The sequence below is a fragment of the Musa acuminata genome, chromosome BXJ1-9 (genome assembly GCF_036884655.1).
Source record: "Musa acuminata AAA Group cultivar baxijiao chromosome BXJ1-9, Cavendish_Baxijiao_AAA, whole genome shotgun sequence".
In the NCBI taxonomy this organism is placed as follows: Eukaryota; Viridiplantae; Streptophyta; class Magnoliopsida; order Zingiberales; family Musaceae; genus Musa; species Musa acuminata.
Window position 1 is genome coordinate 46,960,907 of NC_088335.1, and position 143,721 is coordinate 47,104,627.

General features: G+C 37.4%; 15 protein-coding genes and 1 non-coding gene across 21 annotated transcripts in view; 7 read left to right on the top strand and 9 right to left on the bottom strand.

Moving 5' to 3' along the window:
- Positions 1-635: 635 nt before the first annotated feature.
- Positions 636-5,698, top strand: LOC135593876 (probable mannitol dehydrogenase). Its single transcript, XM_065084189.1, has 5 exons — positions 636-794; positions 3,530-3,643; positions 4,417-4,930; positions 5,030-5,183; positions 5,281-5,698. Exons 1-5 carry the CDS (start codon positions 670-672, stop codon positions 5,481-5,483), a joined length of 1,110 nt encoding a protein of 369 aa, XP_064940261.1. The 5' UTR covers positions 636-669; the 3' UTR covers positions 5,484-5,698.
- A 2,463-nt stretch (positions 5,699-8,161) lies between these two features.
- LOC135593877 (E3 ubiquitin protein ligase RIE1-like) lies at positions 8,162-13,413 on the bottom strand. The gene is made up of 5 exons (XM_065084190.1): positions 12,866-13,413; positions 10,589-10,708; positions 9,552-9,684; positions 9,283-9,441; positions 8,162-8,654 (listed from the first exon to the last, which is right to left on the bottom strand). Exons 1-5 carry the CDS (start codon positions 13,348-13,350, stop codon positions 8,505-8,507), a joined length of 1,047 nt encoding a protein of 348 aa, XP_064940262.1. The 5' UTR covers positions 13,351-13,413; the 3' UTR covers positions 8,162-8,504.
- Positions 13,414-14,329: 916 nt separating this feature from the next.
- Positions 14,330-15,791, bottom strand: LOC103999183 (vacuolar iron transporter 1). The gene is made up of 4 exons (XM_009420849.3): positions 15,467-15,791; positions 15,092-15,177; positions 14,905-15,019; positions 14,330-14,839 (listed from the first exon to the last, which is right to left on the bottom strand). Exons 1-4 carry the CDS (start codon positions 15,718-15,720, stop codon positions 14,539-14,541), a joined length of 756 nt encoding a protein of 251 aa, XP_009419124.2. The 5' UTR covers positions 15,721-15,791; the 3' UTR covers positions 14,330-14,538.
- A 4,256-nt stretch (positions 15,792-20,047) lies between these two features.
- Positions 20,048-21,110, top strand: LOC135594414 (cell number regulator 10-like). The gene is made up of 4 exons (XM_065084790.1): positions 20,048-20,267; positions 20,357-20,428; positions 20,510-20,722; positions 20,835-21,110. The coding sequence occupies exons 1-4, from the start codon at positions 20,096-20,098 to the stop codon at positions 20,909-20,911; spliced, it is 534 nt and encodes a 177-aa protein (XP_064940862.1). The 5' UTR covers positions 20,048-20,095; the 3' UTR covers positions 20,912-21,110.
- Positions 21,111-29,384: 8,274 nt separating this feature from the next.
- Positions 29,385-29,466, bottom strand: TRNAS-GCU (transfer RNA serine (anticodon GCU)). Its single transcript has one exon. It is a non-coding gene; the product is annotated as a tRNA-Ser (tRNA).
- A 129-nt stretch (positions 29,467-29,595) lies between these two features.
- Positions 29,596-36,341, top strand: LOC135593879 (E3 ubiquitin-protein ligase RING1-like). Of its 2 annotated transcripts, none has more exons than XM_065084192.1 (2): positions 29,596-30,740; positions 36,131-36,341. In XM_065084192.1, exon 1 carries the CDS (start codon positions 29,706-29,708, stop codon positions 30,714-30,716), a length of 1,011 nt encoding a protein of 336 aa, XP_064940264.1. In that variant the 5' UTR covers positions 29,596-29,705; the 3' UTR covers positions 30,717-30,740; positions 36,131-36,341. The 2 variants fall into 2 exon arrangements, with proteins under 2 accessions (XP_064940264.1, XP_064940263.1); XM_065084191.1 differs by lacking the exon at positions 36,131-36,341 and adding an exon at positions 35,549-35,875.
- A 603-nt stretch (positions 36,342-36,944) lies between these two features.
- LOC103999187 (uncharacterized) lies at positions 36,945-38,571 on the top strand. The gene is made up of 3 exons (XM_009420853.3): positions 36,945-38,009; positions 38,093-38,172; positions 38,262-38,571. Exons 1-3 carry the CDS (start codon positions 37,098-37,100, stop codon positions 38,353-38,355), a joined length of 1,086 nt encoding a protein of 361 aa, XP_009419128.2. The 5' UTR covers positions 36,945-37,097; the 3' UTR covers positions 38,356-38,571.
- Positions 38,572-46,298: 7,727 nt separating this feature from the next.
- On the bottom strand, positions 46,299-82,400 carry LOC103999188 (pantothenate kinase 1). Of its 2 annotated transcripts, XM_009420854.3 has the most exons (17): positions 82,091-82,400; positions 81,838-81,957; positions 80,463-80,503; positions 67,606-67,722; positions 66,993-67,112; positions 66,805-66,899; positions 66,634-66,727; positions 61,267-61,398; positions 58,156-58,268; positions 57,824-57,953; positions 56,463-56,585; positions 56,273-56,367; positions 56,107-56,200; positions 52,803-52,928; positions 49,529-49,641; positions 49,133-49,328; positions 46,299-46,725 (listed from the first exon to the last, which is right to left on the bottom strand). In XM_009420854.3, exons 1-17 carry the CDS (start codon positions 82,218-82,220, stop codon positions 46,576-46,578), a joined length of 1,989 nt encoding a protein of 662 aa, XP_009419129.2. In that variant the 5' UTR covers positions 82,221-82,400; the 3' UTR covers positions 46,299-46,575. The 2 variants fall into 2 exon arrangements, with proteins under 2 accessions (XP_009419129.2, XP_064940265.1); XM_065084193.1 differs by lacking the exon at positions 82,091-82,400 and having other exon boundaries at positions 67,606-67,715; positions 81,838-81,907.
- Positions 82,401-85,487: 3,087 nt separating this feature from the next.
- On the bottom strand, positions 85,488-107,295 carry LOC135593880 (protein PHOTOSYSTEM I ASSEMBLY 2, chloroplastic-like). Of its 3 annotated transcripts, none has more exons than XM_065084195.1 (5): positions 107,114-107,294; positions 105,818-105,887; positions 103,088-103,271; positions 87,290-87,382; positions 85,488-86,112 (listed from the first exon to the last, which is right to left on the bottom strand). In XM_065084195.1, exons 1-5 carry the CDS (start codon positions 107,149-107,151, stop codon positions 85,982-85,984), a joined length of 516 nt encoding a protein of 171 aa, XP_064940267.1. In that variant the 5' UTR covers positions 107,152-107,294; the 3' UTR covers positions 85,488-85,981. The 3 variants fall into 3 exon arrangements, with proteins under 3 accessions (XP_064940267.1, XP_064940266.1, XP_064940268.1); XM_065084194.1 differs by having other exon boundaries at positions 105,818-105,903; positions 107,114-107,292; XM_065084196.1 differs by lacking the exon at positions 87,290-87,382 and having other exon boundaries at positions 105,818-105,903; positions 107,114-107,295.
- A 1,014-nt stretch (positions 107,296-108,309) lies between these two features.
- On the bottom strand, positions 108,310-110,173 carry LOC135593882 (AAA-ATPase At4g30250-like). Its single transcript, XM_065084197.1, has one exon. The coding sequence runs from the start codon at positions 110,075-110,077 to the stop codon at positions 108,491-108,493; it is 1,587 nt and encodes a 528-aa protein (XP_064940269.1). The 5' UTR covers positions 110,078-110,173; the 3' UTR covers positions 108,310-108,490.
- Positions 110,174-115,304: 5,131 nt separating this feature from the next.
- LOC103999424 (serine/threonine-protein kinase STY17-like) lies at positions 115,305-117,464 on the top strand. Its single transcript, XM_009421180.3, has 5 exons — positions 115,305-115,751; positions 115,833-116,114; positions 116,411-116,924; positions 117,006-117,148; positions 117,278-117,464. The coding sequence occupies exons 1-5, from the start codon at positions 115,536-115,538 to the stop codon at positions 117,449-117,451; spliced, it is 1,329 nt and encodes a 442-aa protein (XP_009419455.3). The 5' UTR covers positions 115,305-115,535; the 3' UTR covers positions 117,452-117,464.
- Positions 117,465-118,433: 969 nt separating this feature from the next.
- LOC135580814 (replication protein A 70 kDa DNA-binding subunit A-like) lies at positions 118,434-121,593 on the bottom strand. 2 transcript variants are annotated; one of them, XM_065084198.1, is made up of 2 exons: positions 121,127-121,593; positions 118,434-120,683 (listed from the first exon to the last, which is right to left on the bottom strand). In XM_065084198.1, exons 1-2 carry the CDS (start codon positions 121,384-121,386, stop codon positions 119,060-119,062), a joined length of 1,884 nt encoding a protein of 627 aa, XP_064940270.1. In that variant the 5' UTR covers positions 121,387-121,593; the 3' UTR covers positions 118,434-119,059. The 2 variants fall into 2 exon arrangements, with proteins under 2 accessions (XP_064940270.1, XP_064940271.1); XM_065084199.1 differs by having other exon boundaries at positions 118,434-120,694; positions 121,127-121,264.
- Positions 121,594-126,872: 5,279 nt separating this feature from the next.
- Positions 126,873-128,089, bottom strand: LOC135594415 (transcription factor MYB1-like). The gene is made up of 3 exons (XM_065084791.1): positions 127,910-128,089; positions 127,635-127,764; positions 126,873-127,505 (listed from the first exon to the last, which is right to left on the bottom strand). Exons 1-3 carry the CDS (start codon positions 128,040-128,042, stop codon positions 126,986-126,988), a joined length of 783 nt encoding a protein of 260 aa, XP_064940863.1. The 5' UTR covers positions 128,043-128,089; the 3' UTR covers positions 126,873-126,985.
- Positions 128,090-128,645: 556 nt separating this feature from the next.
- LOC135594156 (F-box protein At3g56470-like) lies at positions 128,646-129,836 on the top strand. Its single transcript, XM_065084566.1, has one exon. The coding sequence runs from the start codon at positions 128,646-128,648 to the stop codon at positions 129,834-129,836; it is 1,191 nt and encodes a 396-aa protein (XP_064940638.1).
- A 5,846-nt stretch (positions 129,837-135,682) lies between these two features.
- On the top strand, positions 135,683-136,828 carry LOC103999425 (F-box protein At3g56470-like). Its single transcript, XM_018817958.2, has one exon. It carries the CDS (start codon positions 135,683-135,685, stop codon positions 136,826-136,828), a length of 1,146 nt encoding a protein of 381 aa, XP_018673503.2.
- A 2,546-nt stretch (positions 136,829-139,374) lies between these two features.
- The window catches only part of LOC135586039 (uncharacterized), a 7,520-nt gene continuing 3,173 nt past the window's right edge, over positions 139,375-143,721 (bottom strand). The window contains exons 6-8 of the mRNA XM_065084200.1: positions 143,316-143,383; positions 142,064-142,161; positions 139,375-139,993 (exon numbers count right to left, since the gene is read on the bottom strand). Of these exons, the coding sequence (XP_064940272.1) occupies positions 139,790-139,993; positions 142,064-142,161; positions 143,316-143,383 (370 nt within the window). The 3' untranslated portion in view covers positions 139,375-139,789. The remainder of the gene's footprint in view (positions 139,994-142,063; positions 142,162-143,315; positions 143,384-143,721) is intronic.

A 143,721-nucleotide genomic window follows, 5' to 3' on the forward strand; every position in this document is an offset into this window, starting at 1 on the left:
TCGTATGATTTTATTATTTTGGAACAGGTAAATTTTAAAAAATATTTTTGAGGATAAGAAAAACTTCACGGACCTAATTGAACAGGTAAACTTTAAAAAATATTTTTGAGGATAAGAAAGACTTCACGGACCTAATTGTATCGATAAAGCATGATTAGAAGACAATTGGTATCGATTGACAACGAAATATTTTGGATGCTCATGCCCCACTCAAAATATCTTTTGTGTGCGGTCGAGAACGATCAATGCAACTAACATGTTATAATGTGTGTATATGCATATATTCACATTAAATTCGTACATCACTCACTGGGAACTTAATATTCTGTTTGATCATACAAACGGATTTGATGATGAATAGATTTCTTCCCTCTATTAGAGTTCTTTGCTTGTTGATGCTAATATTGTTGATGAATGAACACAAGCTAAGCAGGAGAATCAAAGCTTCAACACAAGTAATTTCGAGTGCCTATGCTCATTAAGATGACAGAAACAATCTTTTTGTTTGTGGCGTTCAGATCATCTACACTGACCGTCACTGGACATCATGTTTGTTTTATAGATTTCAATCTTAATAATTGAGTTCATGCAACGTGACATATATCCATAAAGAAATCAACCTTCCAATTGAATAGGGCGACTGTTGACCCACTGCCCACCTACAAGTAGATGCTGCCTCAGCTCCTCCAATATACCGAGCGACAATTGGAGATGGAGAAGCAGCCGCAGGTAGCCTTTGGATGGGCCGCCAGGGACGCATCCGGAGTCCTCGCTCCCTTCTCTTTCTCGAGAAGGTACTCTCTTTTTTCTTGTCGATCGAGTATTCTGGGTACTGTTGAAATAGAACCAAAGTGCTTTTCACATGCTTCTTCCTCACCTTGTCTTGTCTTGTAGAGGCTGCGTTCTGTTTTGATTTATGGAAGGATGATACATTTTGGAGGTTTCTTGAAACCTATCCCACAAAAGAAAGAACGGCTTACTGCAAAATATGAACTTGATAAGGACAGGATCCCTCGACTTGTTCCTGAACCTGAACCTGGCTCACCAGTAGCTACTGCTGTCTAAGGATCACCCCCAAGCCTGGTCTGGAATATCGATTTTGTGTCGGTGGTGTTGGGGTTGGAGCAAGAGTTAGGTCAAACTTTGATGTAGAACATCATCATCATCGTCATCCTATCTAGAACCTCTTCCGTTGTTTATGTCAGTTGTCCTTCAAAGGTTGGTCCTACTAGATGTGTCAAGTATCCGCTTTTTGTAGAGCCTAGAAATCATGATTGTTCGTTTCATTGGGTGTTTTTGCCCTGTTTCTACATCTCTGTTTTCTCATCCTTTATAGAGGTTGCTGTGAACTAGTTTCCTGATGATAGTTAGTTTAACTGAATGTTAGATCTTCTTGTTCTATAGGTGAAATGGAAATCTTTTATCAAGAATAATCTTGACAATTAGGTGAAATAGAAGTCACAAGCAAGAATTTCATTGTAAATGAGGTGGAAACTTGTGAATTATCCCTTTCAAATCTTCAACAGTTATTGACAAGTGAAACCAGTACATTGGGTTCCCCTTTCTTGGTACTCTATCCATCTTCCTATTTCTCACAGAATGTTTTCAAATGAGAGTTTGGGGTAACTCTGATCCGAATGTGGTGGAGGTGCATTTATGTCATTTGGTAAAGTTACAAGTATGTCCTTGTGCAATATTGCTTAAAAATGATGTTTACCTCAAGCTAATAGTCTAACATCCCTAATAATTAAACTGAGGACAGTCTAAGTTTTTGAAAGAGGGCAGAATCCCTAATAATTTGGACAACACATCAGCAATCTACTGTTCATGGAGTGTAAAGTGAACCTTAGACTTATCTGCAATCACCTATTCTGACACAAAATGAATATCCATTTCTTTGTGATGATGGTACCCAAGTTCATTGGCACTCAAAAATATCTACTTCCTGTGGTTTGAAAACTCAAATTTCTCCTCCCAATCCCTTTATCCAAATCACATCAGTGAATGCATGAGCCACCGTTCTATATTTGGACTTAGTTTTAGAAGAAGCAACACGTAGCTTCTTCATTACATGACCAAGACAACAAATTTGGCCTCATGAATAATACAAAATCCAGATTTGGAGCACTGAAATTTTCTACCAATATCAGAATAAGCTTGAAGAATAAGCTTGAGATGTAGGTTAATATTATAGTGTAAAGTGCCTTGAAAATAATGAAGAATGGACTTTGTCATAGGAGGATTTAACTTATATGGGTTGATGCATGAATTGAGAAACAAGGTTGATAGAACGAGCTAAATTAAGCCTCGTAAATATGAGATAGTGCAACAACGTTGCTCCTATTATCTCTAGGATCATTTAATGGTGAACCATCAAATTGACTTAATTATCTTAGTAACATCCATGTGTGCTGTTGTTAGATTTGTTGCATACTTGTGTTGACATAAGAACAATGCATTATAAGAAAATATGCATAAATCAATCTTTGATCGCAAACTCTTTTGCTGATGTACAATTAAAGAACTGACAACTTACTCCTATCAGCATTAAGAAACAGAAGAACTGATTACATTGGATCGAAAACCAGATGCAAATAGATAATTGATGAATTCTTGAAACCCAGACTTGGGTGGTTTCTTGAAAGCACACAATGCCTTCTTTAACTGGCAAACTTGACTAGGAAATAAAAAGTGCACAAATCTTGGTGACTGTATATAGGTTCTTTTGAAACATCATTTAAGAATGCATTTTCAACATCAAGTAACCTCTCTGGCCAATTCAAGAAATAGCAGCATTAAGAACAGTACAAATAGTGATGGGTTTAACCATGGTATGCAATTTCGAATAGTACTATCCGGTACAGATGGTACGTACTGGTCTGACGGCATATAAGTACACAAATTGCCCGTTATCAGACGGAACGTGCTATAGTACTACAGTAAGAGGAAGAAATATTTAAAACCACTCAGTATGCCCTGGTGTATCGTTCGGTATGCCCTGGTGTACCGAGCGGTACACGGTACCATACCGTACCGAGCCAACCTCGAAACACCGGTACGGTACAGTATTGCATACCTTGGGTTTAACCATTGGATCGAAATTTCATTAATTTTAGGTCATGTTTCTTAGCTTCTGTGCAACTTGTCAAAGTTACAACTAAAGCTTTTTATAGAAGTGACTTCACAATAATGTTACAAGTTAGTAGTCTAACAACAACTATTCTTATGTTTCTTAGATCTATGTTTTGAAAATTTACAATAAATCAAAATATTTCACAGAAAATGTGACTCTTTACATGTTCTGGCAGAGGGTCAGTTAGAGACAATATGAAAATTAAACTACTGCGATATATTGATTTATTGAATCCACTCCAGAAAACTAGATCTAGATTGAAAATAATCTATTCCCTGCTTTTATTATCAAAATAAATACTTTAATATTGTGAAGATCATGAGGACAATAATCTGTTTCATGAATTATACAGTACTGATGTGATGACATGTAATGACTTGTCATGCTGTTCTCTAGGGCCACAGGGGATGATGATGTCACCTTAAAGATCTTGTATTGTGGAATATGCCATACAGACCTTCACACTATCGAGAATGACTGGGGAAACGCCATGTACCCCGTGGTCCCAGGGTACAAATCTTACTTAGCTGTGTTTTTTTTTCATTTGCATTTCCAATTCCAGCAAATTTTTATTCAAGTGGTCCATTGTTTGGTATTGCTTCTTTCATGCCTTAGTGTGTACGACTCTTTGGTCTTGACACCAAGCATTTCAGATCTGATCTGCTAGATTCAGCTGCAGAATTGAATTTAGTGCACTAAGTATTGATCTGAGCTTTGATCATTTGTACCACTGGTGTCAAGTTCAGAGGTATTCGTTACTGCTTCGTTCAGGAACAAAACAGTATATCTTACCTAGTTGCAGGGTTATATGTCAGCTTTCCTCCTTCCACTAGGTTTGAAACCTTCTTTTTAGTGCATAAAATCTTAGCTTAATGTGCACCTACTTAAGAGCAGTAACGAAATACGTTCTTTATGTAACATTTTCTGTATCATGTCATTCAATAAGGAAATGGGACTTCTTTCTGTGATTTTATTGTGTTTCTGCAGTTTCAGTAAATAACCTCCTAACAAATTTGGGATGGTGCAGATATATTCTGTGTAGTTAACTGCAGAATATAGATAAGCTCTTGCACCATATAATTCTGCCTATGCCACATGGATTTGCCACCCATATTGGGCGTTTCTGTTCATACTATTTTTAACACATGTTCTTTGAACAATGCACTCACAAAACTGGATGTTTTCATTTGCTCTCAATCAATTGGTGACCATTCTGATCTTCTAAAGAATATGCTCTGGTAATAGACTCTTGCAAGGATTTCTGAATTTGTTATTTTGCACAGACATGAGATCGTGGGAACTGTCATTGATGTTGGGCGCAATGTCCAGAAGTTCAAAGTTGGTGATAAAGTTGGCGTTGGCTACATGGTCGGCTCTTGTGGTTCTTGTGAAAGTTGCAGTGAGGAATATGAAAACCATTGCTTCAAAATGATAACAACATCCAATGGTGTCTACCATGATGGGGCAACAACCTATGGAGGATTCTCAGATATGATAGTTGTCAATGAGCATTTTGCAGTACATATTCCTGATAACCTGCCCCTGGAAAAAACTGCACCATTGTTGTGTGCCGGAGTTACAGTATATAGCCCAATGAAACACTTTGGTCTCAATGAGCCTGGAAAGCACTTAGGAGTCGTAGGGCTTGGTGGGCTTGGCCATGTCGCTGTGAAGTTTGGCAAGGCTTATGGTATGAAAGTTACGGTGATTAGCACATCGCGGAACAAGGAACAGGAAGCAATCCAGCACTTAGGAGCTGACTCATTTTTGGTGAGCAGTGATCCTGACCAAATGAAGGTAAAATGCATTATAAACACAGGAATAAATTGGATAGATAAGTATCTTCTTTTAGTTACAAACTTACAAATTTTTTCTTATGGTTTTTGGGTGGCATAGGCTGCCACTGGCACTATGGACGGCATCATTGATACAGTCTCTGCCTTTCACCCAATTGCACCCTTGCTCTTCCTGTTGAAGGCTCGTGGAAGGATGATCCTGGTGGGAGCACCAAACAAGCCACTGGAGCTACCATCCTTCTGCTTAATCCAGGGTATGCGTCTATTATCCTTTTACAGAACAGCTTCTAAAGTACTATTTTGTGGCCTGGATCAGATGGTTTGCAGATATCTTTCTCTTGATATTGTCAGGAGGGAGGATGTTGGCTGGAGGTAGTGTTGGTGGAATGAAGGATACCCAAGAAATGATAGATTTTGCCGGGAAGCACAACATAACTGCAGAAGTTGAGGTTGTCGGAATGGACTATGTCAACACAGCCATGGTGAGACTTGCCAAGGGTGATGTCAGATATCGATTCGTCATTGATGTAGCAAACACTCTCACTACTACCTAGAACTCTTAAAGCATCTTCATGGCTAAATATGTTATTGAATATGAGTGCTGCTGCTTGTTCTTGTATATTGTTTAAGGTTCTTAGAATAACAATTTGAATCTTCAAACTGAAAGCACTCTTCCCATGCTTTTGGGAGAAATGTTTGTATTTGTTAATTTGGATACTGTGTGTTGTCTTTGTTCTTAATATGAACTGAAAACTTGCCTGCTGCTATATATATACATGAATACAAAGAGAGATGTGTTCATTTATAAAAAAGAAAGAAAACTATACTGGAAAGGAATTTAGTGCACATCATAATAATGCACCCACTCCATTGCAGGCACCAAATATGTTTGACATATGTGTTGAATTATCAACTGCACCTTTTTTTTTTCCTCCTACAGCAACATTAGCATTGACTTGCTCGGATGGTGAGGGGTTGTCAAGATCAGATGCATAAACACAAGTAATTTGTAGGACAATTTTGTGTGCATCAAGACCATATTGCTGAAGTAGTTTACTTTTTATCTCCTTTGTCTACTGGATAGTACTGTATTTATGTTCCTGTCTTGTGTCTTGAATATAACTGATACTAAAAATTTAGCCTGAAACAAGTTGGTCAGAAGAACTTTCATGTAATATTAACTAGTCTGTAACGCCATCTGTATGATTTGAGCTTCCACCTTAGGTTAAATCAACTATCAAAGAGTACTTGTTGACAAAGTACTTTTTTTTTTGAATTTATCACTAGTGACCTTTGTACTATATAATATTTGGGGGGTTTATGGTCAAAATATCACAACATAATATATATATATATATATATATATATATATATATATATAATTTCATGTTAGTTATATATATATCATTTTCTATTTGTAATCATATCACAAATTTAGTTGATCTTCCCTAAATCATGCGACACCCTTATGTCTACAAAATGTCAACATTCTTAAAATCTTTTATGGTCTCTTAAAGACATGCAAAAGAGAAAACGAATTAGAAAATGGGTTATAAGAAATATTTAACTCGTAATCCACAAGCAGTCATTTTAATAAAATACTTGATAGACAATTCAAATTATAAATATAAACTTTGCAAGTTCTGAATGATCATATGATAAAAAGTTTAAGTTGATCCATCGGGACCAAAAATACCCATAAGTGCTCACATGACCACTACCCTAAAGGTCCATCCATGTATATGCTAGCTGGGTATCTCCTGAGTGCTTTGTTTGCTTTGTTCGTTGACACTCTATATCACTCGGAGTTAAAAAAAAACTCTCAAACTGACTATTTGAATGATCTATTTTTGACTATTTGAATGATCTATTTTTGGATAATTTTACTTCTACAACTACACACAATTTAGAAATAATAAGAAAAACTAATAAAAATGAGGTTAATGGTAAGAGGATATCACATGTACATCTATTAATATGCATGCATGTCAGCAGTTGACAGTTTGTGCCGATAGATGGTTTGAAGTTTTATGTGATATCAAACCTTTGATGAGTGGAACTTAATTGCTGTATTCTTTCTCATCCATCGAATAATCCTGCTAATCTTGTGGTTCCTACTTTCCTTAATGGATACAATTGTAGTACTTGGCGTTGACCTATCAAGATGGATCTATCTGTAATATACGAGCTTGTTTTTTTGGATGGTATTATATATCACTCTCATTCATATTCCACTGAAGTCGTACCTTCGTCTTGCCGCAACATTATGAAGCTTTTCATGGCGTTTGATATATCAAACTTTCATAGATGAATTTATTAGATTACCATCAGACTAATGTTTTAGGTATAACAAAAGATGTTTTCACCTTCTCCACTATCTTGACAAAGTCGTGTGGTTGCTTGTGGGTTTTGGTGACATATTTGTCTACTAGAAGCTATGTTCTTTTGATGTGTAACTCATCTTCATCTAACAAGGCTTACAAGCTTGTATTTGCGGAATAACATCAATGTGTGCTCTGCATATCACCCACTCCAAATGTTGCTACTTCTGTCAAGCACAAAGTTTAGCCACCAAAAATTGTACTGCTGCTGCTGGATTTCAGTCTGAACATTGTGGCAAATTAGGACACTCAAAAAGTCATTGCTATTCCCTTCGTGGCTATCCACCATAAAGTGTTAAGAATGTGCAATCTACTACTCTTGCACTAAAAATATATCCTTCCTCTGCATCAACATTCACCCATTCACCAAGGAGCAATATGCCAATCTAGACTCTAAGGGTACCAGTGTCATTTCAGGGCGTTTGCCTTCGGCCCCCCGGTGCGTGCTTGCGCTTGAGCTCAGGCGTGCGCCTGAAGTAAACCAGGCTAGATTCAACTTGGGCTTGAAGCAGTTGATTTGACTGAACCATTTCAGCTAACTAATAGCATTGTATCTTGTGCAGTTTCTGATAGCAGAGCTAAGCAGCAGCAGAAGTTTTGAATCATTCACATACCAAACAAGAAAGTAGGTACAAAGATGAGATGGACTTCGAAAAATCATTCGAGCACACGTAAAGATATCATTCACCCTTTTTGTGCTGAAAAAGTAATTTCACAAAGATGAAGAAACTCAAGTGCAGCTTTTTTTCAGTATATCTCGATAAACTATATAAACTTCAGTACGGTAAATCACGATATCCGTGTCTTGTCAAAGCTAAAATTTCAAGCAGTTCTGCAACTGCGAATAGGTGTAAGAGCAAGACCAAAAAGATTCTTTTAAACACAATCATTTTGACCACAAGTAACAGAAACGTAAGATGTATAACAGATCTATTTACATCCTTAACTCACTGGAATGTTACAGTCATACAATACAAGGTTTTGGAATACCAAAAAGATGCATAAAGAGTTTGTAGATATCCTCTTCTCGGAGAAAGGGCCTTCGCATAGAAGAAATTTATAAGCTAGAGAGCATGCTAAGTCTACGGCCTTTCAGAAACTCTCTCTTCAATCTTAGAAGAGGCTTTACATTTGCTACCAAGTATTTACACCATGAAACAGCATGATTAAGCTGATTCTAGTCCATCAGTATAGTCAGCCATTGAGGATGTGATATTTGCAAAGAGGGCAAGTTGCATTGATACGAAGCCATTTGACAATGCATGAAGAGTGGAAATGATGATTGCAGGGAAGAGCAAGTAATAGTGTTCCATCTTCATATGAAGAAAGACATATACAACAGTCCTAAGAAAATAAAGGGAAAAAAGAGTAAGACAGAAAACCTAACTTTTTAGCACCCTGCTATGACTAGAAAATGATAATATCCAGCCATGATAAAGATTAACCTAATACTATTTGATACTCCTGATTTTGGCAAGCAAACAATTGTAAATAAGCTCCAGTGGTTCACTACCACACATTACACATTGAAGAGAGACATTATAATAACCTAAATACAAAAAAAAAAAAAATGCAAACTGTGCAGGCAGTTGATGGTTATCTGAGGAACTATCCAGATATGATCCAAATAGTCACTAATGGTGATAGACAAGTGTAGTTATAGTGGAACTTTGAAATTGCAACGTGATGGTCCTTTCCAAAGAGGACTGTTGTCAGTTTGAGCTAGACATATTGGACACATGAAGCTTCCCATTTAAATGGATGACATTCTGAACATTTTTTCCATCAATCTACAACAGATATAAATGGTAGTATAACTTGAAGGTATGAAGCTCTACTGCCAAATATGCCTACAGAACTGGCCAACATGATTTCTAACACCGATCATGATGGAAAAATGTAAGCAAGAAGTCTACTTTAAAGAGATCAAATCATGGATACAAGGGAAATATTGACAAGTTAAACTTTTTACCGCATCCTCACGCAGAAGAACACGTTCACCCGTCGAAATATCATGGTTGTTCAAAATTGGAACCATTAATCCTTCCTCGAATGTCTTCTGCCCATCACTACAAGGTTCAGAATACCTATATCTTGGAAGGATGCTGATATCTGAATCTGATGCACCTTCCTTCGTACACATAAAGGGAGCCATGGAAATAGATTAGCCGAATAAAAAACAAGCTAGTACCCAAAGCACCCTTTTGAACAGCGAAAAAACCAAAAAACTTCCATTCTCACCTGGCCTATCACAGCACAAAGTATTGCGATGACACAAGGCAAGCAGCAGCAGAGTGCAATTCCAATGACGCAGGCCAAAGCAATACAGAAGATTGCAAAGAGTGCATCAAATGTGAGAAAAACCACAGTCAACCTGTCCAAATCCATGAAGTAGACAAAAAACCTTTTACCTCGCTTTTACAGAATCTGACTTCTCAAAGAAATCTAGGTTCTATTATGGTCAAATTTATCAGTCACTCAAGTCACATAATTGTGAATGAGAAACTGTGACTTGTGAACCTGATATATAAATATACTGATCATCAATTTTGATCAGGAGAGGATTTCAAGCAATCATATGAAAATGAAATAAGATTGCTCAGATTAATTGCCAGTCAAAATGACACGAAGTTCTTCAAAATAGGTAAAAGGCTAGCAAATTCAAGGAATTAAAGGATACACCAGATAATAACTAAATCTTAGCAAAAGAAAGAACTGTGACTACTATCATTTTTATTAGAAGCATCAGAAATATTGGCATTGCCATGGTAAACATGAAATGAAGAACTTGCTGACGTCAGAACTGTAGATTGTTCTCAAGTCAAATAAAAAAAACTACAATTTTGTAGTACCCGGTGAGAGAAAACTCTGAGTCATCTGTGACCTGTAACGCTCCATTTAATAGACAGACTAAGCTAAAAGAAAGTGCTCTCTGAACACCAGTTGACAAGATCAATGTCTTCAGTCATGGTTGCATCATACGGTTCGGGAACAAAGCCAAAAGCAACCGTAGACATGTTTACAAGCCAAGTTGCTACTTTAGGTTGATGACTGACGGCTCATAAATCTTCTCATATCAAAAAGAGAGAATTACATCATCCCATAGTATATTAAAAAAGGGAGTAAATGTTAAATGATGTTAGTGGTATAAAATCATATTAATGCAGGCTTAGCCATATCATATCATTCAACAATAACAAGTTAAATGATGTTGAAACTAGTATGGGTTACTCAAACAAGAGAAAAGGCAATAAGGAAATGATATTTGGTAGATTTACCAGTAGAGTGTTGGAGCATTCTTTAAGAGAGCTTCACCACCAGAGACCACCCAACAAAAGCCAACAATCCACCAAATAAAGGAAGCCATAGTATTAATAGATTCACATCGTTTGGAAATGCTGTGCACCGGTCGCCATCAACATTAGGAACAATGAATGAACATCAGAATACTTTTATAAGCCTTCATACAATGAACACTTGCTCATTTGCCAGAGTGTTTAAAGAAGAATTGAAAATAAAAGACAGATAGCACTTACCTTTATCAACTGAGATAATAAAAGGACTTAAAATTTTTAAGTACAGTTGAGATTGTGGGATTCATAGTTGTTTTTTTGCTTACAGAAGTAATAGCATATATTGACCCTCCCCAGATCCATAGTTGTGGGAGCCTTGTGAACTGGATCACCCTATTTAGTAGTTGGGGGACTCAGAACATGTCATGTGATCAATATTACTGCAAACACTTAATCAATATTAGCTAATCAAGGAAAAAGACAAAAAGATAAAAAAAGAACCGTGTTCACAGTTGGACCCCAATAACTAACAGCCGGTACATATCGATTGGTGTCAATTACATTCCTTAGTTCCATGTAAAAAACAAATTCATTTTCTTCACCAACATTGATATCCTTTCCAAAAACTAGAAGTTGGAAAGGACAGGGTTGTAAATAGAGGAAGCGATCCTGCAAAAGAGTTTTGACATCCACTTTGGTCACAAGGTCAATTTGAGGGGTGAAAATTAGATACAGTGCAGAATAGACCCAATTTGAACTCTGGATTGAGTCAAACTAGCTAAGTTTCAACCAAATTCAAAATATGGGACCAAGAAAATACTTTTGAGCCTTAAGATTCATACAATCAGCTTTAAATAATAATGGACAGAAGGTTTTTCGAAATAGTACATGATAAAGTAGGAAACAGCTTGAACAAAAAGTTCTCTGCATGCTAGGAAAGCAAAACTAGCTTTGAAACCTTATTTGAAAGGAGAGGAGGGTGGATTGGACAAGGATTTGATTCCAAAAGGCTGATTAGACAAGGATTTGACCCAAAGATAACGAGAGGATTTAAGGACCTTTCCCCTATCAAAGCAGTAGTATGCCATGTTTCGTGGCTGAATCCATGATCCACATAGTCTGCATTATTATTTGGGCTCTAATTATGGTTGCTCAGTTGTATAACGGAGAAAAAAGCTGAAGCAAAATCAATGGATTTGATTTAATTTGAATAATTAGTTATTTTCAGCTTGTTTCTCATGTCAAGAATAGATTATCTAGAGAGGACTAGCACTGAATTCCAGGCAGAACTTTTGGGTACAAGTATCCCTATAGATAAACTCTTTCTTTCTTATAAATTCTTCTCCTCCAACTAGTGAAAACATCAACAGAAGGGCCTCAACCTATGATTCAAGGAAAAAGACATAGGCGTATTGACAAATGGTTTATAAGACCCAACTTAAGAGTCACTTTGAAGACACCACGTATCAGTTAGGAGAAAGTTTCAAATGGTGTCAAATGTAAACAATGTAGTTAATAAAATAAAATAAAATAAAAATTCTGTTGACAGCATTCGTTAGCAATAGCTGATTATCCCAAGCATGAATTCCAGAGGGTCAATTCACATCCTAAATGAATCAAAGAGACTAATCAACGTGTAAATCTCAAGATCTTAGGTAGTTTAGGCATCAGTTTTGAAATCCTGGGATTTTACCAAGAATTTCAAGTAGAGCCCAAACTCCAAAATGGAAATGGTAAGGGCCAACATAAAGTAATTACAAGAGTCCGAGTTCCATTTGATATAAATATCAGATGACATTGTAAACATTTAAGTTCAAGAAAAAAATAACAAAACAATTTCAGTTGACATTATTGTTAGCAACAAAACAAAATAATATACCACATGAATGGTTTTCCTTGAAACTCAGACCTAAAGCATCTAACACTATAATCAACTAGAGCAAAAATAATCGAACGATTTAAATGTATGGCATGCCCTAAAAACACTTTAAAAAATTAACTTATTTTGTGGTCCACGCACAAAAAATTGCATTTTTAGAGGAACATTGCGTTGGGATGATCATGATTCCCTTTTTCCCTAAAGTTTCACCATGCATTAGATTTAATTATAAACCCTTGAAGCACTAACAAGGTTTAACACACGCAATGGCCACAATTCTCTAATCTCACAACAGAAGAAAGTCTTTTAGCTTAATCCTTAACAATTGCCACAACAAAATCACTAGTTCTATCAAGAGTCAAGCATATGTAGATCTGCAATACCTAGCACGGCGTCCACTTCCAACTTCAGGAGGAGCTGCATCGTCCTCGCTATCCATCGCATCAGATTCCGACAGCGTCTGCTCCCCGTCGCCTCCCCCACCTTCTAGCCTCCTTTCTCCACCGCTCCGCCGCCGCCGCCGGCTGTATTCCCCCCAGACGAACACCACGTGAATCAAGCACTGGAGCGCGTATCCCAGGAGCCAGACACGGACCGGGGTGTTGGGCCGCTCGTGAGTGGTGGCGCAGAGCACGGCGGCGGAGGCGGCAGTGAAGACCAGGTTCCACGCGATGTCGAGCACCACCACAGGACGGGAGTAAGCCCAATCGGCCCGCCGCTCCTGGAGATGGAGTGCGGCCGTTCCACGGACCAGCACGGAGGGGCCCCCGCGGGGACCGGCGGCGCGGCCGAGTAGGGCAGCTAGCGGGGTTGGCTGGGCCGGCCGGAGGCGGACCGAGTCTGACGACGACGACCCCTGTGGCTCCATTTACCTTGTGACGAGCTTCTTTTGGACCGACATGTATGAATTTATTGTGTGCGCGTAGATAACTCGAGAAGGATTGCTTCTTTTTGGAGGAAAAATTATTGGAGTGGTTGATGGTGATGTGATGGTTAAGTAGAGGTTCGATTTGGTGCCCCAATTGAAGATAGCAGCATCATTTGTCCATGTAAATTAAGGAGAGCAAAGCACTCAGTCGATTTTTTTCTGATTGATTCAATCGGTTCGAATCGAATCATTAACGATCGATTCGAAATAAACTAAAAGTTATTTAATTAAAGTAAGATAGATCCAAATGACATGTCATGCTTTAAATATTCGCTTGACCGAGTCAAAGGACATCTCGGTGGTGTCATTTTTTGTCATGGGTTCAATGCACCCACCGGTTGGCGGCGTCCCGTAGCCTTGTCGACGTGGAATCCGATAGTGCAGCGGAGGATTAGCACTGACGACAACACTTGGGCTTTAGCCCGAATGAATAGGGTTGGAGTGGGTCACTTTTAACGCGAACTGGGATGAGAAAGAGGGCGGCTTGTCATACTTGACCAGTCTCCGATGGCCATACTAGTGTTGGATTCTGCTAAGTCAACGTAGAGTTATTGCCCATGAAGAGACATCATTCATCGTGAGGCCTCTTTGCTGTCTGCTTTGACGTTTCTGTCTGAAATAAGGAACAGTCATCTTCTTCACGTGATGCATGCGGCATTGGGATGAGATTCTCACCAGAAAAGGCCACAATATGTGTTCACAGTTAAAGCCAGAGATCCATTGAGACACACCCTCTGTTCATATGTGCACTGCCAGAGACAATAAATTAATTATGTTCTTCAGTGGAGCTCCCAACTCAAAATATTCTGTTGAGGTGGCCATGTCCTGATCAATACGATAAGTTATCATCCCCTACTTTGCAAATCACATGCCCCTTTGGTAATCCTTCATTCATAAGTTTATTTTCCGAGATACCAAGTCCAAGCAAAAGGCTAATATAGCTTTCTATTTTGTCCACGATATCCAAGAACAGAGTTGTCCTGAACAGAGTGCAATCTTACATATCATAGCCTTCAATTACTGAATCAACTGACCTGATGAAACAACACTCCAAGCGGCAAGCACCTTCAAGCCTAAAGGCCGTACGTAGGGGTGCACAGGAGCCGCGCACCGCGTGCAGGGCTGCCCTCAGACGGCTTGGACGGCTTTGGCCAAGGCGTAGGCGGCGGCGGATGCGAGCGCGCCGATGAAGGCGGTCTGGACTGCACTCAGGAAGGGGCGGTTCCCGGTGAAGCGGCCCTTGATGTAGCCGAAGAAGAGCAGCGCCACCAGGGTCAGGGCGATGGACGTGAACATGGCCTGGAAAGCGGTGGGGATGAAGACGTAGGGCAGGAGGGGCACCATGCCGCCCACCACGTACGACACGGCGATCGTTACTGCGCTCTCTAGTGCCCTCCTCGGGTCTGGCTTCTCCAATCCAAGCTCAAATCTGAAACCACAAATTAGTGACACCAAATGATGCCTCTATAAAGAAATTTCATGAGGAGAACTTACTTCATCATGAACTCGAGCCAGGCCTGTGGCTTCTTCCGCAGCGAGTTGACGATCGGACCGTACTCGTGCGGCTCCAGGCCGTACTGCGACAGTAACTCGCCGACCTCCGCTGCCTCTGCGATCACGAAACCACCGCCTGATCAGCATCTAACGGCCCATACTGATGGGACGGCGCAGCTGCACTTACCGGTGTCGGGGACGGTGATGATCTCCTCCTGCTCCCGATTCAGCTCCCGCATGTAGTGATCCGCCTCGCTTTTGGCCGCCAGGTACCTGCCACGTGGAGAGACGATCAGCCGTGCGTTCCATGATCGCCCGGTACAGAGTGCTTGGCCCGCCGTTACGATAAGTGGCGAAGGCGTTCCATTTTCGGATATATATATATATATATATATAGCAATTTCATATGCAATTATCTTCCAATCAACTGTAACTATTAATAATTCGGGTAATAATATGGTGAAAGAAATATACGCAATAAATTGCTGTTATATTCGGAAAAAGTATATGCATAAACATTAAAGCAACAGCCAAGAAGGGGACGGCGGAAGAAGTTACCGACCCGCCGAGGCCCATGGAGATGGCGCCGGCGGCGACCTCGGCGAAGCCTGCGGTGAGGATGAGAGAGGAGGGCGCGTTGGCGCCGGAGAGGCCGGCGGCGAGGGCGAATGGGACGGTGAGGCCGTCGGAGACGCCCATGATGACGTCCCGCACCATGTCCCCCGCCGTGAAGTGCTTCTCCTTGTGCTGCGCCAACAGCTTCTCCGTCGCTGCCGACGTGGTTCGGTTAACCGCCCATCCGTCTTCCGGCGCCATTAGATGGATCTCTGGTTCTGCGTTTTCTCGCGTCCTTCCCAATGCTCGAGAGGGCAGTGTTGGAGATCGAGGTCGAATTCGTGGGACGAGGAACTCTTATATTGTGAAGTCAGATAATAAGACACAATATTGTGACTTTATTACCATAGTGCCATCTTCTTTTAAAGATTTTTTTCCAATTCATTGCCAATAAAAAAGTATTTTTCTATTACCAAAAAATAGTGACTTGAATTCTTATTAGTTATTATCTAAGATATGACAATCATAGTGAGCATTTGGGAGGTTTTCCATTGGTTTGAGTCACTGTTTACAGCAATTGCACATGCCCAGTGGATTTGATTACACCTCTCTTTCTTTGTTTGTCGTATATCTAAACCTTCTCGGTGGAATTTCCTGTTCATGATCTCCATATATTTGATGGATTTTTTACAGCGAGAGCAATATAGTCTTAGATTAGCGAACATAAACTGTGTTCTTGTGCATCGACCAACACAACCAATTTTCCAGAACACAATAGAAAAATTAGGAAACTTGGGTCACAAAGTTGAAATATGAAGAACAAGTAAGTATCTTATCGTCTCCTCCATGATCTCACCTTCATAAATGTCCGAAGCCATTGACTTGCGCCACTCCCTACGGGCGCGTGGCCACCACGAGGCTGCAGTGCGGGCATGCGCGCCACTCAGCAAAAGGTGGGCTTAATGCTTGCCAGCAGAGCTGTTGGGAGAAGACTCGGACACAGACAAAAGAAAAGGCCAACTTGACAACTCGGCATACACGAGCATCAGAAGGATGTGGCCTTTGGGGTTGACGAGCACATGGCCAAGGATGTGGCCGTTCGGTATAAAGCTAGATTGACTGACACGTGTTGGATTATCAATATCATGATGGACACCTTAGCAATATAATACGTGGCCAACACTTCCATTGTTGATCGGTGAAGTCTGAAGTGACCGCATGAGCTTCAAATTCGTCGCACCTATCATTTACAAATTAGATTAGTCATAAATTCATAACTATATCTTTGATTTTTCTATTTGATTAAGGACATACAGATTCAATTAATTGGATTCCTCTGTATCGTTTGGAGACTGCGACGTAGTAATTTACTATATTCACAATCGATAAATCGAATGACTTCATAATAATTCACTATGCCAGAAGGAGTTCTAACATATATGATTCACGATAAACTTGATATTGGACTCAAAGTAAACATTACAACGAGTAGAGATTCAATGACCTTTTTTATCAACGATATTCTAAAAAAAAAAAAATTGAATTTGAGTAACTCTTTAGATAAGACAATCAAAATCTAATATTATGATGCTTGTACGGAACTTAGATCCAGCTACCCACTCCATAAATTAGTCGAGTAGAGAAATTTGGGTGCTTGATCTTAGACATGCATGCATGCAATCTCATTTATATATTTAACTATGTGACGAAAAGAAGTTAAAAGCTAAAATATTTTGAGGTCCTTCGAACATGCATGCATGCAAGCAATCAAAGCAGGCAGTAGCAGTTGCAGTGCGAGTCATTGTCAAGCGCGTGTTCTTCACGGAACCAATTAAATAGTGTCTCTATGTTTAGGTGATGAAACCACGGGCAGCAGTCTTCAACTTCTCACATAGCACCATCACTGGGTGATCTCGACTCATCAACAATATTTGATTGATTGATGGGGATGCTAATTCGTTATCAATCGTTTATTTTTATTGATGTTAGAAACGATCGAACTCAAGATGTATCGAGTCTCTTTGATACTTAAGTTAGTTTAAGAGTTGAGTCGAAAATAATAAATCCAAAAACACTGATTGAATTAAAGCCATTATATCTGTTTAGGAACTTATATGAGAAGAACTTTAATGTGCTTTTGGAATCGTTATACTCACATACGTACATTGATCTTGCAAATTTCTTGATTCTAATTCTAGTGAAATTATATTGTGTCGAATCCTGAGAATACAATCGACAAGTGTATCAACACGGAAGATGTAATTATTTGCCTATCATCATCACACATAAAACTCCTGCAGTGTCTCTTTGTCATTGTCAAAGAACAATGACAAGTTGAACGATGCAATAATATTACGTACAAGTAAATTGGTGTCTCGAAACAATCCTTTGCGACAAAAGACTTAAGTGCTTCATATTTTAACTACTGCATATGGTACTGATTTGGTGAAACTTGTTGTCCGCAGATCGAATCATCTAACGACAAACAATGATGTCGAGCATTTTTCTATTCACCGGCACGTTATCATAAATGAAAGAAAAGAAAAATAAGTTCAAGCACCCAAAAAATGACTAAATAAAGTCAACAAATTATTTCAAAAGTGGAAGATGGGACGGCAACAAATATTAGTTAATTGTTTGCTGAAAAGTACTGCAATATATGCTTTGAATGGAGAAGTTCATTTAGAATAGATAGCAGGTTATCTCGAGTCATGAAACTAAATAAAAGAGAAGAGAGAGAGAGGGATGAGTCGAGCATGGTGTTTGATGGGTGGGTGATGGGACACAATGATCAATATAGGTCATGAAAGAATAAGGTAGACAATGTTGGAGTGCGGCCGCCAGAATTCGCATGATAAGATTGAACAGCTGAAATATTGATGGTTACATCACGAGTAACTTTACCAAGGAAGTGAAGAAACAAAGAAGAGAAAAGAAAAAAAAAAAAAAAAAAGGTAATGATGCAAGAAAGCATAAGCTTGTAACGATCGTGTGATAGCTCATAAAAGATCGGACCCCATGACTTCTAATAGTGCATATTTTGGATATCGATCATGTCACGACCCACGATACATCATGTCTCTATTAAGTCAGCACGAGGTCTGACTTTCCACATCGAATTGAAACCCGTACGAGGAGGCGTTCCCTTGGCAAGTCTCGTCCCGAAAAGCTTGGGACCACGTCATATGACGTCGTTCCACGCATATCAGGCGGCACCCATACAAAAGTACCATTTCGTCACTCGGGGGTCGACTATCGTGGATGGTACAAAAGTTTCATCTTATCCTTTTCTCGCCAGGGGTAAGAGAAAAGGACCACTGACTTAATCCTCAAGGGACCCAAGTCGGGAACACCTCGACCAAGGCCTGTGTGCAGGAACACCTCGACTAAGCCGTGCTAACTCTTCGATCACGATACAAAAGTTCACTAACAACTTCAACTCAGGTTAAGTCTGAGAAGATTAGGTCCCTCTATCACGGTCACAGACTATTAGTACGGAAGCTAATCGATGTAATGTTTGTAATTTTCAGGACTTAAAAATACATAGAGGATATTGTAGTAAATTTGAGTGCCTTACTTTTTTTTTTATGTGTGATCATCATGAGGAGCTAAAATTATTCAAAAATAAAGCATTCACCTCATAATTTATTTTAAATAAAAAATATGATTTGAATCTGAATCGGAACCGCTCAAGCTAGTATCGATAGTTCTAGTTCTATAACCTATCTTATATTATTTAGTTTCGATTCTTGATTTTGAAAAACGCTAAAAGGGCCAATGAGTTGACATTTTTTCATTATCATTTTTGAAAACCAACTTTATCGAGGTTTAGAATAAATATATAATGATTAGTTATATAATCTTACATGATTTAGTTTCAATTTTTTATTTTTAATATATATAATTATTTTTAAAATCGATTATAATTAGGTTTAGAATGCATATATAATGATTATTTCTCACTCTAATTCACTCTATATTACACACAAAAAAATTTAACCATTACATTCAGATGAGATGCCTATGATTAAGGATTTATAGCAACACGTTTTCAAGATCGTTTCAGGAAATGAGTGTCCTGACATTAATTTTTTTGTCCTGATTTCTTACAGATCACATAACATCAATTAATATATAATTTAAATGAGATTTTTGTAATATCTTTTTTATTTCATATAAATTTACAACCAATTCTTGTATTAGTTGGCACGTTGGTTCGTGGCACCTCAGGATGGCGTACGAACCTCGATCACCATCTCCATCACCATCACCAACTTTGACGAGACGATTCCAAACGAAGATTTCAATGGACGTCGAAGACGCGTTCCCCCCAACCCAGTCGTCTATGCAATGTAGAATATTCTAATGGATTTTAATCCGGTTTGTATTTGAAATCTGAATACGTTTGGGTGGTCGCTTTTCCGAAAGAGAAAACTATCCCACCACACCCTATTGAATGAGCTAACAATGTCCATTGCGGACGGCAAGGAGGACTTCTCTCTTGGTTCATTCAAGCAACCGCGTCGGCGAGACGAGTCATCGTTTGAAACGATGACATTGTGGTCTACAAAGAGAGCAGTATGCCGTCTGCTCTCCAAACAATCCTTTGCACGTCTCCAGCGTCGTCGTCGCAGCCATGTATCCATCCAAGCCAAACGAGTACTACCCGCCGTCCGGCCAATATGTGCCGCCTCCGCCTCCGCCGCCGTCGGCGATGGGATTCCCCCACCCGGTGACAGCTCCTCCGTATCAGGGTCTTCAGCCGTGGTCCACCGGCCTCTGCGACTGCACCGACGACTGCGGCAATTGTAAGCTCTTGACCACGCTTCTTTATCGTAATCGTCGGACGTCGCTATTCTTCTGTTGATCATGTTGGTGTTTGTACCGATCGATGAAGGCTGCATGACGTGCTTCTGCCCGTGTGTCACGTTCGGCCGCATCGCCGAGATCGTAGACCAAGGATCGGCCTGTAAGTCCTCTTCCTCTGCTATGAGCATCCATGCTAACCGCTGTCAGCATCGTGTTGAGGGTGTCTTTTGATGGAGTGCAGCTTGCGGCACGAGCGGGGCGTTGTATTGTCTGCTGGAGTACCTCACATGCTTCCACTGGGTGTACTCATGCTGCTACCGGTCGAAGATGAGGGCTCAGTACTCGTTGCCGGAGAGCCCCTGCGCCGACTGCCTCGTCCACTGCTGCTGCGAGCCCTGCGCCCTCTGCCAGGAGTACCGGGAGCTCAAGCATCGTGACTTCGACATGACCATAGGTAAGCCTTGCCTTCTCCTCTTATTTCTCAATATCCGTGCTCGATGATGTGATCGGAAATCGAATCAGATCGTCCCCAATTTACGAAGAGATTCCGCTGTGTGTGTGCGTAGGGTGGCATGAGAACATGGGAAGACGCGCACGTGCTGCCAATTTACCCCCCGCACCCCAAGGTGGCATGTGGCGCTGAGTCATGCGCTGACGTGGAAGAAGCGAGCCCAAGTGGCCTCTCGTTACTATTATTACTGCTGAGCTGGAATATGATATTGTTGGGTTTTTTTTTTGTTTGCATGCTTAATTATTGTTTATTTTGCAAATAAGGGGATATGCTTGTAAGTACCCAAATTAGATTTTATTAATATGCATTTTAATAGTTATTCAACGAAGCATATGAATTTATTAAAATGCAACAGGAAAAGTGTAATGAAACATTTGCATCATTAAATAGCATTTAAAGCCATCTTGATGATAATGTATGTAGTCCTGTGAAGTTTTTGACAAGCACTAGTTTATAACTTGTTTTTGAATAATGAATTTAAAACATGCTTCCGTCTTCAATCATGTAGGTAGAAAATAAAGATAATTAATATAATTTATAACCTAAGTAAATTTCAAACGAAGATAATTACCAAGTAATTTACCAAAAAAAAAAATTTGTAGGAAAGAGCGTAGAAAAATATTAAAATAACATAAACAATCTGAGTCCATCATAAATGCCACATAAAATATAATTTTAGAAATATAAACGTATTAATTTTTAACAAATAGATTAAAATATAAATAGATATAAAGATAAATATATTATAATTTTTATAGGTAATCTATTAGACTTTGACTGTTGATAGAAATGACATTGTCAGTTAATCGTCATCTGACATGTGACCTTCATGTGATGTTCAGGCTGAAAAGAGAAGACAAAGATCACCCTCCACTATTTGCTCATATAGATAAGGGTCTAAGGTAAACGGTTGTAGGTTGTTCTCCCCTAATTGTTCGTAAGAATAAAAAGATAAGGGAGGTTGTTAGAGGTGGTCTCCCGAGTATTCTACGAAATATTCTGTCCCATTAAAACTAGGCATAAAGGCTTATTTTCAATACAATAAATGCAGGAGATCACTTTTTGACCACTAGCATCTATACTCATCGACTTTGAGTCATTAACTTAGGTATCGACAGGACCAAGTTAGGAAACCTCTCCGGACCTCAATTATTGTAGAAGTGGCCTTAAGAAGCTCGGTATTTCTACCTTAAAGGCACATCGAACAATTCTATGCAAATGGGTCCGGACCATGTCAGGCTAACCAAGATGTCAATGACTTCTTCTTGAAATATTTTTAATGCTAAAAGAAGGGCCTAATGTCATAGGAACATCCATCCTCAATCGTATCAATAAATGCTCGAGTGAAGATGCTTTGCCCTCAACCCATAATAGTTTCATCCAAGAGGGTAGTAGCCACCTTTTCACAAATGGGTGCTTCCATCTCAATGTAAACATACTAGCATCTATTCAATGACTTATATCTTCCATCCTTAAGGATGACCCTAAGCCACTTGCTTATCCCCACTAAGGTGTTTTTAAACCTTACTCAGCAAGCGCAAATGCTGACACATATGATATAGGTTATCGCTTCGCTTTTGCTCAAGTTAGCCAAATTGGCAGTGCCATCAGCTCATTTGCAATCCCTAGCTCAATTGCCACTAACACTAGCACCCATTGAGGTCTGCTGACCTGATGTAATACCGACATCTCAGAAACGCTCGAGACTTATCGAATCGTCGGCAAGGGGGCACTTCGATCCTTAACTATGGAATTCAACGGACCATACTACTACTTTACCTTACTTAAATCTGAGGCCTTGTCAGCGAATTTGATGAAAGATTCCTTATAGATCCAATTACGATAGAAGATCAATATTTAGACGAGATGCGATAGAAGTTCCAATAGTCAAAGGGGAAGCATTGGTCAACCCCATAGTAGGTCGATCGTCGTTCACCCAGAAAATCTAAAAGGAATCGATTCTAGTGAACTTTCGTCTCTCATCCTTAAAGGCATTTGATTACAGTGCCAACATAATATAGCATATTATAGCTTTTCATACTTAAATATCATTGTATGACACTTTGAACACCCTAATGTATTATACCTTAACTACATTAAAAGGCCAAACACGAGAATGATATACTTACCTGAAGCTATTTTTCATTAGTCTTTTTGCCCAGCTCGTGAGGGAGTTCAAACTCCACTTCCTTAGAAACATACGCTTGTGGCCATCAATGATAAAGCTCCTCGGACTTAGGGGGGGGGGGGGGGGGGGGGTGAGAGGGAGGAAATACTTGTAGACTTCATCGCTCTATTCATGAATAAGATTTAAGGTGTGGTAAATGCCCATCTGTCATACATAATATAGACTTTCATGATAGGGCCCAAGCCCTCTCGTCACTTCTAGTCATTGATAGAGAGACCACTAATGACTACACCAAAGGTACTTTAAAGGATTAATCAATACACTATCGTCGAGACAATGGTCTTAGATAAGTGTGAGGAGTTATGCAAGAGGCCCATGTAGGAGTGACTACAATTAGCCTTGACCTTGAGATCACTATAGTGAAGGAGAAATAAATGACCCGAGTTACCTTGCTCAAGATCCAAATTGACCCCCTTAAATATGACTAAAAGTTAAGTTTTTTTTGTAAATAAAAGAGACGAGGCTCTTAAAAAACTCTTGGGTGAAGAGGGTGATCAACGCTCAAGTGAAAAGGGTCATAATTGATATAGGTAGCTCTACTAATATTATCTACTTTAATGCTTTTCAAAAACAGGCTGTCAACTAACAATCTTTCCCATATGACTTTTTCAATTATGGAATTCACTAGCAAATCTATCTCACTTCTTAGAATCGTGAACCTACAAGCCACATTCGAAGACAAGTCTTGCTCCAAAATAATACTGACTAAGTTTATGATGATAAATATCCCCTTAGCATACAATACAATAATAGGTCAACCAACACTGAATAGATTGAGGGCAATGGTATTGACCTATCGCATGATGATAAAGTTCTTGATGAGGGCCAGCATTGGAGAGATGAGAAGTACCTTAAGGGAATCTCCACCGGCATGAAGATCTAGTACCCAACCCTCTTTTTTCTCCGTCATCGAGTTGCAAAGATTGGGAAACCAATCCCCATCGTTGTTGACCTCCATGCTCGAAGGAGGGTTAGGTTCATGTCAATAAGGATTGTTTTGATATCGAGGAGGGCCCATCGATGGAGAATGACCTTTTGCCGAGGGGTGGAGATAGTCAATTTAGGGGTGGGTCAAGAACTCTCGACATTATCAACGTCCGCTTGATACATAAAATATGAGAATCAATCAAAGAGGTATAAGCTTAATATGTCAAATAAACTTAACGTCACACTTCAGATCCCTCTTGTGAGTGCCCCTAAAAAACGTTTTAGAGGGAGGGACAAATGATAGAGGGAACAACGTCAATCAATCGTCATCCAATATGTGACACATAGTATCTAAGTTAGAAGGAGAAGACAAAAATCACCTTTCACCTATCTGCTCATGGATAAGGGTCCAAGGTATGTGATTGTAGGCTATCCCCCCTTCTCGCCTATATGGATAAAAGATAAATGAGAGGTTATCAGAGGTGATTAGATGTTGCCTCATTGTAGAATATTTTATAAAATATTCTATCCATTTATAATTAAGTATAAAAGTTCATCTTCGATACAATGAAAGTTAATGATTACTTTTTGACTACTTACATTTCTCGAGTTACTACTTTGAGTGTTAGAGGGACTAAGTCGAAAAATCTTTCTTGGCCTTAGTTTTCGTGCAAGTGATATCTCAAAAGTTTGATATTTTCATCTTGGAGGCCTCTCGAATAACCTTACACACACGGGTCTGGACCATCTTTGGCTGACCAAGACGTCAACAACTTCTTTCCATAATAATAGTCAATTGAGGTTTATTAGTAATTTAAATAAATTAAATCTTAGAGATAATATTAATTATAAAATGAAATAAAAATCAATCCTAAAAATATCAATTTTGATATACCATATGACTATTAGAATTAAGATTTTATTTTAATGATTTCATTCCAAGAAGTTGATTTGTTATAAATGACTAAACAAAGTAAGACATCCTATTTGGAAAAAGGAACCAAGAAATAATCTTGATGATTTGTTTGAATGAACTCTAAAGATCATATTATTTATTAGATATTGAATAAAACTCATTCACTAAATCTCCAAAACTAATTTAGCCATCCCAAATGTTTTGGTCATCAAGGTTAACTCATATATTGGATTCTCAAACCTAAATGGATCACCAAAAATGGCACAACCGATGAATCCTCAAAACTAATTAGTTTAGCATATATAACCAAATTAATTTAGCCATCGAAGATAAACCATTCGTCGGATCCTCAAATCAATTTAAGATATTCTCTTCTATAAATATGTGTCTATAAAGAGCATGACTCATCTTGTCATGTTTCTGCTCGGAAGATTATAGATTTTGTTACATTTAGTTCAGATCATTATGTGTTTTGTTTTCTTTTTACTTGTATAGACGTATATCTTAATATTTTGTGCAATCTATTTGATTTCTAAACATCATCTACTTTGATAATTCCTTCCCTCTTAGAGGGAATATAATAGTTATGTCAATTGTTTGTCTTTGTTTTTCTTCTTTATTGACTTTTGTTTTTTCTTGGTTTAATCCTTCCTTGATAGGCAAGTTGAGGTCAAAAGTTACTGTTGTTTTCCTATGATCCTTCTTGCTTCTCACACAATAGAACAAGCAAATGGGATATCAATAAGCAAAAACTATACGGTCTTCAAATAAATCACAAGGTAATGTTTCTTTTATATAGTTATAATCCTCTTTATTTTTTATTATCGACTACAAAATGGTCATTTAGGTTTACTCAAATAAAAAATTATTGTTTATCAAGGTTGGATCTCAAGTCAACCATTGAAGTTTATTCAGACAAATGATGATCCATTGCTGAAGTCAATTGCTTCCACCAAACACTCAACACATGGAGTTTTGTATTTTAATTCAAATATTCTATATACAATAAATACATAAACCTCAAAAATAACTTTCGTCATTACTAGTTTTTATCTCCTATTAAGATTTTCAATTTAAATTTCTTTAACCAATAGACTTTGTCAGGTGAGATTACATGGGAGCCTTTCTTTCTTTCTTTCATGTGTCTTCTGTGTGACTTTGTTTCTAAATTTTTTTTATAGGTTTTCTCGATCCCTTTAGAGTCTCATTCGTTTTGTTTGGTGTTCTTGGAATTGGATTTTTTAGGGTGTGAATCTTGGTGGTGAGGTTGGTTTGTTGAAATCTGTTCTTCTGTCACTAGTTTATGATGGATTTGATGGGCACATAATGAGATTTTATATAATAATTCTAAACTTTTAATTTCTAATATTTTTTAATCTAATTATTGGGTCATTAATGACAATGTCAAAGTTCCTAATGGCAATGCTCAAACAACTTAGAGGAGAGTGACTCTCTTCATTGTTTTCACTCTGATAATATTAGAAGTGACTTCTGTAATGTTTCTCGTTAATTAATACATATTTTCTGTTTAGTAAAAAAGAAAAAACTTTAACCATCAGCTAAACAAGTTAACTTAGTTTGTAATATCATAAGAACATAACACTTTGAGCTTGCCACAATAAGATGAAACTTCCTTGGAAGAATTGATTAGGGTGACATTGGCCTGTCAGAAGAAGATAACTTGTCTTCGGTGGATCCACCTCAAAAATAATTATTGATGCTTGGCTTCTAAGACATAGATAATGGAGCCTCCTTCATCGTTCAATTGGCCATGTTTTTGTCAGGCAGCTGACTTTAATTCCCACATCCATATAAAAACATAGAATTATAGCGTAAGTTTTCCTTAAGAAACATTAATGACTCTATGAGTGATCATAGCAAGAAAAAAAAAAAAACCTTTGAGACGAGAAACAAAATAGCCATGAAAATTCTCTTCCTAAGCCCGGAATGAATGAATGAATTGACATGGATGAACAAAGAGATAAGAAAGCAATTGGCTGCGAATGATTCAGATGCCGGTCATCTTTGTCTTTGTCTATGTATCTTTGTCAGATGGCCGACTGCATCAAAATGCAACGAACATATTTATTCAAATAATATATGAAGAAAGTAATACATTAGCATTCCTTCTTGTCTCATCAAATGGATCTCATGACTTTGGAAACAAAGAAAAATTCTAAATCATTTGTTGACCTAAAACACATCGTGATTTGACGTATTCTTTGTATCGATCCTCTCCTCGATTCGTGAGCAATAAAAATGGGAACCATTAGGTACCCATGGAAACCAAGAAAGTAGGTGGCAAGTCTGCGTCAAACCATGGATGATATGTGGTCATCGAGAAAGAGATGCGGCCCGGTGACGGTGATACAGACATGGCATTTAGCGTGACTATTTACTAAAGGTGGAGGAGGGTCAGCTTTGACGTGCATGAAGTCCTAACAAGAAGACATGGCCTAATGGCGTTGTCCCATCCTCGAGAGGGCAATGCCATTCCGCTCACGCCATCGGAAGGTGATTGGAACTTGAGAGACTAATTTGTCGACGGCAGAAAAGAGAGGTCCTATTGACTTCTCCGTGCCATGGCGAGTAGGACACATCCAACTTTGTGCTGCACGTCCTCGGGGAGACAAAGATGGGTAAGCATCTGTTGCTGCGAATACGAATGGGGAATTTGGTTCTTCTTTTTATTTTTAGCTTCAGATATTATTATTGGTACGAGTGATCATATTTATCATAATCGGAGCCAATGGATCATTGGTTAGAAACTATATTTATTTTAAATTTTTTTAAATGATCGGAGGTCTGTTGACTTAGGATCGATCAACTTGACTCGGGTCAAATTCTATTCGTGTAAGATATTTTGATCTCTTAATTTGTATATGGTACTCCGGTCTCGATCGACGTCTTGATCTTCTGACATGGACATGAAGATCAATGTCGAGAAATATAAAAGAGTTTGACATTAATTATACTCATGTTTATCTTTTATGCTTGGTTCGTAAGAAAAATATTCTATTAAACTAAAAAATATTTTTCAATTTAAATTTAATGAAATGATAAGGTTGTTGATAAGACCTTTTATTATTTTTATAATGATGTGAGTGTCGAATAAATGAATATTATCTGTATCACATAATGTTTGATATATATTTATATATATGATTTTTTAAGAAAATGCTCATAATTTGGATATTTTTAAAACCTACCCTCTTTTTTATTTTTTTTCAAATAATACCCCTCAAAAGTTTTATTGTCAAAATTTTGTTTATTTTTTACTAATTTTTAACTATTATAGTATTTTTATTTGGCTCGTTACATTGTTTTCAATATAATTTATAATATTTTATTGATATATTAAAAATATTTATAAATATAAAAAAATAATATTTTTAGTAGCTTTGTAGTCATTGCTTATATCGTTCCTATTTAGTTGTCGTTCTTCGTTGATTATTACAATATTATACTTTTAGATTTGTAGTTAGTATTTTATTTATATCATTTATAGTATTTTTGTTATAATGATCAGAATACTGTAATATACCAAAATACTATAATAGATGAAAAATTTTTAAAAGATAATTTAAATATTTTTAAATTAAAAGTACTTTTTGAAAAAAAAATAAAATGGGAGGTATCAACTGACAAATATCTAAAATATAAATATTTTCTAAATATTTATATTTAGATATAAATATAACATATTTAAATATTTATATTTCTAATATATATATATATATATATTATCATTTAATATCACACTCAATCATCCTAGGAAAGAAATAATGCTCCACCCACTAGTGGAACATTACAAGCATTACAAGCATTACAAAGGAGATGAACTTATCTACTAAATTGGATTAAAAACCCTATTCTTACTAAAATTATAATTTTGATTTTTTGGATCACTTAAACTCTTCCTTCTTTGATCCTAATCTAATTAGTTAAGTAACACCAAACCTCCAACTCACATCAATAATTAAACCCTATTCCTAATGATAACTACCCGACATCCACATCCAAGATTTAGATTATTAAATTATACTTAATTAGGTCTTAATCAAAATTCAATGAATAAAAATCCCCAATATAACCTAATCATGGAAAACCAGTTCGACTAATAAAATGATGATATAATAAGTTCAATTCAATTTCATAATTGAGGGGATCATGAGAAATTGTGTAAAATAGGACTAATTTTGTTCAAAAAGTAGTTGAAATTAATGTCAAAAAAATAGAATTTCCAAAAGAAAATTCATTCTCAAGCATAATTGAGAATTTGGTTTTCATATTGAGTTACTTAAACCATAAGATTTCACAAAGATGAATTATAAAAAAAAATAGAAATAATAAGGAAATTCGAGAAAAATAATAGATATAATAAGGCACAAATCAATCAATTCCATGCAGTTGGATCAAAGTTCAATTAATAATTAGTAAGGTCAATTTTGATCCAAATTGATAGTTTAAATAGCTTCTTAAAACATTAGCTAATGTTAAGATCATCCAAAACCTACTTAGGAGGATGAGGTCAATCATAAAATAACAGTACATAAAAAGTAGAAAAGAGAATACGTCGCCTGAGAGATTCGAACTCTCGCGGGGAAACCCCATGTACTTAGCAGGCACACGCCTTAACCACTCGGCCAAAGCGACTTTGTTGTATCTGTTTGGTATAAAATGAATATATAGTAATTTCTAGTTCCGTCCAGGAAACGTTGTCGATTGGCTAGTCCACCCGACCTTACGTTCGTCTTACGTACCAACCCCACCATTACCTGTTTACCAAGCCATATCGAGTAGGACAAGAAGAAGAAGAAGAAGGAGGGAAGAAGAAGAAGGGGGGAGGAGCAGGGAGAGTGGGCGAGAAAAAATTGAGGCGGAGGAAAGAGGCCATGTCTTCCGCTGTTTCTCCACCCGTTCCAACCACCGTCGAGGGCGGCGCACCTCTCTGCTCCTCTACCTCCACCTGTCGGCCCGTGATCTACTGGTGCCACGAGTGCGACATGAGCGTTACCCTCCTCCCCTCCCACCCACCTCTCATCTGCCCCGATTGCTCCCGCTCCGACTTCCTCGAAGAAATGGAACTACTCCAACCCCCCACCGACCATCAGTCCTCCTCCTCTGCCGCCGCCGACGTCGCTCCCCCTCCCCAATCCCTGCCTCTCGTCCTCACCGATTCCGATGACGATGACAACGACGGAGGCTTCGCTTACGACTCCGACCAACGCCGCAGCCTTCCCTCTAACCCGAACTATCGCCTCCGCCGCCGTATCGACCCGCTTTTCCTGGAACCCGCCCCCCGGCTCGGCCCCTCCTCCGCTCCTGCCGCCTCCATCGACGCCCTACCCATAGTCTGCATCTCGGACGATGCCTCCCTCCCCGCTTGTGCCATCTGCAAGGACGATTTCCCCCTCCACGCCAGTGCCCGCCGCCTCCCTTGTTCCCACTTGTACCACTCCGACTGCATCGTCCCTTGGCTCTCCCTTCACAACTCCTGCCCCATCTGCCGCTCCCCGCTCCCCTCCCCCGATGAAACCGCTGGCGGTGCTGAAGAATCTGACCATCCCACGGGACTCTTGGCGGAGGGCGATGGGGATCCGGATGCGCTGGCACTGACGCTGAGCGCGGCTGATGATGAAGCGCTGGTACTGACAGCCGCACTGTGGCAAGTGAGGAGGCAGCATCGCCTGTCGTTCCCGGTCCGGTCGCCAGCATCTGCCACCATGGACGCATCGCTGATTCAGATGGCACAGGTCGATATAGCACTGGCTAATACTGGGGAGATGCCCTCTCTGGAGTTTCCAATGGAGAGGGATGGAACAGCCATGGCAGGTAGGGTGGATGACGACGAGGATACCATGATGCTTGAAATTAGGGAGAACTTTTTTAGCATGAATCCCTGATGGTTCTTCACGGAAAATTTTGAGGTATGGTTCGTTCTATTACGGTATTCACTGCCATGATTATAATTCCATTAACCAAAAAGGTTGTGATGCAACCCAACATACGCTATCATGATTGCTATTGCAAATTTATGTGTTGTTATCTTGGTTATTATGATCATTGAACTGGCTTATTTTTTGTTAACATTGGACTTATATCTCACTAGTCAAAGGTTGGTAAGTTGTAAAGAAAGCCGATTACTTTAAATGACTACCAACTTTTACTGGGATCATCAGATTCATCTCATAGCATTATATCATAGCCAATGTATGCCAAAATATTGGCCTGTTCACATGGAGGATGAAAATGTGGAATTCTTTGTCAGTCATAGGAGAATCCGTCAAGTGAAGTTTGAGTTTTGTAAACCATTATGTATTACTTAAAACCACCCAAATCATTCAGTGATGCAGTTTGAAGGCTTTGCGGTGTTAGGTGACATGCTAATAATGATGTACTGTCTGATTGATTCTTATGATGTGTGCACTGATTTGCAATTGTTTGATCACTGCAGCTTATGCTTAGACAATTATTTGTTAGTACATATCAGTACATGTTAGGATTACATTGAAATGATAACATTATATGGTTCAAAATTTCAATTACTAGGTGTATTACCTATACAGCCTGGTATTTACTGGTCTGACAGGGGATAGGCACATGATTCTAATGATTTCATGCATTCAATTTGAAATGAGTTGTATCAGATGGTACATTCCCTGTTTCATAAGTACCAGTTGAAAATTGAAATATGATTCGTATATTTAATATTGACAGTTTGTCAAAAGCACAGCTGACAGTGGCAGCTGTCTGTCAACGGCACTGGGAAGCAGGTCTCCTCTCTCTTCTCCGCCTTTGCCATATCTTCTGTCACTACCAGTGAACATCCTCCTTGTGTCACTGTGGTCGCTTTTTCCTCTTTTCTTCTCCTATGCATTGTTCTCCTCCTCAGGTTTCTTATCCTCTTCCTCTTCTTCTCCTCCTATTCCTCTCCTTCTCTCCCTCTTCCTCTCGTGTTAGCAGTACCAACATGTATCAAGCATTGGTATGTCTATGCATACCATTACTTTAGCAGTGTGACCACCAACCAGTATCGGTAGCAGATCAATATTTTAAACTTTGGCTCGGATAATACAAGGCTGAAAATATGCACAGAATAACAAAGATAATATTTCTGCTAATAAAATTGATCTCATAAGTTCTATATCTAGAACATGCATTTGGTAATGCATTAGTCCAGCCTCTTCCTTTTATGATTTTGTCTATAGTGAATAACTTTAATTGTGAAGTCTCGATGAACAATGGGACAAAAATTCAGCACCATCCATTAATAACTGGTTACCCTCTTTGTTTATTTTAACTTTCCAGTTAATGCAACTTTAGACAAGAAGAAAATTGCTTTAAAACTATAAAATTAGATAATGGAAGGAGGCCTTGGTGTTAAAATGACATGGTACAATATTGACTAATCTGGTATCGGTTTCTTGAATCACAACATGCTTTTAATTTAATCGTTAAAACCATTAGTTTCTGGATTTTAGTAAAAGTAAAAGTAAGAAGAAAGGAGGTCTTTTCATTTGATGTATTTAGTTATTTGATGGTAATATCATTTGGCACTGAATTTAGGGATGGTTGAGGCTTCATTTTCCATAGCAACTATGTGGCTAAGCATGATCCACAAGATAATTATGCAACTTAGTTGGTCCTATTTGTTTTAAATATCTAATTCAAGAGTTCACAGGATAAAGTCATGCGAAGTTGGTGTACACTATTGATCATCTATGGAAGAGGACTTCATATTGGACAACTATTTCATTCAGGACCTTACTTAGGTGTTAATTAACCAAATATAGGGATACTCCTGTCTGCTAATTATAGATTACCCACTGTAATTAATCTCCTTAAGCATTCCGGTTCTTAAACTTTCAAAAGTTATATTGGATTCCCTATACTTATGAAAATGAAATATTGAGATCCCTATATAGGGTTAAAAATATAATTTTATAGAGTTAAAAATCAAGAGAAAAAGAAGGGTTTTGTTGGAGCAATGAGGTTAAATATTTCACTTTCATAAGTATAGAAATTTTAATGTAACTTTTGAAAATATTGGGATCGGGATGATAAGGGTAACTAATTACAGGGTGTAATCTGTAATTAGCCTTACTCTTGCTAAAGGAGCAAGGATGGTTCCTAGACAACAAAATTTTAATTTATGAAAACTACTCTTTGTTAGCTCAGGCTTGTATGGAGGTCGATAGAACTTTATTTTTAATGTTGTTGAAGTTCAAATAACTTTGGAGATAATAATCATCATTCACTGTTGTTGTGCCAGGCATAGTGCTTTATGTTGCTGTACCTTCGTAAAACAGCAGTTGTACCTTCATCATATGTGATATTTTTATGTGAATGGAAATCAACAAAAATCTGAATAAAACATGCACATCAGAAATTGATATGACGAAAAAGATAAAGAAGAGAAAGTGGAAAATTACGAGAGTAAGAGAAGCACAGAAATAAAAAAAAAACCTTTCTTATTCTCAAATAAATCAAATCTTACAATTAATTTCCAGCTCTTTAACTTCTCTTTCAATAAATTTTTACCAAATGATATTTCCTTTACGACAGAAAATATTTCCAAAAGGAAAAAAATAATATTTTAGTAAAATCATATTATGATTACTACAATATCTCCTTTATTATCAAAGTATTTTCTGGACTCTTTTTATTAGAGAGTCAGCTCTTGTAAATGATAATAATTTCCTGGTTTAGCATCAGACCATTTGTTTTTGTGGGGATTATCTTTTTATGGGATATAATTGTATTTAAAGGCCTCTAGGTTTCAGCCTATTTATGAATAGACCAGAAACTAAAACTGAAACGATTGGTAACTAATACATGAAGTAAGATGTAGATTTGAACCTTTACAATCCAATCCTAGATCCAGTCAAAAACATGAATGCTTATGAGTTGCTGATGTGATGATAAAATATTGCATCACACGTATATGTCTTCTGCTGTCCTGCGTACCCCACAATCATTGACAAGGAAAGATTGGCTAATGACCTTGTGCTAAAGGTTTGGTCCATCTGAAGGTTTGCTTATTAGGCAGGAAAACAGAAGACCTGTGGCGAGCCGAATGTTTGTATGTCATACTGAATTCTTAAAAGTTTGTATGGCATACTGAAATCTAAAAATTTGCATGACATTACTGAATTCTCAAAAATTTGTATGACATACTAAATTCTCTTTCATATGCCTGTGTAGATGAACGTTATGGATTTAGGATTGATTTTAGTAACATTCCTTGATGGTAGCATGAATTGTTCAATATATTTGAATGTAAAAAATAGTTAAACTTGATAGTCAGGCAACCTATCTGTAGATGTGGAAGGAAATTTTCTACCGTTTTTGGATAATCTATTGTATCAGGGATTGTTGTGCATAACCTTAGGATTCTGTATATTGATCACTTTTGCTTGTAGATGTAGAGTAATTTTAAAGCAATTCTAGTTTCTGGTTTTTCATTAGTTGATATGTTCTCTGATTTTTCTCCCCTTTTTTTTTCAGTTCTTTTGATAGCAGGGTAGGGGAATAGTGGTGTGGTTGCACTAGAATGTGATACCTCTAATAAGTAACCGAGATTAGGCTTGAGGTATTAGGTTAATATAGTTCACAAATTTGATGGGCTGAACTAGGTGAGGCTAGGTGGGCCATGCTCCTTGGCATTCTGGAATATTTATAATTTAGTTCTATTCTGACTTATTACAGTTTCTAATTGCTCCGGCTAAAAAAAATTTTTACTAAGCACTTGAATAATCATGCATTATGATATGAACTCCTAATTCTTTGCAAATTTGCACTTTTGATAATTTCTTCACCTGTACCCACAGTTGCATTCAAGTAAATTCCTTTGGTTTCCATGTAAACATAGATATCTTGCCAATCTTCCAGGATCCTTTTAATATTTTCTGGCTTTTCAAGAGGAATATTGGTCAGTCTTTTGAATAGACAATTGTCTAATTTGTTATGAGTTTTTGAATAATTTCTTTTCCGGACTTGCCCATGATATCATTTGCCTTTTAAGATCTTAGACAAATTGGAAGAGATTTATCCTGTGCCTTTTCTGGACGGTTGTCTCATAAAAGAATGGTGCATTTTTCACATCAAGTATTAAAGATATCATGATCTATTTTGACAAAGTTGGGGTTGACCAAGGAAATGCTGTAGCATTTTTATTCTACCTTATGTGTGTTGATGGTACTCCACACTTGGGAAAAGAAAAAATGCAAGTACAACTAATGTGAAAACAAGTATAATTACTTGTACAGTGAATTGGATTCCTGGGTTTTCTTAGGCTAGGTCTTGTAATAAGCTTGACAGTATTGGTGTTCCATTTTGTTCGTCAAATCAATATGATCCTGAATAGTCAGTCAGCTGGCAAGTTTCTATTGAAGATCATCCATCATGATGCTGAGATCCAATAGTTGATTTTCTTCTCTGTTCTTATCTGCAAAACCTGCAAGGCCTGTTCATTTACCTGTTGATCACGTATATATATTTGAACTTTTGTCTCATTAGTGATTGTCTTTGCTCTCTTATTACAGCCATAAGAATATATTGTTCCAATAATTTTTCCACAAGTAGCAGATGCCCACGTGGTTCAGTCTTAATTTTAGTAAAAGAATTTTTTGCATCTGGACATTCATGCTGTAGTATATAAAGTATCGATTGGATATGGTTAAAATGTTCGTGAAAGTTGAGGAATATGATCTTAACTAAATTTGGGTCTCACCAGGTTAGCTAGGGCTTTCCAAATGCTGGATGGATGTCTTTGAAGCCATTTGATGGTTAAGAAGAGTTGAAGAGCCAGAGCAAAAGGAAATTCCAACAGATTAAGGAAACTTGAATCTGAAGCCAAGGAAAATTATGTTGCTCTAAATTACTTTATAAACTTAATGCACCATCATATTTTTGTGGATTACTTGATTAAGACATACCTCTGTGTAACCATGTAAGCTATTTTTTCTCTTACCATGTGGACATACCTTACAGATAAGACACATGAGCATCTTAGTGATGTTACTTGGATTTTCAGAAGTGAATGCTTCACATGAAACTTCAATTGTTCCTGTGTATCTGTTTTATCTGATCTTTACAAGTGTTGTTAACTGTTTGATCTGATGCGTAAGCTTTCATAATTGTTTATCTATGGTCTGCATGGTATATTTATTTTTTTATGACAGATATTGTGTTTATGGTTTGCATGATGCCTACTTGTTAGAGTACTTGAATGAGATTACATCTAATACCTGTTTTTTTCATTTTTTATACTATTCACTTGTCAGTTCTGACCCTAATTTTTTTTTGTACAATGCAGTCACCAATTGCCTAAAGCCAGGGTCGGCAAGAAGCATTTGCACTTTGTGATTTGATAATGTATGCAGTTTGTGTGCTTGTCTATATTAGTGGTCTCATGCATTAGGTTCATAGTACACATGCCAAGCACATTACATTGTACAATAATGGTCTGGATGTCATTTTTACATTCATCACATACAATTTGCTTGATAATAATGTTTCTTTTGCTAGCTACTACTCTAACAAATTGATTTATATTTTGAATTCAGTCTCGATGACTGATGTTATACGAAACTTTAATGTGCAGCCATTATTTGGTAGCTCGTAATGAGCTTCAAAATGTGCTACTGGCGCATTATTGGCGTTGTCATTGGATCTTGTTTGTACTTGAAGACAGTTTCAGGAGCTCACTGGTGATGTACTTCACCTTGTTCATAGGATTTATAGTTTTTGTTGCCCGTGCAGTGTTTGTTGTTGAAGACTTGTTTTTCTTACATCATTGGGAGTTGATTTTGTTATTTCCTTTTTCTGCAGAATCATATTTCTGTCTCGAGCTCAAATTTGACTCGTTTGATAAGGTACTTGTGAGCCGATATTTTAATAAAATAATAAAACATTAAAAAGGAGATCAGGAAACTTCCGGACGGTTGCAAACCGAAGACTCCAGAAACCCTATTTTTCTAACTCGAGTCGAGCTCGAGTTCGATTTCATTGCACCCCTATACGCTATCTCGGTTGCATGTCTTCCAATAAAGTAGTCGATATGCGATCATCGACGTGACTAAAAACACGTAAACTTCCAGACAGTTCCAAATCGAAGACTCCAGAATCCCTTTCTCGATTGTTCGCGTGTATTAATCCCCTCCCCGTAACACTTTGTTCGCCGTCCGCATAATTTGGTATTCGGGAACGCTTGGCCGTCAGTTCTCTTCCATATCTGTGGAACCCTAATTCCAGTGTTGCCGTCGCCGGCCCTAAATCTAGCCATGGCGAAGTTTGGTGAGGGCGACAAGCGGTGGATCGTCGAAGAGCGCGTTGACGGCACCAACGTCCACAACTGGCACTGGGCGGAGCGCAACTGCATCGAGTGGTCCCGCTCGTTCCTCTCCTCCCTCCTCTCCGACCTCACCATTCTCGACGGCGAGGGCGGCCTCGCCATCCGCACCAAGGCACTCGATAAGCTCGAGGGCGAGGCCTACGTCAACATCCGCAAGGGCAAGGTCATCCCGGGCTACGAGCTCTCCCTCTCCCTATCCTGGGAGGGCGAGGCCCGTGACTCTACCGCTGGGGGCGACCCTCTCGTCAAGGTCTCCGGATCCGTCGAGGTGCCTTACCTCGCCGATGAGAACGCCGGAGAGGACCCCGAGGTCAGGATCACCATCCGGGATGATGACGGCCCTGTCGGGCGCCGGATCAAGGACGCCTTTATTGCCAAGGGCAAGCCGGTGGTGTTGGAGAAGCTTCGGGCTTACGTGCAGGCGATGGCCAAGGGTGGCCCCGCGATGGACGAGCTCGAGACCAAGAAGCCTCCCTCTGTTGTTGGAAAAAACCAGTCTGCGGCATCCCCTGCAGTTGGAGGGAAGACTGCTCCGACCGCATCTGTAGCGGGTAATGCAGCGGTGGCAACGAAGGAGAAGAAGAAGACTAAAGAGGGCTTTAAGAACATATCTTTGACGGAGAAGTTCTACTGTAGGGCAAGGGATATTTATGAGATCTTGATGGATGAGAACCGATGGAAGGGTTTCACTCAGAGCAATTCTAGGATTAGCAAGGAAGTTGGTGGACAGTTCAGCCTCTTTGATGGATCGATCACTGGGGTCAATGAAGAACTGCAGGAAGCCAAGCTGATCGTTCAGAAGTGGAGATTTGGAAGCTGGCCAGAGGGTGTTCATTCAACGGTGAGTGCATTTTTTAGCTCTATATTTCTGATCTATTGAACTTGTAATTGGGTTTTGGGAGTTGATAAGTTAATGGAATGCAGGTGAGGCTGACTTTTGATGAGCCTGAGCAAGGAGTTACTATTGTGAAATTGACGCAGACAAATGTGCCAGAGGAAGACAAGTAAGATTCTTTCTAACAATAACAGCATCCTCTTGTTTAGCATATGTATGGTCTCTTAACTAATATCATATGTTTGGGTTTGTTTACAGGTATGGGAATGCCACGGTTGTGGAAAACACAGAAAGAGGATGGAGGGATCTCATCTTCCACAAGATACGAGCTGTATTTGGTTTTGGAATGTAGAAGCAGCTCTTTTCTTTTATTTACAAGTTGTCATTTCATTGTTTCTTACTGCCTTTGAACTGCAACATTCGGCAATGCATGGACTTGATATGCCTCTGTTGTTAGTTAACATGGTGACTATTGTGAAAACCTGAGACATCTTTCTTTTGTTTGCTCACTATCGGTGTACCCTTATCTTGATAATTGGAAACTTGAGACTTGAAATCTTGTTTACTATGACTTTTATGGTTTAAATGTTGTGAAGTTTTATACGCATTCATCCTATTGTATGCAAATTTCCTTGTTGCCATTTTCACCATTTTGGTTTTTGTATGAAATTTGTCTTTCTATTTGGATGACTCTTCAGTTATATGTATCATGTTGTCTTATAAGATGTCCTACCTTTCTCTGAAAGAAAACACCAAATAACACACAATCATGTTTCACATTTGTACTTTATACTCACTAGAGAACAATGGATTTATGTCTCAATCCACACTCCTTGAGACATGACTAGGTGATAATGCTTACACTTAAAGAGGAAATAAGGGAGTATAAGATCAAGAAGTTAATATAAGCAAATATGTTTAGTTATTGTGCCTGCTGTCTCACTTTTACAACATAGGAACTTTTAATTGAAGGCTTTGTTGAAGATGACTTGTTTCTCTTAAATACATCCAAATGAAATAAGAGTTTGACATGCAGACCTTTTGTAAGTAGATCAAACCAATTCAAAAAACATTGAATTTTAGTCAAAGGTGTGCAACATGGTTAAATTTTCCGCTGCTTTCAAATGATTATAGGTAAGAAATTAATATTTTTTTACGTTCCACTAGAATTCTTTGTTTCTTTTGCATTATATGAGACACGATGGAATGAACCACCACATAGAGAAATATACATGTTCTTAACCCCTTTTGGTTCATTTTTTCCGATGTACAAATTCAATATTCTACTTCTCCAAATTGGATGCCTTTACTTGATATTTGACAGCACATTCATATATAGACATGATTGTGCTAGAAGAGTTTCAGTAAAACTTGATAAAAATTTATAGAAGAGATCAAAACGATTTTGGTAGTTTGACCAAAAATGTTTTTCGTTTGATTTTAATGGCAAGAGAAGAATTCATGTAGACAGCTCAAAATAGTTGGGACCTTATGACATCTAACCCAGGTTTGCCATACCGCTCGGTATGGGTGGTATGTATCGGTCTAACAGGGGATCAGTATGGGCGATACTTCGGTATGCCCTTATGTACCATGTATCGGTATGCACGGTATGGATTATACTGACAACTGGTTGGTACATCGATACGGACCGGTAAGGTAAACCATACTTCTAACGTTTTAAAGTCAATTGTATTTGAGGCCTACTTGGGTGTGTGAGTAATGCTTACCTCGGATCAAATTTTTGTTGATTGAAGTTTTTAATCATGTTAAGAACTGTTCCACGGAGAGGATCGCAACTATTCATTGATAAAATGTAAGCCACAAATTCTTGTTTACACTAGTTTGTCTCCAAGGAATATTTCTCTGCTTTTCTCTGCTTTCCTGGAGATCAAGGAATGGATTTTTAGCATCAGACCCACACTGGTTGATGGCAGGACCGTATGGGTTAATGTTGATGCACCAATGTGCGGTACACCAGGATGTACCATGGTACTGTTCTGCTGGGGGATGTTGGAAGAAAGAAGGGAGAACGAAAGAAGAAAAAAAGAGGAAGAAGAAGACAGTGGTGGATAAGTATAAATATTGGATATGAGGCAGTTGGCGGTTGACAGGCCATGGACGTGCAGCAGCACAGGGAGGAAGAACGCATGGCGGCTATTGCGTGACAGTGTGAAGAGGGAGAAAGGGCTCATGACTGCTTGCAAGCCCTAAAACATCTGGTTTGAGTCGGAAAAACCTAGCCCTAAGCATCCATTGTTTGGTTCAGGTCCTTTAAAAAGGAAAAACCCAGACCTAACATCTTAAAAAAAAAAAGAAAAGAAAAAAATGGGTCGAACCGCCTGAGATGGACAGGTAAATTGAATTCTTTGCTTTTGACCATGTTTGGCAGATTGGTTGATCTCGACTGGATCCTGCCAGTTGATGGATACTTGCTATTCCAAAATCCTTTTAGGCTATTTCCTCATTCCTGGTGGAGTTGTGCATTCGTTAAATGCATTGATTCAGTGACTGATCGGAGAGATAAAAAGAAGAGAAAAAGCATAAAAAAAAGAGAGAGAAGTTACAGGCGGTACCTGAATTTGGCTGGCTTTAATTAGAAAAAGAAGTTGCATGTTTACCTGCTTGAACTTTCTATCGAGTTCTTTTTATTTGAAGCAAGTGGCAAGTTGAAGCAATGTGTATAACTTTGAAAGACAGCTAATTGTTGATTGGTATCATCTGTAGATCCAAAGCATTAGTCAAACCTTCTAAAAGTCTGGCAGGTACATCAACATGGAAATTTCATACAGGATAACGAAGAACAATGTTATTTTCCCTTCAACTACATTATTACATACTTATAAAGCATCCATGAGTGAATCTATCTTTTTCACTATATACTTGTATAGCATCTCATTAGACTTGTTGTTTGAGGTGATTTTCCTCTTAACAAATATGAAATATCTTGGTTGCTTGATGTTTGGATTTTTAATTTTTTCATATGAATGGATTTATCATGAGTTATTAATCATTTGTCTGCTCTCATGAACAAAACATAACTCACAAATTAAGTCGAATGGCCATCCATTAAGGTCCTATAATATTATTGTTACTGGCATCTAATCATTCTTTCTTTGATTCCAGAATGGTCAATCTTTTCTCATTTGATCTTTTACCCACTCTACTAGCTTCTCTTAAATTGCAAATATATTCAAAGTTACTTTCATTTCAGTTTGTGAATTGCAAGACAAAAAAGAAATATCAAAATTATGAGCCAGATGGAGATAGTATTAAATCATAAAACTGTGCATATTTTCCATATAATGCAGCCTATATGAACTCAAATTTCTTATATTCTTATCATACATTAATATTTGTTCTTGTCAAGATCTGTGAATTACAAAATAAAAAAAAACTATTATGCAGGAGAATGGTTGACTTTTCTTTCTTGTTTTGATTCTGAATATGTTAAATGTTTTTGGCAACACTATCATTCACTGTTGTGGCGATATTATTGATAGAAACTCTTCTTCATTTGGTCGGATCAGAACTGGTCCCAAATGGTTTCTTGTCCCTGATTGAATCCAACAGAAATTTTCATGTATGCTTTATGTATTATGTCTATATAGATTCAATTATATCATTTCGTTAGTTTCATTAGTCACCGTTCTTGATTATCTGCTAACTTGTAGTGACAAGAAAAATTATATTTTACGTTTGATAGTCTGTCCGAGATTGTGCTGGAGATATTGAATTGATTCATCTTATCTTTGTTAAGTAAGTTATATGGCGTTTTATTCTATGGTGTCTTATCCTGGCAAAATGAAGCTTGTTTTACTAGATTATTGCCAGACGATATTATTATTTAGTTTCTTGTTGATCCACGTTTGAAACTTTTAAGCTTGAAAAGGAAAAGAATTCAATTTTATGATTTACAATTTGAATCTAGTTTAAGCTTTTATTTGATCCATATTATGGCCACAATCATGATTTCGATTGTGAATCTGCAAAATCATGTTGAAAGGGGGGTAGGAGTAGTGGATATTGCAAAGCAGGCCAACTTTTATAGGACGTAAGTAAAGAATGGGAGAAGTTTGTTTATTTTTACTCTTAGGATAATTCTGATTGGAGTATTGGAGGAGTCGAGTATGTTTTTAATGCCTGCCAAGAACGGACTTTTACTCTTAGGATAATTCTGATTGGAGTATTGGAGGAGTCAGAGTATGTTTTTAATGCCTGCCAAGAACGGACGAGAGAGAATTCATGGCCGGATAAAGGATGAATAGGGACAACAACACGTACTACTGCTTTATAGAAACAAAAGAACTTCGCATTGTTTTAAGTTAGGTTCATTGTACCGTATCGTACCAAACGTATCGAGCGATATGTTCTGGTATATCAAATATTTTTTTATTTTTTTCATATTGTAGTAGTGCTACAGTATAGTACTGTAGCACTGTAGTGGTATCGGACGGTCCGCGTACCGGTAACCTGTCGGATCGGTACGTATCGTCCGGTACGAACGGTATGCTTTGGTACGACAGACTTTGGTTTTAAGTAACCTCGAAAAACAAAACGGTGTTCTCGAGGACGCTTGCAAGATGGACGGCGGACTACACTTGGTATGATTCCTGACTACTCTTCGCATTATTTGTGCAGAACTAAATAGTGGCACCAAATCGTCTACCAAACGAGGAAACGCTTCCCAGGGAGCGGTACTTTTGCCTTGTGTCATGTAAGCCTTGTATTCTATTGTAGAGTTCATTTTCCATGTGGGTCGAGTAAACGGTGTTGGTTGCTTGTTAAATTGGTATTCCTTTGATCTTTAAAGAAAGCCATATCCAAGTAATGACAAATAAAAGAGATGCAGATTGGTATTCTCTTGATCTGTAAAGAAAGTTGATTGGGAATATATTGTATGTCAATCATCGATCGTCTTTAGGTCATTTTTCATCTGTTTGTCATTTTTCATCTGTTTGCTCATGTCGGTAGGAGTTTAAAGTAGATAATTTGGGACAGTTGAGAACGATTAGAGATTGTTTCTCATATAATATTTCACGAAATATTTTATCCCTTTGAGATCCGGTATAAAAACTAGTATTCAATACAAGGTGAAGAGGTTGACTTTTTTTTTACTACTCTTGTACTCTAGGATTTCGAGTTACTAACTGGGGTATTAGCGGGATCGGGTCGGGAAACTCTTTTTAACCTCGATCTTAATATAGGTGATACCTCGGGAGTGCTACGTTTCTGCCTCGAAGCTACCTTGGGCAACCTTGTGCATATGAGTTTGGATTACGTTGGGTTGACAAAGATGTCTGATATTTTCTCTCATTATATTGACACTAGAAGGAGGGCCCGATGTTGCAAGAACGCTCACTAACCAACCCTCTTAATGAACGCTTGAGCGATGAGGCTTTGCCAAATCCATAATACTTTTGCTCAAAGGGGGGCAATAGTCACTCTTTCCGCATGTTGACGCATCCACCTTAGCTTAAATGTCGACGCGATAGTGGTGTTTATTCAACGACTCAGGCCTTTCACTCCTGGGGTTGACCTCGAGCCACTTGCTTGACCTTTTTGAGGTGTTCTTGAATCTCACCTAGCAGGTTTAGACACTAACAAGCATGATACAAGTTGTCGCTCCACTTTTGTGGTGGCTAGCCCAACAAACGACGCCACTAGCTTAGTTATGGTCAAAAGGTCAATCGCCAGTAGCACCAATGCTCGTAGGGGTCCTTCCACTTGATGTGATGCCAACATCCCAAGAGCGCCCGAGGCCCATGGAATCACTGGCCCCGAAGGCACATCGCTCCTCAACTATGGAGTTCAGTGGACTATATCTCTATTGTACCCCACTTGAATCCGAGACTTAGTCGGTAGATTTGATAGAGGATTCCCTACGAATTTAGCTACGACAAATGGATTGACGTTTGGAGGAGATACGATGAGAATTTCAACAATTTACAAGGGAACGACAAGTTGAACCCACCTTGGGTCGATCGCTATTCACCTAGGAAATCTAGGAGGAATCAATCTCAGCAAACTTCTGCCTCCCATCATTGGAGGCATTTGATGGTAGTGTTGACCCGATGGAGCACATTGTCGCTTTCCACGCTCAAATGTCATTGTATAGCACTTCAAACGCCTTGATGTGTCGTGCATTCCCGACCACATTAAGAGGCTTAGCACGAGAATGGCACGTCTGTCTGAAGTCACTCTTTATTAGTTCTTTTGCTTAGCTCACAAGGGAATTCAAGCTTCACTTTCCTCAAGAATGTGCTCCCGAGGCTATCGACAACAACGTAACTCAAACTTAGGGTAAAATATGCTTGTGGTGTGTGGCTAGGGAAAACTCGACTCATGTGAGGAGAAATCTACCATGATAGAGGCACAGGACAAAATGTGCTCGAGGCGCGTGAGTCGAAAAAAATTAACTCGCGTGAGGAGAAACTTGCCATGATGGGGGGCATAGGGCAAAATGTGCTTGAGGTGCATGAGTAGGGAAAATCCGACCCGCATGAAAAGAAACCCACCACGGCCTGAGCATACGATAAAATATGGGCAAGACACGTGAGTCAAAAAAACTCGACCTACATAAGGAGAAATATGTCATAGTAATGATATAGGGCAAAATGTGCTTGAGGCATATGAGTTGGGAAAACCTGATTCACATTAGGAGAAATCTACCACGATAAAGGTACAGGGCGAAATGTGCTTGAGGAATGTGTCGCGAAAATCTAACTCGTGTGAGGAGAAATCTACTATGCCAAAGGCGTAGGACAAAATGTGCCCGAGGCATATGAGTTGGGAAAACCTGACGTGTATTCAGAGAAATCCGTTATAATGGAGGCACATGTCAAAATATGCTCGAGGCGCGTGAGTTGAGAAAACTCGACCCTTGTGAGGAGAAATCCACCACGACGGAGCCACAAGGTAAAATGTACCCAAGACACGTGAGTTGGGAAAATCTAATCCACATGAGTAGAAACCCATTATAGTTGGGGCGTAAGGCAAAATATGCCTGAGGTGCGTGAGTCGGAAAAACTCGACCTACATGAGGAGAAATCTGCAACGTCAAAAGCATAAGGCAAAATGTGCTCGAGGTACGAGTGTCAAAAAATACAACCCACATGAGAAGAAACTCGTCATGACGAAGACAGAAGGCAAAATGTGCTTGACGCATATGAGTCGTGAAAACCTGACCCGCATGAGTAGAAATCCACAACGACGAAGGCACAAGGCAAAATATACATGAGGTGCATGTCAAAAAAATTCGACTTTCGTGAGAAGAAATCCTTCATGGCAAAGGTGTCCCGAGATATATGAGTCAGGAAAACCCGACTCGCATGAGGAGAAATCTATCACGACAAAGGCACAAAACAAAATATACCCGAGGTGTATGATTCGAAAAAATCCAACCCACGTGAGGAGAATTCCATTACAATGGAGATGCAAGTCAAAATATGCTTGAGGCATGTAGTTGAAAAAAACTCAACCCATGTAAAGAGAAATCCGTCACAACGGATGCATAGTGCAAAACATACCTGAGGCGTGAGCAAGGAAAACTTGACTCTGTGAAGAAAAATCTGTCATGACGGAGACACATGACAAAATATGCCCAAAGCGTGAGTCGAGAAAACCCGACTCATGTGAGGAGATCCCATACGTCCTCATGTCACATGAACTAAACGTGGCACTTCGAACCCCTTTCATAAGAGCCCTGAAGCACATGCCTTGGGAGGGGGTGATATATGATAAAAAATATATTATCAACTAATCATCATCTAATACGTAATCATCATGTGAAATCTAGGTGACTTTCCATCCGTCTACTTATGGGAACAAGAATCTAAAACATGTCTAAGGCAAGCAATTTGGGGTTGTCCCCCCTTCGTCGCCCACATAGACAAAAGACTAAGAGAAATTCGTTGGGAGCAATTAGAGACTACCTCCCTATAGGATATTTTACGAAATATTCTGCTCATTTTTAACCAAGTATAAAAGCTCATCTTCAATATGAAACGAGGAGACTGAATTCTTTTGACAACTCAATCAAGACATCAAACATCAAAAATATTTTCCGTCGTCAAAAGTCATATCCAAATAACAACAAATGAAAGAGATGCAACGTATCGAACCACTACAGCGACTCGTTTTGGACACATATCAATGTGAAGAGGTTACCCAAATAGATAACCAAATAATAGTCTTCAACATTGTCCATTATTCACTATAGAATGAGATATACAATAATAAAAAGGAGAACAAAATAGCTACGGATTAATGTGAAGAGGTTCCCAGACTGATAACTGAACCAAATAATAGTCTTCAACATTGTCCATTATTCTCTAAAGAATGAGATATACAAATCATATGTTTTTAATAAAAAGGAGAACAAAATAGCTTGAGTACGCACATGAGACAAATCATATGTTTTGCATGAAAATTGATAGAATATCGCCAGAGACCACAACTCTAATGTTTTTAACCATAAGAGTACAAATAAAAGCTTAAAGACGAGATATGACACCGAACCTCTGTTTTTAATGAACGCAAGCTTGTTTACTATAAATTTCATGGTAATGGTCTAAGAGCTTTGCGATTTGTCCTGTTGCAACTTCTCTAAGTTGGCTCTCAGCTCGGCATTTTCATTTCGCAATCTTTGCACTTCAGCATTTAGTTCTGTGTTCTCGTTCTGTAACCTCTCCGCTTCTTTCTTCAAGTTCATACTACCACCCTGAACAAGCAAAGAATAAGTTGAAATTTTACTCATATTTTCCCAACTTAAATATACAGTAAAAAAGAAGGTGCCTAGTTCTTACTTTCAAATATAACCCTACTAATTGTCAAAGCTAAGAAAATAAACAAATGGATAATTTATCATCTTACAGATAACTTTACTAGTTACAAAAGCTTGCTATAAGCATGGATTAGAAAATGAACATGAAATTAGGGGGAACAAAAATACAGAACAAAAGATCTATTAAGATAGATTACCCTTGGAATCTAATAGCAGAAACTTGTGTGACCAACATTTGCTATTTTGTTGTCACGAATATTACACAAAGGAAATAAATCAGAGCAACAAGAACAAGCCGGTCTTAAAGAGGCTTGCCTATATGATATTAAAAAAACATTGACACCATACAATCTAGAGTCTAGTGCATTAGTTTCATCCTTTTTATGCTGGTCCACTCTTGTTCAGGTATGTGTTTGTACAAGCAAAAATATTCAGCCAGCAATACCAAAGAACTCTACGACAGCCTAGAATTCTTTGCACAGAGAATGTAGAAGAGGAAGAGGTTGTTAGCGAGAATAATAAAAAGATGAATGGTGAACTCAAGAGAACCATCGATACATTGCAAATTTTAATAGCATTACATGAATTGTTTGGGGAAGTAATGGGAATCAATATATAATTGAGATATTAAATATACATAACAAACATATGCTACTTCCGTAACTAATTGTACAAAGATTCTTAAATATTTTGCTCTTTTTACTTCCTCACTTTCAGTTTCTCACTAACTTCTGTAACTTCAGATTTATGTGCCTCTCTCTCCCTCCCTCTCTCTCTCTCTCTCTCTCAATTGCTTCTTTAGCTTGTTATCTTTTTGTTATCAGAACAGGCATAATTTTACTTCAACATATAAAGTTCAGAGAAGTTATTTGGGAAGGCCCCAAATCTTGACCTTGCACAAACTTGTAATTAGTTCAGCTACACTATGATATTAGAATTCCGAGACCATGCAATCATTACGGCACTGTATTGGTTAGTATGCAGTCTTTTGTATTAGAAGATACAAATAACAAATTGAACCCACACTCATCCTGAAGATTAGCAAGTTCTTTCAAATTAATTGAACCACAGTTTTCTAGGCACCCACTTCCTAAAGCCTCAATTAAGAGAAACAGAGTAATAAAACTATATCTAGAAGGTATTCCAGTTATTCATTCATATTCTGTGAAACTCATTTGTTTCATGGTTTACACCACGAGAAAAAGGGAGTTCTAATGCATGAGCCTTATTCCATGTCTATTCTATAATATAGAAGCTTTCAAATAAGATTTTAAATACCAGTCGTACCAATACATACAAACCAATATTTAACAGTTTGAACAAATACCAGGTATCAAAAGGTATCCATCAAAAGTCATGGGAAGTCCAGAAATGATTTTGACCTCATACCAAAACTCAATTTTCAACATCTTTTCCAAAAAGCCATACTGAAAGTGTGTTACTAAACAACAGATAGTTGCAAAAGGATCTTTCTTTGCTTCAAAAGCTAGATAAGGCCTTTCCAAAAGTTAAGCCAAACATGCCCTTACAACTTATTTTTGTAAAACATAGAAAACTTTATAAATAGACATGACTGAGGACCCCTGGTTATAATTATGTAAGCCAGTAAATTAAGGGCTTCTTATAATTTCATCAAGAATTATCTAGGCACCATAAAATCCTTTCAAACATAGATAACTTCATATCTGATATAGCATGTTGTAGCCTTCCAGTTGAAAGAGAAACATATTTCGCACCCATATATATTATATAGTAAATCTTTTTTCTAGAATTTGGATTTTTTCAAACTTCAAAACGAGACTTAAAACAACTTGACATTCATGAGAGAGGTACTGGGATACAACTTATACGACTAAAGAGACGATGAAGGCAAAAACATGGACAAACCACTTAAGCTCGTCATTCCGACTTTTGACATTTATTTACATTACTTACCCAGTGTGAATCTTCATTTGATCGACAATCATGGTACGAGGAAAAACAAATTATCTAAACAATATTTGAATATATCAAGGAACAAAGATCATCTTATAAACTTAGACAAGATATAGCATACCTAAGATTTGCTAATTTTAACACAATCTCAGAAATACGAACTCATTGATAAAAGTATCATGTCCTCCACTATGCCTAGCTAACAATTTGGTCATCAAGTTACTTCTCTGCACTTTTTGAATATCAATAATTGCATATGCACTAGTTGAAAGCTTGGAGTATATGATGCACATAATACAAGAAATGATAAAAACCATCTAAATATGATTCCAGTTATGAAGAAACAAAATGGAGCTATTTGGCAAGACAATGTCACAAATTATAAAACGAGTTCTGTTTCATCACTTACATTGTTAAATATCTGTCTTGGTGAATAAGAAGATGGAGAGTTTCCTCCAATATAAGGAGCACCTAGCAAAACTTGTTTCATGACTTCCTTTGTTGCGAAGTCATCAATACCCATGTTCTCATAACTCCAAAATGCACCTACAGCTCCTAAAAACCCTTCGTGACATAAAAAGGTTGTTTGTAGCTGACCTTTTGACCTGAAGGATATTAGAAAAATTATATATATGATGAATAAACATTAAAAAATTTGCTTAAAAAATATAATCTAATAAATGATTGAGAAACTGTTATATTAACACTAGTAGTCAATATTTGAAATTTAACAGAATGAGTGGAAGAGATATTTAAAGAACAAAAAAGGACTTTAATCAATTCTCTAAGGATAATGGTGAATTACCAATATTTCATTGAACAAGAAATCTTGTCCATAATCTTTTCATGACCACATATGTAAGTTCCTCGGAAGAAAATTTTCTTGAGCCCTGAGAGCTTTGCCACAAAACAGGATATCTGGAACAGATTCATAGCTTAGAAGTGAGAGAACACACTTAAAATTGCCAGAGAGCTGAAGAAATGCACCTTGACCAGTTAGGTATGATGAAAAATAAAGAAGATAATAATCTAAAGTCAGGTCTTAAGTTGCATTAAAGTAACATAATCATGTCAACTTGCATGAAGCAACACTAGAATAAAAAATGTCAAATGAAGTCTCTTGTTTCTTTTAGTAATAAGAGAAAATTCACCAATCTAAATCATTTTGACAAGGAGAATGTGCGACAGAAAAAAAAAAGAAAAAATATTGATGACCACTATAATTTTAACAAATTTAAGCAGACTCTGATAATATCTTTTACAGGAATTCCTGAAATAATTTTCTCCAGTCAGTTATGGTTTCCTGGAAAACATCCACTATTTTGTATGAGGTTTGTTTCTTTCAGATTACAGATTGACCCCTTGCACGAATTTTATGATTTGCAAGGTAAATAGCTTGAAGAGGAGCTAGCTTCTCGGAAAATAGGTGCCTTGGGTTTCAGAAGGACATAGTAGCTTTCTCCACGTGCATATTGTTGAACCTGGCATAGCTACAGCCTGTAGTAGCAATTATTTTAAAAATTTTGTTTCAGGAGTCTACGCAGCATAGTTCTTGCTGCAAATGAGAATATGTGATGGGCACCAGACTAGACATAAAAGGTTGGGATGTTACAGTATATAAGTTGCTGAAATCTAATATCTTCAAAGAAAAATTGATAAATAAAATTTCAAGAGCTATTGGTACCACATAGTGCTTAACAATTTAAATCCATTAGACTAAAAAGAAACACATGCCATAAATCATAACTCAGAAAGATGTATTTATATTTCAGATCCTCATTCTTCAACCTGAATGCAATTTACCTAGAGTGAATTGTTAAAAATGGCCTTTTGCAACTGCTTTTCAGATTCAATTTGGATAAGAATCCTCCCAATAATTATCAACTCTAAGATCACTACTAAACTAATATGAATTTAACTAAACTAGAAGACGAGAAACATGCCTATTTTTATATGGCTACTAATGCCCCCGATACTCTTATCCTGCTTCGAAAACCAAACTGGTCTAGCATAATTCCTCAAATATAGATATATACACTAAAAAGTAAAAGACCCTCATTGTATCATCTATTGTTAACTGTTTCTGCCATCCGCTGCTCCCCAAAGCTGGTTGAATGAAGAAGCCCTCACAAAGATACTAGGGTGACGACAGTGGTTGACACTGGCATGGTGGATATGGTTTTGGCAACACTCATTGGATGTTGAGAAAGATAAGAACATTCAAAAAGCTGGGTAGAACATCTTGCTTTAATACCAAGATGTCAAAATTAAGACTCCAGCAAGTCTTTCTCCAATTCGAGGAGAAAAGGCCTCCTGAATTACAAGCTAAAGAATTTACCTACAAAAATAAATTAACTTACTGTGTAGAAGACAAAGAAAATATCAATTTATCTACAAAAATAAAATTTTACTGCATAGAAAATAAAGAGAACATCTAAGTTTGAGCCCTCAGGTTCACATCAATATATATAGTTAATGAAGAGAACTTGCAGGAGAAATATACAATTTGCTGGTAATCTCATTACTGTCCAAATTAAAACAAAACTAACATCTAAGAAACTTCAAATATTATCACTGCTAATAGCTAAGCAACTAACTCTCATGTCCTATACCCATATCAGGACTCTTACACATTAAATAAACCCAAAAAATACTATACACAACAACTAAAAGCCATAACACCGCGTCTGGAATCAGTTACATGGATCATTTCCTGCTATTAAGCATTGTGTCTAAAAAGACTTCAATCTCTGAAAGAGTTACTATAATTAACAATGAAAATGCATCAAAAAATCATAGAACAAAAAAGGTACACCCTAAGCTGTTGTCTTATTGCCATAATGAACCCAAAGAGTTCTTGAGCTGATCTGGCTCAAAAAGATTCCAAAGAATGAACCCAAAGGGTGCTGCAGCATTGTATCATTTGTCGACCATATTTTTCAATGATTAAAAAAAAAAAAACATATTTATTACATTGTTTTAGGAAGAAATCAAAGTTTTCTGCAATATCTCAAAAACTGATCAGACCATCATGTATTTACAAGTCCGACCAACGAATGGGACATGAACCAAGCAACTTCTCCTGGTCCCATCTGAAACTTAGGTTGCTAGATGGGACATGAACCAAGCAACTTCTCCTGGTCCCATCTGAAACTTAGGTTGCTAGGTGGTAACGTTAGCAACCTGGCTTACCACCAGGTTTAGACTATTGAAGCGTCTACCTGGCCTACCTCTGGTTACTGTATCCAACAGGTACCTATTAAGGGCCTGTTTGACCTCCCTATAAAATTCCTTTTTCACCCTCTTTCAGTCTTTCCACCCTAGTTTCGTATCTTTTCACTCCCTTTCTCCCAACCTACTTCCCCTCAAAGTCTCTCCTAGACCCTCTCAAGTTAGCCAAGTTACTTGTAGTGTTCTAGTATCAAATCTTAAAAGCTTGGTTTTATGTACATAAACATGCTTGTTTGTAAATGCAAGACATTTTATCAGATTCAATCACTTGTATGCCAGTTGACTTGCGCTATTATGTTAAGCTCATTGAACCAAATCTCAAGATTTACATTTTTCCGAAGATAATTTTTCAAGGAACTGGTAAATTACACAAGCTCGAAGATCTATAAGTCGAGGATGATTGTACCATTACATGAAAGCATACCAATATCTTTCAGGCATTGTAAAAGTGCATGCCATGCTAGCTAGCATGTCCACGCACCAATCAGTACACTACAGATAAAAATTTTGTTTAGTCATGTGTTTGCACCTCTATCACAGGTTTGCATGGCATGTACTGTTATCTTTCTAGCATGGGACTTGACAATACAGCTGCTTGGTATGACAATCTTTGCAACAAATTACTGGGCGCTGAATTTTTTCAATTTGAAAACTTCCATATTGATGCAAGAGTAAACAGAAGTTACATATGATGAAAGATGCATATGGGATTATTTCCTCTGGGCATCACTTTTTTACTTTCTAGCTAAATTTTACAGCTTATTTCCAATAAGAATTTCCCTATGGGCTTGTAAAATCAACCTACTGGTATTTTCAAAGTTCAGCTGTGACTAGCATCTTATACTTACTTGTCCAATATTGTATGTGAAAGCATTCAAGAGAGCTGCAGCAAGATCCTCTGCTTTGTAATCCGAAAGCTTGTTTGAAGTTACCTTCCCGAAGCTAGATGCAGTTGTTGATGCTGGAAGACCATGCTATGATTTTATAAGAAAAAGTGAGTTACAATGGATAAACGTGATAAGAGAAAAGAACAAATGATTGATGCACCACATAAACTTGCTAGGTTTGGTTCATAACATATACATCTGTAAAATTAAAAAGAACCTGCAAAAGTGCTGTAAAACAGAAGTTTCTTTGTGATTGATTCCAATGCGTCATTGTTGTCATGTAGTCTAGAACAACCACTTTTGCTTACTTATGAACTTAAAAACAAGGACTAATGTTAGCCTCTAAGGTGAATTGGATACCAACAATAAGGACCATCATAAGCTAATAATGATCAATATAGGTTGTAGAAGAGCACAATCCCATAAGCCTTTAGCTTTTCCATAATCTCACACTATTTGGGTAGGATTCTTGAAAATCATTTGACAAAATGAAGGCTGTCACAGTTGAAGAGTTTAGTGTTTCAAGGAAGGATCCTCTTTTCAGTTGTTCAATGGAAAATAGTGAAAAATAGGGATATAGGCATGAATTCTGTTATTAATATTTTAGAGATTTATGTGGAGCGGACATCACTAATTGGGTTTGGCTAAAAGATCAGATGGAATTTACGTTAGTGGACATCACTAACAGTTTGGCCTTTGAACCTAGTCTTCTCCCTGTTCCACCCTTTAATGTAATATGTTTTTGGAGCATTGAAGAAAGAATTTAATTAAGGAAAAGAACATTGAGATTAACTTTTGATATATTTCCTTTGAAGTACTCGGAATGCCATTGCTCCTAGGTTTTCATCCTATGCATTTTAAGTATAACATATTATTTAACAAGAGAATCTCCCAGGGAGAAAGAAAAAAACAAACAGAACAAAAAAAAACAAAAAGTTTGGACATAGAAAGAAGGGGCAAATGAGATTCAATTAGTAAAAGAAGAAGAAGAAACAAATTCCTACCAAGAAGATATGGCAGTCATAATTCCCAACAAAACATGATATCAGGGTCAACAATTAAAATCGAGGATGGACAAAGTACAACATGATTAAATTGAAAAGCTAATGATATCTTATACTACTGTAGGATGAGCGTTAGTTAGGTGTCTAAAAAATTCACAAAGTAGGTTGGGCAATTGAAACTCAACATCAGTCTCAAAAAAGAAAAAAAAATCAAAATTTTCATAATCACATTTTATTTAATGAGAGAGCCTCTCAGTGAAAGGAAAAGAAATATCAAAAGTTTAGAGACAGAATGAACAGGCAAAAGAAACTCAATATCACAGTGTTGCAAAAGATATAAAACAAATTCCCATCAAAACAAAATGACATTCAGGTTAAACTATGTTTTTGGGACCATTAATTTAAGTTGGGGGTGGCTAAAACAAAATATGATTTGATTGAAAAGCTGCTAGGTTTCTATCCCATTCTGGGGTGAGGTTATCCTAGGTGCCAAAAAAAGTTAATAGAATAGTAATATGAAGGCACTATCTGTCACGATCCAAGCCTGATGGGCTAACTAGCCTATCAATTTCGTTTGGTCTAAACCACTGACTAAAATGCTTCAGCTGAAATTTATAGTAGTACACTCATCAGACCCTTATAAGTCAATTTTAATCTTACCTACTTTCGATGTGGGACTAATCAGAGGTGTTACAATCACCCCCACTCAAAGGCTTGACGCCCTCGTCAAGGCCCAACATAATCTAGATCAGGTCCTAGCATAGTGCATGTGAGGCGTAGCCCAGTGGTGGCTCCACGCCGTGACGAGTCCTCTGACTCCGTCTATGGGTAGCCCTTTCCTACTCGGACCCCTCACCGACCAAATGCTAGGTCGGCTCTGATACCACTCAAAGGCTTGACGTCCGCGTCAAGGCCCAACATAATCTAGATCAGGTCCTAGCATAGTGCATGTGAGGCGTAGCCCAGTGGTGGCTCCACGCCGTGACGAGTCCTCTGACTCCGTCTACGGGTAGCACTTTCCTACTCGGACCCCTCACCGACCAAATGCTAGGTCGGCTCTGATACCAAATGTCACGACTCGAGCCTGATAGGCTAACTAGCCTATCAACTTCGTTTGGTCTAAACCACTGACCAAAATGCTTAAGCTGAAATTTATAGTAGTACACTCATCAGACCTTTATAAGCTAATCTTAATCTTGTCCACTTTCGATGTGGGACTAATCAGGGGTGTTACACTATCATCTCTTAAATTTAAACAAGCATCTCTAAAATTTCATCAAAACCAAGATGAAATGGGAACTAAATGAGAAGAGATATAATTGACCAAGTTCAGAGAAAGAGCGCTATTCTCCATTCAAAATATGAGATAAAAATTACATCATGTTGAAGGAGCTAAAATCAAAATATTAAAATTAGTATGGCAGGCCATGTACCCCATGTAGTAGAAAAATTGGTGATATGGATTAAATAGAGAAAAGAAACATATCATCATCCATTTTTAATCAGATATGAATTTGGTTACTCATAGCAAAGCATAGTAAATGATGCAACCTTATCTGTCTTAAATGGCCTCGAATATGAACTGGATATATAATGGATACAAATTGGAATGGGATTAAAATATGTCTCAAATGAGTCCGCGATAACATTATATAGATAATTAAGAAACTATTCAAAACTATCAATCATTGTTCTCAGATGGGAAAAAAATTAAAGCAAACACAAAAAGCAAAAGAAGCATGCAAAAATAGTACATATAGTGTACATAGACAAACCTATCAAATAACAGCTTTTCTACAATTAATTTGGCTAAATTCAACATTGCAAGGTATATTCATATATTTGGAAACTTGAAGAGGTTGGAACCTGAAGCATATTTGTGCTCATCTCCAAAAAATTTCAGATAGCTATATTCAAATATAGAACAAATGTGACAAAACATGAACTTATGCAACCATTTCCATCTCTAACTGGATATGGAAACAAATCTGGATGAGTATTATCCGACCGAATTTCACCCCTATCTCATATGGTGAAGGTTTACAATATAATTTGAAATACTTGGTATGCGAAAAAAACTGCAGAAAGTCTCAAGAGCTTTTTATTTTCAATTTTTATAGAGCAATTAATTAAGCCACCTGTATTGTTAATATAAGTGATAAAATAATTGATGATGGTCATTATTAGTGATTAATACTGAATCACCTATTTTTCTAGTAGATCATAACTGCTTTATAATGAAGATACTGAGGGAAATATACCTTTGGATAACCCTCCTTTCCATATATGTCCCCAACAGTCAAATCTACTGCTAGATTATTACCTCTCTGGCTAAGCTCCAAGAACTCTTCATAACTGCAGAAAGGAGATAAGGAATACATAAAGGCAAAATAATATAAAGAATGGAACTTTTCAATCAAACGCTACCTTGTACACCCTGTCAACAGTCTTGCAAGGCCAAGTATAGTACCACCTCCCAGATGTGTCCCAATAATACGTTCAAATTTCCATTTCCCGATCACCTGCTTCATGCCTTCGCATTAATTTCTATGTTATAAAGAAAACTTAGTCATCAATAGAAGTTTAAACTATTACTTCATTCATATTAAAGAAGTACCTCAATCATGCTAACACCTGAGCCAACATTGACAAGAAGATATGGAAATATGTTGTGTTCATTGGGGTCAGTTGTCACACTTTCATCAGAATTTGAGGAAGGTTCATGTAAATCTTGGTCTTCCTGTCAAAATAGGGACAAAACTAAAATGTAAGAGCATATCTAAGGCTTTCTTTATTTTCTTAAAGTGGAAATGATCAATTATATTTTTTAAGTTTTAACTAATAATATTAGTACCAAACGATTAAGACAACTTAGAAGAGAAATAACATGCAGAACATAACCATTCATTGCTTCAGTTCCGTACGTAAAACATGCTCTATACAAAAAGGGGATAAAAGGACAACATGACCAGACATAATATTATACTCCCAAATCGTAAATCAAAGAGCACCTAGAAGTTATTATGGTCAATGCTCCATGTTTCACATGGAAAGGAATATCTTAAGCAAGGACTATGAGTCAGAAGGCATCATTCACTTGATAACCACATTCAGCTTGATTAATCTAAAGAATCAAGCCCATTGACACAAGCTGTAATTAAGCGAGAATCTTGCTTTGTTTAGCATAATTACCAATAACTAAAGAAATCAGAAAACCAAAAACAAATGAGTCCAGTTTGTTGGAATCAAACAGATTGGTACTGTTAATTGTTCTTGGAAGCAAGATCTGTCGTACCGAAGCGTACCGCCCATATCTGGCGGTACGTATCAGTCCAACAGGTTACCGGTACGCATACCGCCCGGTACCGCTACAGTACTATAATATTATACTGTAGCACTGCTATAGTATGAAAAAATAAAAAAATATTCGGTACACCAGGGCGTACCGCTCAATACGCCCTGATGTACCGTCCGATATACCGGTACCGTACCATACCGAGCCCGGGTCAAAACGCCGGTACGGTACGATACAACGAACCTTGTTTGGAAGAATCATAAAATGCACTTGGACTATCTATAACTGAGATAGAAGGGAAAATCAAGAGAACTGAAGTAGAAGCAATTATTGCCTAAAAGTACTATAAAGAGAGCAAAAAAGAAAATAATACAAACAATCTTGATAGTACAACCACATTTCAATCCCTACTTTGTTTATATCTTCAAGGATATTGAAACTTAAACTTTTACAGAAATATTATTCTGCCAAACTACAGAGAGAGGGGCTCTATCTTCCAAGACATTTTCCAGAACAAACCAGTGCAGTCAAAATAAAGATGTCAACAAATGAACTAACTTAAAGAAACGAGTATAAACTTAAGCATAAGCCAGTTTTCATCAGCCAATGCTAATCTATGACAAACATAATCTAGAGAATATCCACACAAAATGGATATATTTTTAATTTGTAATGAGACTTACTTTATCGTTCAAATGTACATCTACCATTTCAATATCTTCGATACCAAGTTCCTTATAACTCATTAAAGCACCAAGAGCTCCTAGAAATCCCTCATGGCGCAAGAAAGTTGCTTGCATTTGACCCTTTGACCTGAACACAAAAATAAAATCTAAGCCCGGCGAAAAACATAATCCCTCCAAGGCTCCAACTCAGAATTTTATAAGTTGCTCTCAAAAAAAATTCATGTGTAAAAATACGTAAAATTAAAAAGAAATGATACGTCAAGTATCATTGCTGGATGATCAAAGAACAGCGTTAATTAATGTCCTGAGAGACACAATAGAATACTCACCAATAACTAATAGCATAAGATATGTTGTCCATTGTGCTGGGATGTCCACGAATGTAAGATCCTCCAAAGAAAACTCTATTAAAACCTAAGAGCGCTGCTACAAGAAAAGCAACCTGAAATGTACACATCATAAAGAAAAACACAAGTTAGTCTTTGATCAATTCTCTAACATAATATTTTTGTCTTTTTATCACATTCTTCATCCTTTCTTTCTTTTTCTCTGACTTGTATTCTTTTTTACTACACTTTTTTTCTAATTCATTCTGCTTTAGCCTTGATATGTTCAAAAACTAGGGATTATTGTTTCTTATATTGGTGGAAGTTGGAAATTACACTGTAGGTCTCCTAGGAATAGATTAAGACAATCTCATAGCCTAGAGAGATCATTTCTCAAACATGGATAGATTAAGAATGCTGCTACAAGAAAAGCAATCTGATATCTACAGATATAAAGATGAACAAAAGATATCATCCTCAGACATAATAGGTTTTGCTTTGTATCACATTCTCCATGCCGGACATATACAAGTTGTTTTTCATTTTTCTGCTTTTCTTGTTTTTTCTGATTGTATCTTTTTTTACTTCATTATTTTTTTTCTAATTTATTCTGTTGAGCCTCCAAATGTGCACAAAACAAGGATTACCATTTCCTTTATTGCTCGAAGTTGGAAATTACACTTTGTAGGTTTCCTATGAATGGATTAGGACAATCACATAATAGTTACGGCTTGTATCACACTTCAGACTTATAAAAAGAGTTATTTTCTTTGTTTATCTTTCCGATTGGATGTATTTCTGTTACCTCATTTTTTTTCTAATTTATTTTGTTTTAGCCTTCAAATGTGCACAAAATAGAGATTTTAGCCTCCATTTCTTGTATCACATTTTGAAGTTGGAAATTACAGTATGTAGGTCTCCTAGGGATAGATTGGGATACTCCCATAGCCAAGAAAGATAATTTTCTCAAACATAAATTTACCTATGATGCACTACCAGTTTCAATGACCTACTAGACTGGTAGGTCAATATATGCTACTATATATATTGACCTGAACCACCAGGCATTAATAAATAAATAAATAAGGATGTATAATAGAAAAGTACAAGATTATACGTACACTTGGTATTTATTAGGGGTCAGCACATACCTGTACAACCAATATTTTAATCCTTCTAGGCCAAGCAAAAAGAAGTGTATCATCAACAAATTACAAAAAGAGTATATTTTATCAAGTATTATGCTTCCCCAAATCTCTAATAATGTTTTATTGTCTCACAGAAAGAACTCCTTTAATCTTTGGGAAATAGGAAAATGGAAATGGGAAATAGGGACACCTTGTTTTAATCTTCTTCATGTAGGAGACTATTTTGCAGCTGACTCACTGATTGAAACATGTTTTGGGAGCAAAATTCATAGTTCAATTCATTTTTCTACTTATTTCTTAAAATATAGCTTTTGGGGAGTTCCAATAAGACATTGGATGCTAATTTAACAAAAGACTTCTGAATATTTAGCTAGATAATCATTCCTTTAATATAGTTATTGCAGCTGTAGGGTTTGTCATTTCGGGTACCAGACCCATCTTGGAGATTTGTTGGCACCATACATACCAATCTATATTAGTGTACCGACACAATGATATGCCGAGGTGTGCCGATGGGGACTCGAGCGAGCTGCATCTTAGTGGAGAGTCGAACAGGTATGTACCGCCCAAGTTGGTACATGCTTCGTCATGAAACAATTACTAGCTCCTAGACACTTAAAAGAAGAATGTTGGAAAATGACGTATTAGATCTGGCAGGATCTTTTTCTTAGTATCACCAAACTATGAAGCTTGAAAAAAAGCTATTAGGTGCTTTTAAAACATACATAGTAAAATATCTTCAAAGATTCACTTTTTAATTAACCATTCTTAATAAAGGAGATGATGGAATTAAATAAAGTTCTTGTCTTTGCCTTGATATCTAATCAAGTCAATTTAGTTTATGAAGGAAAGATGATTCTCTGGACATGAAAAATTTTTACCAGCCATGAAGTTTAACAAAGAGAATAGAAAAAAGAGGAAGAATATCAGCGATTGATAAAGTTAACATACTTGCAAAATAACTTCAATATCTAGTACTCAACAATATCTAACAGAACTACTGCCAGAAAACAAAAAGAAAAAATTTGGTCTCATTTCATCTCTCCAGATTGTGATGGGCATATACGGTGCACGACGCTCCCACAATGTGAGGTGTGGGGAGGGTCTCTGTTTTCCAGTTTGTAAAGGAACAACTTTATTGTATCAAAGCCCACCCTCTACATATACTTAATTTCCGAATTCCTTTTATCTTTATCTTCCGCCAAGTCCTTGTGGAATATTTTAGTTGGCCAACCACTAGTTAAAATGAACTACTATATGCCATCAGAATTGATAGATGTATTAGTTCATCTTTTTCATGGAAAGCATATTTATTTAGATTCACAAATTCAAGTGGATAAATCTAAGAGAATACCTGTCAAAAAATCAAGAGTAGCTAGTAAACAGAAGATATAGATGTATAATTTGTAAAAGTGGCCAAGAAAAGAATAATTATGTTCTAACACAAAAACAAGGTGTGTGATAGAAAACATTAAATCTAATATATTTGTTGTCTGAAAGTGTCCAAGTCTTCAAGGTATTATGTTGGTTTCTATTTTTGGCAAATGCATTTCTGTTGCATTCTGGAATTGTTGTGGCATGCAAGGATTATACCATAAAAAAATAAAGAGACTCATACACTTGACTAAAAGCCAAAGAAAATTCTAGGCTGATTGTTTGACTGAGGTTTTACCAAAGCAAGGGCCTTCGTTCAAAATAGATAAACTATATAATCAAGTGCAAGAAACTGGATAAGCTTTTATGACAAAGTGTTAAACTAAAATTGTGTGTACCAAAATTCTTGGAGCATGAATTACATGCAATAAACCTAAAATACTATCTACTAATCAAAACTTAATTTCAATGTTTAGAAAAGAAGTAGGTGAGAATAATAATCTCAAATCAAGATTTGACTGGCTTGATCAACCTTTCCTCAAAAAGAAAATATTTACTCAAGCATACAATAAACTGAGAAAGCCATACATACTTGTGCAATATTATAAGTAAAAGCACTCAACAATGTAGTAGCAAGATCTTCAGGTTTGTAATCTGAAAGTGTCCTTTTTGATGTTATCACCTTCCCAAAGCTTGAAGCAAGGGTTGATGCAGAAAGACCTTGCTGGGGCAATTTGGTTAGACATAACCCAGTTAGATAAGTACAAAAAAGACGATGTTGGACTACCATAAGTATTATAAATTGCCACTTGTCATATATATATATATATATATATATATATATAATATTTTGAGCCAGTGATTCACCAGATAATTTATGAAACTAAGCATCTATTCATGACATCCAATACGTTACTAGATAGCATAACTATCTTGAGCATCCATGACATAATAAATAACATGTCTTCCTCCTTTATAGAATTAGGTTCTATCTTTTATCTGCAACTTTATATCTGTTCAGAGCTGTCCCAGCAGCAAAACAGTAGTTAGTTGGGAACTAGCATAAAAGTTTGTCAAAACAAACATAAATAATAGACCATTATCAAATACAATGGAGCAAGATCATCATTATGAAGTAACATGTTGCATCAATAATACATTTCAAAACACACTAAATGTGACCCACAACATTAGTGAACAAATTCAGTGACAACTAAGATTTTAGCATGAGGATTGCCATTAGAGAGGTTAGTCCAAGATCATAAATTTAAAATAGAAACATAAAATATAAAATCAGTAAAAAATTCAAGATATGACTGAACTGAATCATAATAAATGTCAAAATAAATCACATGTTTCAAAAAGAAGCTGAATGCCCATTTATTAGATTTCTCGGGCTCTTAAGCCAACTTAACTCTTTCAGAAGGAAACAAAATCAAACAAAGTTTGCATAGTCTACACCTACCTAAGACAGACTCCTATTTCTATGGTGAAAAGTTCTACATTCTTTAATATCACTGTCAAAACTTAACAAGAGTATCATCAAAATCAACCCCTAAAATCATTAGAAATAAAAAAAAAATTCAAAGTCAGATCTAGCTCAAATGAACTCAACTTAGATCCAACTAGACAGTAAACGAACCTAATATAGATGTAATCGATTTGCATAATTCACTATCTTGTCCTTAAGTTATTCACATGTCTAAGTCCATGATCAACACAAGGAGCTCCAGCAATCAATAATGCATTGTGGTGCATGCACTATGATCTGTTGAATTGAACAACTAATTTTCATCTGCAACCAACACAACAAACCTTATAAAATTTGATCTCTGTGACCTTGAGATATGCATTCATCTATGATAGATAAATTCGGTTTAGAAAGGCAAACTATAAGAATTTGGTCCCTTAACCAGAAGCAGCTTACATTGTAACATCTTGACTAGTAATTGAACAATTTGATTCCGAATCTTAGAATTCAATTCATCAATTTAATCATGTGGTAGACCTCTTGTTTCCCTCTTGCTGTCGGATGACTTCTAGCACTTCATATCATCCTCATTGGGATGACCTACATGACGAACACAATATATTGATCAGTATTAAAATGTGAATATTCTATGTTCATAGAATGAAATGGAGAGTCTCTAGATATTTGAGTGTCCTATCTTCAATTAATGATACAGAGATATGGTTCAAGTCTCTCCACATCAGGGATTGTCTTAATATTAAGAATCTCTAGAATGTTGTCTCATGACCACTTCATACATGTATCGATGCTTTCAAGATTCCACAAATTCTTCTTACAAGCTCGAAATCAATGTTGGCATCATCCCCGAGACCCTCATGGTCACCATCCATGGCCATCACATATGTCCACCTATCCATGGCCGCCACAAAGGACTAATATTTGGTAATTGTCCAGCATTGAAATTTTGAACCATGACTAAAAAAAGTTCTATTACATAAAAGTGAGTCAGTTCAGGCAAACTGAAATAAGAATCTTCATAGGAAACAATTATCTCCATGTGCCATATGTTGATAGAATATTTGAAGCTTTAGAAGCAGAATGAAAGCTAATGGACAAAAATTTGTTTGTCTTTCGGAGCTACAATCCACCTGCTTGCTTTCCTATCTTCTCTGAACCATACTACACTAGCATTTCTACTTCTGGTAAAGTTTTTCTTTTCCATTCTGGGCTAAAAAGAAGAGAATGGTGAGACCATATGTTTGATCAATCACTGGAGCATGTATTTCTGATGCAGTTTCTTTGGATCAACAATGGAGAAATGAGGAAAGAGCCTATGAATTAGAGGAAGAGAAGAGAAAAAAAAAACAAGAAAGATAGGGATGGACAAGAGAGAGATGCCCAATCAAAAGAAGGGCTCAATGATGAAGAAAACTTAAACATCATATATGGTCTCAGTGCCATTCACTCAACACAAGAGAAGTTAAATGACATTTATAACAAATGATTCCTTCAGCTTTAAGTTAAATAAAATTCTTCAAAATGCAAGTATATAATTAGATAGAGTTTTTACTTAATTTAACTTGTCTAAGACAGACTCACTTACAATAAAGACCCACTAGATCTTATACTTTAGAAGGATAAAATATCAAAAAAATCACACCAAATATTACCAATAATAAGGTTTCAAATATTGGTTGATATGTATTGTAGCAACCAGTGTTTACTAGTCTGAGCAAGGATCATGTACCGACTGGTATTTACTGGTCCAAGCAAGGATCAACATCAGACCATATGGTCTGGTACTGATCAGTATTTAAATTTTTAATATTTTCTTCAGCTAATAATAGGTGGTATGAACTATGAAGTACACGAGTATTATGTCAGTCTAGTAGATCACCAAATCCAGTATCGAACTAAGATTTAAAACCTTCTGAACTTATAAAGATTACAATCAAACTCTGATCTAACTCAAACAAACCTAACATAAGACTATAATATAGCCCAACTTCCTAGCATAGATGAAACTTGGAAGAAGCTGACATTAGTATAGTGTGAAGATTGATGACTAAAGACTTTAAAAATTGGCTAAAGTTCTTGGGGAAAATAAGTGTAATGAAGCATCTTGAAAGTGTAAAAGTTAACGAGTGATAAAATCCAAATGTAATTGAAGATAAAGAAAATGTTAAACATTAACTTATTAAGTGCTAAAACTAAGATCAAGGAGGTGCAATAATTATGAGATAAGATGCAACTAGCAAGGACCTAGCTTTTGATGTTATCCATACAAAAGTTTACAAGATTGAAAATCAATTTGCTTAAGTAGTTACAATCAAAATTTAAACAACTACAAAGGATGCCACCTTACAATTGAAGGTGTAGCATTTGGGTATACTGTAAGAACAAAGGATACATAGAACTTCACAACTCATCAAGCAATTAAGTTGGGCAATCATATATAACTTTGGTTGAGAGTGAATGAACCAAGATTAAACGATAATTATTCCAAAATTAATTTTGTGTTGTTAATTTAGATAGAAGAGAAGTAAAAAATCTTAAACTATTTTAACAAACATGGAAAATTTTAATATAGTTATTAAAGAAATAATGAGAGAAATTTTAATCTAGAGAGGAATAAAACATCCTTGTAATCGTAACATGAATTAACAAGTTTTTGCTATTGTAAAAACAAGAAAAGGTGATAATGAGTAAAATTTCTATTATTACAGGGTTGTATCAAGAGCAAACCTCAAGTCCCTTACCTTCTTATCCATGGTGAATAAAACTTATTAGAATTGTTTATGATGAAGTCCCATAGTGCACAGTTTCATTAAAGAAAATTTTATAATCACCAATACTAGAAGAACCTCTAAATTACTCTGGTAGACAACGGATTTAATTAATGACCAAGATGGATCTAAGTTTAACTTATATCACAGAAAGAGAGCACATCTAAAATATGCAGTCAAGTAAATTCAGAAAAAAAAAAAAAAGCTTGATACTAGGAACTATAGTTTGAGATTGAGGAACTAATTTTCATATGCAAAGATTGAAGAAAAAAATACTTCTCTAAATTAAGATATTTAAAATGTTAAAGTACAATGTAGAATACACCTTAGATTAAAATGAAAGTTTCACTAATCAGTTATATAACAATCTATTCTTTTTGGTAAGAGTTGATAGTGGAAGGGATAATTTATGATAGATGAGGATGATGAGATAACTCTCTGGAACAAGAAACATTGACCAAAACATCTATTAAGGGTCCACAAATGCACTGATAGGACAAGGACAGTGATATCAGAGATAATAGGAGGGGTAGAAGAAGATCAAATGGATAATTAGTAAAGAATACGATGACAATTGGATTGTCCAGTTTCATGGACCTCAATAGATATTAAAAGAAAGAAAGAGTCCATATAATCAATCCAAGATATTAGGGAACAGCAAATTGTGTATAACTGATCCAAGATGTTTGGGAACAGTTAAGCAACTATATATGAAGGTCATGGTCCATTTGTTGGACTTAACAAGATTATAAACTATTTCTCATGTTACTAGATTGTTCTAAGCAAGGTATGCAATTTCGTATCGTACCGGAGTTTCGACGTTCACTCGGTACGGTACGAAACTGTATACCGAGCGATATACCGCTCGGTATATATATATATATATATATATATATATATATATATATATATACATATATATATATATATATATACATATATATATATATTTCATTCCGTCTGGTAACGGGCGGTCCGTGTACCGATAAGCTGACGGACCGGTACATACCGCCCGTACCAGACGGTATTATTCGAAATTGCATACCTTGGTTCTAAGTTCACAACAAACAATGACATGCTAAACGAGAATAAAACACAAGGTCTAAAATCATGATCTAAACCCCATCTCCCAACACTACTGTGAGTTGGTATCACCCAGACCAAGAGAAAAAGGGAGAGAGGAGGGGAGGAGGAGAGAAAAGGAGGAAGGAAGAGGATTGATAAAAGGCGAGGATGAGCCGAGGAGGAGGAGGAGGTGGAAGGGGAGGAGAAGCAGAGAATGAAGGAGAGGCAAAGTTGAAAGAGGAAAAGGTAGAGGAGGAGAAGCGGAGAGATAGGAAGAAATCACAGAGGAGGTATTGAGGAGACAGGAGGTAAGGAGGAGGAAACCGAGGAGCACTAGAAGCGGGAGAGGAAGCAACAATGCAGTGGGGTATTGGCAATGACATGGTGGGGTGGGTACTGTAGATCCATGAAAGAGACTGAGAAAGAATGAAAGAGAGAGAGAGGAGCATAAGAAGATAGAAAATAAAAATAAAAAGAATAAATTTCAAGGAAAAATTAAAAATGATAGGGGTATCAAACAGTGGACCTACTGTTTGGTGCCTCCAGTTTCAACCATTAAAATTGATGATATGCCTGGTACAGCAAGCATACTGGCCATCATACTTTAACTAGCAAACTTTATTATATAATCTCATACCTGTTCACTAACTAAATCTCCACAGATATCCTTCACAATTAAGTCAAGTACTAGATTATCCCCTTGCTGACTCAGCTTCAAGAATTCATCATAACTGTACACATTCAGGTTACATGATTCAAAACCAAATCAAAACCTTTGAATAAAAGCATATGCTGGAAGCAAAATTACCTCAAGCAACCTGTTAAAAGTTTTGCTAAACCAAACATTGTGCCACCACCAATATGTGTTCCGGTTACCCGTTCAAACTTCCTGTTTCCTGTAACCTGCATACCATTATATGCAAACACCTTATTGGATTTATGCAATTAGCAAATGGTTGGTTGAAGTATCACAAAATAGTACCATATGCAAGTTACCTTTATGAGACCGACACCTGAACCAATATTGACAAGGAGGTAGGGAAATAAGTTGTTTCTGTCAATTTCTACAGGTTGCCTTTTCCCATCCATGTGTGTAAAAGATTCTCCAGGGATTTCCTGCCCATAAATAACAGTTAATGATTTAATCTAAAGAAGCTATCAAAACTCCTGAAGAATTGTTCCAATATCATACATGTAGAAACATTTATGCTTATTTGACTGATACAGTACCAGCAAAGTAGTAGAAAAACATTACTTTAGCAAAAAAAATTCTGATCTATAAAGTTATGATTAGAGCAGTATAACAAATACATTAGTTGTTTAAGCAGAGTTATTCAGCTTTAAATTTGCTTACCTGAGTTCTGACATTCCACTCACCATGTTTAACAGTACAACATGATATGCAATGAGAAGACCTGCAGTCTCTAAGTGTTATCATCAATGCTAAAAGTATAACACTAATACAAAAACACATCAATTTCACAAAGAAAGAAGACGCAACTCATTTAATGGGATAATCAACCTGATCAATCATTAGTAAAAGAATTGACTACTATATTGTAATGCAAATCAGTAACACAAGAATCATATGAGAGTTTCAGCAGTAGACCTTCAACAAAAAGTTGGCTCCGGCTACAACACTATCAATTTCATCCAGCTTATCAAGACTGACACCTAGCATCTCCTTGAATCTGCCAGTAAATTTAAATGCTCCACCACCTGTAGCCTAATCAAGCATTGAGAACACATTAATAGAAAACCAGGTCCAATCACTCAGCTACAATTTTTTTAAAAGGAGAACAGTATGCAATATTCTAGTATAAGAGAGGCATTTAAGCATTTAAAATCTATGTCGAACAATTACCATTATTAACATGTCTAGGTGTCCCAATTTTAAAGTTGAGATGAGAGCTTTTTACTAGATTGCTTGATAAGAGACTCGATAATGGTGGCAAATAAAAAAGCATAGATCATGTCAACTTTTATTCTCTCTACTTTCTTTATTCAAGAGCATGTCAATTGAGAACACCAGTGTATCTTATCAAAATTTATATGAAAATTAATTGAGTGCCATTGTTGTGAGTCCGACTTATACAGATTATTCCTACATGCATAAGGTCCTAAAGAAACAAAGGAAAAGGGCTAGTTAGTCAGTGGCAATTGTGATAATTGAAAGTTTAGCATTGTCAATATGGGCAGCGGTGAAACATTATAAATGTTATTTTATGTGTTCGTAAAGTTTCTCTTATACAAATGAAAGTTTAGTTCTGTTCAATCTGGCATATGTCTGTTTCTGAACAAAATGTCATAATTTTCATTCTTTGTTATGGTCTACGTTTGCTGTATCACCCAAAACGGTACGTACCAATCCGGGCATAGGCTGATATGTGGACCTCCTGTTTCGGGCAATCTAGTTAAAATAATAAAAAAATTCAAAAAATTGGTGGGGCCCTATCCAAAGCAGCCTTAAAAAATAAAAAGAAAAGGATTAGGGCTTGCATTCGCGAACCCTCTTCTTGCATAAGATGTTGCCACCTTGCCATCACCGCTTCACCACTACTACTTCGACGCTTCCTCGCCGCTGCTGCTGCCACTTTGACACTACCGTTGTCTTGCCGCTGCCACTTCACTCTGCTCTTTTCCTTCTCTTCTTTCTTCTACTTCCTTCCTCCCTCCTTCCTCCTCTATTCCTCCACCGCCCCTTCCCCTTCTCCCCCTTTTTCTTCTTCACCAAGCCACCGATACACACCAGCATACCATGTGTCAATATACCGGTATAGACTGATACTCACCGGTCCCAAAAATAGCCGAAACGGGTTTGGTACCCAAAAAGGCAATCCTTGGTTATGGTTGTCTTTCTAAGTAGATTCTCTATGTAAACTATTTTTATGCATTCTCTTTGCTACTATGTGTTGCCTTAATTGTCAAAGTTTTGAGCGTAACTTGATGATGGATAATGTACACTTAAAATACATTGATCTAATGGTAGTGGAGCTAGATCCACTTAACAAAACTTGAAGGTTTGGAACCTTACCTGAAAATTTGAAGATGTCAGTTAGACTTTTATTGTTTCATAACAAGGTCTATTGAGTCTTATCATATTCTCACCACTTATCATTTGTGAAAAAAATGATGGATAATGTGTCCAGAAAACAAGACACTAAGTAAGGAAAATAAACAAAACCATGTAAGGATATAAACAACTACCTGTTTTTTTAAAGTTGAATTTAAGCAACAATTTCAGCAATATATGGCTTTGGAGTGAACATATCATACTACACTTAGCATATGGTGCATGAATCATAATAATCTACATCTATTTATCGTTGAATACATGAAATATATATATATATATATATATATATATATATATTATTCATGATACTTCTCTTTGTTGAATCTCGGATTTTGATGATGAAGTCAATTGTCATTTGTTGTCTAATCTATGTGTTGAGATAAGTGTGCAGGATTAACTACGATGAAAGATAGACAAGCAGCAAGAGTTGCGCCGGAGTCAAGTTCATGATCACGTTGGGAGTTCGAGAGTTCGACGGAAGTTCGGACGGTCGTCGGAGGTTCTGCGAGAACAGATCCGAGAAGTCCAGAAGCTTGCCAAGCGAAGCTCGTCGGAACTTGCCAAGTGGATCGTCGCAAAGTCTAGGAGTTTGCCGGAAGTCCGCAGGAGCATCACCGAGGGTTCATCGGATGATCGACGGAAGTTCGCCGGAAACTCGCCGGAAGGAGCGATTGACGCACCGAAGTAAAGCTGCAGAAGTTGTCTTAGATTTAATCGTAGTTAGCACGTTGATTAAGTTGGAAAATGGGAGGTGATCCCATTGGCTTAATCTTGGGGCAATTGGGCCCCTGAAAGACTGAAATTGGGCCGAATGGAATGAACCATTCGGACCCTGATTGCACCAGGAGGTGCAACCGCCCAGGCCAGGAGGTGGCACCGCCTGGGCTAGGCCTTCCAGCGAGACTGGGCGGTGCAACCTCCCCAGCCGGGAGGTGGCACCGCCTGAGCTCAGTCTTCGAGCTAGACTGGGCGGTGCAACCTCCCTGACAGAGAGGTGGCACCGCCTGAGCTCAGTCTTCGAGCAAGACTGGGCGGTGCAACCTCCCTGGCAGAGAGGTGGCACCGCCTGAGCTCGGTCTTCGAGCTCTGCCAGGCGGTGCAACCTCTCCAGTCAAGAGGTGCAACCGCCTGATCCCAGAATTCCGGGATTTGATTGTTTTGAGCTCCAAATTTGAATTGGGTTGGGGCCTATAAATTCCCCACCCATTCAGCACTGAAAAGATACAGACCTACACCGAAATCTTGATCTTTTCTGTGATTCTAAGAGCTCAAAAGTGTTGTAAAGCCTTTAAGTCTCCTCCTTCTGTTCTTCAAGTTTTCAGTTGAAAAGTGAGGAGAGAAAGGTCTGTAAAGGTTGTCTCCTGAGCCTGTCAAAAGGAGAGAAACTGTAAAAGGGCAGTTTGGCCTTCGCCTATTGAAGGAAGGCCCCTAGTTGACGTCGGCGACCTCGTCGGTGGAGGAAGCCAAAAGTGGAGTAGGTCAAGACTGACCGAACCACTCTAAATCTCTGGTTTGCGTTTATTTTTTAGCACTTTATCATTACTGCAAACCTCCTTCATTACTACTGCTCTCTGCGCTTTCATGAACAAGTTCTAAGTGCTGTTCTTCCAAATCTGCATTCAGACGTAAATTCGTATTTTCGTACATTACAGTTTACGTTTACGTTTGATTCTGCAGAACTGTCTTCCGTGCTTTTACGAACGAGTTTCTTTGCAGTTTACACTTACATTTTGATCCTATTGATAACTGCAAACTGTCCTCTACAATTTTACGAACGAGTTTCAACATTTAGACGTAAAACTGCATTTAGACGTAAATCGGCTTTCCTCGCACAATCATCAGATCTCAGTTCACGTTTACGTCTTGATTTCAACTGCATACTGCCTTCTGCGAGTATACAAACGAGTTTCAAAGTTCAGACGTAAATCTGCGTTTAAGACGTAAATCTGCGTTTAGACGTAAATCTGCGTCTAGACGTAAATCTGTTTGTTGCAGATTACTTTTTGAGCTGTACAACAGCAGCACATTATCTTTATACTTCTGTTTAAACTGCTCCTAGACGCAAACTGTGTTTAGACGCAATCTGCGCTTAGACGCAATCTGCGTTTAGACGCAATCTGCGCTTAGACGCAATCTGCGCTAAGACGCAAACTGCGCTTAGACGCAATCTGAGTTTAGACGCAATCTGCATTTAGACGCAAACTGCGTTTAGACGCTAACTGTGTTTAAACGTAAACTGCACTTAATCATAAGTAATCTTAGAATCGGCTTTTGCATCAAAATAGTCTTTATCGAACGAACGCAGCTTTCGTTTTTTTTTATCGCTGAAAAATATCCGCTGCACTAATTCACCCCCCCCCCTCTTAGTGCTCTCGATCCTAACAATTGGTATCAGAGCCTGGTTAACTCTCAAAAGGATTAAAACCCAAGAGAGATGGCTTACGCCGGAAACCAAGAGGGTCATTCCATTACACGTCCACCCATGTTTAATGGGACGGACTACACCTATTGGAAGACCCGAATGAGAATCTTTCTTATTTCTATGGACATTGATCTTTGGAATCTTGTCGAGAATGGTTTTTCAAAGTCTTCTCTTCCAATGATCGATTGGAATGATTTGGAGAAGAAGGCTTTCGCTCTTAATGCAAAGGCTATGAATGCCTTATTTTGTGCACTTGATAAAAACGAGTTTAACCGTGTTTCAACTTGTGAAACTGCGTTTGATATTTGGCACACGCTCGAAGTGACCCATGAGGGCACAAGTAGAGTAAAAGAGTCAAAAATCAATTTGCTGTTACATTCTTTCGAACTTTTTCGGATGAAACCGAGTGAAACCATTGGCGACATGTTTACCCGTTTCACGGATGTCGTCAACGGTCTAAAAGGACTCGGAAAGAGCTTTTCGGATTTTGAGCTTGTTAATAAGATACTAAGATCCCTTCCTAAGAGTTGGGATCCTAAAGTCACCGCTATTCAAGAGGCAAAAGATCTGCGAAATTTCCCTCTTGAAGAACTAATCGGGTCATTAATGACCTACGAAATGACTTGTAAAGCTCATGAAGAGCAAGAAGACATCCTTCCAAAGAACAGGAAGGATATGGCACTCAAAACTTCAGAATGCCACTTGAGAGAAAACTCAAGTGATGAGGACTGTGATGATGACTTGGCACTTCTAACAAGAAAGTTTAAAAAGTTCTTTAAAAGAAACAAGTTTAAGAATGATGCAAAAAATAAACTTGAACCCAAAAAGGACCAAGTAATCTGCTATGAATGCAAAAAGCCGGGACACTACAAGAGTGATTGTCCCCAAGTCAAGAAAAGAACAACAAAGAAGAAGGCGCTCCAAGCAACATGGGATGATTCGAGCGCATCTGAGGAAGAGGAGTCCAACACCGAGCAAGTTGCTCATTACGCCTTAATGGCCATCGAAGATGAGGTAACAAATTCAATAGATGCTGATTTATCCTTCGATGAATTATTAAATGCTTTCAATGACTTATTTGACGAATGCAAGAGTATAAGTAGAAAATATAAATTGCTGAAAAAGATGGATGATAGTCTTACTTGTGAGTTTGATAAGTTAAAAGTCGAACATCATGATAGTTTAAATTCATGTATCAAATGTCATGATTTAGAAACTTTGCAAAAAGAAAACCTGCTACTCAAGGACACCTTGAAGAAATTCGAGGTTGGTAGCAAGTCATTAAACATGATCCTTGCAAACAAGGGTCACATTCCAAAAAGGAGCGGAATTGGATTTGTGAGAAGTCCTCACCAAAATCCAACCACCTCCATAAAAGGCTCCATCTTACATGTTCAACACCAAACCAAGTGCAACTTTTGTTGCAAATCTGGACACAAGACACATTGTTGTCCATTCAAGAAAATAAGTCCAAACAAACTAATCTGGGTTCCTAAAGGAACCATGACAAATTCTATGCAACATGATAAGAAATGTAGATATATTTATGAGGCACCCAAAAGCAAATGGGTTCCTAAAGATCATCCCTTCCTATAAAAACATTAAAATTTTAGGCCGGAGTAAGAAATAATATTCTGCTCCTTGACTCTCGATGGTCAGAAACCAAGAATCAAAAAGGAACTCGCAACAGTAACAAGTGGAAGTTATGAAATCACAAATACGATTTGGATACAACCTTATTAGAAACATATGATATCCAAATTCACATACCCCCTTGATCTTCAAAACCCGTTAACACTATCATCTACGAATTAATTCTTGTATCATGAAGAAACTAAATATGTCATGATCTTAAAAGGGATACCAAACAAACTATCAACATACGTATGCACGTTAAAAGATCTATCTTGATCGTACAAGAGCTTCTTCCTTAAATAAAAACTCATACGAAATCATGTAACAAACATTAATTGCTCTGAAACTCTCCTCAAGGCAAAGGCTCCCTGATCAAATCATATTAGGTGCTCACTGGCTGCAGGCGGTGGCACCTCTCCAGCTGGCGGTGGCACCTCCAGCTATCACGGGTTGCCAGAGGTTGCACCGCTCCAGCCAGAGGTGCAACCGCCCGCAACTCTGCCTTTTTAAACCCACACTAGGGCCGGCTATGGAACCGACCCCAACTCACTCCCATTTCCTCCTCTACTCTTCCAAGTCTCCTCCATTCCCATTTCACTCCTCTAAGCCTTCCAAATACCTCCCTTTTCGGAGCAAAACATCAAGAATCCTTCCTTCTCTTGAAGATTTCACAAAGGTACTCTCTAAGAAGCTCTTAAATTCTGTTTTGTTCTTCATTTACTCTAGCTCATCATCATCCCTCTAAACAGCAGTAGTTATGGGATCTAGAAGATCCTCAAGGGACAAGGGAAAGAGGAGATTAGTAGAAGAGTTTGATTTCACTCTTTTCGATTCGAAATACCATGCTGAAAAATTTCCCTCTTTCGAACTTAGATGTATCAGTAAGGGAAAATACGTAGATCTAAATGAACTAAGAGACTTAGAGACCATCCAATGGTTTGCAAACCTAGGTCTACTTCCAATCTTGCAGATTAACAAACCCATCTATCCTAGGCTTGTTAGATTATTTTACAATAACATACAAATAGATGATGAAGGAAGGATGTCCACCTATCTTTTGGGACAACACATCTCAATCACTGATAGGTTCATTTGTGATATGATAGGCATTCCCATAAAAAGCATAGGACTCTACTTTAGAGGATCATGGGATGATGAAAGTATTGGAACATCCTATGTTGAAGACTTAGAAACAATCTTTGCCAATCCTAACATAGCATTGGTTCCTAAAAGTTGTGAACATCTATTGCCTTTGAACACTAAGATACTTCATTATATCATGACTAGTATAATTCTTCCTAAACAATACCATCATGATGAAATAAGTCAACTAGAATTAGGAACTATGTACTCAATCATGAAGGGACATGACATCTGTCTTGGCTATCTTATTCAACAAAATATGTTAGAATTATCTAAGAAAGATATGATGCTCCCATATGGTGGTATAATCACTAGAATAATAAAAGCTTACGACATTCTAATATCACCAGAAGAAGAAGTAATGAAAGTAGATCGATTCAGCATAATAAACAAAAATCTACTTCACCGACTAAGATGTTACTATAGAAACGGTAACTGGGTTAGACTCCCTAGAAGGACTGATCACCCTCAATCTGAACCAGAACCGGAAACACCAGTATTTAGGGGTACTCAATCTCCTCCGACCCTTCCCTTTGAGGAAACACATCCAGTTGAGCAAACTCATACATCCATCGAAGAAATTGGGATTCGTCTGGATCGATTCGAACAGAGACAAGAACGGATTGAACAAAGACAAGATCAAATCCTATCTGAGCTGCAGCAAATTCATAGTCAATTTGACTCCTTGTTTAGGCACTTTAATTTTCCACCTCATCAATGAACTTATTGAACACCTGTTGTTGTTGTAAACTTCTTATGATACTCACTTCTGATGTACTGGCTGTAAACATCTATTATGATAAAAGTTATCTCAGATTTTTATGGTATCATTACTGTTTGGTATGTGATGTGTCCAAATTAAGAATGTTGTGCTTTGAAACTAAAAGTTTTGAAAATCTTGTGCTTTGATTTCATTTGAAGAGAACTAGGAATGTTGATGTGTCCGAACAGATAAATTTGTTAAGATCATTTTTTTTCGGACTATATTGTATGATCAAATCACTTGATTTCCACGATTATATGTGAAAATCTGCAACAAAATCTTGTCCGAATGCATCTTATTTATGAAACAGATTTTCTCGTACACCTTCATGAAAATTGAGTTTCTGAAATAGATTTGATGAAGTAATTCATGTGTATGTATTCCATCCTGCAAAATCTTTACAATGGATTATAACACAAAGGGGAAGAAGTATTTAAAGAAATCTATGTAAAATTCCTCTATAAGCTTGCTATTATTATTTTCTGGTATCATACTTACTATGCTTTTTGTTGATGACAAAGGGGGAGATATATATGAATTGATAAACACTGCCATCATTAGAAATACTATGAATGATGCTATAAACACTGCTATGATTATGCCATCCTTGCATCACCAAGAGATATATGAACATGTGCTAAAGTTTGCATTATGCCCTGAGTTGATATCTTATCATGTGAAGAAAATGCAAAACTTGCTAGAATATTTCAAATGTGTGCATCATGTAATAAGTTTCACAGCTTTATATGATAATGTTCAAACTACATGATGAATAGTTACAAACACAATCATACAAACTTGATGATGTATGTCAAGCCCTGACATCATCTTTGAAGAGATACATCATGATGAGTATCATGATGGGAGTATTGATAAGTTTAACTGATCTAACTTATCAATACGTCACTTGAATTCTTAAGTCTTGAATTCAAGGTTGACTTATCTCAACGATGGCATATAGACAGGGGGAGTTAAGGATTACTCCATTATCAATTGATTGTCATCATCAAAAAGGGGGAGATTGTTGAATCTCGGATTTTGATGATGAAGTCAATTGTCATTTGTTGTCTAATCTATGTGTTGAGATAAGTGTGCAGGATTAACTACGATGAAAGATAGACAAGCAGCAGGAGTTGCGCCGGAGTCAAGTTCATGATCACGTTGGGAGTTCGAGAGTTCGACGGAAGTTCGGACGGTCGTCGGAGGTTCTGCGAGAACAGATCCGAGAAGTCCAGAAGCTTGCCAAGCGAAGCTCGTCGGAACTTGCCAAGTGGATCGTCGCAAAGTCCAGGAGTTTGCCGGAAGTCCGCAGGAGCATCACCGAGGGTTCATCGGATGATCGACGGAAGTTCGCCGGAAACTCGCCGGAAGGAGCGATTGACGCACCGAAGCAAAGCTGCAGAAGTTGTCTTAGATTTAATCGTAGTTAGCACGTTGATTAAGTTGGAAAATGGGAGGTGATCCCATTGGCTTAATCTTGGGGCAATTGGGCCCCTGAAAGACTGAAATTGGGCCGAATGGAATGAACCATTCGGACCCTGATTGCACCTGGAGGTGCAACCGCCCAGGCCAGGAGGTGGCACCGCCTGGGCTAGGCCTTCCAGCGAGACTGGGCGATGCAACCTCCCCAGCCGGGAGGTGGCACCGCCTGAGCTCAGTCTTCGAGCTAGACTGGGCGGTGCAACCTCCCTGACAGAGAGGTGGCACCGCCTGAGCTCAGTCTTCGAGCTAGACTGGGCGGTGCAACCTCCCTGACAGAGAGGTGGCACCGCCTGAGCTCAGTCTTCGAGCAAGACTGGGCGGTGCAACCTCCCTGGCAGAGAGGTGGCACCGCCTGAGCTCGGTCTTCGAGCTCTGCCAGGCGGTGCAACCTCTCCAGTCAAGAGGTGCAACCGCCTGATCCCAGAATTCCGGGATTTGATTGTTTTGAGCTCCAAATTTGAATTGGGTTGGGGCCTATAAATTCCCCACCCATTCAGCACTGAAAAGATACAGACCTACACCGAAATCTTGATCTTTTCTGTGATTCTAAGAGCTCAAAAGTGTTGTAAAGCCTTTAAGTCTCCTCCTTCTGTTCTTCAAGTTTTCAGTTGAAAAGTGAGGAGAGAAAGGTTTGTAAAGGTTGTCTCCTGAGCCTGTCAAAAGGAGAGAAACTGTAAAAGGGCAGTTTGGCCTTCGCCTATTGAAGGAAGGCCCCTAGTTGACGTCGGCGACCTCGTCGGTGGAGGAAGCCAAAAGTGGAGTAGGTCAAGACTGACCGAACCACTCTAAATCTCTGGTTTGCGTTTATTTTTTAGCACTTTATCATTACTGCAAACCTCCTTCATTACTACTGCTCTCTGCGCTTTCATGAACAAGTTCTAAGTGCTGTTCTTCCAAATCTGCATTCAGACGTAAATTCGTATTTTCGTACATTACAGTTTTCGTTTACGTTTGATTCTGCAGAACTGTCTTCCGTGCTTTTACGAACGAGTTTCTTTGCAGTTTACACTTACATTTTGATCCTATTGATAACTGCAAACTGTCCTCTACAATTTTACGAACGAGTTTCAACATTTAGACGTAAAACTGCATTTAGACGTAAATCGGCTTTCCTCGCACAATCATCAGATCTCAGTTCACGTTTACGTCTTGATTTCAACTGCATACTGCCTTCTGCGAGTATACAAACGAGTTTCAAAGTTCAGACGTAAATCTGCGTTTAAGACGTAAATCTGCGTTTAGACGTAAATCTGCGTCTAGACGTAAATCTGTTTGTTGCAGATTACTTTTTGAGTTGTACAACAACAGCACATTGTCTTTATACTTCTGCTTAAACTGCTCCTAGACGCAAACTGTGTTTAGACGCAATCTGCGCTTAGACGCAATCTGCGCTTAGACGCAATCTGCGCTAAGACGCAAACTGCGCTTAGACGCAATCTGAGTTTAGACGCAATCTGCATTTAGACGCAAACTGCGTTTAGACGCTAACTGTGTTTAAACGTAAACTGCACTTAATCATAAGTAATCTTAGAATCGGCTTTTGCATCAAAATAGTCTTTATCGAACGAACGCAGCTTTCGTTTTTTTTTATCGCTGAAAAATATCCGCTGCACTAATTCACCCCCCCCCCTCTTAATGCTCTCGATCCTAACACTCTTTACTTGTTTCTTCATACATATCACATAATTTGTGTCATGTGAACACTAAAGGTTAACGAACTTTCTCCAAACTATTTAGAAGAACAGTCACTACCAGGTATGTTTTTACCGCCCAATACATACTCGTTACTGGGCTTGTACCAGGTGATAAGCGTTGTTTATAGGATTTACCTGGAGGTGAACCATGTACCAGACCTGAACCGCCCATCTGGTTAGGATTGGTCCATGTCCTAGCAACTGAACGAACTGATAAATCAACAGCAGTCCATGTGGTTTTGCAATCTATAGTCATGCATCTCAATTACAAGGATCAAAGTATGCTAGACTTTCTTTTGAAAAAAATTTATCATTGAGACATTTGCTGCTTTTGAAAATATTTTCTTATTTCCTTAGTCTTCATTATCTAAAAGCCAACAACTAAGAAATAACTTGCTTTATGTGTTAGGTTTGTTTCCTTACACCAGGGTTTGCTGTACCGACACATATCGCCTAGTACGGGTGGTATATAATGGTCCAACATAGAACCGGTACGCGAACCGCCGTATACTAGGCGATACCATTACATAACCCCATATCATCCGATACACAGTCTGTACTAGTCAATAACGGTCAAAATCTGACCATTACCGACCAAGGGCTGAGATTGCCCTATTTCAAATAGTCAAATTGACCGTTTGAATCATTGAAAAAGGTTTTTAAACCCTTTCCTCCCCCCTCTTTCAACCCATTTCACTCTCTCAATCTCTTCAACTCTCTCAATCTCTTAAACTCTCTCAAACTCTTTCTCACTTATATCTCTTTCTCATTCTCATATTTTCACTCTCCTAAACTCAACAAAACTATGATTTATGGATTAGATCAAATTTGGGAGGCTAATTTGGGAGGATTGAAAGGAAGAATACTCTAATCAAGAGATATGTATTCTCTTTTTAGATTTTTATTGATTTATGAGATGATTAAGCCTATTCTATGTTGTTAAAGACTTAATGTCTAATATGTTGTTTGATATGATTTTAGTGATAGAATAGTATTAATTAAAGAGTAATTAAGGACTTAATGTTGTGATTAGTGTGTTTAATGCTTATTTTTTCGAAATTAGACACTTAATGAGTCAAATCTTTGTATTTCATGCATATTAAGGTGATTTATATGTTTGTGATGATATAATAGGTGTAATTAGATTTTAATTAAGATTTTAATACTGTGATTAGTGGTTTTAATGATGATTTAATCAAATTTTGATCAATATTGGGTCAATTCAATATTTTTAATACCTATTAAGATGTTTGACATGTTTATAGTGATGAAAGAGGGCTAATTATGTTAATGCTGCGATTAGTGTCTTTAATTATGATGATATCGAAATTTGACCCATATTGGGTCAATTAAATGTTGGTACACCTCGATACATACCGTACCGACACATGGTCGATACATTGGTACAGACCAATTCCGCAATCCTTACCTTACACTACAAATAACAACATTATCTAGACATGTGGTTGATAATATAATCCTTACATTACCTTTAAATATATTAAGCTTATCTAAGACTAGTAAGAGAATAAGTAAAAAATATTTAACATTCATATGCAGGAGTTTTTGAATAATTTCTGAGACAAAAGTAAGTTTAACTAGAAGAGGATAACATAGTACATGAGTTATCCACCAATGTGATGTTGGGGAAAGTCAGTGTAGGCCCCTACAAGAAGCAATGTTTCTGTGAATCCAAACCTTGGCCAACCAGATTGTAAAAGAACAACCTTACAGTTACAGAAATGCTCACCCTCACAAAAGTAAGTTTGACTACTAATTTCTTGTACAATCTTGGTATCAACATCCTAACAGTATCTATCCTGCATAAAAGTACTCAGCACTAAAATAGACTAACATCCTATGATAGATTATAATTAACAATTACTCTTGTTAAAGGAATTGTCAAATCTAGATCACATTTCTCGAGATAAAATTCCTTACCAATTTTTTCAAATCCCACCAAACACTAGTTCGATCACACAACCGGTTCTACAAGAAAATTTATGTTCCAAAAAGCAAAATAAATTTTTACAAGGAATTGAAATAATTTAGTAATTGGGTTTTCATGTAACATAACAAATTTCTATATGGAAATTTTGAAAGGGAAAATTTATTTGCTTTCTGTAACACATAAAACAATAACCTCATGTGAAACATCCTGCTCCATCATGATTCATGCAAGGAGATTGTAAATCATGTATGGAGAATAACAATCACAGAAATACAAAAAGGAGACAAAAAAGTGTGTAACCTTTATTGTTGCATGTCCATTTGATGGTTCCGCAGAAAAGCCTGCCAAAATGAGTTAAGACTTAATAGTATTCAGCAAACTGTATCACAAACTAATGAGTGATGACATATGAAAATTTCAATATAAACACTAAGCAGAACAAACATATTCTGGTTCCGTTAACTGTAAAAATTATTATATAAACCGAAAAAAAGAAGCTTGTGATACTTGGAGAAGAACATGGGAATACATGTCTCACACAACTTGCTTGGGTCCTTACCAAGTTTATATGGCTTCATCAAAGCATCCCTGAAAGGGGATATCTGACAATATGTGCTGGTGAGCTAAGGTGAAGATGTACATAAAAAAAAAAGACTTATGAGCATGACCTTTTGTCTGCTGAACTATCAGGACAGGATATGTTTGACTGCATGAAAATAACAGGTTAAGAAGTACAAACACTGAGGATTTCCAACTCAAGACTACCAAATATACTAGCATTTAATTCTTTAATTCTCTCTAGAGCTAGGTTACATTTAAATTATTTAATAGAAAATCAATGAATTAACAAAGAATCCTCCCTCTAGTTCGATGATTCCTCCAGATCCTGCATTTTAATGATACCATTTATAATTCAGTATCTTATTCCATTATGAAGTTGATATGCCCATTGGTCATTACTACACCTCCAGCAATTTGTTGATTTCCTCAATGATGTAGCATGGATCATGCGTTTTCCAGTCCTTCATTATATCTATGTTGCAGCTTTGCAAGTCTCTTCATTTTTACTAGAATCCACTTGGTTCACTATCATCATGCATATAAGTGAATCAGTGATGCCAATCTTCCACATGCATCTCTCGTGTAAGGCGAGGAAAAGAGTGCCAAAATACAGTTATACAGTCCTCCAGAATTCTTCAAGAACTGTGATAAATCATTTCGTAGAAGCAGGTAGAGATTTCTGGAATTTGTCATAAGAGACAACTAGAATTTGACTGACTCAGGGCAACCACTTGTGTAAATATGCTGAGGTTTAGTAGTTCTCTTCTTGTTATATGCTGATTTTTGTGAAAGAATCCATTTTACACATTTTTGTTGGATATTTGGCTACTTGCATTAGTTCATTCATATTATCTTCAACTGCAGAATTAGTGGATCTTTCTATACTAGCTAACCAAGCTTTGAATTGTATAGATCAGCCAGGAAAATTGTACACTCCTGGCACATCTTAATTGAATTTTCACTAAAGTTTTAAACTAAAATGTATTAACAAAACATGACGTGATCGTGCACATCACATGCTGTCATATTATATACCCTTTACGCATTTACGTAAAATTGTAATATGGAAAAAAAAAAGGTTAAAATTGTAAAAAGGAAAAGAATAAAATCACACCATTGGGGGATATAAGCTTTTTGGACCGGATGAAATCCAAGCAATCATGAAGGCGCCTCCGTTCGAACTTCACAAAATGTAGAAGCCCTTCCGAGAAATACACCAACTTAATCAGAGTCCCTACGGTCACCAAGAAATCATGTCAAAAAAATTCAGATAGGGGGATTCCTATTTGAGGCTGATTACTATGCGAATCCACGCTAGGATCGAAAATTCAAATACCAAAGCATGCCAAGAAATCAATTGCAGCTACCTCCAATGTCGAGCGCAAGGAGGGATGAATCCGGAGGCTGATTGGGGAGGAAGATAGGAGGATTCCTCTCGTCGAGATCGCCACGAATCTCCGCGCCGCCGAGGTTGAGATTCGCGGGACATCCTGCCATGATCTCAGAGCTGGAAACAGAACAATTTTTAGTTTGGTGGCATTGGCGATCAGCGGATCGGATCCGAAATGGAGAGGAGCGGGCCAAACAACTACGGTGGAGGTAGGGTTTCTGTAATCATCATCATCATCATATTAATAGGAAGCAGATAAGAACCGAGAAGGTGCACCTACCAACATCGTTGAATTCAACATGCACAGAAAAATACCGTCGATCGCTGCAAGCATTGACCGACGGACACAACCCTTCTGAATAAGGCAACCGTACGGTAGAAGACAGTTGTCAAAGAGTACATCCCCTTGCAGCAAATCGGATAGCAGAAGTCTTGTTTTGGATCCGAATGAAACATTTCTGGAAGCCAATTAACGCATGTGCGATCAGACGCGCTTTGACGGCAAGTAAATGCGGGGAAGAAAGAAGAATCAGACTGCATCTATCGCACATCCCATCATGCGTTTGCCAATGCATTTAAAATCAAATATGGTTCAATGCATATATATATATATATATAAAACCTGGATATTACATTACAAATGCTACCTCACTTAATATTATCTAAAATTACAAAATAACCAAGATGAACATGATTTATATATTCTATAATATAAAATTTTATTTATTTATTTTTTAAAACTTTTCTTTATATTTATCTATAAGGTTGAAATTTTATTTATTGTATATCTAGGTCATATGAATTTTTTTAAAGATTACATATTTTTATTTACCTATTAATTTAAAATAAAATATATGTATTCACTCTTGAATAAATATTTAAAATATTAGAAGGATAAATTTATCATATAATATTTCATATATTTTTAAAATATAATTTTGTCAAACAACATTTACGTGAGTACATACTTCAAATATAGTTTTCATCTATTATTTACCAATCACTCAAAGCACTTCACAAAAACACATTCACTCAAGTCTTCTTATCCAAATGCATATTAAAAATATAAGCATATTTCTAAACATACATGTCTGTATATACATATATACATATATATACATATACATATATGTATATATATACTAAACACATTTAATGGTGGTTAACTAGGCTTTTCAGAGGGATATTAAGGGGAAAATATATTAGGAGAACGTTATACTTGCAAGGGTATATATGTCAGTGAATTCAGGGAAATACCATACATTTTGAGTTTTTCTTGGATGGAACCTTTTTTTCTTCTTTTTTTTCTTCTCCTCAAACTCCTCTTTCTGTCTCTTCAGTTAAAATTCCCCTCTTCTAAAAGCTCCGATTCATTAGATCACTGGCTATCCTTAAAGATATTATATTAATTTTTTTAAGAAAATAGTTATTAAATTTTGAGAAACTTTCTTATCCATATCAAATAGTTATAGTTGGTAAGTAAATTTTAGATTTTTTTAATTGAAAACTAAGTTGCATGGGAGGCATTTTCTATTAGTTGGAATGAATACACTGAATCCAATACCAATAACTCTAACATTCCAACATTAATCACTAAATCGATTTTATATTTATTTTATATTTTATTTTAAATAATAATAATAATAATAATAATAATAATAATAATAATAATAATAATAATAATAATAATAATAATACAAGCATGAAAGAAACTAAATCGAAGATATTAAATAGTAAAATTATAGGATCTTCTCACTTACCTTTATAAAAAAGAAAAAACAACCATCATTGAATGTCAATGATAGAAACTATATTTGTTAAGGAAGTATATAAACAAAACTGTGATAGAAACTATATTTGTTAAGGCAGGAAGAATCTAAATGAAACTGTGACAGAGTATTGCATGTATATTGAATGATATAAACTGCAATTATGTTGGCGTCTATGAGAAGCTCAAGATATGTTCAGCTTATCTTGTTTGCCACAGCCATGCTCATCACACATTATGATGAGTGAACTCCAATCCATCATGCAGGAGTTGTCATGTTTTGAGAAACAAAAACAGGGTTGAAAGCTCCATCTCAATCTGCCCATACTCTTGACTTCAATTCTTAGAAAGTGAACAACATTGTTTCTAGGGTCAACTTAAATGTTGGGACCATTGAAATAAATGGGCATGTTAGCTCTCTCTGGGCAGAAACTTGGTTGTCCTAAACACCTGTGTTAGAGTGCTGCTCTTTCCATATTCTTGACTTGACTTAGTTTCTGAGAGAAGTGACCAACATTGTCTCAGCAATTAATTCAAGGTTAGCTTACATGTTGGGAACATTGACATAAATGAATATGGTAGCTATTTGGGAAGAAACTTTATAGTTTTAAACACTTCTCATATGATTGATTTGATAGTTTCTGAGAGAAGTAAACAACATTGTCTCTAACTATCTATTCAAGGTCAACTTACATGTTGGGAACATTGATGTAAATGGAAATGCTAGTTAATTAGGGAAGAAACTTGGGAGTCTTAAAAGACTTCTGCTGGCAGTCCCCAACATGAGAGCCAATTCCATCATTCATATCATCACCAAGATAGTGAGAGGCAACCCAATCCCTTAGCAAACAACAAATGAAATAGTATAATATAATATTCAGCAGAGTGATCTGAGGAACACATAGCAGCTTCATGTGTACATTTATACTCTATGGTTGGTGGTGAGAACTTGTAATTTATATAGATCATTTGCTGTGGTTGAGCAAATTAACAAGCCATTATCCGAGCTAATTTAATCCCATGCCTTAACATGGTTGAAAGAGACTTCATTTATCATGATGGTAACTTTTATAGATCACAATGACAATTTTACGAAATCATTTATGATGATGGAAATTGATTGTCATACTAAACATGCTCATGCCTTGCTCGTCTGTCTTAACGCTACAATGTAAGAGCTTTCTTCTCCATGGCACTTATTTTATATGCTATATAAGATAATAATTAAAAATATATGAACATATTTCTGCCAACTCAGTTATGGACACTGACAGGGTTTGAATCTTTATTCCACGTATTCAAAAAGCATAGCTAATTTTGACCGGTAAGACTCTGCTGGATCATAAAGTTTTGGAATCAAAACTTCATCATTTATCTTAAAAAAATAAAAAGCATCTGTATGAATCTTATCTTTAAAAATGACTTATTGTAAGCTCCAAAATCTCTAAAATTTCAAGTAATGCTGATTAAACCTAACAAAATATTAATTATGTCATGGGAGGGTGCCATTTCCACTTGGTACATGAGAACACATTACATGAGTCATTGGTAAGAGGGTGGAGTATCAAAATACAAGTAGAAAAAATGATAGGAAATGCTATAATCGAATCCACAACTCCCAAGTTTTATTGTAGTAGTTTCGGAAATAATAAGAAACAAATGAATATTCATAGCAAAAAGCAAGTTGGTTCATAGTATATATATATGCTCACATGTCTCTCAAGCATGAATCACCATTGACCCAGAAATAGGAACACATTAGACATTTTTACCAGTTGAGCTCAAAATATGCTTCTGCACAAACATTTGTGATCTGGTATATACATTAAGGAAATATTCTTTTCTAAATCAGCACTGAAGCATTTGTGAAAAATCCAGACTATACTAACTTCTTGTTGTGTGCATCCTTTTTCCATCAACAGGTTGATTGAAGTTAACAATCAACCTTGTAGGTATGCTCATAAGCTCCACAAAAGAATCCATATAACCATTGACTGCTTTGGTTGGAATGCTAGATCATGTAATCAAACATGTAGTTCTGCTACAAATAAGAAATATGGGCAATAAACTGCAAGCTGTCGAACATGCCTGGAACAGTAGTCAAGATGTGGGCAACAGCCTGCCATTATACATCTTCTCTAGCAACTTTCGTGCCTCTGGCCGCCGAAGAAGCCCCTTGTTGTTGGGCAAGCCCGTGCCAAGACAAACTGGGCAGACCAGCTTTCCACGACCTGAACCATCATGTATAACATTCTACTCAATGAGTCTAAATTTAAAATTTAATAAAGTGGTAAATCCTTTTAACAATAAAAATGAAGGACATGTTCCAAAGTTCATGCATGAGGTCGATTTTCCAGAACAAAATGAAGCTGACAAATAAATAAATAAATAAAAGGGCATCTTGTAGGTGAACGAGAACCATTGAGTCCATCAGAGACTTCAATTTTCAATGATGGCTAAAGGAGCAAATGTTTAATAATAACAAATGCACATAACAATTTATGACTTAAACTATAAACATTTAGAATTTAGATAAATGAGGAATTCTAGCAGAAGTTCATCGCAAGTTTATAGTTGCATGCTGAATCACAAGCTTCTTTTATCGGTACCTCATCAAAATTCAAAATATAAGTATAGAATTCGTGCAGATACAGTTAAGTGTGACAGGATGAGCAAAACTACCATATAAAGCTTCAAAACCGATTGAGAATGGGTAAAGTCAACAATATATAGAAACTTAAATAGAAATCTGAAGCAATACCATAGAAGAATTTAACTTGTATATTTCTGTGTCAGTAGAACATGATACAAGTGAACATTTTATCTATTATGCATAAGTGTTAAACAATTAACAAATCCAGACAAGTAACAAGCCACACATGTGGTCAGATTTAATAGTGAGAAACATAAAAAATTACAACACAGGATTACTTTGTCAATCTAAATTATAAATGGTGCACCATGCTTTACACTGTGGATATGTATTGATTGTGTCCTGGTAAAACTCTATATGTGGACTATGTGAAAATCCTTTTGCTGGACTAAACCTACTCCTCGATTCCAAACACTCTACCTCTGCATGCCAAAGAGGTTTGCAAGTGTGGATTCTGTACATACTGAATAGTTTGCATAAGCTATGACTGGACTTTTCCTTTTGTGTAACCATATTTGTATAGTTCCATTCATTGGCACCCAGCACAGTGATCATGGGAAGAGAGATGATTAAACTGACAGAGGAATTTGACAGATCAAAGAAAACTAAGTACTATACATCTTAATGTAGCCAAAAACGAAGACACAAATTGCCCAAAAACTTAATGAAGCACACTTAAAAAGACATGCAGAATATATGACAAAGGCTCATAAAACTACATACAAAATTTATTATACAAAATACCAAAGACACACCATAACAATTTGGGCACTCAGTAAACTCATATACATCCTTTGCTCGCTTTCGGTTGAGTGCTTTCCATTTTCCTGTGCCGCCACACATGTCACCTAAGTCAAAGCAAGAGAAGATATTTATCAGAAAAAGTCCTATGGTATCAGTCCTTGAATATTTCCAAATGTTGTCATTTACATGTTGCATTTTGAATGGAATGCACCAATTTAATATCTCATGTGTATGGGTTCATTCAATGCGGAAATAACTTGTGAGCATGTGTTATCATAAACTGTAACCTCTTTGGCTCAAATTGAAGATTCAATGCTAGAGTGGCTTATCTCTTGCGAGACCACAAATCAACAAGGGAATATGAAATTTGTGATCCATCATCTAGCTTCTTGTGAGCTTGTGATTGCGACAGTTTGCTATCCATTTCACTGTGAGGAAGTCATTTAAACTCTTCACAGACAATCTGATCAACTTGAATTCAAATTGAAGGTAAGGATACCTGTCACATCCTGGATTTTTTTTTTTTTTTTTCATATATTTTCACACAGGCCAAATAAATAAACATCACTTTATTCATCATCTATAACCATTTATTACAATTCATTTATTCATCAAATTACAAATAGAAAAGTTAACTTCAAGAGTCATCCAAGTGGCTCTACCTAGCGGTAGAGGAAGGTTCACTCTCCACTGGAATCCGATTTAGTACTAGAGGGAGGCTGCTCTGAAAATCAAAAACAAAGAAAATTCAGCAACGCTGAGTAGGAACCCCAAAAGTCAAATCAAGATAAATACATGACCAAAATTCAATCAATCATCCCATTGGCGTATATCAAGTACCCGAAGGAGCACTCCCCCAACAGCGGATGGAGAGGCTTTATCCTACGGGATGAGTTTGTGTTCTCCCAACAGCGGATGGAGGCAAACTCATATCACACTCCCAACAGCGGATGGAGTGGTGTCCCACACCCGCCAAAGTGGGGACACGTTCCTCCCAACAGCGGATGGAGGAACCGTCCAGCCGCCACGTCTGACGGCCCGCTAATCCCCGAAGGGAATCGCCCTACCTGCTCTTGGCAGGAATATAATCTCACACTGGTCATATCCATTTCGGGATGAAATAACATATTTCAAACATCTCTTTCAAAAATCATCAATATCAAATAATATAAATTAACCCTCAATTGACTTGAACTCTAGTTTAATCGATTCAATTGAACTCGATTTACTAGAGCCTAACTGAACTGAACTGATCTCTAATCCTTATTTAACTGGTCTGGAACCACCCTAGACTAGTATAATTTAGACTAGATTAAGTTCAATTTAGGTTAAACTAACTTGAATAAGTCAATCAATTCGGAATCACCCTGAATTGATCTAGACTAATCAAGTATAGTTTAATTCAATCAATATTTGGGCTCAAGTTCAACAATAATATTGGGCTAGATTGAGCCAGTCCATCTATTGGTCATGTGCATTATACATGATTGAGCATGCATTACATAAAACTGGCCCAGTCTTGGCCCATGGACTAGTCATAGCATATACCCATTAACAACATATATGAAAACATAATAATACATTAAAAGATAGATGAGGAGAAAAGTTTTAATACAAAGAAATAACATTCTCAATTTGACTAGAAATCATAAGACATTAAAAGAGGGACTAGGAGATAAGTTTTAACACAAGGAAATAGCTTTCTAAATTCAAATAAAAATCATAATTTCAACACATAAAATTTCAACATATTCTAGTCATATTTTAAATCATTCAGAATAATATATTTTAAATTTCAGATCAAAGGATATCAAAAAGGGATTTTAGAGAACATATTCTAGTCTAATAAGATTTTAATCCAGATAAGATTAAAGATAAACTGTAATACAGAAAATATATCATATAAAACATATACCTTTTTAACATATTTAATTCGACAATAAAAACCTTAATCATGGGTCAAAGAATATTTTGAAAACTTTAACCGATTACTTTAATACAAAAAAAATTGACATTTAAAGAATTGATACACATTTTTCAAACTATAAAACTTTCAACATTTAAAGAATCAAAATAAAAGCTAAAACTTTTAAGAAAGGTAGGGAAACCTACCTCTTGTCAATAGGGTGTAACTCCTCGTTCTCTTGTCAATAGGGTGTAACTCCTCGTTCCTCCCGCTGCCAGGCTCGACTAGGTAAGGAACGAAGGAGAGAAATCCCTCCCCTTTAAATAGGAGGAGATGAGCCTCTATTAAGGGAAATAAATTTTAATTTTCATATTTATTTAATATAAATTATTTCCATTTAATATACTACCAAATATGATATCATCATATTTGGAATACTTACTAGTTATTTCCTTAATTCATATCAACAAACAAGGAAGTAGATTAGGATTTCCCAAGGAAGTAGATTAGGATTTCCTTAAATTATAATAACAAGTAAGGAAAGAAAATCAATTCTTAACTTAAATATTTGATGTGATTACATTTCTCCCCTCCTATAGGAAATTTGGTCCCCAAATTTAGCTTACCTTAATAGAATAGATGAGGATACTGCTCTCGCATATCTTCTTCTCTTTCCCATGTTGCCTCTTGGTCTGAATGGTGTTGCCAACAAATCTTTACCAAAGGTATAATTTTGTTCCTTAGAACATGTTCTTTTCTTTCCAAGATCTGGGTTGGTTGTTCTCTAAAAGTGGCATCATCTCGTAATTGTAGAGGTTGGTAAGATATGACATGTGATGGATCCCTGATATATCTTCGAAGCATTGACACGTGGAATACATCATGGATGCTAGCCAAAGTCGGGGGCAATGCCAATCTGTATGCTACAGGCCCAACCTTTTGTAAGATCTCAAATGGGCCAATAAATCTTGGGGCTAACTTTCCCCTTTGACCAAACCTCATAACTCCCTTGGTTGGCGACACCTTTAAGAAGACGTGCTCACCAATTTCGAACTCTAGATCTCTTCGCCTTCGATCTGCATAACTTTTCTGACGACTTTGAGCTGTTAATAATCTTTGGCGTATAATTCGAATATTATCAGCATCTTTTTGAATTAACTGAGGCCCCAAAAGCTTCCGTTCTCCCACCTCATCCCAATATACAGGTGATCTGCACTTTCTTCCATAAAGAGCTTCAAATGGAGCCATCTGTATGCTAGAGTGGTAACTATTATTATAAGAAAACTCAATTAGATGCAAGTGCATATCCCAACTCCCACCAAAGTCTAAAGCACATGCTCTTAAGAGATCTTCAAGAGTTTGTATTGTCCTTTCAGATTGGCCATCAGTTTGAGGGTGAAAAGCTGTACTAAATTTTAACTGCGTGCCCAAAGATTTTTGTAGACTTCCCCAAAATTTAGAGGTGAATCTTGGATCTCTATCTGAGATAATGCTAACTAGCACTCCATGATATCGAATGATTTCCTTAATATATAAGCTTGCTAGTTTATCCAATGAATACTTCTTGTTAATAGGAAGGAAGTGAGCAGATTTAGTAAGTCTGTCTACTATTACCCAAATTTCGTCATATCCTTTCACAGTCTTGGGTAATCCTGTCACAAAATCCATAGTGACTTGCTCCCACTTCCATTCAGGAATCAAAATCATTTGCAACTTTCCCGCAGGTACTCGATGTTCTATCTTCACCTGTTGACATATCAGACATTTAGAAACAAACTCTGCTATATCTCTCTTCATACCACGCCACCGATAGTTTTGGCATAAATCTCGATACATCTTAGTAGTCCCGGGATGGATATAAAATTTTGATCTATGTGCCTCCTCTAATAATTGCATCTTTACTGGATGGCTTTCGGGAACACAAAGTCGATTGTGGAATGTAATAGAACCATCTTCGACTTGGAGGAATTCAGGTCTAGAACCTTGAGCTATTTCCTTAACTATCATTTGAAGATATGTATCTTCCTTTTGACCTTCTTTAACCTTTTCCACCAAAAATGATTGTGCCATCAAACACACAAGAAAACCTTTATTTGTCTCTGATAAAAGTTTAAGTTTTAAGTCTGCTAACTCCGTTATCATAGAATTCCTTTGAATATTCATATAGGCTACAAGACTGTAGGTATTTCTGCTTAAGGCATCAGCAACTACATTAGCTTTCCCAGGATGGTAGTTGATATTAAAATCATAATCCTTTAGAAAGTCCAACCACCTTCTTTGTCTCATATTTAAATCTTTCTGTGTGAAAATATATTTGAGACTCTTATGATCTGTGAAGATTTTGAAAGTCTGTCCATATAGATAATGCCTCCAAATTTTCAGTGCAAAAATGATAGCTGCTAGTTCTAAGTCATGAGTAGGATAGTTCTTTTCATGAGGCTTTAATTGCCTCGATGCATAAGCAACTACCCTCTCGTTTTGCATTAGAACGCAACCAAGCCCTTGTAGTGAGGCATCACTATACACTACAAAACCTTCTCCTCCTGAAGGAATCACCAAGATAGGAGCACTGGTTAATTTCTTCTTCAATTCTTGAAAATTTTGTTGACATTTATCATCCCACATGAACTTTATATTCTTTTGTGTCAATCTGGTCAATGGTGCTACTATTTTTGAAAAGTCTTCTACGAATCTTCTATAGTATCCAACCAAACCTAAAAAGCTTCTAATCTCTGAAACATTAGAAGGTTGCTTCCATTTTATCACGGCTTCAATCCTATGAGGGTCAACAGATATACCAGCACTTGAAATTACATGACCGAGAAACATAATTTCATTGAGCCAGAAGTTACACTTAACTTGGCATATAGTTTCTCTCGCCTTAGGACTTCCATAACTATCTTAAGATGGTGTTCATGCTCTGCTATGCTTTTGGAGTAAATCAAGATATCATCAATAAACACAATTACAAATTTATCGAGATAAGGGTGGAACACTCTATTCATGAGATCCATGAAGGCAGCTGGTGCATTTGTGAGTCCAAAAGGCATTACTAAGAATTCATAATGACCATATCTTGTTCTAAAGGCAGTTTTCTGTATGTCTCCTTCCCTTATCTTTAGTTGATGATACCCGGATCTCAAATCAATCTTTGAGTATACCTGAGTACCTTGAAGTTGATCAAACAGGTCATCTATTCGAGGAAGAGGATATTTATTCTTTATGGTCACTTGGTTGAGTTGTTTATAATCGATGCATAGTCGCATAGATCCATCTTTCTTCTTCACAAATAGGACAGGGGCACCCCAAGGTGACACACTAGGTCGAATAAAACCCTTGTCCAAAAGCTCTTGGATCTGTTTCTTTAACTCCTCCAACTCAATTGGTGCCATTCTATATGGAGGTTTAGAAATAGGTGCAGTACCAGGTAGAAGATCAATTGTAAATTCAATCTGTCTATTTGGTGGCAATGCAAGTAGATCTTCAGGAAAAACATCTGAAAAATCCCGTACAATGGGGATGTCCTTTAATACTGGCTTCTTAGATTCTTCTCCAGAAATAAAGGCCAAGTATCCCTGACATCCCTTCAGTAATAGTTGGGTAGCACTCAAGGCTGAAATAATAGAAGGGAACTTTTCTTGAATCCCGATGAACTTGAAAGGTGGTTGATCTAGAGGTGAGAAAGTAACAGTCTTCCGAAAACAATCGACACTTGCATGGTATGTTGAAAGTCAGTCCATACCCAAGATAGCATCGAAATCTTAAAATTCTAGTATAATAAGATCTACTAGCAAATCATGATCTTTTAATAGTAATAACACAGTTTATATATATCTGATCAACTGTCAAAGAGTTTCCAACTTATTATTTGTATGAATACCTCTCCGAGTGCGTATACTAGTAGCATTGCGACCATGAGCACCCCGAGTGATAAAACCACTAATCTTTGGAATTGGCTCTATTACTCTTATAATAGGTTAAAGACAATCATTGGTTAAAGTCAATCAAGGGACCTAATACACCTACAGGCCCTAGACCATGCTCTGATACCATAAAAATTGTCACATCCTGGATTTTTTTTTTTTTTTTTCATATATTTTCACACAGGCCAAATAAATAAACATCACTTTATTCATCATCTATAACCATTTATTACAATTCATTTATTCATCAAATTACAAATAGAAAAGTTAACTTCAAGAGTCATCCAAGTGGCTCTACCTAGCGGTAGAGGAAGGTTCACTCTCCACTGGAATCCGATTTAGTACTAGAGGGAGGCTGCTCTGAAAATCAAAAACAAAGAAAATTCAGCAACGCTGAGTAGGAACCCCAAAAGTCAAATCAAGATAAATACATGACCAAAATTCAATCAATCATCCCATTGGCGTATATCAAGTACCCGAAGGAGCACTCCCCCAACAGCGGATGGAGAGGCTTTATCCTACGGGATGAGTTTGTGTTCTCCCAACAGCGGATGGAGGCAAACTCATATCACACTCCCAACAGCGGATGGAGTGGTGTCCCACACCCGCCAAAGTGGGGACACGTTCCTCCCAACAGCGGATGGAGGAACCGTCCAGCCGCCACGTCTGACGGCCCGCTAATCCCCGAAGGGAATCGCCCTACCTGCTCTTGGCAGGAATATAATCTCACACTGGTCATATCCATTTCGGGATGAAATAACATATTTCAAACATCTCTTTCAAAAATCATCAATATCAAATAATATAAATTAACCCTCAATTGACTTGAACTCTAGTTTAATCGATTCAATTGAACTCGATTTACTAGAGCCTAACTGAACTGAACTGATCTCTAATCCTTATTTAACTGGTCTGGAACCACCCTAGACTAGTATAATTTAGACTAGATTAAGTTCAATTTAGGTTAAACTAACTTGAATAAGTCAATCAATTCGGAATCACCCTGAATTGATCTAGACTAATCAAGTATAGTTTAATTCAATCAATATTTGGGCTCAAGTTCAACAATAATATTGGGCTAGATTGAGCCAGTCCATCTATTGGTCATGTGCATTATACATGATTGAGCATGCATTACATAAAACTGGCCCAGTCTTGGCCCATGGACTAGTCATAGCATATACCCATTAACAACATATATGAAAACATAATAATACATTAAAAGATAGATGAGGAGAAAAGTTTTAATACAAAGAAATAACATTCTCAATTTGACTAGAAATCATAAGACATTAAAAGAGGGACTAGGAGATAAGTTTTAACACAAGGAAATAGCTTTCTAAATTCAAATAAAAATCATAATTTCAACACATAAAATTTCAACATATTCTAGTCATATTTTAAATCATTCAGAATAATATATTTTAAATTTCAGATCAAAGGATATCAAAAAGGGATTTTAGAGAACATATTCTAGTCTAATAAGATTTTAATCCAGATAAGATTAAAGATAAACTGTAATACAGAAAATATATCATATAAAACATATACCTTTTTAACATATTTAATTCGACAATAAAAACCTTAATCATGGGTCAAAGAATATTTTGAAAACTTTAACCGATTACTTTAATACAAAAAAAATTGACATTTAAAGAATTGATACACATTTTTCAAACTATAAAACTTTCAACATTTAAAGAATCAAAATAAAAGCTAAAACTTTTAAGAAAGGTAGGGAAACCTACCTCTTGTCAATAGGGTGTAACTCCTCGTTCTCTTGTCAATAGGGTGTAACTCCTCGTTCCTCCCGCTGCCAGGCTCGACTAGGTAAGGAACGAAGGAGAGAAATCCCTCCCCTTTAAATAGGAGGAGATGAGCCTCTATTAAGGGAAATAAATTTTAATTTTCATATTTATTTAATATAAATTATTTCCATTTAATATACTACCAAATATGATATCATCATATTTGGAATACTTACTAGTTATTTCCTTAATTCATATCAACAAACAAGGAAGTAGATTAGGATTTCCCAAGGAAGTAGATTAGGATTTCCTTAAATTATAATAACAAGTAAGGAAAGAAAATCAATTCTTAACTTAAATATTTGATGTGATTACATTTCTCCCCTCCTATAGGAAATTTGGTCCCCAAATTTAGCTTACCTTAATAGAATAGATGAGGATACTGCTCTCGCATATCTTCTTCTCTTTCCCATGTTGCCTCTTGGTCTGAATGGTGTTGCCAACAAATCTTTACCAAAGGTATAATTTTGTTCCTTAGAACATGTTCTTTTCTTTCCAAGATCTGGGTTGGTTGTTCTCTAAAAGTGGCATCATCTCGTAATTGTAGAGGTTGGTAAGATATGACATGTGATGGATCCCTGATATATCTTCGAAGCATTGACACGTGGAATACATCATGGATGCTAGCCAAAGTCGGGGGCAATGCCAATCTGTATGCTACAGGCCCAACCTTTTGTAAGATCTCAAATGGGCCAATAAATCTTGGGGCTAACTTTCCCCTTTGACCAAACCTCATAACTCCCTTGGTTGGCGACACCTTTAAGAAGACGTGCTCACCAATTTCGAACTCTAGATCTCTTCGCCTTCGATCTGCATAACTTTTCTGACGACTTTGAGCTGTTAATAATCTTTGGCGTATAATTCGAATATTATCAGCATCTTTTTGAATTAACTGAGGCCCCAAAAGCTTCCGTTCTCCCACCTCATCCCAATATACAGGTGATCTGCACTTTCTTCCATAAAGAGCTTCAAATGGAGCCATCTGTATGCTAGAGTGGTAACTATTATTATAAGAAAACTCAATTAGATGCAAGTGCATATCCCAACTCCCACCAAAGTCTAAAGCACATGCTCTTAAGAGATCTTCAAGAGTTTGTATTGTCCTTTCAGATTGGCCATCAGTTTGAGGGTGAAAAGCTGTACTAAATTTTAACTGCGTGCCCAAAGATTTTTGTAGACTTCCCCAAAATTTAGAGGTGAATCTTGGATCTCTATCTGAGATAATGCTAACTAGCACTCCATGATATCGAATGATTTCCTTAATATATAAGCTTGCTAGTTTATCCAATGAATACTTCTTGTTAATAGGAAGGAAGTGAGCAGATTTAGTAAGTCTGTCTACTATTACCCAAATTTCGTCATATCCTTTCACAGTCTTGGGTAATCCTGTCACAAAATCCATAGTGACTTGCTCCCACTTCCATTCAGGAATCAAAATCATTTGCAACTTTCCCGCAGGTACTCGATGTTCTATCTTCACCTGTTGACATATCAGACATTTAGAAACAAACTCTGCTATATCTCTCTTCATACCACGCCACCGATAGTTTTGGCATAAATCTCGATACATCTTAGTAGTCCCGGGATGGATATAAAATTTTGATCTATGTGCCTCCTCTAATAATTGCATCTTTACTGGATGGCTTTCGGGAACACAAAGTCGATTGTGGAATGTAATAGAACCATCTTCGACTTGGAGGAATTCAGGTCTAGAACCTTGAGCTATTTCCTTAACTATCATTTGAAGATATGTATCTTCCTTTTGACCTTCTTTAACCTTTTCCACCAAAAATGATTGTGCCATCAAACACACAAGAAAACCTTTATTTGTCTCTGATAAAAGTTTAAGTTTTAAGTCTGCTAACTCCGTTATCATAGAATTCCTTTGAATATTCATATAGGCTACAAGACTGTAGGTATTTCTGCTTAAGGCATCAGCAACTACATTAGCTTTCCCAGGATGGTAGTTGATATTAAAATCATAATCCTTTAGAAAGTCCAACCACCTTCTTTGTCTCATATTTAAATCTTTCTGTGTGAAAATATATTTGAGACTCTTATGATCTGTGAAGATTTTGAAAGTCTGTCCATATAGATAATGCCTCCAAATTTTCAGTGCAAAAATGATAGCTGCTAGTTCTAAGTCATGAGTAGGATAGTTCTTTTCATGAGGCTTTAATTGCCTCGATGCATAAGCAACTACCCTCTCGTTTTGCATTAGAACGCAACCAAGCCCTTGTAGTGAGGCATCACTATACACTACAAAACCTTCTCCTCCTGAAGGAATCACCAAGATAGGAGCACTGGTTAATTTCTTCTTCAATTCTTGAAAATTTTGTTGACATTTATCATCCCACATGAACTTTATATTCTTTTGTGTCAATCTGGTCAATGGTGCTACTATTTTTGAAAAGTCTTCTACGAATCTTCTATAGTATCCAACCAAACCTAAAAAGCTTCTAATCTCTGAAACATTAGAAGGTTGCTTCCATTTTATCACGGCTTCAATCCTATGAGGGTCAACAGATATACCAGCACTTGAAATTACATGACCGAGAAACATAATTTCATTGAGCCAGAAGTTACACTTAACTTGGCATATAGTTTCTCTCGCCTTAGGACTTCCATAACTATCTTAAGATGGTGTTCATGCTCTGCTATGCTTTTGGAGTAAATCAAGATATCATCAATAAACACAATTACAAATTTATCGAGATAAGGGTGGAACACTCTATTCATGAGATCCATGAAGGCAGCTGGTGCATTTGTGAGTCCAAAAGGCATTACTAAGAATTCATAATGACCATATCTTGTTCTAAAGGCAGTTTTCTGTATGTCTCCTTCCCTTATCTTTAGTTGATGATACCCGGATCTCAAATCAATCTTTGAGTATACCTGAGTACCTTGAAGTTGATCAAACAGGTCATCTATTCGAGGAAGAGGATATTTATTCTTTATGGTCACTTGGTTGAGTTGTTTATAATCGATGCATAGTCGCATAGATCCATCTTTCTTCTTCACAAATAGGACAGGGGCACCCCAAGGTGACACACTAGGTCGAATAAAACCCTTGTCCAAAAGCTCTTGGATCTGTTTCTTTAACTCCTCCAACTCAATTGGTGCCATTCTATATGGAGGTTTAGAAATAGGTGCAGTACCAGGTAGAAGATCAATTGTAAATTCAATCTGTCTATTTGGTGGCAATGCAAGTAGATCTTCAGGAAAAACATCTGAAAAATCCCGTACAATGGGGATGTCCTTTAATACTGGCTTCTTAGATTCTTCTCCAGAAATAAAGGCCAAGTATCCCTGACATCCCTTCAGTAATAGTTGGGTAGCACTCAAGGCTGAAATAATAGAAGGGAACTTTTCTTGAATCCCGATGAACTTGAAAGGTGGTTGATCTAGAGGTGAGAAAGTAACAGTCTTCCGAAAACAATCGACACTTGCATGGTATGTTGAAAGTCAGTCCATACCCAAGATAGCATCGAAATCTTAAAATTCTAGTATAATAAGATCTACTAGCAAATCATGATCTTTTAATAGTAATAACACAGTTTATATATATCTGATCAACTGTCAAAGAGTTTCCAACTTATTATTTGTATGAATACCTCTCCGAGTGCGTATACTAGTAGCATTGCGACCATGAGCACCCCGAGTGATAAAACCACTAATCTTTGGAATTGGCTCTATTACTCTTATAATAGGTTAAAGACAATCATTGGTTAAAGTCAATCAAGGGACCTAATACACCTACAGGCCCTAGACCATGCTCTGATACCATAAAAATTGTCACATCCTGGATTTTTTTTTTTTTTTTTCATATATTTTCACACAGGCCAAATAAATAAACATCACTTTATTCATCATCTATAACCATTTATTACAATTCATTTATTCATCAAATTACAAATAGAAAAGTTAACTTCAAGAGTCATCCAAGTGGCTCTACCTAGCGGTAGAGGAAGGTTCACTCTCCACTGGAATCCGATTTAGTACTAGAGGGAGGCTGCTCTGAAAATCAAAAACAAAGAAAATTCAGCAACGCTGAGTAGGAACCCCAAAAGTCAAATCAAGATAAATACATGACCAAAATTCAATCAATCATCCCATTGGCGTATATCAAGTACCCGAAGGAGCACTCCCCCAACAGCGGATGGAGAGGCTTTATCCTACGGGATGAGTTTGTGTTCTCCCAACAGCGGATGGAGGCAAACTCATATCACACTCCCAACAGCGGATGGAGTGGTGTCCCACACCCGCCAAAGTGGGGACACGTTCCTCCCAACAGCGGATGGAGGAACCGTCCAGCCGCCACGTCTGACGGCCCGCTAATCCCCGAAGGGAATCGCCCTACCTGCTCTTGGCAGGAATATAATCTCACACTGGTCATATCCATTTCGGGATGAAATAACATATTTCAAACATCTCTTTCAAAAATCATCAATATCAAATAATATAAATTAACCCTCAATTGACTTGAACTCTAGTTTAATCGATTCAATTGAACTCGATTTACTAGAGCCTAACTGAACTGAACTGATCTCTAATCCTTATTTAACTGGTCTGGAACCACCCTAGACTAGTATAATTTAGACTAGATTAAGTTCAATTTAGGTTAAACTAACTTGAATAAGTCAATCAATTCGGAATCACCCTGAATTGATCTAGACTAATCAAGTATAGTTTAATTCAATCAATATTTGGGCTCAAGTTCAACAATAATATTGGGCTAGATTGAGCCAGTCCATCTATTGGTCATGTGCATTATACATGATTGAGCATGCATTACATAAAACTGGCCCAGTCTTGGCCCATGGACTAGTCATAGCATATACCCATTAACAACATATATGAAAACATAATAATACATTAAAAGATAGATGAGGAGAAAAGTTTTAATACAAAGAAATAACATTCTCAATTTGACTAGAAATCATAAGACATTAAAAGAGGGACTAGGAGATAAGTTTTAACACAAGGAAATAGCTTTCTAAATTCAAATAAAAATCATAATTTCAACACATAAAATTTCAACATATTCTAGTCATATTTTAAATCATTCAGAATAATATATTTTAAATTTCAGATCAAAGGATATCAAAAAGGGATTTTAGAGAACATATTCTAGTCTAATAAGATTTTAATCCAGATAAGATTAAAGATAAACTGTAATACAGAAAATATATCATATAAAACATATACCTTTTTAACATATTTAATTCGACAATAAAAACCTTAATCATGGGTCAAAGAATATTTTGAAAACTTTAACCGATTACTTTAATACAAAAAAAATTGACATTTAAAGAATTGATACACATTTTTCAAACTATAAAACTTTCAACATTTAAAGAATCAAAATAAAAGCTAAAACTTTTAAGAAAGGTAGGGAAACCTACCTCTTGTCAATAGGGTGTAACTCCTCGTTCTCTTGTCAATAGGGTGTAACTCCTCGTTCCTCCCGCTGCCAGGCTCGACTAGGTAAGGAACGAAGGAGAGAAATCCCTCCCCTTTAAATAGGAGGAGATGAGCCTCTATTAAGGGAAATAAATTTTAATTTTCATATTTATTTAATATAAATTATTTCCATTTAATATACTACCAAATATGATATCATCATATTTGGAATACTTACTAGTTATTTCCTTAATTCATATCAACAAACAAGGAAGTAGATTAGGATTTCCCAAGGAAGTAGATTAGGATTTCCTTAAATTATAATAACAAGTAAGGAAAGAAAATCAATTCTTAACTTAAATATTTGATGTGATTACAATACCTATCCTTGGAACAGAAGATTCTGAACCAGTGCCTGTATTCAGAAGTGGGAGAGATTAAGATTATGTACATATGCTGTGGAAGCCCTTGCTCCTTATACCATCCAAGCATGCCACAGTTATCTTATAAATCACAATTACCAGTTCCTGATGCCATGTTTAGATTTTTCCTGCTTCATACTACAATTGAATTCCTATCATTTGAAATGACCTGTTTACACTAATATCACATTTAAAATGTAACTAGAATATCAACCAATAGATAGTCCAACAGGCTACCAATAAATTTGGTTGAAACTGAAATAATAAGATAAAAGGTTCAAACAACATATTTTAGAAAAGGTTGTTCCACAATTAGGAGAAACAAAAGACAAAGCATTAAGAGGACATTACAAAAAAACGCTAGAGATATGCAGCCCAAAGAAGTAAATCCACTCGAACATCATCGGCTGTTGACATGCATAATTTGTTATCTGGATGGATCCCCCCTACAATATAAACTATTAAGTTGCTACATTGATGAGTACTCTTAAGAATGTGAGGAACCCTCTCTCTCCTTCAAAGTACATATTTGGCAATAACCGATCTCCACACAGGAAACAAAATTAACTTCATTAAGAAAACTACATTAGCTGAATAATAGTGTGTGACAAGGTTGTATGACCAAACTATAGCTAATCTGAGTTCTTATGTGACTTCGACAATCATCAGGTATTGAAAATCCAACTAAATTTCAAAAAGGAAGTAACATGATTTATATCCAGACTTAATCCAAGTTTGTTTAATCCTAAACCTCACATGGCTCAACTTGAAATACCAGTGGACTAATTCTGGCACTAAGTCAACTCAAGCTAAATCTTATGTTGCATAAACTCATATCTAAGACAGCATTGTAAGTGTCTTGCACTTAAAAAGAATAAAAACAATAACTTATAAAAGCAGACATTGTTTGTGCAACAATTTACGAAGTCTATGGAAAAAGTAACACGACTTTTTAACTGAAGATTTATGTATTCAAGTTTTCATAGAAAATATTAGGTTCCATTTTTGTCTCGGGTATGGAATCCGACATACAGGAGAGAAATCCAGCGTTTGACATTTTCCCTTGGAGAGGGAAAAGGTACAGAAGGAGGAGCATATTGAAGGCAGAGGAAGTGCGTGGGAGGGAAGCAAAAAGAAAAAAAAGAAAAATACAACTATCGAAAGCTCTTAAACAAGAAGAACAATAAGATTATAGGGATACTATGTGGTTAAGCCCTGATAACCCTGGATTTAACCATTTAAACCGAGCAGCATGACAATATGGTAATTGTAGCCAATAGTAAGGGACCAGGCAAAATTGCATGGTGCATGTACAGGAACCTGATTGGAAATGTAAATACAAGTTGATACATACTGGTCTACTGATTTTTTTAATCCTTACTTTAACATGAGGTTTGATTAGCTACATCAACTGACATTAAAGTTGCATCTTATTGTCAGTTTTATTATGGGCCAATTTGTCTACTTGAGTTCAGTTATAGGGCTGGTCAGATTTGGTTGGAGTCTTTAGCGGATCATGTTTTGTTTACTAAAGTTGAGTCAGGGTCTATGTTCTAAATGCTTCTATTAAGAAATTCATAACCGTCTGGACGTCTGTCTCCATTTTCAGTACCTAAACAGTCCTATTAGTATAAAACTCCAGTTAAATTACATGATGGGGTATTTTAGGGAGATCTTAACTGTAAGATGACTTTAGTTTAGTCAAGTGTAAAAATTGTAAGCTGTATTACTATTACAACAGAAGGGGTTCTTTTACTGACACATCACAGACCGTCCTTTCATGCTAGTTATGTTTTCTATGCTTCAATCTCTCCATCACAATATGCAACACCTCATTCTGCTAAAAGTTATCCTACAGGAGATCTTTTATAATTAAACAGAAGAAATGATGTTTCTATAAAGACCTGACCTTATACAGCTTTCTCGATATATCAAAAGAAAACATAATGTGTATCAATACAATTCTTACTGGACAGCTTTCTGCTGTTCAGACCTAACCACAAAACCAATCTTAGTGTCATTGGATCGACCAGAGAGTAGGAAGTGAGTTTATTTCATCAAAACTCACCATTCGTGTAATAAACTGCCAAGGCTTCTTGCATGTTTTCATTTGAATCTCAAGACCTGGTGAAATACCTAATTACTAATTTCAATTATCGAAACCTGAAAATATCAGTGTGAAAAACCTAAGGATTCCACATTTACCTCTTACATCTAATAATATAAAACTTTGATTTCATAAAGCTGATAGGTAGTATTGAAACAGAAATATATATAAGGTAGTAGAACCACTTGAACAACTTAATTAGAACACAGAAAAAAAATATAAGAAAGGAAGCTGTCTCACATAATACTACGCCACTTCCAGCACAATTTCGACATACAGATTTTAATTTACTAGAGGAGCCCTCCATCTTCTCTGAGGCAAGTCCAGTGGGCGCATAGAATGAAGGACCAGAGATATTTATTACTGCTAGAGATGCACATAAACAAGTAAGGCATTTACGTCTTGAAGGCAGTGACTTACTTTCCTGCATGAGAAAGTAAGACATTAACATGGTCATATTCCAAAACAAGAAGATTTAGAAGGTTATCAAAATTTTAAACATCTTTTAAACAAACAAGGCATAATCATAAGAGTATCTATTATAGTAATGTATATTTCTGTACATCTAATGAGACAAAATAATAGTACATAGATGATCCTGAAGCTATTTCAGCAATTGGCCCATGATAGCTCACAATAACAATAAGGGTCCTATCACAAACTATATCGTCCAGCAGTTGTCAGCATAATTGGTTGAAATTCACCTTGACGCATACAAAAGTTCATAACCAGCTTTCTTATAAACTATTAGAAAAACATGTCTTGTTAACTATAACATGCATTTCAGATAGAGTTGCCATAAATTGGACAAAGAAACTGAGGAAACTGACATAGATCTATTTGATCTAGGCTTCTGTAATGATGACTCAAATCCAATGATTGATTCGGTATGTGCACTGAAGAGCCTAACAGGAGAACCACAGGTCCATCTTGTTTCATTCTTGAGGGAGTCAAAGAAGAGGTACAGTAGAGATCCCAGGAGATTGATCAGGACACAATCAATAAATATCATTGACTATCTAGCTTGCAGGAGTCAAAACTGATGAAGGACAGATATGGGTCTCAAATGATACTTAAAACCTTGATAGAGAGACTCTTGAGCATCATCTGCCATATTATTTAAGTGGTCTTTCTACCTCCTTAAACAAGTTAGTTATAAGCTTGTACATCTAGCTTGTGTAGAATATTGAGTGAGTTGTATTGAGTTGAGCACACAGAGCTCCCTTTTGCCCGGACGTACTGGTCCAGGTGTGAACTGGTACATGGACTGAACCCATTTTGGGCAGTCTAGTCCGGCTATATATAAATAAATAAATATATATATATATATATATATATATATATATATATATATATATATATATATATATATATATATATATATATATATATATATATATATATATAGCATCTCCTCCTACTCATGCTCATGATCCAGCCCTAGTCACAAGAGCCTCATCGTGCATAGTTACCCTCTGTCATGCACTAGGCTGCCATTTAGGTGCACTCCTCTTCTCCTCTTCCTCCTCTTCCTCCACCGCCTCCTCTTCCTTCCTATTCCTCCTCTTCTTCCTACAATGCCTTCCCTTCTTTCTTCTTCTTCCTTCCTCTTCCTCCATTAACTACTCTTCTTCGTACATATTGGTGTACCGAAGAGAAAAATTCTATCTAGGTCTGCAAAAGAGAAGATTTGACCCTGGAAAACTGACAAGTTTCTCTCTAATATTGGAAGAGTTACCTCTAATTTGAAAAGTGTAGGAAAATTTTTGATCTCTAACCTGGAAAAAGGAAGCAGGTAATGTTCTTGATCTTGGCAAAATGCAAAAGAATGAATGTAAAACTTACTCTAGAGATAGGGGTACAATTTGTTTGATCTTCACCAATGGAAGAAATCTTAATGAACAGGTTATTTTAAAGAGTAGAGGAGCCTAACAATGGATGTAGTCAAGTTTTCTGAACTAGTATAAATCTTGCATCTCCTGGATCCTTTACATGATCTTTGTATATAAGATTTGTGTTTCTTACTAATCGGGCTTTGGTAAATTTAAAATTTCTTTTATTTCACTCCACGAAGCACAAATTTACTCCCCTCTTGGGGCATAAAAGGCCCAATAAACCTTTCTGGAACACCACTTCTGTTATGATTGTAATGAAGTTGGGAGCTACACAGGATGCAGTAATAATGAAATCCTCCCTCCAACTAACCTTATCCATGGAAGCATATTTTATGAATCAGCAACATAAGTTTCTTCTGAGCAATAGACCAACAAGTCATTAGTTGATATTTGACTTGCTCTGGATTGTGTTTTACACAGCTCCTTCATGATTCATCAAGGAGTTTCCATGTCACGTTTGAGTGCAACACTTATATTAACAAACCTTAACCTAAATTGAGGAGCAATGATGCATCTTTTCATCAATGTGAATCTAGAATGTCAATAGTTCCTTGTGTGAGAGCTCTTGTAAACAATGCTAATAGTTATATACAACTGCATAAATACAATAAGTGATATCCAAATATTTACCTTGCACATGGTTAGCCATTTATTAAAAAGCTATTTCAAGTTGATTCCATATTTGTGGAATCAGAAATTAACTATACAATGGTGCCAAACCCATTGTAATCACATGATAGCAGTCTCTGGTAACATACTGTAATGTGTCATCTTTAGAATTCACAATCAAGTGCAGAAAGGGATTAAAACTTGAAAAAGTAGTCTAAAGGTCATGTATGCATGCTCAGTTCATATTGGATTCAATAGTAATCTTATGCCTCAGTAACAAAAGATGGAAAAAAAGAAGCTTATAGATACAATACTTCTGTGCACAGAAAAACCCTAGCAGAAGAGAGAAAATTTTAGTGAAAAACTATATATATATATATATATATATATATATAACTACTCATAGTCAAAACATAGTCAAAAATTTAAGTTTTAAAGAGCTCCAAAAAAAAGCAGTAGATCTAACCTTCATGTTAATTTTGCCTGATGAAGATTCAGGGTCATTGTGCTTCATAGCTTCTTCCTCCAAATTGGAGCTGACATGAAATTTAGCTGTCATTGGATTAGTTAGTTTTGACATACAAAAGCATGAAGCACTTTGGATGCTGTAAAGATCTATTATTTAAAATTGAAATAAATGGAACCCATAATATATATCGATCACATGTCGAAATAAGTGACAGGTACTTCCTGCAGCAAGTATGAACAACTTAATGGAAGAATATACTGAATACTTTGTTAAGAAGACAATGCAGTAAAAGCACCAGCAAATGATAGATGACTTTCAAAAAGTACACAAAATCAACCATTGTGGTTTTACATAAAAACATAGAAGACCAACACTACAGCTTTGAAGCCAGTTACTTGTACAATTGATTGTGAAAAGAAAAGGTACAACGTCGAACCAGATTCTTATCTTGCAAAACCAAATTCAAGTCAAGTGTTTTTTCCATTACATACTATGATGTGTATGGATATACAGTTACAGTGTAGCCATGAAAGATTTTATTGAAAGTTGATAGTTCAAATTCTATGTTTCCACTTATACTGAAAGGCAAGTTTATTATCAATTTTCTTAAAGAATTTTTTATCACTTTCATCTATGCAACTTTAGGCCCTCTCCTTGTTCTGTTTATTTAGTGCACTTCCAAACTGATGTTATCATAATACAGCTTAAGCACTCTACTCATGTTTCCTACTTTTCCACGTTATCCAATTCAAACCTCTCACTTATCTCATGTTTTCGTTTCCTGATTCTAGTATGTTTTAACAACAGTTTCACATAAAGATACTCATCTTTCTTATGCATTTGTATGATAGTAGTTTCTCAACAAACATTGGCTTATGCCCACAAAACAACTGAATCTCCTCAAGGAGAAAGGAACAAATTATTGCATCATTCAGGTCAGGCACAAGTTCACAACTTCTGGGTATGCTCAAAAGAAAACAGAATTAGAGTGCCCAATTTTCTGCAAAGAAGAAAACAAGTCCGCTATCGGGTGACAGTTGCAGCTAATTCTCGTTCCTGTCATCATCATCGCTTTCCACTAATTTACACTTGGTAGACAAAAACCCAGTACTATTTCATACCTCAAATCACCGACAGAAACAAAAGAAATCAACAGCTAGACACATACAAGCAATAATGCACAAAAGAAGATGCCACAGATCGTGCAACCTAAATTTACTCAAGAAACCTTTTTAATGAAATTAAAAAATGGCATCTTCTGCCACGATTAAAGGGGGAAAGAAACGAACTCACCCCCACCACTCGCGAAGCCACCGCTTCTGCTTCTCCATCGACTCCTACAGAAGACAGGAGGGAGAGCGGCCGAGAGGAAGACGCTACAACTGCTCGCCAACTCCATTCCCTCCTTTCCTCTCCCACTCCGCTCTGGCGTCTCGGCCACACTTGGGTGCGAAGTAGCAGAGCCCGCCACAACCACAGGCCGGGGTTATCTTCGGGAAACCACGCATAGAAGTGCCCACGCGAGACTCCACGTGGAGTGCCAGCTGCCGTCGAACGGATCGCCGTAGCCGTTAACAGCAACCCGTTACATCCGATTAAAACGGCCGCTATGGATCCTCCCCATATCATAGTTTAAAATCTCATTCGGCCAATCTCCCAAAAACATTTTTCTTTAAAGATAACTTATCAATATCCACTAGATAACACCTTAAACATTGATCAATGATAATATACCAAACTCTTTTATCAAAATAAAGGGTTTGAGATCTCAACTGATGTATTTTTAGCATGTGTCAGCTACTTGGTAAAAATATTGATAATTTATTATAAAATCTCATCTTTAACATTTATCCTAAAAAAATCTACTAAATAACTTGAGATGATAAATTCTTGATTTATAAATATATAAATGTGCACCACCATTATATTTTAATTTTTTAATTTTGTTTAGCCACCACTTAAAGTTGTAAACAGAAAGTTTTTAGGGAAACCAATTATATATATCTCGATATTAAGCATGAAATTAGAGAAGTTAAAAGAGTAAGACTCCTTGCTCCTTAAGTTTGACCTTCGGAGAATCCAATAAGTTAATTATATATTAACTCTTATAATTAGTTATCTTTAGTCTTTTAATTTTATATTTTTAAAAATTATATTCGGATTCTTATACGTAAAATCCGTTAAAAAGATATTTTTATAAGATTAAAAATAAAAAAAATTATCGAAAAAAATATGAATAAATAATTTATTTTATTAAGTATAGAGATCTCAATATAACTTTGAAATATATGTATTGAAATATTAAAGATAGATATAACTTTTGAAAATATAACCCAAAATTATAAGTTAGAGTGATGATGTAAGAGAATAGTATCATCAGATTATATATATATATATATATATATATATATATATATATATATATATATATATATATATATATATATTCTAATTAGGTGAGTTTATCTTGCGATTTGATATTTTGAAGATAAAAGGAAAATTAGTACCATCACGATCATAAATTACATCAAGAGAAGATGACACAAATCTTACAGTTGGACGGTAGCCTCACACAAATGCTACGGAAGGACCAAAGTCTCAATAGAACCCTCCTAAAAGGAAGAAAAGTGGATTCGGTCCACCTAAAAAAGCAGCAGTAGTACTCCTCCACTATACTCCCCTGCATTCTGAATCTGACTTGGTCAAACTCCTCAGCCTTCTAAGAAACCTCACCCTCCTCTCCCACCCGGCTCTCCTCTTCCTGCCTCTTGCCTTCTCCGGCGATTCCTCCCAGCTCCATGCCGCCGACCCCTCCTCCTCTTCCTCTCCTCCTCCTCCACCACCGCTGTCACCACTGCTTCCCACTCTCGCCTGCAGCTCCGCCACCATTTTCCTCACTGCCTCCTCTGGCTCCTCCCTGTGCCGTAACAGCACCTCCCCTACCTCCGCCGGTGTCATCTCCGCCCCTGCCCGAATACAACTCTCCGCCACTCTTAACATGTCATGCTCCGTCGCACCGACGTACCGCTCGACTAGCTCCCTCATTGCATGCGCTCCACATGCCCCCAGCCTCACATGCACGTCCATCCTCCCCGGCCGCAGCAGCGCTGGGTCGACTGCTTCCGCATAGTTCGTCGTGAACACTATTACCCTCTCCTCTCCGCAGCATGACCACAGGCCGTCGATAAAATTCAGCAGCCCTGACAATGTCACCCTCCCATCATTGCTATTGCCGCAGTACTCATCTTCGGAGTCAGAACTATCGTTGCTGGTCGAAGGTTGGGGTCGCTTTCTTGCTGCTCTTTTCCTGCTGGCAGAAAGAGCTGCTGCAGAGGATTTCGCGGTACCACGGCGGTCGCCAGTGAGGTCGAGAGAGCAATCGATGTCCTCAATGACGATTACAGAGCGATTGCTTGTTTGGATGAGTAAGGAGCGGAGGTCTGAGTTGTGGGAGACTCGGGTCAGCTCCAAGTCGTAGACGTCGTAGCGGAGGTGGTTGGCTATCGCAGCAATGAGCGAGGACTTGCCGGAGCCCGGTGGGCCATGCAGAAGGTACCCGCGCTTCCATGCACGACCAGTGCGGCGGTAGAACTCGCGGCCCGCCGCAAATGCATCGAGATCGGCGAGGAGGCTGGTCTTGACTGGGGGATCGAGAGCGAGCGTTGCAAACGTAGCCGGGTGACGGAAGGGAACAGAGGACCACGACGGTGGCCCGCCGCGGGGAGAATTGGTGTAGAGGCGACGGGGGCGGGAGGAGCGCTCGAGGTGGTCGGCCTTGTCAGATAGGTGGGAAAGGTAAGAGCCGAGAAGAGCAGCAGCCGCGCGCTTTGGCAAGCGGAGGGAGAAGGAGCGGCGCTCCTCGAGGGAGTCCTGTAGGGTGTCGGCTTGGTGGGTCCAGAGGAGCCTGTGGCCGGCGAAGGAATCCTCAAGAGACTGGTTAGGGGAGAGGGAGAGCGAGGGAGCGGCGGCGGAACCGCGAGGGAGAGAGAGGGTGAGGCGAGGAGGAGCCGACACTGAGGCGGCAGCAGAGCTGAGGAGGGACTGGTGGAGGTAGAGGTGGACATGGCGGTAGAGGTCGTTGGGCTCGACGGCGGAGGAGCCGAGGAACTCGGGAACGTCGAAGTAGGAGTAGGGGGTGATGGAGTCTTGGAGGGACTGCCACATGGAATGGAGAAGGGAAAGAAGCTGAGAAGGGAGAATGTTTTGGAGGATGGTCAGTAAGCCCAAGAGTGACCACATCTGCGATAGCAGCTCCATTTTCTTCCACTGCAATCGTTGCCGCTGCTGCTGCTTCCTCCAACTAAGCTTCGAGTGTTTGTATCCTTGTGGATGAAGGTTGGTAGAAAGTAGAGGACGAGGGGGCAATGTCTAAGGCTTATATAAAGGGTAGAGAAAGAGAAGGGTGGCATTGGAGGGAATCGGGCAGCATGGGAATATTGGGAACAGTCCATGGAACGAGAGAAAAGAAGATAAAGGCATTAAAGTGAAAGGAACGGAGCAGCTGAGAACTAAGCTTTGTGTTTTGCTTTTCTTTGCTTCTTTTTGCTTTTACTTTTCCTTTGTTTTGCTTTCGTGCCTCGAGGGAAGGAGAAGGTGAGAATGATGGAGGAGGGAGAAGAAGAAATGCTTGTTTGAGCCCAGTCCGTGCACACGAATAGCAGCTGACTTGCTGAAACTTTCTAGCTTCATTTATAATGCTTCTTTAGTTCATGCACACGAAAGATAACATGGAGTTAGCTCAATTCTCATTGATACAGCATCTAAGAAATGCATCTCGTTGCTAAAATGTTTGATATTTATGTGTAAATGAAGCCCCATTATATTTCAAGGATTTTATTTCTTATTTTTTAATATTATTTACATTGATCTTAGAAAAGAGATCACATAATCAAAAAAGAAAAAATCCACATTATGTGGGGTTGGATTTGGGAACAATGAGGCCATGGAAAGTCATTGGAAGTGGAGCAAGGAAAGTTATAGCATGTTAGAACCAAGAAAATACACGATTTAGAGTAATGTTGTCGTCTACAATGTGAGATAGCCTCCCTATCTTCTGGAGAATTGACATTAAACACCATAAAATAGAAGGTTGGATGATCCATAAAGTCTTCTATGAGTGGTAAGATTCTTGTTATCTTTGCCATTGTAGCCCAAAGTAAGAACATTCATTCTTGTTATATTTACCAGCTAAATTGAAGATCCAACATAGTTGATCTATCCAGGATATGTTCATCAATTAACTATACTTGATTCGCTTTAATTATTTAGTCTGATTTAAGGATCGATTGCTTTGTCGTAAACACATAACTTCAATTAATTTTAAATTTAAAATTATCTAAATTATTAGTATAATTAAGTTAAATGAATAATAGTACACTCGTCATATCACTTAGGCCAATTTACTTATTCTTAACATATGAGACATAATCCAATAATAACTATGTGAACAATTTATCGCAATCTAGTTTGATGGATTACTGATCTACTGAGTTAGTCGAGTTTGGATCAATGATCTAAAATATTTATATACTCATAAAGTTGATATTACTAGTATCCAATTGTGCGAGGCAATTGCATCACCCATCAACCTGCTTCAACCCTTCCAACTGGCCATAAAACTCCTGCATTCTTCTTCTCAAGAGGAGAAGGTTTTCCTGCCATAATCTATAGTAGTAGAAATCCATCATGGGTTGCACTTAAAGATCTTCATATAAGAACAAACCTTTTTCCATCGTTCAATCTCACCTGTGTGAAAAATACAAAGAAAAAGCATTTATTCTCTTCCCTCTCGTATTTTCTTTAGACAAAGCCAAAGCCTTTAGTCTCCTCCTCGTATGCCCTTTGTTGACATACAACGCTGCTGGCCGAGGAAATTGGATGCTATTTTAGCTGCGTTACAAAAGCTGAGAAAAGGATGAGAGTTATAAGTCGGTCCACGTGAAAAGGAATCATGTTGATAAGAAAGAAATAGACCAAAGACAAAACATAAAGGATTATAAAGAACAGCAACGAGGGAATGTCAATATTCTTTGGCCCAGACTTCTTTTGTTCCCCTCCTAAGTCACTGATAAAAGAGATGATGTTGTGAATACTATGGTGCTGTGACGAAATTTGGTCAATAATAGAAGTAAGAATAATTATTAAAGAAACTTTATTGATGAAGTGAAAAAGCTTAAATATATTAACATATCTCTCTTCTATTTATACAGATTAGATCATGCCCCACAAGATGATGCTTCTATCAAGGATACCAAGTAGAGCAAGAGCAGATCGTTGCTGTTGCTATGATTGCTGTTGCTGTGAGGGCACAAGCGTTCCTTTCATTCCTCTTAAGTCCGTCCTTCGTTCTCCTTAAGTCCGCCGACTTCTTAGGAATTTGACTTTTCTCAACGTTGTTGGTCGCTGGTGGTAGTTAGAGAAATCTTATCTTCTATCAATAATATCAATAATAAGTGACCAATTATAGTATTAGAGTTCAAATGCTTTAGATAGAATAATGATATATCTGTATCAGATTTAATTCGTCTCCTTTTATTCCACAGATATAAATATTTTCAGCAATTAGGTACTGTAGGTCTCTATTATAACTGTGTCAAGTGTGTCTTGCATCAACGAGTGAGTCACGTCTAGATTTGATTGATCTGAAGTCAACCTGTCTGTATACCTCTTGTTTGGTTTGCATTGGAGATGGCATCTTCAGCACATGATTAGGAATCCGATTAAAGTTTCATGATAGCTTTCTCGTGGGCTTGTTTTATTCCTTTAGTTTCGATTCCTGCAACTTTCTATCCCTTTCATAACCACACTCCTTATCTTTCTCTTGTCTTTAGGCTTCTCCATCAGTCTCTGCTGCTAAAGGTGCTTAGTGGCATTGAGTAGGAGCTAAAGCTTTAAAGAAAGTTGATGTCCTCAAACCAATACAACATAGTGGCTCAAGAATCTATCGCTCACAAGTCTTATATGCTCATAATTATGTTGCTCTCAAATAAATCCTCCTGACTGGGAACATGAACACAAATAGGTGACTGCCAATGAAGTTTCCAAAAGCAAGAGCTTGTATTAGAATAGCTTAATGGGGTTTCACGCTTGTAAAAGCTGACTTGCAACGAAATTAGAATCTTAGGTATGTGTGTTATACTGCTGCAACAGAAGAAGATTACACAGAAATGTGCAAGCCATATTGCTCGAGCAGCTGTCATGTTGTCATTATCTTTAGCTAAAAGCACTTTAAGCTTCGCTCGAGTTAAAGAACACTTTTCAGAGGTGAATCCTTTTAGCTACAAGACAATGCTCGGATAGGACGAGAATGACTGAAACCTCAAAGTCAAGAGAGCTTTTCTTTGCTTGGAAATGCATTAGTTGTTGTACACCTGAATTCCTATGCTTGAAGAGCTGCCGAAGAGAGCTCTTCTTCATGCCGTGGCCACAAATCGCTTGTGATTAATGCAGACCAGAGTTCTTTGCATCAATGGCCATTTGCCGAAACCGAATTCCACACAACCTGTCGCAAAGAGGTTTAATTTGTAGCATGGAATCTTATCCTATTATTTGGAAAGATGTGTAGGCATTTCAAGTTGATTGAAGTTGAAACTTGTGCTGTATGATCGAGAATTTAGGACTGCTTTCTCTTGAGTGCTCGGTCTTTTCCTTTGTTTCTGACCCCTGCAACTTTTCTCTCTCTTTCTTAACCACTCTCCTTATATCTTTGGTTTATCTTTATGCTTTTCTACTTGGGCTGTTGATAAAAGCTATTAGGTGCCATTGATTAGGAGCTAAAGCTTACAAAAGCTGAGATGGTCATAGTTGCACAAGAATCTATCATCAGGTATGAAGATGATATGCTCATGATTATGTTATTTCCAAATCCATCGTATTGGGAACATGAACAAAAAGGCAGAACCTTCTCCTCTACTAGTTGAGTATATGAACATGGAGAGTTGAAGCATTTGAGAAGCAACATCTGCTGTTACAGGAAAGTCATCAACTGTATAATGACTGCTCTTCATTTCAAATAAGAGATCGCCTCGACACAAGATTTGAATCAAATGATACTGAGTGTAGCATTCAAATCTGCTGGTTTTTTAGTGTCAGGCAGGTGAATGGCACGCATGAGCACATAGTTAAAGCTAACAAAGAGGTAACAGTTTGTATTGGAACAGAACAGATCAATGGGACGCATGCTGGTAAAAAGTGGATTTTTAGACTCAGATTAAAGTCTTGGCCATGTGTGTCAGACAGATTCCATCTCTAAGATTTCAAGAGTCCAGAAATGTGCAAGCCATTTGCCCATGCAGAGCAATCTTGATGTCAATATCTTTTGCTAAGAACACCTTTAGAGCCTTTTTACTAGATGCCAATGCAATGCATTCAATCTTTCATGTGTTGATGTGTCTCTACCATTAGCTGCTATATTGACAAGTTGGATGAAGTTCTTTGGTGTACCATTTTATGAGGATGAAACATGCAACGAAAATTAAAGTCTAAAATCTGTAGAGAGAGAGAGAGAGAGAATTAGGACATATTTCAAATCAATGATGTTATCTCATCTACTTGAAACTGCTACTCACCCAGCTTTTTTCTTGAAGGCATAGAAACAGTGAGTGGCACGCATTAGCAAATCAATAAAGGGAAACATCCTGTATTGCAAAAGCTCAATGGGGCCGCATGCTTGTAAAAAGTGGATTTTTAGACTAAACTTAAAAATCTTACCCATGTGAGTTAGATTCCATGTTTAGGGGAACCAACAGAAGAAGAAGATTGTACAAAGAAAGAGAGAAAGGGAAGGAAACTTAAGATTCCTGAATTGTGCAAGCCATATATGCTCCACAGAAGGTTTTTATCCATGTCTTTTGCTACAAGATTGAGTGAGTTATATAGTTCTACAAAATTGCCACAGCATGGGCTAATGCCATCAACTTCGTCTGACTTAAATCATTCATTCGATTCCAATTGTCACTAGTCAAAATATTTAAATTGATATTGATAAAATTATATTCATCAGATCCTGTAAGTCAATCTAAGTGTGCCATTTTGCTTAAATTTTACTCATTGAACTTGTGGTCTTTTGATAAAAACAAATATATTGGTATGTTCAATGTAAAAAACAAAAAAAAAAATCATAAATTGACTGAAATTTAAATGAGATGATAACCTTGTCGATTCCGTCGATAAAATTTTATTGAAAAGCCTAAGATTTAATGATTCTTTGCAAACAATAAACTGAATCAATCTTGACTCCTAAGAAACATCATACAATTGAATACATATGACACGAAATCATAATTATCAAGAATCGGACTAGACATTGATTCGATCTCATCTTTAGTCATTGGGTCATTGGTTGTGATCGATTGATCTGACTGATCCTATCGCAAATTTAATATCTTTTAAAATAAAAACAAAAATATATTAATAATATTAAAAAAAAGTTTATAAAGATGAAGTGGCTATGATCCCTATCAACTTAAATCTGGACATCAATCCAGTCATTTTGTAGCTGTATCTGTTAGGATTATTAAAGACTACGAATGAAGACAGTAGCAATTGTGAGGAGAAGAGCTTCGACATAGGAACATCCATCCGTCCCATGAAGCCAACGTATTGTACAGAACACGCCTAGCTGCTATTATTTTGGCCATTGTCATCATCTCCTTGGAGTAGAATAGCCTGTATCCACTCGGTCCCTCGGATCAATCGATGAACTCGTTTGGTTCCCATGAAGCATTCTCATCCAACGAATACAAAAAGATCCACTTTCTGGTTCTCCTCTCTCCTCTTTCCTTCTCTTTGCTTCGGTTTCGAGGAACAGAAAGGTATGAGTTCTGAGCAGGATGATCAGCAACGTCGCGGCTGTTGCAGTAGTAGCCTCGCCGGTTTCTTTTCTGTTCTCTCGGAGTCTCAGCACACAAGCATGCCAAGACTCGATAAGAAGGTATACGACATCCACAATTATGCTTGTGTATGTCTGTCTCTATTGCACTGGTTGTCATATAGTTTCCTATTTCTGGGCAAGATTAATGAGCTCAAAGAGGAGGTTCGACGACAGAAAGAGCTCAAGGAGACCTACAAAGCCCGGCTTGAGAGGACGCAGGATTATCTCAGGTACTGTTTAGAGGTGGCAAAGGAGAATGGATTCTTGCACCACATATCCGGCGATCAAGAAAGCACTCTCCCCACGCAAACCGACCATCAGCGGCCAAGTTTACAGGCAGTGGATGTGGTGCCGAGTGACCCTCGTTTGGCCGCCGTGATGGATCAAGCTAAGCTGAATGGTTGGTACGTTGAACCGGAGGAGGTAAGTGCCGTCGTCTCCTCTTCTCGCACAAAGCTCTTTCTTCAGCAATTAAAGCTCACAATTTTTGCCTTTGTAGTTGTAATGAATGCAACCAAAAATGATCAACCTACACTAATTATAAATGAGTTTTGAATACTTAATTTCCAAAAACACAAAAATCTCGAATCCGGTCGGTCCTTTGACTCCTTCTTTGTTCATATGCTTTAACATTAATGACGTCTTTTAATGAGATATTAATGTCCAATACCAATTAAGACAAACGTCGTTATGGCAACTTTGTTCATGCTCGCTAGCAGATAGAGTTGCATGAACAAATTGGTAGAGGAACTACTGCCGATATATACCGAGGGACATGGAGAGGGCTTGGTGTTGCCATCAAATGGATTCACCCCGGCGTCTTCGATGCCAACGGAAGCGGCCAAGCCTGGTTCGCCGAAGAACTCCACACTCTGTCACGCCAACGCCATCCCTACGTGCTGCATCTCATGGGCGCATGCTTCCACACGCCACAAAAAGGATGGCTGGTCACCGAGCTGTTGAGTGGGAAGACGTTAGCGGAATGGCTGCATGGGCACAAGGAGAGGCGAAGAGGACGGTCTGTGCCTCTTCCTCCTCTGGCGGAAAGGATAGAGAAGGGACTGGAGGTCGCCATGGCGCTGCTGTATCTTCACCAACAGAAGCCCAGGGTCATCCACAGGGATCTCAAACCAAGCAACATACTTTTGGACGCTGCTACGCACGCTCGAGTCACGGATTTTGGACATGCTCGGCTTCTTGCTGACGGAGAGCAAGCTCTCACCGGTGAAATGGGTAAGACCGACAGACCATGACTGTCACAGTACACAGTAGTATGATTGATCGATCGCGTGTTTCGTTTTGGATGATGATTAGGGACTTTCGTGTACATGGCTCCTGAGGTGATCCGTTGTGAACCCTATACGGAGAAATGTGATGTTTATAGTTTTGGCATCATACTGAATGAGCTGATCACCGGTGAGCATCCCTACATAGAGACGAGCTTTGGTCCCGCTAAGGTACGATTCATTTACCTGCTCCGGTCCTCGAACGATATATGTATGTTAACGATTCCTTCCAAATATGTGGTCTAATCGCCATGAATGACTGAGATCTAGTAGTCTAATCTGTGCATTTCTTCATGGCAGATTGCGCTAGAGGTGAGTGAAGGCAGGCTTCGGCCAAAGCTGCCCGAGCATGATCATGAATGCAGAGAGCTCACAGAGCTTATATGCTGTTCTTGGAATGATGATGCTTCAGCTAGACCCTCCTTTGCAGCGATCAACTTGGCTCTTAGGAAGATCATTGACAAGTTAAAGTAGTTGCCAAGTCCAATTTGCAAGGCATGTTTCTTACTGTTCTACAAGGAGAGGGAGAGGGAGAGGGAGAGGGAGAGAGAGTGGGAGGGAGGGTACAGTTTATAAACTGACATCATGACATGCCAAATGAAATATGGTGCATCTATCTACTTCAGTTAGATTGCCTTCAAGCATAAGCCAATACTGTTGCAAGGTAAATACGATACTGGTTTATTTCGCTAAGAAACAGTATTTCTCTGTTTAACTAACAAGAAAATCCAATTTTTAATCCATGTCAGTATATAAGTATCAAGAAACCCTTAACTGCTGGTACAAGAGGATCAATTTTCCATTGGTAATTTAGCGAAAAGAACCTTTCTGTATATATGTAAAAGAAATATAGTGTAGAATAGTACTTTGAAACATGAAACAGGGAAACATTAAATTACATGTAACAAGATTGTTTTCTCCAAGCCAGACATATATTAACACAATAAAAGTTACTGCAGTAAGTAAATTAGAAGATACCCAAGTTCATTCAATAGTGAGCAAACCAAGTGTAGTTGGAGAGAGAAGTATCATCACAGTTCTAGTTTCAAGAAAACAAACATAATGACAAAAAAATGGCAGTTAATTACCACAGGTATGGAAGTATTGGTACTGGAAAAAATTATTGCAGTATGCCACTAAAAGGTTTTAAGAGCAATGTTTTTTATTAATTTGTGAAAAAGTAAGTCCAAGGTTAAATCACTGCATAAATTTTATCATGAAGTAAAGCGAACCAATGGACTAGTGAACCAAGGCTCAGCCGGCTCAATTCTCAGTCCGGATTTGATAACTAAGATCATTAAAGAAGTAAATTGATCTGAACCTTTTCATGCATTCTGCAACATTAGCAACATTAGAGTAGAACAATATCAACAATTAGGCTAGGATTAGGGAACAAAATACTGCTGATGCCTCGAGTCAAAAAGTCAATCTAGTTATAAATATGGGGACACCATGGTAGGAGACGCAAATGGATTTCAATTTCTCCAAATGACTTTAAAGATATAGTAATACTATCAGAAGAAACAATACAAGTCATGAAAACTGCATTAATAAATAAATCCAACTAACGCACCTGCTCCACAATTAGCACCGCAAGTACAACACCAACTTTTGTGAAAAGAACACACGAGCTTCCATGATCCAGAATGGATCATTTGACAAAGAATTTAAGTTGTTTAACAAAAATTCTCAGCTTCAATGGAAATATATAACAGAGAACAGCACTTCGCTCAGAATGGTACATCTATCTGATCAAGAAATATCTGCATAGAACTCAGCGAGTTGAAGATCACTTCTGACTGATGTAAAAAACCAAACAATATCTGAAGGTTGAGAAACCATGGTGTATATATTTTTTCATATGCGAAAGAACCATAAATTCTGAATGATGAATTAATAAACTGAGACCTCAGCATCAATAAAAATATCCTTGGTCCACTGCAACTGAAGCATGATAAAGCTCGACCCAGATTCTGGCAGTGATAACTTTCAAGTTAAAAGTAAAATGGTGGTTGTATTAGACCAGAATTCATAATTCATTCTCCCCATGTGCATTAGAAAGATACGAGAATCCAGCAACAATTATGTACAGAGCTTTCCAATCAAGTCAAGCAGGTATTTGCTCTCCATGGAAGGATTAACTGTGTCTGTCTTCACAACAGTTATTTTCACTCGCTGCTCTTCACCATAGTGTTCTTCCTTGATTTTGAGCCTAAATAGGTACTGCTCAAAGAGGCAACGCCGAATGATGTCTCCAAACTTTTTATCATCATGCTCTTGATGTTTTAGCTGATAGAGCTCCTTCGCGGAGCAACCAATGATCTCCTCTCCAGACTCCTGGAAGGCTGTCACCCAAGTCACTCCTGTATGGTCCTGCACTTGTGCCTGAAGAAGATACCGATAATCACATTCTTCAAATTCTTTAGAACATCTATCACAGCACCAGTTCCCACTAGCAAGCTTTGTCACCTTCTTATTACATGGCCTATCACCAATTAGTAAAGGACAAGCTGTGTAACAGAAATTATCTGTCTTGATGAATGAGATGGTGGCTTTGACAGTCACCCAGTCAGGCTTATTCCCCCTTCCAAGACCCTCATCTTTGATCTGAGACACGGTCTTCCGGCTATCATTTAAAGCAAGCCCAGGCATCATATCTTTAGAAATGGAGTGGCTGGAAGCATCCTTTCCTCCTCCATCAAACCATTCTCTCAAGATATAAGTCTCAGGAAGATCAGGATCTATAAAGAGTTGGGTGGAAGAAATTGTGCCAACTGACTTACCACTGAAGTCACTAACCTTTCCTGCCTTCACAGCTAATGCAGGGAATAAACCAGAACCAAGCTTCTCCTGTAGTTGTCTACCTTCTCTGTTGCAGAAGTCTCCCCATAAAGTTAGCTCAACACTTCGACCAGACACATCCTTCAAATTAAGAATTCTTCTTTGTGTTTCCATACCATTCTTCCTCAGTATTGTCATCGAAGGGTTAATAGATTCAACAATCCCAATAATATCGATGATTGAATTGTTCTCTGCATTCTCTATATCAATGATTTGTCTGAAATTAAAATGTTGTGTTGGAATAGAGCTGTCTTCATCTGGACAACACTCCAAAGTTGTTGTTGACTCCAAAAATATTTCCCATTGATTGTTGAGGTGGTTAAAGTTCTTCTGCGCAGGTTTTAAGCTTCCCTTTGAAATTAGGTAAATCTTTCCAACCTCCACAGCTTCATAGAACCGGTCAACAACAGCGTTGAAACAAGTTGCACGTATCTCTCCTCCATCTGAATCAAGGAGATCAAAGGAGAACACTTTGCCATCTCCCTTAGCATTATTATATCGCCGGATGTCTCCTTTGGCTGTCACTCTTGCTTTGATGGCCCATCGCCCCTGATAAGGATTTAGAGCAGCTATCGGAATTACCCTAGCAGGTGCTTCATTTTTCATGATTGACCCATAGCTCTTGTAATTGGATGGAGGCCGATAGACGGATTGCACATTGAAGTTCTGGACTTTGTTGCCAGAGTTCATTGCTGAGCTGGAAACAAGTTTTGCAGCCGGGACTAGTGACTGAACTCTTGAATTCCCAAAATTGCTACTAGATGATAAGTCAAGAGTCTCTGATGCAAATTCTGGATGTAGTTTGAGATTCCCAATAGTCTCACAATCTCTAATTATAATCTTCATTTCCAAAATGACAATGATCCTGTGTCATGACTGGATCCATTATTAGTAAAAAAGTAAAAAAATCTGAGAAGGCATATTTAAACATATGAAATTCTCAGAAAAAGATGCATCATGTATATCTCCCTACTATATGGGGTTGGCTACACCGATCTTTTTCTGCTATTGAGTTCTAATTAAGGAACCATCAGAATTATGGAGGAAAGAAAGATACAATTTCTGCTTCATTTTGAAGATGAACCAAAAAATGATTCATCTGAACTCTAACAATATTTCCACATCAGACATACTCTTTCTCCAATTTGCTCCTCTACATAGAACGTACTTACCAAATACAAAATAAGGACAGATATACATATATTTACAATAAAAGAATATATTTTTTAATTATTTTCAGTGCAATTCAAAATCTCCATTTGTATCAAAGAGAAAGGGGAGAATCAAAGAAGCGATCGATAGACAAACCTCTGGTTTTTGACGGTGCTGCAAACGTACTCCAGCAACTGGACGACGGACCCACTCCTCACCGCGCCGCTCTTTGCGGCCTCATTGAATTTGACAGCCAGCAGCGCTTTCTGCGCCGCGGAGCCGTCAGACACCACCGCCCGGTACCGCTCCTGCGGCTCAGCTATCCGCTTCAAATCCAGCACCTGCACTACAGGCTTCAGGTCGAGATCGCCACCGTTCACCGCCGCGATCGCGTTCGCCGTCAACCGCGCCGCCATCCCCCGCGTCCAACTCCCGCCTCACGAGCCGATAATCGAGATGGAAGGCTGGATCTGATTCTTGCAGCTCCAATCGGCGACGAGAAACCGAATAATATGGGCAAGAGCTGGGAATTCAGGGATTAGAGAGCTTAGAAATCGATAATTTAGGGCTCGAGGAGAGCCAATGAGGTATGGAGGATAACCGAACACGGAGTTTCTCGGGGCCGTGATTGTTACGGTTGAAGTGAATTAAAAACTTAAGCATATATATATATATATATATATATATATATATATATATATATATATATATATATATATATATATATATATATATATATACATTCTAAGATTTACTTTAAAATATTATAAATAATCTAAATAAACTATTAACATCTACCAAACTTACTATGAGTCTAAGAATATGATATTATAATGATATATAAGTAATGATAATCAATAAAAATAATATAATATCACTGATGATATTTTTTATAATATTTACAGTACTTTTAATGTATTAATAAGAGATTATAAATATTAAAAAATAATATAAACGAGCCAAATAAAAATATTGTAACAGTTTCAATCAGTAAAAATAAAAAATAAAAAAATTAACAAAAGATTTTTTGATGAGTATTTTTTTAAATTAGGGGTATTGTTTGAGAAAAAGTAAAAAAAGGGATATCTTTTAAAAAATACATTTTTTTAAATCACATACACACACAACACATATATATATACATTTATATATGTATATATATATATACATGTATATATACATCTATATATATACATATACATATATAACATATATATACATGTATATATATACATATATACATACATATATATATATATACATACATATATATATATATACATATATATATATACATACATATATATATACATACATATATATATATACATATACATATATATATATACATATATATATATATATATACATATATATATATACATATATATATATACATATATATATATATACATATATATATATATATACATATATATATATATACATATATATATATACATATATATATATATACATATACATACACATATATATATACATATATATATATATACATATACATATATATATACATATATATATATACATATACATATATATACATATACATATATATATATATACATATATATATATATACATATATATATATACATATATATATACATATATACATATATACATATATATATATACATATATATATATATACATATATATATATATATATATATACATATACATATATATATATATATATATATATATATATATATATACATATACATATATATATATATACATATATATATATATATATATATATATATACATATATATATATATATATATATATATATATACATACATATATATATATATATACATACATATATATATATATATATATATATATATATATATATATATACATACATATATATTCGAACTTGAAATCAATCAATCTTATGTCACAACATATAGAGACATATAGTAATTGGCTATCTATTTTAAAGATTTTTTTTCCTTTTCTAATCTAAACTTTTGGAATTATTTGACACCCAATTAATTCCTTAAGATAATATTATAATAGGACATAAATTGGAATCTTAAATCTGTCCCTCAACCCAAAAAGATTTAGTAGAAGCATAAAATTGGCAATATGGAAACGAAGGCTCAATTGGTGTTCAGTCTTCTCTCTAATTATGTTCTTGTGCCAAAGTCTTCTCTCTAATTATGTTCCCTACTCTTTGATCCGAAACATCCATCCTTGCAGGCTATTAACCATAATGATTTTAGTGGAAGCTTCAGGCCACAAAAATTGTTTCTGATGCCAAGAGAAAACAACTCGTCTTCATATATAAGAAACATGATATTATAATATACTTATTACAACTCTATTGTTGAATTTAATTATAATTATTATTGAGTTAGATTTTGATTATCCGACGTGGATACTAATCGAAGTTCTCTTTTATATCTATCCCATAGTGATATAATAGTATTAGGTGAACCCGACAAAATTCTCTAATGCTTACATTAATCTCTTGTTCAAAGGATTCAACAAATAATGAATTTATATGGATACAAATGTATTTAAATAATTACCTAAAGGATCTTTTCTATAATATAGTCATGGTTAAATGCCTAAAATGGTAGACACCATCTTGATTACAAGTGTAATTATGTAGCATTATGATGATATATCAATTGCGTGACGATGATGTGTGGAATGATTCACGTGCTATAATCTACGTATCAAATATGATACTTATATAAAAATCTTAAGCTTCTCGATTTCTTCCGTTCTAAAATATATTTTGAGTGCTGGCCTCAACGTTTAATGTCTTCTCATAAGATATTTATTTTGATAGACTAAAATAAATCATTTATGTCCATTAACATATTTGATTAATATGATTGATGGTCATGTTGTTGTGGCAACTCCTCGAGGCTTATCAGCAAAATTAAGGTGACGTAAGTAAGTAGACTCATCGTGTGAGGGGCATCGAGGTTTGACATAAAGAAAGACTCAAATAAAAATGATGTCATTAATATCCACTAATTAAGCATGGCAATATTTGGTAAAAGGAGTGTTGATGCCATGGTAAAAATGGCAACAAAGGCAATCATCATAGAGTTATCCTTCCTTCCTAAGCGACATGCTATTGAGAACTTGAGTTGTCCGTAAATGTAAACAAACGTACACGAGACCATGGAATTCGATGCGTAGGGATAAAGATCTATTACCGATACCGAGGGGGTAGAACTCGTCGCCTGACATGGGGAGCACTGACCTACTATCACAGGCATACGATCGGCGGTGGAGTAACTCGGGTACCCGATCATAGTGTCTATGCCCCTTCTAATATTCAAATAAACACTTAAACACTTTGATAGGAAATTAAGTTAGACCCAATTCCAACCAAATTATATGTTAACCATGAAATTTAAGACATACACTAAGTTAAATAAATCCGGTAAGTCTAGGTTTCTTCCGGTGATCTTCCAGTGAATTTTTGACGATCTCTCGGTAATGTTCCAGCGGACTCCCGGTAAGCTCTTAGACTTCACGACGATCTTCTTAGCGAGTTCCGATGAGCTTCGTTGGCTAGCTCCTAGATTTCTCGATTAATTCCGACAGAAGTTCCGATAAACGTTCGGACTTCTGACGAACTCTTGAACTCCCAATGAAATCTCGTTCTTGACTCTGAGACTTCATTTTGTTTTATGCCTTGCTATCGTAGTTAATCCTGCACACTTAAAACCCACTTCGATCTAGACAATTATTACAAAGCTTAAATTAAGTGTTGTCCGGCATATCATTGGTTTATTGACGCTTCGTTTGATTATTCAGCGCATCGTCCTCTCTTGCGGCCTATTGCTCAATCGGTCAGTTGACCTCCGCAACTCCATGCCCGAACCCATGGCTTGAAGCCTTCTACTGTCAATACATCGATCGATCCTTCGGCTCGACGTCCAATCTTCTAACATATTTTTCTCCGGTCCAATATGATTCTTCATACTTTAATTATTTTTACCTGATTGAAGCTTCCTACGTCACTCAAAACACAGATCAAATAAATACTCTCAATTGGTTTCATCATCCAAATCCAAGATTCACCTCTAATATCCAAATAAACCCCGCAAATCATCCAAATCAAGAGGGCTATAATGAAAACCTCTAGTCCATTTGATCTATCAAATTTGAAATCGGATTCAAAATAATTATAAGCGATTTGGTTCATGTAAAGTTTTTATCCGAAAATCATTCAAACTAAAAGACTATAATGAGTTGAACTAAAATTGAAACAGTCTGTTTTATTTTTAATTTTTTAAAAATATTTTTTTAATTAATTATTTATTACAATTATTAGAAGATGCAGGGGGCATTTAATTGTTTATATTTTTGTTATTCTTGAAACCTAATTGATGTCATCGTTTCTTGATCGGTTTGATTCCAATTGGATTCTTGATCGGATCTACTCTATGTATATAGCTAAAACCAAAGCAAGACGGTAAAACGTCACATCATATGTGGCTCTCTCGAAGATGAAGTGACATGATGATTGGAAATATAAGGCGCAAACCACCAAAGCCGTATCCCTACATTCATAGTTGTCCCCTTTTGAGTCCTACCAAAATGATCGCAATGTGACAACCCATCGGACTGTGATGTTTTGTTTGGGTTCCAAATCGATGGCCGGACCGGTAGGTTTCCATCACCGAGCGATCACATCTTCGTAGATATATTAGTATGATATTTCTCACAAGTTTTCTTTACTCTCTCTTAATGTTACCATCTTTCATTGACAAGAGAAAGTGAATTCATGATGCAAATGATGTTCTAGTTCTCTATAAATATAAATACGATAGTGATCTAAGCAACTACTACTAGTCGATTAATAGATGGGAGTGTTCACTACCTACTTTGAACAACGAAATAAATGTGTAGCTATATGTGGAATATGAAAGAATAATAAAAAATAATAATTTATTGGAGGAGATATCATATATTATTAGGATTATTTTTTAGAACAATGGGTATGAACTCATTAATGTAGGGAGATTCTTCATCTACCAAACCAATATATCAAGGTTGGCATAATGATTTCCAAAATATTATTTAGGTTTCTTTTTTTTTTTACTACATAATATTTTGGAAAACACTCAACCCACCTTCTTAAAAGGACTAGAAGACACCTTATATTTTGATGATTTTTCTTTCTTTTTTTAGTTCTTGAATGTATGATGGCATAGTGATTTCCAAAATATTATGTAGGTTTCTTTCTGACTTGTTAAATATGGAATCAGATGAAATAGGATTATAATGGAAGAATAAAAATAATATTTTGGAACCATTATTGAACCATAAATACTTTGAACTGAAACATTTCAATCACTATATTCCCATCCATCACTTTTATGTTTCTTCCTTATGAAGTCTCAACACATTACCATTCTTTTCTAAAGTTCCTAGTTGGATACAAAACTAAAAATTTCTTGGAAACTTTATTTTTCTGGTCCACTATAAGCTTATTTCTTTTATTAGTTTATTGGTCACTGTCATTCCATTTAAATAATAAACCCTTAGATTCTTATACTCTAATGCTATAAAGATGATCTAAAAGCATAGTGCATATATGAGGCAGACCTTATTAATTATTAGGCATGTGATGGGTGTATTCCCTAAAGGCAGAAACATGATGTAGTTCAAGTGCTTTGCATGATCTGCACTTCTCCTTCACATGCATGAATGAATGCCTGCATTCTCGTTCAAATGCTTAAGGAATGAGCAACATTTCCACTTTGCGATCGTATTATTAATCGTCATCATACGTAATCAAGTGATGTATTCTTTCCTTTTTCTACAAATAATAAGTTATAAAGGTAGAATTCAAGTTCAGAATCTTGCGATCGATCATTAAAGTCTTTTACAGCCAAACTAACGATCATTTTGATCCCTTTTTTTCTTTATTCCGATATATACTGTGATGAATTATCTTTGGAGACAATCTTTCTGAGTTAAGATACTGTCAAGAGGCAATGGTTTTAGGTCCAATTCAGCCACTCCTCCGTATCAAAGAAGGAAGCTACTGAAGTGAAGCTGAAATCGATGTCCAGCTGAAAACAATCACTCCCGATCCAGTCTTCCATGGACGGCATATCGAGCAAGAGAGTGCTGTTGGGAGACATGCTAAAACAGACAGCCTCGTCTTCTTCTCCTGGTACTAGGGGAACGCCGTCAAGAGAAACATCACTTTGAGGAGCTTTGGAGGGGCTGGTGGGTTCGGCCGTCGTCGATTCATGACGCTGGTGGTCGATTGGAGCTGGCAGGAGTCCTTGGTCCTGGTGGAAGAACGTCTTGGTGCACCTCTGGGCCTTGGTTTGGACGACGGATGCATCTCCAGCTGCTCCCGTTCCCGCCGTCGTCGAATCGGCCAGGGAGACATTCAGGATGGGCTTCGTTTGGGATGCGTTGCCGTGGACTTTCTTCCCTAGGGTTGTGTTCCAGTAGTTCTTGATTTCATTGTCTGTTCGCCCTGGCAGCCTTCCTGCGATTAGAGACCACCTGGGAAAGAGAAAACATGGCATTTCTGGATGATCCAATGTCTAACCACGCTCTTCTTTCAATGATTCGCATTTCACGACAAGGTTTTAGGATGTTTGGAGGTTGAAGTAGCCGTAAGGAGGAGGATACCTGTTTCCAAGGAGCTTGTGTAGTCTGATGATGAGCTCTTCTTCATCATCGGATATGTTGCCTCGCTTGATACCGGGCCTCAGGTAGTTGAGCCACCGCAGCCGGCAGCTCTTTCCACAGCGCTTTAAGCCTGGCAAATTTGCGTTCATGAGAGAGAGAGAGAGAGAGAGAGAGAGAGAGAGAGAGAAAGAAGAGTGTGTTGTTGTGTGCACGTCGACAGGCTATTAGTTGGAAGCAACACATCAATTCTATCCCAGTCTAGCATAGAAGTGCACCTGCTCGTTTGGGGAGGCTCCTCCATTTACCTTCTCCATGAACCTTGATGTAGGACACAAGTACGTGGTCTTCCTGCGCAGTCCACGCTCCTGTCCTGAGCCCTTCCCTTACGCAGCATGGCTTCCTTCCCATCTCTCTCTCTCTCTCTCTCTCTCTCTCGTTTGAAAGAAGCTTGATTAGTTGTTGGCGACATTTATAGGTTGCTTCTCCAGATGACGGCATCCCACGAAGGCGGTGTGTGAGCAGAGGCTTTGAATGTTAGATGGCAAGGTAGCTGGGGATCAGAGGTCGAAGGAGCGGTGCCTATAAAGCCTTTTCCAAAACGTGGATGGGTAACAAATTAATGACTTTATGATTTGTACCCGAATATGTCTTTTACTTTAAAGATATTTTTATAGCATAAATAATTCAAAGCTACTCTGTGATATTATATAGTATAATAAATTTAAATATATATATATATATATATATTACATTAAAAATTTATCTCAAGCCTAAATTACCCACACAAAGTGGCATCCTTCGCTTACAACAAAGTCCGCACTGTCATCAGTCGTGTCCGATAAGGAGACCTTGTCCTACTCGGACTCGTTTTCCCAGTTGTGTTCGTCATCGGAACCTTCTCTATATAACTCATCAACGTTGGTCCTCCGCCACCTTCAACAACTCCTCTGCCATTGCGATCGACATCTCTGTCCTTGCTTTGGTTCCTCTTAGCCACCAAAGGCACAGCAGATGAAGAGAAGAAGAATACAAGGAGCAGAGGCGGAGACCACCATGGACAGCCCTGACTGGACATCGCTCCCGCTGGATGTTCTCACGAAGATTGGCGAAAAGCTTCCCGTCCCTCACCGTGCCTGCTTTCGTGCCACATGCAAGGATTGGTGTTCCGCACTCCTACCCGTTGTCATCCCGTCCCCGTGGATCTTCTTAGTCGGCAAGAACAGCGATACCTGCAACTTCTTGTCTTTCCCCACCAGACGCTCCTTCACCTACTCCCTTCTCCCTGAGCGCCACGGCGTGCGGTATGTGGGCTCTCAAGCTGGTTGGCTAGCAGTCTACAATGAAAACCTGGATGTCAGCCTCATAAATCCTCTAACAGCGGCTCGAATCTGCCTCCCCTCCTTCCTCACCCTACCCAATTTTGAGCTCGTCGGCGGCAGCTGTGTCCTTCCTCATCTCCACCGAATCTCCCGTTTTTTTGTTTCGAAAGTTATCTTCTCCGCAAATCCAACTACCCATAATTACATCGCGGTGAGTCTCTATGGCACTCCCCAAATTGAAATCGCCTACGCAAAAGCAGGCGGAGACAAGTGGAATCTTCTTCAGACGACATCGACTCAGAATCGTTCATACGAGGATATCATGTACCACAATGGGAAATTCTACTGCATAACAGTTGAAGCCGAAGTCTTCGCTTTTGACCTCAGTGGAGTTTCTCCCACCGTGACGGTGGTCGCCGAGAGAACGTCACTCGGTTTGACATATTTCGACGATCACATTCCTTGCTTCGGTGTCATACAAATTTACGGCAAATACTTGGCGTGCTCGAGCACCGGGGAGCTGTTCCTGATTTTTAGGCGCGAAGTTCTCTGTCATGAATCGCTGGGATGGAAGGGTATCATGGTTTGGAGGTACAATCCTCAGCGTCAGCCATGTTGGGAAGCTGTGAAGAACTTGGGGAATAAGTCCTTGTTGATCGGTATCAACAACGCTATATCGATTTCTACCGAGAATTTTCGAGGTGTACGACGAGATTGCGTCTACTTTATGGGGGCGCTGGTCAGAACCATAGTCGATGACCGGCCCGAATTCATTCTTAGAATTGGAGTGTTTGATGTGGAACGGGGAATGTGGGCGCGGGCAAACTATCAGTTAGAATCACACTCGCAGCCACCCATCTGGTTCACTCCCTCCATGCTGTGAACCAAGAAACGAGTAGTTCTTGCTCTTATTTGACTTACAACTCCTACTACTACATATAGAGATGATAGATACATTACAGGCCACAGTAACTATATCAACTTGTGCTTTGATATTGTGCACAAGAAAATGTTTTGCTTGATTTATGAAGTTGCACATCTGTTTTACAAGTTTGATATGACCATAGAAGATGAAAGCAAGTTTTCCTTCAAGAGGAAACAACATAAAGAAACATGTAGATGCCTTTTGCTCTTATATGAAATGTTGATTTTGAGTGATTTCTTTATGGCCTTATCAGTCATCATTAGTTGTGGGTATCACTAGAATTAGTGATTGATTTGAGATCCTATACCTGCAGGTGCTATTTGATGAGGTTACTGTAATGAATTAAATATGAAAGAATTACATCATCTAATTGGAAATAAAGAAAAATAGTTACTTAATACCACATGTTGCTGAAGACAGATCTTACTTTGAAAAAGATAGTGACTTGTGATGTGTGAATGATATTATGCAATTTGGTGAAAAAATAAAGGACCCAAAATCTTGAGAACAATGCAGGAGAAGAATTTATCGATAGTTGAAGAGATGTAAATTCTCTCTTCTAACATGTATAAATAGGGCGTATTGTATTCAACTCAATGCATTCTTCTTCTTTGTATTTTATTTCTATCATGGTATCAGAGTCATTCCGGTCTTAGGAAGGCTCTACTCTCCCTTCTGTAGCCTGTTCTCGTCAGAGCTAGGCATGTGTTCGGCACCTGACCTCTGACGATTCCCATCACCATGAACACAGTTGCCATATCTTTCTGTCGCTACATCTTATCGCCAAACACCTATGCTGCACTGCAATAGCCCCCTAGGCGTGACCTCTACCTCCGGCGACTGAAGCGATATTGATCCTACTGCAAGTGATCAGTACAGGTGGCATCAGCAGTTTTTTTTTACCCATCTTTTTTTTTTTTTTTTACCTATCTAATTGTTACAGACTTCCACTTTTTCTACTTTGCTCCTATATATGTCTAACATGTCTTCATCTAACGTTCCAATTACTATTCCCATAGGAAACCATAGTACCTTTTCCTCTATAGGCCTTATTTCTATCAATGCTGCCACTCTCATTCCCTTCAAATTATCCAACGGTGGCAACTATGCATCATAGCGTACTCAATTCTCTAATCTACTATTTGGCTATGATCTTTTAGGATTTGTCGATGGCTCTCTTCGTTGTCCGCCGGCGATGCTCAACATCCCAGGCATATCGAGTCCAATACCAAATCCGGACCATAAACTATGGTTACGCCAGGATTGTCTCATCCTTCAAGCAATTCAAGCCTCGGTCGTTGGTTCCCTCGCCCCACTCATTTCTTCATGTGACACTACTATCGAAGCTTGGTGCAAGTTGCAAACCACCCTGGCCAATCGTTCCCGTACTCGCATGCTTAGTCTTCTATCCAATCTCATGAAGATAAAACAAGAGGGAAGTACTGTTGTTGATTATCTACACAACATAAAGATTATCATCGATAACTTGGCCTTGATAGGCCATTCCCTCAGTGATGAAGAAGTTGCTGTCCATATCCTAAATGGCCTAGGAGACGAGTACAAGGAATTGGCAACAGCAATACGGGCACGTGATTCACTAGTATTATTTGAAGAACTCTATAACAAGTTGACTGACTATGAGATATATCTCACGCATAAGGACAGGTTGCCAAAACCATCCATTATAGCTCAAGTCAGTTAAAAACCTAAGAAGAAGAGCAACCGGTACAACAAGAGCTCCAAACAAACCTCCCCTCCTCAACAAAGAGTCGTCTGCCAACTATGTGACAAAGCTGGTCACTTTGCAAAAGTCTATAGAACTCGATCCAGACTTCCTCCTCCATCGCATTGGCCTCATGCAAATCTTATAGCTACTTCGACTACTGGTGATGAAAATTGGATTGTGGACTCTGGCGCATCTCATCACATCACGTCTGATTTACAAAACTTATCCATCCATAACGACTATGGCGAAACTGAAGACATCATCATCGGTGACGATAACAGACTCCCTATTACTCATACTGGTTCCACAGTGCTTAATTCACGTAGTACTTCGTTTATGCTAGATGATGTTTTGTGTGCACCCCAAATCAAACAAAACCTCATTTCTGTTTCCCAATTCTACAAATAGAATTATACCTCAATTGAATTCTTTCATAATTCCTTTCTTCTCAAGGATTTAAGCACGGGGACATCCTTGGTCCGAGGCCAGAGTAAAGACAACATTTACGAGTGGCTGTTGGTTCCACAAATCACCCAACCCACTGCCCATTCTTCAATCGCAGCTCCAATTGATGTGTGGCATCGTCGTCTTGGTCATCCCTCAACTCTTATTCAGCAAAAACTGATTTTCCGTTATTCTCTTCCTACGCTTAAATCCAATAACATCATAACTCATTGTGATGCTTATTTAAGTAATAAAAGTCATAGACTTCCCTTTGGAAAATCCTCCATATCCTGCTCTAAACCCCTTGAAGTTATTTACACTGATGTTTGGGGCCCCGCTCCAATCACTTCCTTTGACAAATTTAGATTTTATATTATTTTCGTAGACTATTTCACCAAATACACATGCTTATACCCTCTTCATCATAAATCTGAAGTTTCAACAGTCTTTACTAACTTTCGAAGATTGGTCGAGAACTTCTTTCAATCTAAAATTAAGACTATTTACTCTGATGGTGGCGACGAATATCAAGCCCTCACATCCTGCCTATCTGCTTGTGGGATATAACACCTCAAGTCACCTCCACACACTCCTCAACTCGTCGACTCTGCTGAACACAAACATCGACATATAGTTAAAACTGGTCTCACACTCCTACACTAAGCCTCTATACCACCAACTTTTTGGACTGCAGTATTTCAAGCTGCCGTCTACCTCATTAATCGTATATTCACTCCAATCCTCGAGTATGAGTCGCCATTTGAAAAATTATTTCATAAATCCCCGAACCTTCAAAAACTTAAAGTGTTTGGTTGTTTATGTTATCCATGGTTACGTCCATATACCTCACATAAGATAACATCAAAATCTAAACCTTACGTTTTCATTGGATACTCCCTTGATCATAATGCCTTTTGATGCTATGAACCCTAATCTCGAAAAGTCTTTGCGTCCCGTCATGTTATTTTTATAGAGACTACATTTCCATTTCACAACCCTGAGTCTCCTACTGTGCCACCTACTCCATCACATATACATCACTGGAGTACACCATCAATCCCGTCAATCGAGTCTCCCATAATATCATCCAGTCATTCTCCTCAAGATTCACACTCTCTCATTCTCCCGGTGCAACAGCTCCTCACCCCCTCCATTGTGCCTCTCCTTTCTTCACTAGGTTCCCCTACAACTGAAGGCATTCCCTCGGAATCACATTCGCTACCTTTATCGTCTCTTGAGACCAATGACACCGAAGTCCCTTAGACTCTACCGCCCATACCTACAACACACCCTATAGCCCCTGGACATCCAATGATAACATGATCCAAAAGTGGTGTCTTTAAACCACAACAAATTCTTGACCTACATACCATCACAACATCCTCGTCAGAGACCATTGAACCTACCACAATTACTCAAGCCCAAAAATCTCTATACTGGCGTAAAGCCATGTGTGAAGAATATGATGCACTCCTTCATAATTCTACATGGACCCTTGTACCCTCTCATCCCACATAAAACATCATCGGGTGTAAGTGCGTCTTTCGAATTAAGCGGAACCTAGATGGATCCGTAGCTAGATATAAAGCACGTCCAGTGGCCAAAGGGTTTCTCATCAATGACCTGATGTTGACTTCACAGAGACATTCAACCTTATTGTTAAACCCACAATAATCCGACTTATTCTAAGTTTGGCCATCTCACAAAGCTGGTATTTACGTCAACTCGACATTAACAATGCCTTTCTACAGGGGACCATAACTGATGATATCTTCATGCAGCAGCCTCTTGGCTTCATCCACCCTTAATATCCAAAGCATGTTTGTAAACTACAAAAAGCTATTTATGGTCTTCGTCGGGCTCCAAGAGCTTGGTACACCGAATTTAGCTCGTTTTTGGCATCAGTTGACTTCATCAACTCTAAATCACAGGCAACAATCCTATGGAAATCAAGGCATTCCTCAAGCATTTAGCAAATTGATTCTCTCTTAACGATCTAGGACCCTTGAGCTATTTTTTGGGAGTGGAAGCAACATACACATCTACCGGGCTCTTCCTATCACAACGAAAGTATATTCGAGATCTATTATCTAAAACGAATATGTAAGATGCAAAGGCAGTTACAACACCTCTGTCTACTAGCGAGTCGCTCAAACTTTGTGATGGAAGCCCTGTTACAGACCCAACTCAATACCATCAAGTCCTTGGCTCCTTACAGTACTTATCTCTCACCCGTCTAGATATTCATTTGTGGTCAATAAACTATCCCAGTTCATGCATCGACCATCTATTATACATTGGTCTGTAGTCAAACGAATCTTGCGGTATCTTCACGGGACTATCAATCATTGTCTCTTCGTCCATAAACACTCCCCTCTTAATCTCCATGCCTTTGCCGATGCTGATTGGGCAGAGAATTTTGATGATAGAATCTCCACGTTAGGGTATGTGGTCTTTCTTGGGTCTAATTCAATCAGTTGGAGTTCTAAGAAATAAAAGACAGTGGCCCGGTCTACAACTAAAGCTGAATATCGTGCTATTGCTACCGCTGTTGCTGAACTCAATTGGGTTACAAATCTCCTCAAGGAATTCAAAGTCAGCTCTACCCAAACTCCTACAATATATTGTGACAATGTTGGAGCTACCTACTTATGTGTCAATCCAGTGTTCCACTCACGCATGAAACACATTGCCATCGGCTTTCACTTCGTGCGAGATCAAGTTGTCAGACATCAACTTTGTGTCTCTCATGTTCATACAGCTGATCAACTAGCAGACTCACTCACGAAGCCTCTAGCCCGCAAACTATTTTTGTTGCATCGGTCCAAGATCGATATTCTTGAAAGGAGCTCGATCTTGCGGGGGCAGATTTTCTCTGATAACAGAGAGATTTCCTCAACTGCATAGTAGATGAGATTTCCTCAACTGTATTAGGCAATCTCTCTGCTCAGTTAAAGAAATCTTATCTTTCATCATGTATAAATAGATTTCAATATGATACTAATTGAAGTGTGCTTTTTTTCATTCTCTCAATTCTTCACAGATACGGCATCCCACGAAGGCGGTGTGTGAGCAAGGGCAGAGGCTTTGAATGTTAGATGGCTGGCAAGGTAGCTGGGATCAGAGGTCGTAGGAGCGGTGCCTATAAAGCCTTTTCCAAGACGTGTATGAGTAACGAATTAATGACTTTATGATTTGTACCGGAAATATCTTTTACTTTAAAGATATTTTTATAGCATAAATAATTCAAAGCTACTCTGTGATATTATATAGTATAATAAATATAATATATATATATATATATATATATATATATATATATATATATATTACATTAAAAATTTATCTCAAGCGTAAATTACCCACACAAAGTGGCATCCTTCGCTTACAACAAAGTCCGCACTGTCATCAGTCGTCTCCGATAAGGAGACCTTGTCCTACTCGGACTCGTTTTCCCAGTTGTGTTCGTCATCGGAACCTTCTCTATATAACTCATCAACGTTGGTCCTCCGCCACCTTCAACAACTCCTCTGCCATTGCGATCGACATCTCTGTCCTTGCTTTGGTTCCTCTTTGCCACCAAAGGCAGCAGATGAAGAGAAGAAGAACACAAGGAGCAGAGGCGGAGACCACCATGGACAGGCCTGACTGGACATCGCTCCCGCTGGATGTCCTCACGAAGATTGGCGAAAAGCTTCCCGTCCCTCACCGTGCCTGCTTTCGTGCCACATGCAAGGATTGGTGTTCCGCACTCCTACCCGTTGTCATCCCGTCCCCGTGGATCTTCTTAGTCGGCAAGAACAGCGATACCTGCAACTTCTTGTCTTTCCCCACCAGACGCTCCTTCACCTACTCCCTTCTCCCTGAGCGCCACGGCGTGCGGTATGTGGGCTCTCAAGCTGGTTGGCTAGCAGTCTACAATGAAAACCTGGATGTCAGCCTCATAAATCCTCTAACAGCGGCTCGAATCTGCCTCCCCTCCTTCCTCACCCTACCCAATTTTGAGCTCGTCGGCGGCAGCTGTGTCCTTCCTCATCTCCACCGAATCTCCCGTTTTTTTGTTTCGAAAGTTATCTTCTCCGCAAATCCAACTACCCATAATTACATCGCGGTGAGTCTCTATGGCACTCCCCAAATTGAAATCGCCTACGCAAAAGCAGGCGGAGACAAGTGGAATCTTCTTCAGACGACATCGACTCAGAATCGTTCATACGAGGATATCATGTACCACAATGGGAAATTCTACTGCATAACAGTTGAAGCCGAAGTCTTCGCTTTTGACCTCAGTGGAGTTTCTCCCACCGTGACGGTGGTCGCCGAGAGCACGTCACTCTGTTTGACATATTTCGGCTATCACATTCCTTGCTACGGTGTCATACACATTTACGGCAAATACTTGGCGTGCTCGAGCACCGGGGAGCTGTTCCTGATTTTTAGGCGCGAAGTTCTCTGTCATGAATCGCTGGGATGGAAGGGTATCATGGTTTGGAGGTACAATCCTCAGCGTCAGCCATGTTGGGAAGCTGTGAAGAACTTGGGGAATAAGTCCTTGTTGATCGGTATCAACAACGCTACATCGATTTCTACCGAGAATTTTCTAGATGCACGACGAGATTGCGTCTACTTTACGGAGGCGGTCAGATTCATAGTCGATGACCGGCCCGAATTCATTCTTAGCATTGGAGTGTTTGATGTGGAACGGAGAAAGTGGGCGCGGGCAAACTCTCAGTTAGAATCACACTCGCAGCCACCCATCTGGTTCACTCCCTCCATGCTGTGAACCAAGAAACGAGTAGTTCTTGCTCTTATTTGACTTACAACTCCTACTACTACATATAGAGATGATAGATACATTACAGGCCACAGTAACTATATCAACTTGTGCTTTGATATTGTGCACAAGAAAATGTTTTGCTTGATTTATGAAGTTGCACATCTGTTTTACAAGTTTGATATGACCATAGAAGATGAAAGCAAGTTTTCCTTCAAGAGGAAACAACATAAAGAAACATGTAGATGCCTTTTGCTATTATATGGAATTTTGATTTTGAGTGATTTCTTTATGGCCTTATCAGTCATCATTAGTTGTGGGTATCACTAGAATTAGTGATTGATTTGAGATCCTATACCTGCAGGTGCTATTTGATGAGGTTACTGTAATGAATTAAATATGAAAGAATTACATCATCTAATTGGAAATAAAGAAAAATAGTTACTTAATACCACATGTTGCTGAAGACAGATCTTACTTTGAAAAAGATAGTGACTTGTGATGTGTGAATGATATTATGCAATTTGGTGAAAAAATAAAGGACCCAAAATCTTGAGAACAATGCAGGAGAAGAATTTATCGGATGAAAAATATTAATGAGATAAATCAAACGTGCATATCCATTTCTTGTCGCACCTTATATTTTATAAGTATCAAAAAGATAATTATCGATACTTGTCTTACCGTCTTACCACATTGTCGCTCTATTGTGATTGTTTTCGTCAATCGTCTCCACCCTGCTATGACTGTCTCATTGCGCTACATTGTGGGCTCACCTTTGCCACCAAGAGGTCCCGTAGCGAGACCTTCGTTGTCGTCTTCGTCACCTTCGTATTGTTATGAGACCAAAGTCATCTCTACATAGCCACAACTATTATTTGTGAAGCCCCCCTCCATAAGGCCCTAGCCTTGCCCTCGTGAAGCCTCCATCCCCAGCATCTACATCCCATGTTATTGTTCTTATCATCCATTTGTTCTCTAAGGACAAAGGGTAGAGAGGAGGGGATGGGGTGGTCATTGACGGTATAAAAGGTGACGAGGTATGGTCGTCCGTGATGCCTATAGTCTTACCCTCGACTTTCCATTGCACTCTTCGAATGCATCATGCCTTATCTCCTCTTATACCGCCAACTCTCGTGTCCTCTATCATAGCTTTTTCCCTTCACCCATTTTCAACAAATATCTTTTCTCTTTCTCTCTTGTGATCTTCTCCCTATGCACCAGCCTACCCTTGCCCACTTTCACCATAGTACCATGCTCACATCCTTCACCGTCATCACCACATCTAACTTCTACTAAAGAGCCCAACGAGGAACTATTTGACCTAAGATTTTGGTCCTCTCTAACAAGCCCTCGAGCAAGAAGCACTAGGGACCATCAACATCACGATCGACATCGAAGAATAATGCACTGGGGCCTCTTTGCCACCCATAAGAACTACTATCGACTCGCCTCCAAGCCATTGGCCAACTCATATACTTGTGCTTCGATGAGCGCTCCACAAGAGGTGGCAAAGGGATTTTGTGGAGGGGCATCGGGAATGGAGGTGGTGACCATGTGGAGGGTTGGAGGTGACATTGCGAAGGTGACAAAGGTGACAACGATAATGACAAGGGCCTCACAATAATAGAGATGACTAGTAACATGACGAGATAGTGGGGAGAGGTGAAGATAGCCACAGTAGGATGACAATCGAAAAGGCGAAGATTAGGAGTAATCTCATCTTTTAAAAAATAAGGGATATTTTATGAAATAAAAAAAAGCAGAACACTCTATAAAAAAAAAGTAAAAACTTAGGGTTTTTTTTTTGAAGAATTTATCCTTCTTTTTTTTTAAAAAAAAGATTTTATAAATAAAAGCTAAATGAGTATAATACAATCATCCTAGTTCCCATCACACAGCAAACTAGAAAATATCAAGACAGGAATTTAATTTTTCCATCCAAGAGCAATGATATTATCTGTAAGTTGCTTAGTTTTGTAAGAGTATATAAGCTAAACCTAAACACAGAGGGATAAATATAAATACTAAAACTAGAAGGTTTTATACACGTAGACAACTCTACCGGCAACTTAATTCGCTGCAGCTCCACGTGGAATACACCTCAATTAATAGATACGATCCCTTTTTTTTTATGGCTTTCAGCTTTGAAAGGGCAATTATCCTTAGCAACTGTTTAGCATTTTGTATTTTGAATTAATATAGCTTTTGCTTTATGAACCCCCCCAAAAAAAAAAAAATCTGTCACCAACAGCAAACAGTAATCTCACACGTCTTAAAGCTTAAAATCTCACCTTCAACACTTATCTTTTGTCAAAATAAAAAAAAGTCTCTTTTTCCTTAAGCATTATCTGCTACTCTACATTAAACATTATAATGGAACACTTATTACTTGTAAAACAATAATTCTCGTTATCATTAGCCATTCCATTTTACATTAAATTCAAAATTTGCAGATTAGCGAGGTCAACTATAGAAAATATTGGAGACCTGAATCATCCCCTTTCCACTCAAACAAACAAAAAGAAACTTGGTAATATGCAAGGTTTTGTGTGTAAGCCAATCTAAGCTGTATATGTTCGACTTTTCCTCTTAGCAAGATGTAACATATATCATCCTTCTGGCACAAGTCTGCTTCGAAGTTAAATTGCATCCGTTTAAGGTAGCATCGTTTCTATTTTTATAAGAAACCGGACATGATCATTCAAAGATGTGCTGTGCAAGCCGCAATATTTGCCAATGGCTTCATGGTCTACCTATGTCTTGTATCTAGAATTGCAGATACTGGATAAGACGTACCTCAGGTGGCTTCAGTTCCCTCCGTCTTCAATGTTGTTTGATCCACAGCCTGGACATGTGCACCTCTTCTGCAAGTCCTCCCCAAGAGAAGCATATACCTTCTCCAACTCAGATGTCTGCTTTTTATAGTTAGGGAAACATTCTGAAATATGTAGCGGCCTCTCCCTCTTCCTATGGTTGAGTAATCATCAGGTTGATAGGCACTACTGCATGTTGTATATAGAACATGCTGCATACGCTTGCTGTGCATGTTAACATAATCATAAAACCAAACCAAGAAGGATATTCAGCTAGTTTCTGCAGCTGCTTCATTTCTTCCATGATGGCCGTCACAAGAAACCATCTCCTTTCAACATGGGCAAGCTGTTCACAAACCTGCAAGAATACACATAAGATAAATACTTCCATTATTTATCATGTATTACATGATTCAGACACCTAACACAAAATTTAATGGCCTAGTTTAGTAAATTAAAATCCTAGCTTTGTTTATAGAAGCTTCAAATATAAGTAGCAGACTCCCAGAAACTTACGATATCTTATGTCATAACAAGCATCATCAATTTCAAATGAAATATGAGCTAGAAATGTAGAAATCATCTGCAAGTGGACAGACTCGATATGCAGAAGCAATGACCATAAAGCCACCAGAAACATTTTATATATCATAATGATTGAACCACATATTCAGTTGTTAAATCTGTTATGTTTCTCAAAAAACATTGGAGAGTTGACAAGATAATGAGAAAATTTCCCTGGATATTTCTTGAACTAGGAAAAGCGTAAGATGACATAGGAAAGTACAGTCTAACATCTCTTGCTCATTAGATGACACCAATGGCATTTGGACTATGAGAAGAAAGTCAATAATAGTTAATCTAGCAAATTTATTCATTTATAACACTTGCTAACCATGAAGGTTAAGCAGATAACTAACCAGTTTCAAAAGAGAACATAAAAGTACTGAGGTAAAACCATTAATCAAGACCAGGTTGCAAAACGATATACTGGATTGATGATGATGTCGCAGGTTATTCAATCATCTGAATTAGTAAAAAAATATACTCTAGGTTGTCTAATTATAAATCCTACAACAAAAACATGTTAGAACCATAAACGAAAGTTTTGTTGCTGCCTATGATGAGATAAATGAACCAAGCCCAAATATGTTAAACAGAAAAGCTATCATTCTCGTTAATAGCAAGAATGAATGGAGGGAGATTAGCATCCTTGTTCCACATTGAAACATCAAATTCTTTTGAAGCAACCATGTGCATGATCTAAACAGAAAACATGTAGTACCAGAGTCCAATCTATATGTTAGAGTTGAATGCCAGATATCTAGTACACTTGTGAGTATCAAAAGGTCTTCTAGAAAGATATGGAAAGAAGAAAAGAAGAGGATACACTCTACTTATCTTTTCATATCATGCCTGGTCTTTTTTATACCAATTAAATGTCAAGTTATAGAAGTATTCAAAAATGAAATTTCTCAATGTTCACCCATTTTGATATAGCAAGTACTTTTATTTGGTTCAAATGTATTTGGGCTCATCTATAACCATATAGTATATGTTTTAGTACAACTTGAACTTCAGTCACCACTGAAACAGACTCATTGGTTTTGGAAACATCTGAAACAGGAGATGGGCTACGTTTTGGATATAACTGCTTTGTGAGGCTGTATAAATGACATAAAGGAGGATTTCGCTAATCATCATCATTATAACAAAAAAAATCAAATACAAGTCTAATAATTAATTATTTTGTTTAATATTTAAGGTCTCAAACACAAAATATAGGTCCACTTGAAGCCCTTGGTCTTATTTTAATATTATTTATTTACATGGGCTAATATTGTGTTCGTTTTTGCCAAACACTATATGTGTTTTTTGCTGTTGGTCTATATTATTTAAAATCTGATAATTTAAAATCAGCAAGCTGGACACCCAGTAGTTAACTAAATTCTTGGTCTGTTGGTTGGAGCAAAGCAAGTTGATCGGTTGCCCTCCTAAGTGGCCTTTTAAACTAGCAGATGGGTTGCCGTTCATATATATTCATTCTGCCTAGCTAAGGAGGCTGAGTGCCCACTCCAGGAACTGATCACATAAGAGCACGCTTTTTATGAAAAAGATAGTAAAGCTAGAAAATCACCTAGGATTAATGAAAGTCTAATATGATTAAATTACGGTATGTTTGCTTTATAAAAGCCTTTTTACCTTGTTTATAATGCTCTATTGTCTTTTTTGCTGATTTACCATTATTTTCCAGCAATGAAGATAGGGGTTCCATAAGTACTGAAAATTACAAAATTTCAACAATCTAGAACTTCAAGGAAAAACAGACACAGAGTGACTAGCACAGATTAGTATAGCATGCACATTTTTAATCTTCTCATTCATGGGAATTAATACAGAAAAAAAGAAAAAGAAACAAAAAACTGACCTTATCACGATTATGTCTTTCTTTTTCGTACTCTGCTTCCAACTCATGCATCTGAGTGCTGAGGCATGTAATGTTATCTTCAAGACCTTTTAGAAAGCCTTGCATATCAAGTAATTTTGTGTTTTAGAGTCTGTTTTGCCTGTTTGAATGTTTACAAATATATATACCAGATTAATAGTACTGGTAGTTCTGTTGTTTGATCATGAGTTTGATCACAGAAAGTATACTGGCGAACCCAGTTTAGTTGGCAAACCTTGGCAGCAGGTACTACCAAGCTTTAGATAAATAAATAATAAGCTAAATATTTCTGGTTAGTCAGTGCCCAAACATCAAAGTAGACTCTACTGATAAATTTTCTGCATTGGTACAAGACTTACAAGCTCTAAATTTCAATTTTATATGGACTTGATAATTATGCTTTATCAACAAAGTTGTTCCCATATAGATGAGATAAAAGCAGCTAGTTGTATTTATTCATGTTCATTTTAAGACAATGGCAACATAATGTAACATTGTGTTATATCCTTACTTTAAACATGTGTTGGGAGCATCACTCTGCAGGGTAACTACCCAGCCAAATGCATAGGTTGGCCCAAACAAATGATGAGGTAATAATGAATTTTCATTTAAGTCAATTACATTGCCATTTTCATTTTTTTTTCAGGCAACTAGACAAACATAAGCTCTATAATAAACCTATTTGTTCTGGATAAGTTTACTTTATTTGGCCTCATTGCGAATGCATGCATGGCTTATTATGCACCTTTGATAATTATATGTTCAGTGAAAAAACAAAAATAGTTTAGTTTAGGAATTTTCAAGATGTTTTAATAGTCAAAATTAATCATATGCATCTGAAGGACTTCAGAAATTGTATCTTTCATGAAACTTTAGTAAACAAAGATCCAGAAGAAAATTTATAAGAAGATCTGGAAGGATTTTACCAGATGAAGGGTTCAGATCTAGTTATAAGTTTACAGGTTGTTTTCCTTGTGAAGAAAGACCAGAATATATCATATGAATCAAATCACAAATGAATTCTGAATTCTGTAACTTTTCGGTATTGATCTTGAACACATAAGTTGCTACATGACATGCTAAGTATACAATGGAAACTTAAACCTGGACTGTTTACAAATAAAATCTACAGATCATCTTCCCAGTTAACCAAAGATACAAAGCAGATCAGCACATCACTTAACCATGTCTATTCAGAATGTATAAGCTGCATAGTCAACTAAAAATCACTTGCCATTATCTGAACAAAGTTGTCCAGGTTGCTCTTTCTGGAAAGCATTGACAGTAATCTCTTGAAATTGCCTGAAGGAGTTAACTATTACAGATACTTTGAATTTTAAAAGTAAATATTATATATTTTGAGAACTAAAAATTAGACTGTTGAAATGCTAGTGTCATAAAATTTGTTAGACATCAAATAGAGCATCAATAAATAGATCAATTATTCATTTAAGCATTAAAAGAAAATTTTCAATCATTGATTTTCAACAAACTTTGCTAAATATTTAGATAAGTTGGTTAGACAATAAAGCCTACCTAGTTTAAATGTTTGTTCACCAAACTTCTTCAAACAATGTTTTGTCGATGTACTGGACTTCTTAGTTCTGAAAAATCATTCTTTCAATCATTATTTTTTTTGT

Coding starts and splice junctions, on each gene's coding strand:
- LOC135593876 (XM_065084189.1), top strand. CDS start 670: ATGCTGCCTCAGCTCCTCCAATATACCGAGCGACAATTGGAGATGGAG. Junction 3,644..4,416: donor ATGTACCCCGTGGTCCCAGG/GTACAAATCTTA, acceptor TATTTTGCACAG/ACATGAGATCGTGGGAACTG. Junction 4,931..5,029: donor GTGATCCTGACCAAATGAAG/GTAAAATGCATT, acceptor TGGGTGGCATAG/GCTGCCACTGGCACTATGGA.
- LOC135593877 (XM_065084190.1), bottom strand. CDS start 13,350: ATGGAGCCACAGGGGTCGTCGTCGTCAGACTCGGTCCGCCTCCGGCCG. Junction 10,709..12,865: donor GGAAGTGGACGCCGTGCTAG/GTATTGCAGATC, acceptor ACCGGTGCACAG/CATTTCCAAACGATGTGAAT. Junction 9,442..9,551: donor TTTGTGCTGTGATAGGCCAG/GTGAGAATGGAA, acceptor ATGTGTACGAAG/GAAGGTGCATCAGATTCAGA.
- LOC103999183 (XM_009420849.3), bottom strand. CDS start 15,720: ATGGCGCCGGAAGACGGATGGGCGGTTAACCGAACCACGTCGGCAGCG. Junction 15,178..15,466: donor ATCTCCATGGGCCTCGGCGG/GTCGGTAACTTC, acceptor TCCACGTGGCAG/GTACCTGGCGGCCAAAAGCG. Junction 15,020..15,091: donor CATCACCGTCCCCGACACCG/GTAAGTGCAGCT, acceptor TCGTGATCGCAG/AGGCAGCGGAGGTCGGCGAG.
- LOC135594414 (XM_065084790.1), top strand. CDS start 20,096: ATGTATCCATCCAAGCCAAACGAGTACTACCCGCCGTCCGGCCAATAT. Junction 20,268..20,356: donor CACCGACGACTGCGGCAATT/GTAAGCTCTTGA, acceptor CGATCGATGAAG/GCTGCATGACGTGCTTCTGC. Junction 20,723..20,834: donor TGACTTCGACATGACCATAG/GTAAGCCTTGCC, acceptor GTGTGTGCGTAG/GGTGGCATGAGAACATGGGA.
- LOC135593879 (XM_065084192.1), top strand. CDS start 29,706: ATGTCTTCCGCTGTTTCTCCACCCGTTCCAACCACCGTCGAGGGCGGC.
- LOC103999187 (XM_009420853.3), top strand. CDS start 37,098: ATGGCGAAGTTTGGTGAGGGCGACAAGCGGTGGATCGTCGAAGAGCGC. Junction 38,010..38,092: donor CAGAGGGTGTTCATTCAACG/GTGAGTGCATTT, acceptor AATGGAATGCAG/GTGAGGCTGACTTTTGATGA. Junction 38,173..38,261: donor AATGTGCCAGAGGAAGACAA/GTAAGATTCTTT, acceptor GTTTGTTTACAG/GTATGGGAATGCCACGGTTG.
- LOC103999188 (XM_009420854.3), bottom strand. CDS start 82,220: ATGGCAGGATGTCCCGCGAATCTCAACCTCGGCGGCGCGGAGATTCGT. Junction 67,723..80,462: donor ATGGACATGCAACAATAAAG/GTTACACACTTT, acceptor ATGCTTGATTAG/GCTACAGGTGGTGGAGCATT. Junction 66,728..66,804: donor CTTTTAACAGGTTGCTTGAG/GTAATTTTGCTT, acceptor GAATGTGTACAG/TTATGATGAATTCTTGAAGC.
- LOC135593880 (XM_065084194.1), bottom strand. CDS start 107,219: ATGGAGTTGGCGAGCAGTTGTAGCGTCTTCCTCTCGGCCGCTCTCCCT. Junction 103,272..105,817: donor CAGGCAAAATTAACATGAAG/GTTAGATCTACT, acceptor TTTCTCATGCAG/GAAAGTAAGTCACTGCCTTC. Junction 86,113..87,289: donor TGAGTGCCCAAATTGTTATG/GTGTGTCTTTGG, acceptor ATGATGGTTCAG/GTCGTGGAAAGCTGGTCTGC.
- LOC135593882 (XM_065084197.1), bottom strand. CDS start 110,077: ATGGAGCTGCTATCGCAGATGTGGTCACTCTTGGGCTTACTGACCATC.
- LOC103999424 (XM_009421180.3), top strand. CDS start 115,536: ATGAAGCATTCTCATCCAACGAATACAAAAAGATCCACTTTCTGGTTC. Junction 116,115..116,410: donor GGTACGTTGAACCGGAGGAG/GTAAGTGCCGTC, acceptor GCTCGCTAGCAG/ATAGAGTTGCATGAACAAAT. Junction 117,149..117,277: donor CGAGCTTTGGTCCCGCTAAG/GTACGATTCATT, acceptor TCTTCATGGCAG/ATTGCGCTAGAGGTGAGTGA.
- LOC135580814 (XM_065084198.1), bottom strand. CDS start 121,386: ATGGCGGCGCGGTTGACGGCGAACGCGATCGCGGCGGTGAACGGTGGC. Junction 120,684..121,126: donor AGCACCGTCAAAAACCAGAG/GTTTGTCTATCG, acceptor GTCATGACACAG/GATCATTGTCATTTTGGAAA.
- LOC135594415 (XM_065084791.1), bottom strand. CDS start 128,042: ATGGGAAGGAAGCCATGCTGCGTAAGGGAAGGGCTCAGGACAGGAGCG. Junction 127,765..127,909: donor GAGCCTCCCCAAACGAGCAG/GTGCACTTCTAT, acceptor CAAATTTGCCAG/GCTTAAAGCGCTGTGGAAAG. Junction 127,506..127,634: donor CACAAGCTCCTTGGAAACAG/GTATCCTCCTCC, acceptor TCTCTTTCCCAG/GTGGTCTCTAATCGCAGGAA.
- LOC135594156 (XM_065084566.1), top strand. CDS start 128,646: ATGAAGAGAAGAAGAATACAAGGAGCAGAGGCGGAGACCACCATGGAC.
- LOC103999425 (XM_018817958.2), top strand. CDS start 135,683: ATGGACAGGCCTGACTGGACATCGCTCCCGCTGGATGTCCTCACGAAG.